The sequence below is a fragment of the Euleptes europaea genome, chromosome 1 (assembly GCF_029931775.1).
Source record: "Euleptes europaea isolate rEulEur1 chromosome 1, rEulEur1.hap1, whole genome shotgun sequence".
Lineage (NCBI taxonomy): Eukaryota > Metazoa > Chordata > Lepidosauria > Squamata > Sphaerodactylidae > Euleptes > Euleptes europaea.
Genome location: NC_079312.1, coordinates 129,313,403 through 129,436,243, shown reverse-complemented (window position 1 = coordinate 129,436,243; position 122,841 = coordinate 129,313,403). Strand labels below are relative to the sequence as shown.

General features: G+C 42.8%; 2 protein-coding genes across 4 annotated transcripts; one reads left to right on the top strand and one right to left on the bottom strand.

The window, feature by feature from the left end:
* Positions 1-11,296: 11,296 nt before the first annotated feature.
* Positions 11,297-18,697, bottom strand: NAT9 (N-acetyltransferase 9 (putative)). 2 transcript variants are annotated; one of them, XM_056862286.1, is made up of 6 exons: positions 18,589-18,697; positions 17,540-17,649; positions 15,792-15,932; positions 14,958-15,017; positions 11,562-11,656; positions 11,297-11,471 (listed from the first exon to the last, which is right to left on the bottom strand). In XM_056862286.1, exons 1-6 carry the CDS (start codon positions 18,663-18,665, stop codon positions 11,325-11,327), a joined length of 630 nt encoding a protein of 209 aa, XP_056718264.1. In that variant the 5' UTR covers positions 18,666-18,697; the 3' UTR covers positions 11,297-11,324. The 2 variants fall into 2 exon arrangements, with proteins under 2 accessions (XP_056718264.1, XP_056718271.1); XM_056862293.1 differs by lacking the exon at positions 11,562-11,656.
* Positions 18,698-24,402: 5,705 nt separating this feature from the next.
* TMEM104 (transmembrane protein 104) lies at positions 24,403-120,924 on the top strand. 2 transcript variants are annotated; one of them, XM_056867342.1, is made up of 9 exons: positions 24,403-24,465; positions 31,479-31,600; positions 36,322-36,403; positions 36,728-36,827; positions 38,718-38,798; positions 52,712-52,811; positions 54,252-54,357; positions 89,918-90,011; positions 120,156-120,924. In XM_056867342.1, the coding sequence occupies exons 1-9, from the start codon at positions 24,421-24,423 to the stop codon at positions 120,914-120,916; spliced, it is 1,491 nt and encodes a 496-aa protein (XP_056723320.1). In that variant the 5' UTR covers positions 24,403-24,420; the 3' UTR covers positions 120,917-120,924. The 2 variants fall into 2 exon arrangements, with proteins under 2 accessions (XP_056723320.1, XP_056723319.1); XM_056867341.1 differs by having other exon boundaries at positions 54,249-54,357.
* Positions 120,925-122,841: the final 1,917 nt, after the last annotated feature.

The window sequence follows — 122,841 nt, the reverse complement described above, 5'->3', positions numbered from 1 at the left end:
CCTTCAGTGGGATTTCCTTCTGGCCCTTTTCAGGTCTTACACCAGTGTGTAGCAGGAAGCTGGCAGACATGAGTATCATGAGCCTGCTACTTCTGATATGTGCAGCCTCCATGTTGTCTGAGCAGTACCCTGTGCTTCAGGATCCACGAACCAGGACACTGGAAAATCCACAGTGGTTGGTTCATTCATACCAAAGATGTAGGCAAGTGCAAAATGTGTGTGGTGCCCCAATCAGACAACATTAGGTTTGCCAACCTCCAGGTACTAGCTGGAGATCTCCTGCTATTACAACTGATCTCCAGCCAATAGAGATCAGTTTACTTGGAGAAAATGGCTGCTTTGGCAATTGCACTCTATGGCATTGAAGGCCCTCCCCTCCCCAAACCCCGCCCTCCTCAGGCTCTGCCCCAAAAACCTCCCGCCCGTGGCGAAGAGGGACCTGGCAACCCTAGACAACATGGTGACTGCACGCAACAGGAGGAGCTTGGTCCCAATACCCCATGGCTCTGGATTCCCAGTGTTAATGAATATCACATCTGAAAAGGGCTTTGTGCATAGGATTGCCATCTTAATATACCCCAATCTAATATCAAAATGCAGCCATAGATCTTTGGCACTTGCTCTTGATTTCCCCCCCCAGATATGCCTGCTTCTCTTCAGTGGAGCTTTTCTACTGCCAGACTTGACCTTTACATCTCAGGAAAGACTGCCTTGTTTCTGGAAGAGCCACAGTTGCTTCCAGCTCCTCCTGACTCTCCTCTCTATAGCTGTTGCTGCTTTGCACTTTGGTTATATCCAACTGACAAATGTACAGCTGATGCATTACCAGAAGCACCGTCATGCTTTTACCAGCTTCTATGAAGTGGCAGTGTTGGCGCATGCAGAAGCCACCCTCTGTGCCCTGTTACTGACTTTCACCATGATGAAGGTAAGAGGAACAGAAGACCATATGATGCACTTGTGAATCTGACACCTGAAGTTATTTCTACCTGCCTTTTTGATAGTGTTCTCTTACCAATTTATTCTTAATCTTTAATGCCTTAATATTTATCCCTACTGCCATATAATGGGCGCCTGGGAAGATACCCATGAAGAGCTTACTAATTTGGAATTCTGTCTAAAGTCTCTAGCTGTGAATGGATTTTTCATTAGGTGGTGATTCTGTGGCCCATCTTGGAAGGTGAATCCATAGCTCCAGTGTTTAATTTTTCTATTATTTCACTAGTAATATGTTAATCATAATGATGGGAAGTGAGAGAAGGACAGCACAGGTACTGTGAGTATGCTTAGGGTGGTGGGTACAGGACCGTCTCTCTGTGGAAAGATATGCATTGTTTGTTCCTCATCAGGATCCCCATCAGTAAGAGCCAGACCAGTGTCAAGATCAGAGGCCATTTCCCCCCTCTTTCTGCAACAGCATTCCCATAGACAGTACTTTCTTTTCCTCATAAATGTGTACAGCATTATCTCACTTATATGGGAGGTAATAAATGAAAGCACACCGTGATCACAGGAAAGAGGACTACCTTGTCCAGGTGATCTTCTTGAGAATCAACATTGCTTCTTTCTATATAAACCCATCCTGGATTCTGTTTCTTGCTCACATCAAAGCAACCAGGGTAATAGCTTTGACTGAAATCCTGGAATTAGATCCTGATGTTATCCCACTTCAAGTCAATGGGGGAATGCTCCAGAACAACTCTATAATAACTCTAAGGTCATTTATGCATGGGAGTTTTACCTGGGGCTCAATGCATGCTCGTCCCACATTTTCCTGTAAAAAAGCTTTGCTCCAGGACAATTACCATGCTTGATTCCGGAAGCATGAGTCCCCGCCCCTTGAAAACGCTGCTTAATAATTGGCTGTAGTGCTTACTGTGAGAAAAACCTCCATTTCCCCCCTTTCTCTCCCCTCCCTGGCAGAAACCCAAGTGCCTGTGTAAAAAAGGATTTCACAAAAAGGAGCTCTTTTAAAGGAACGGAATGAGGACGGAAGCCAAGCATTTTAAAACCCTTTTTTGTGACAAATTTACTCATAACTCCTGCTGGGAGACAAAAAACCAGGAAGCATTTGAGCCCCTGCCCCTTTAAATGCTGCTTTGTAATTGGCTTTAGTGCTTACTGTGAGAAAAACATTACCCCCCAACTCCCCTGTCACATGCTTTGGCTTATGCATAGAGATTTTACCCTGGCTGATCTCAAGGGAGATCAAAGAATCAGGTTATTACAGGAACAGGAAGACCTGGGATTTGCGAGGGCTGACCGCGAGGTCATCTCTAATGGACGGAAAACTCATGCATAACTCCAAGGAACGACCAAGTCACACCAGGGGCGAACCTGAGTAAAAGTACCCATGCATGAACGACCGGAGTCTCCATATCTGAGCAGGATTGATTCATTCCTGTGTCCTGCCTCCACTCTGTCACAACCCTCTTGCAGTCTTGGCCAAGGTCCATCTAGCTAGTTTTTGCCATAATACATTTTCCATCCTGTATAAAAAAAGAGTGTGTTAGAACAACAGCATGCTTTATGCATAATAGAAAAAGTCTGTTCTGGAAGGCACTGCCTGATTCATTAACACCAGAATACTGCATAGCTTCTTGTTAACGTGTGCATTAAATGATGCTCTAAAGGCCTCATAATTGTCACTGACACTGTAACTGAGGTATCATTCCTTTCGTGTGCTATCTAATGAATCTGCATAGGGAGAGCCATCTGCTCCATCCAAAGCTGGCTGTATTAGAGCTTTGTGGCAGTCTTTCATTTCCTTAATAAATAAACAATGAATGAGTGAATAAACAAAGGCTGCTGAAAGCTCACTCTGTAGAGTCAGCTGGAGAGGTAAGGAGGTGGACAAACAAAAATCGATGCAACAGAGTTTTCAATAAGCAGAATTGTTGTTTCTCCTGTAAGTTTATTGTTTGTGAGCAAAAGGGACCAGATAAAGGCATTTTATGCATGGCTGTTTCACTTGCTATCACCCCTTCCGACAAGTTCGGGTCTTTGTTTTGAATAGGCATGCTGTTTCTGAGTGTCAGAGGTCGCCTCGCTCTCCCCCTGCGTTTCCCCGCGTTTTGCCCCCATTTTCAAATTCAAGATAAAACAAGTCCCTCAAAATGTGGGCAAAAGGTGGGGAAACGCAGGGGGAGAGCGAGACGACCTCTGACGGCCGCAAGCGGCATGCGTAATCCAAACAAAGACCCGAAGTCATTGGAGGGGTGATGGCGAGGGAAACAGCCATGCGTTAAAAGACCAAAGGGAAACTCTGCGTTCTTTGATAGAAATGCTGACCTCTGAGAACTTCTAAGGCCCGTGCCTACATTCCAAACAGAGGTGAATATTTTCGTTTCAGGCCTGATGCCACATCTTTAGATTGCAAAGTAACATCCAACCCATAGACCTACAGCACTTGCTTAATAGGCTTTCAAAGAGCTATGCTGGCATGAAGGGATATCTTGTTTTTGAGGTTCTGATTTCACATTTTTAATGGATTATAAAGCTACAGCCACTGCTGTAATCGCTTACTTGGCTTAAGTATGGTTGTGTGGAAGGCTCTTCTTGTTTCCTGAATGTAGCCTTGCAATTTCATCATGTTCATCTCATGATAGTCGAGAGGACAAGTTTTTTCCTCTCTCCTAATGGCTTCTTCCTTCCAAAAATACAAGCTCCTAAAACGTCTTCCCACTGTTCCTAGATTGTACAACAGATGCACTTTGTCCGAAGGTGGTCAGTGTTTGGAAAAACTTTCCAACATGCTCTGAGGGAGCTAGTGGCTACTACATTCCTCTTCCTCCTGTTTCTTCTCATCTGTGCCCAGTGCGGCTGTTTGGTAAGCTATGTAAAGGAATGAGTGGGTGAGAAGTGAATGGGAAGGATGCTGTACAATCATGATGGTTTAAATATAGGCTGCATTCAGGCAGCAACTTTAACCATAGTTAAAGTGAAATGTATTCAAACCAAGCTTCTTTCTAAGCTTGTGCATCCATACCTTGCCTCCTCCTTAGGGTTGCCAACTGCCAGGTAGTAGCAGGAGATCTCCTGCTAATTCAACTGATCTCCAGCTGATAGAGATTATCGCGGAAGTCAGCGGGTTATCAGTTGGTCCAAAACACGCCACCAGACTCCAGCTACTATAAAAGCGCTTAGTTTATTTTTCAGTGTATAATACAACACTCCCGACAATATCTTCCCGAAACACCAACAACGAGCTTCACATTCTTCTCAGTTATATACATTTCTGCCCCCAGATATCAATTAGGCCACCTGCTGTTACACCCACAGCGTTACATCATCCTACTGGCCATATCTGGTTTAATCCAGTTCATTCTGCTGCTTCCAGGCCCTTGCAGCCTCTTGCATCAGACCAGATCCTTCTGATCTGACAGTTCCTTGACAGCTTTACTGACCAGCTGTCTGTCACAATATTAGAACAGGCTTGTATTTCCAACAGAGATCAGATCACCTGGAGAAAAATGGCTTCTTTGGCAATTGAACTCTATGGCATTGAAGTCCCTCCCCTCCCCAAACCCTGCCCTCCTCAGGCTCTGCCCCCAAAACCTCCCGCCGGTGGCGAAGAAGGATCTGGCAACTCTCCTCCTCCTCTCCTCCAGGGTGGCCAGGTCTTCCACCTCCCACTGGCAGCATGCTCTTCTTGCCACTGCTCCTTTGGGCAGCTGAACAAAAATATATAAAAATCACCACTGTCACCTGCACTGTGGCGTCACTTCTGGAAGAGATGCCATTTTGCTCTAGGAATCCCTGGAAATTCTATGGTTTTTACCATAGAGTTTCCAGTGATTCCTAGAGTGATGTGATGTCACTTCTGTTTTTTTTTAGAAGGGATGTCACAGTGTACACAATGCTGCCACTCCTCTGTATGCACCCCCCATCTCTTGTTCGTTGCCAGCCACTGGCTGGCAGTCAGTCCAGCTCTCCACTTTTTCACAAGGACTGTGATGAAGGAATACTTGTTAGAAACTAACTCTTCCAGACTGTGATGTAGAAATGAGACATGCTGGCTCACTGGGGTTAGTTCCTATGCTTTCCAACCTCCAGGTGGCACTTAGAGATCTCTCAGAATTATAACTGATCTCCAAACTACGGAGATCAGTTCCTCTGGAGAAAATGGCTGCTTTGGATGGTGGACTCTGGCAATATGCCACACTGAGCAGGGCCATCTTAGCAGCATTATAGGCCTCCTGGCAAAGCAGGGTACTGGGGCCCCTACCTACACAACCACTCACAGGAATAAAAATGATCACGATGGGTAGCCATGTTAGTCTGTCGCTAGCAGTAGAAAAGAACAAGAGTCTAGTAGCACCTTAAAGAGTAACAAACTTTCTGGCAGGGTAGGAGCTTTCATGTGTAACAACTCACTTCTTCAGATATCGGTTCTTCATTTTCGTTACATTTTGCATATTTAAGCCTCAATCGGGTAGATCTGTACAGTATCCAAAGCATTACCTAGTGTGGTACTTATACACAACTCCTCTGGAATAGATCACGATGGGTGTTTGTCTATAGCAGCAGAAAAGAGTCCAGTGGCACCTTAAAGACTAACAACATTTCTGGCAGGGCATGAGCTTTTGTGAGCCACAGCTCTGAAGAAGTGAGCTGTGAAGAAGTAGGCTGTGGCTCACCAAAGCTCATACCCTGCCAGAAATGTTGTTAGTCTTTAAGGTGCCACTGGACTCTTGCTCTTTTCTACTGCAAGGAATAAAAATGTAAATGGTCGATAAAATTAAAGATATATTTATTGGTAATTCCAACAAAAGCAGTATTTAAACATTAAAAAACATGCTGTACAGCAAAGAGCAATCAACACAAACATTTGAATGATATAACATGATATTTATAGTTCATAATATTTATAGTTTAGTAAAGTATTTATTTATTCATTGACAGCAAATCACAATATACATAGATTAGAATGGGACCTCTATGCTTGTGGGGGCCCCAGGCAATTGCCCGGCGTGCCCATGCGTTAAGACGGCCCTGACACTGAGGACCCTCTCCAAACCCCACCTTCCTCAGGCTCTACCCCAAAATCCACAGGAATTTCTGGATCTGACATTGGCAACCCTATTCACTTTGCTCTCCTGCACAGCTACTAGAAGAGGCTTGTAGCCTTGATGCCACCCATAGAGTAGTGCTCAAAAGCCGTGTCCGAGAGGATTACAGTACCTCACAATTTTTTGCAATATGTGCCATAAAGGGATGCGCTTTGCTAGAGCAATTAATGAGTACTTTTTCCTTCTGCGTTGCACTGTGATCTGGAAATATGATTGGGAACTTCTGTGAGATAGCTGACACATTTTATAGACATTCTTGCACGTTGTTCTTTCATTCCTTGTTACCAGGCCTTCTCTGCAACTGTGGAAGAGTTCCAGACACTCCCATCTGCATTTTCAGTTCTACTTTCCACTCTCCATGGGAAGATAGCTTTTCTCCCGTCTTTGATGCAGGCTTCCCCCGTCATGGGTACCGCGTACATCCTCAGCTATGGAGTTGGCGTGCTCTGGATCGGGCAGAGTTTTCTTTGTGCTTCTGTCATTCACAGCTACCACATTGTCCATTCTGAGATCTATCGTCCAGCCATTGGGCCTCAGGCTTATGAGATGGTTGAATTCTTGGTGAAAAGGTTTAAATTGTGGATAGGACTCAGTAAAACGAAAGAGGTAAAAGGAAAATGTGGGGGGGGTATACTAATCTGATTCAGTACCCTGGCTCAAAGAGAGAGGGGAAAGCACTGGAGAGAATGTAGACACTATATGCAACTTGGACAGCTGTAACTTGCACACTTACTGCATTTTGGGAATATATCCTGCTTTTCGACTATGAAGTCTGTACTTGGGAATGAGTTTGTTCATTGTTTGAATTTCAAAGCGGAATCAGAATTGCCTATCAAATTCAAATGAAGCCCAATCCAACATCCACTCTTGGAACATGTATTTAATTTTCATCATCTGTCTTGTGCCCCAAAAACCGTGAATGACCTTGAAAGCACCCAATAGCTAACAAGTGCTAGATAGGGCTGTTCGCTGCTTAACTGAACTGCTGTGGGAGCCCTTTCACAAAACTGAATTTTAGCATGTTGCCGTAACTGACTAGCCAATTCTGCTGACAAACTTTCTGTCTTCTAGATTCCATAACCATCTGTCTTGCATCATATTATACCCTATAATATCAAACCTTTCTGAACCTCTTGTCAGAGAACTCTCTGTGTCACGGACTTCTTTTCCTACTGACAATATGGAAAGGCCCTTTCACTGATACACGTGAGCGATGGGGTTAACAGACGTGGCTCAAGGCAAAATGTGGCTCTGAAAGGGAAGGAAATAAAAGAAATTGTATTTATTATTTATATATTTCTACTCTGCCTTTCTCCCTTATGGGAACCCAGAGAGGCTAACAGTTGTTCGCTCCTCATCCATGTTATCCTCACAACCACCACCCTATGAGGTAGGCAGACAGAGAACGATTGGCCCAAGGTCACCCAGCCATCGTCCATAGCAGAGTGTGGGATTTCAACTTGGGTCTCTGTAGTTCAAGTCCAGCAGTCCAGCCACTGTACCACACTGGCTCTCTCGCTTGAAGAAAAACTGTAAAATGGTCTCCGCTGTTAGCATTTGAGGAACTAGCTTGAGTTATACTTAAGGGGAGTGAAGCTGCACAGTTGCGCCATTAATTCACTGCAAACCGTAGCCAAGATGCTGCTTCTGTTTCCCCATTTGTAGAAAAGGGCGGTACCACTCACACTGAGAGGGGGTGAGGGGATGGATGTAGCTGCTCTCTGTTTTGTGTACAGAGAAGCCTGCAAATATCTGCCTGTAAATAAGCACCGCGGCTCCTGTGTTCCTTCATCCCAGGACCAGTCATTTGTCACCAAAAACGTAGCAGTCTTTGATTCCCGCCCCCTTGTTTTTCAGTTCCGTCACAAAGTGAAATTTGAGGGGATGGACTCCTTGATTTCCCGCTCTTCCGGAAACTCCAAGCCATCTCGCTTCCCTTCTCCCGGCACCAACTTCCGCTGTACAAGTGCAACCATTTCTTCCTTCAGCTCTGAAGAGCTGGCACTTCCTGAGAGCCCTGCCCGTGATCCGTGCAACATGGGCTTCTACCTGGAGCATCTCCCGTCTGCAGTGGACGATCTCCTGGACCACTTCGACAGGGTCCTCAAACTGCTGGAGGACGTGTGCCAGCTGGAGACCAGCCTGGAGGAGACCCAGAGGAGAATGAACCAGAAAGGGCCGAAAAAGAGCCTCCCGGCGGAGAAGGCAGCTTCCCTCCCTTCAACAATTCAGCCAGGGCTGCCAAGAACGTACAGCGCCTTCTCAGAGTCTGCTTTGGCAAGGCTGAGAGACCACCAGGTCAGAATTCCCAGCTGCAGTGCTGCTTCTGAAGGGTCCAAGCAGTACACAAAGGACATTGTACCTCAGCAGAGGTCAAGCGACAAGGCTCAGCTGGGCAACGCACCAGCTACAGGCAACTTCTGCCGAGGAACTATTCCATGGCCAGGCCATTTGTTCAAAAGGAGACCAAAGAGTGAGGAAGGACAGGGCTGCCAGGGCTCCGAAGTTCTTCAGGGACCGATCCCATTAAAGAGGAGAGCATGGCAAACAGAAGGCATGGAGTAAAGTTCTGATGGGGCTGAACTGGGTCCAGAATCAGCACCTGTTTATTTTTCTTCTGGCGTTTCTCTCATGTTCTTAACTCAGAAAATAGTGTCTGGCCTGGGCAGAGCTTTGTCCTTGCTCTTCTTGTTGACTTTTAGGATCGTACCAAATGGGAGGAGCCCTTGATTGGGTTCCCAGATCTGCCTTGGCGGACTGCACATGATGTTTGTAAAATGGGAATGACTGCCCTAGCATTTAACATAAGAAGGCCATGCTGGATCAGACCAAAGTCCATCAAATCCAAATGTCTGTTCATACCGTGGCCAACCAGGTGCCTCTAGGAAGCCCTCAAGCACGACGACCACAGCAGCATTATCCAGCCTGTGTTCCAAAGCACCTAATATAATAGGCATGCTCCTCTGATATTTGAGAGAATAGGTATGCATCATGACTAGTATTCCTTTTGATTAGTAGCCATGAATAGCTCTCTCTTCCATGAGCACTGATTTGTTACACACATTGCAAATGATTTGTGAACAAACACACTATGGCTGTTACCACACTAGGTATTCCCAGCGATGTATCAAGAGTTTGGAAATGTTATAAAAAACATCGCTTTAAAAGGGTTTTTGGATGCCACGGCTAAAAAATGGTTGGAAGACATCTTCACAGCTAAAGGGGCCAAACAAAGTGTGAACAGTATTTTTTATAACAGTTTCAAACTCTTAATACATCGCTGGGAATACCTAGTGCGGTAACAGCCTATGCTAACTTAAGTTGGTGAGATAGAACAGTGACTACTGGTGGTAACAACATGTCGTTACCCAAATCATGGAGAATACAAAAACATGCTGCAGCCTGGTACTTCAGCTTCTTTGGGTGATCCCACCACAATCTCATACTCCTGACTGGTGCCAAAATGCTCTTGAGAAGTCTTCAGGGTGGCATCGGTTGAGCAGTCTTCAGGGTGGCAGTCTTCAGGGTGGCATCGGTTAAGCAGTTAATCGCTAGAAAATAACTGCTTTGAGTTCATCCATCGGAGATGGGCTATGGGAGAAGACGAGTGAACGATAGTTGGGTAGGTACCCTAAACCAGTGGTGGACCCATTGTTGTCAGCTGGGCTATCCAGGGCTGCTGCAGAATTGTTTGTAGCCATAGATAACTCTTCATGTCTATAGTAAAACAACACGTGTAAGAAACTGACAACTGATAAGAACAGCCGTCTTCATTTATATAAGACCCTATATATTTAAAACAACAGCTGTTGGACTGGAGCTTCCTCAAAGGGCTGGGATGCGACATTCCACACCTTCTGGAGTTTTGTGCTAATGCAGCAATCAGCATAGGGACAATTCACACATTACAAAGTCCTTATGTGCCCCATGGGGGTTTAAGCCCCACCCTGGGGAGAAATTTGACCTTAAGGAAAGTCACGAGTACTGACGGCTACATGTAAGATTCCGCATTGGGGCAAATAACAGTTCCTGGGGTGTTTCAGATTGGGCAGACACCACAGGGGAAGCCTGAAGTGCCGTGGTTATAATTGGGATCCCCGCCATGTGCCCAGGAATTAATTTCACAGAACAGAACTATTAAGTGCGTATGTGATCCAGAGTCCTCATGACAGCCGCATGACCTTTGTAATGTGTGAATCAGCCCTGAGAATGAACTGGTTTCATGTACTGGGGAGAATGACAGCACCGATAAAACACCACTTGATCGTAATTCTGTATACTTTAATGAAAAGAGGCAGAGCAGACCAAAGAATCATATAGCATTACACATCCCTCAGTCCAGAAAGAAGACTGACCAGGGACTGTCGAATGACTATTATGCCGGAATTCACACCTTCTGTTCCCAACCCCCCTTGAGAACTGGGTTTTCTGTAACGTTAATAAACTTCCACATTATGGAAACTTCTGCACCATAAGAGAGAGGCTTTGATCCACCAAAGATTTCCATTCGTGGAGCACAACTTTAATGATTCCCCCCTCCTGCTGTTGTCCCAATGGCCCTGAAATGCTGTTCCTGAGGGTCAGCTCTCCCCACCCCGTCGGAATAGCATTAAAAGGGAGTCATATCTACCACAGAGGGAGGGAATTGTCAAAGATCCATCCCCCACCCCCAGAAACCCTCCACTGGCTCCAATCCATTGCCTGACAGTCTTCTGTACTTTCTCTGTATCCTACTTAGTTCCTCAGGCGTTCACTGAAGCATCACTGCTGGTGAGCTGGGAACATAAAGCGGTACGCCGTTCCCCCCAAGCTCCTGTTTTCAGGACTATTCTTGACACCTGGACTGAAAGAATTGCTCAGCTTGAGGGGTGTTTTTTGTTTTGATGAGGTGTGTGCACAAACACGCACTGATCAAGAAGCCTACGAGGGAGGATATACTTTGAGAACAGTCTTTATCAAGGGCAGGCGGGTTTAAACTCAAGGAGGTCACATAAAACAGTCAAATAAGGCATTTCCACTTAAAACAATGGTTGAATGTGCTCAGTTTTAAATATGAAGGGTTCCTCCACACACTAAGAATTTGTTCATTGCAATGAAACTGGACATTAGAGATTTTTTTTAAAGTATGGAGAGCAGCAGAAGTACATTTTGAATTCTGATCCAGTACAGTCTCATAGTGTTTTCAGCTGTCACTGATGCTTTGAAATCCAGCCTGAGGGGAGAGTTAGGAAGCCCGCGCACTCAGAAATGCTGTCAGCTATTATAAGCCTGATTCTGTAGCTTCATGACATTGTAATTTTTTTCGTCCACATGGCTGGTTTGCTCGAGCAACCATCCTCTCTCTTGTTCGTCCACCCTCAGTCTCAGAGTCACTTCTTGGAAGACACTGTTTACTCCCACCTAGACAACACAGAACATAATCCAAGTTAACTCTGTCTCTGGAACAAATACCACTTTGCATGCAGATAACGAGACAATTAACTGCCGCACCTCCTTAAAATGAAGCTTTTTGAACATGCCGATACTGGCTTCGTTTTCTAATCCTATTTTAGCCTCAAAGGTAGTGAGTCCCAGCCGTGTCATTCCTGCAAGACAAAAAGACTAGCGATAGCCATCCCTCGCCTCTACAAATCGCACTACGAATCACGTTCACAGGCGAATGAGATTCCACAGCTTCTTAAACAAGTATTACTAACAAGGCATCTCAAGTCTCGAGAAGCATTTCAGTCTGTAAAACGGAAACCCAAAAATGCAGATCTGTGCACAGAGATTCCTTGTTCCGTGTCTTGCTTGTAACTGCTGTTTCTATGACCATTTCCGCACAGATTATTTGTCCCTTTGTCCAATGCTTTTGGAAAGTGTTTTAGTTTTCATGCTTTCTCATGGTAGGTATCGTGGTACATTTGTGCACCTCCCAGGACTTCCCTGGTTTTTTCGCTGATCTTTCCCAAACCTGCTTTGTTGTGAACTTTTGGGAAGGATTGCAGCAAAGTCTGGATAGCTGTCATGTAGGTGGGAACTCTGGATTTTCCTGGTCCTGCCCACAGGATAGCCATTTTTGCTGCCCCTATCCCTGTGGTGGCCATTTCCTCCCCCTGCTACCAATGACATTTGTTTTTTTCCAATCAGCAACTGAATATCATAACAATCTGTATATCAGGTTCTCTGAACTCCCAGCAATGAAAGGGGTTAGAGACTTACTGGGAATGCAGAAAACCTGATGCACAGATTGTTATAACATTCAGTCACTGACTGAAAAAACTCTGGTAGTGGGAGGGGGGATGGCCCCTGCTGAGGGATTGGGACAGGGAAACATGCCATGTGGAAACTCCACTGCTGCTGTGCTGTATTGACACCCGTAGCAGCAACAGGGAAACGACACAAACCTGTCCCTATGTGGAAAACACCTATATCTTTATTGTTCATAAGTTTCTACATAACTTTATATATTTGTAATGCTTTTGTAAATTTTATGTAGGACAGTTTCTATTTGAAATTATTTTTATGAACATGCTTTGTGGTATGTATATCTTGGAAAGGATAGCGACCTATGGTTAAGAGATTGGGCAACGTTCTACATGTCAGTGGTACTCACTCTATGCCTCGCAGAGAGCCACATTCACAATTACCATCAACCATAAGAACCACATGACTAGTGTATGCCCTGAGCATAGGGTTGCCAACCTCCAGGTACTAGCTGGAGATCTCCTGCTATTACAACCAATTTCCAGCCAATAGAGATCAGTTCACCTGGAGAAAATGGCCGCTTTGGCAATTGGACTCTATGGCATCGAAGTCCCTCCCCTCCCCTCCCCAAACCCTGCCCTCCTGAGGCTCTGCCCCAAAAACTTCCCGCCAGTTGCAAAGAGGGACCTGGCAACCCTACCCAGGCACCACCCTACTGAACACACACATGCAAAAATATAACTACTGATATTCAACATATAGTTATAGCCAGAGGCTATGAAGGGGGTATTGGAGAGGAAAGGTGATTTACTTCCACCCCTGGCATGAAACCCCCTGCTCAAGAAAGCTTAGCAGCTTACCCATTCTTCACTCTTTCCAGCAACAGCTGTTTCAATGTGGGAACAACAAGAAGCCCCACTGGGGAATGGCCTTGCCCAATTTCCTGGAAGATGGGATGAGCACCACATTGGAGAATGGTGCTCTGAAGAGCCACAGATGGCTCCCTTGCCACTCATTGCTATATATTTAGCAGTCAATAGCATGAGAAAGCCTACCCTGGATGGCCCAGGCTAGCCTGATCTTGTCAGATCTCAGAAGCTAAGCAGGGTGGTATTTAGATGGGAGACCACCAAGGAATACCAGCGTTGCTGTGCAGAGGAAGGCACTGGCAAACCACCTCTGTTAGTCTCTTGCCATGAAAACCCCAAAAAAGGGGTTGCCATAAGTCGGCTGCGACTTGACGGCACTTTACAGACACACACCATGAGAAAAGCTGCTTAAAGTTTAATTCTTGGGTTGCTTATCAATGGACTGAGAATATCTTTAGATTACTGAAGTTTCTGATTGTTTGGGTGTGTGCTGAATGAGGTGAAAAACTCAAGGCAGTAGGCAGAGTAGATTTTTTAAAAACAATACAGCTTACAAATGAGGAATTGAGGTCACGTGTGTTGATTCGAAGCTGCTGAAGACCAGTGTTGAAATATTGCTGGCATTTCTTTGTGGACCTAAGGACAACTTCTGCACTATAATTTGACTTCTACTCACTACTCAGCATTTCTCAAATATAGTGGATTTTCACAGCTCCAATGTTTCCTGCCTCAAACTAGGTTTTCAAGTGTGTTTTACATTATTTGTTTGATATCTCTTCTAGGACCCATTATATTAGCTTTTAAATATAGTAACAGCTTTTCTGTTTTGATGTATTTTAGTCACAATGAAGATGGGATTTCTGTATTTATGATCAACTTTCTTTTTCATAGTATGTGATTTATTTTTTATTTTATTGTTTATTGAAACCCATCTCTTCTCCTCAAGGCACTTTGCAACATGATTCTCCACATCTCCATTTCATCCTCAAAACCCCCACCCTGTGACATAGATTAGGCTGGGAGAGAGTTACAGGCCCAAAGAGACATAATGAGCTTCTATAGCACGATGGGGATTTTAATCTGACTCTCCCAGATAGCAGTCTGACATTTTAAAAAATGCAGAACTTAAAAAAATTGCTTCCAATTTTGTATACGGGAAGGAAGGGGAAAAATGGAGTTGAAACATAACAGAAAGTGTGAGATCATTATAACTGGAATCACAGTAAAAAAAGACTAGAAGGTTCAGAACATTAATCCCCAACATTTTTGAGTCTGTAGGCTTCTTTGGAATTCTGGCACAGTGTGGTGGGCACAGCCACACAATGGCTGCCTCAGGAGGCGGACCCAGCCGCAAAATGGCTGCTGCAGTTTACCTTCAGTTACACAGTGAAGATCCCTGTGCTGTGGTGGCAGCGGCTGTCAAAGCAATGCAGATATCTGCACAACCAATCAAATCCCCAGTGGTCAATCAGACTCCTTGCTGGGCAAAAGCCCCACCTGGCCCCGCCCACTTTCTAAAAACACTTGGGCGCCAGGAAAGGTGTCAGCGGGCGCTATGGTGCTCATGGGCACCATGTTGAGGACCCCTGGTTTACAAGGTACAGACATCAAACTTCACACAGATTTGTAAAGCTTTTGCAGAAGTTGTCTATACAATCTGCAACTGGAAAAACAAGCAATCAGTTTTGTAGAACTTCTTACATTCTGCCATTTGTGATTGCACAGATTCCTGGATTCTCTGCTTATTCCTCCCTCCACAAATACACAGCCCCCAAGAATGTACCTGCTTCTATTTTTCCCTATTATATCCACCAACACTACCAATCCTTACCATAGGACATCATGATCTGAGTGGCTTCCTTACCAAAACCTCTGCCACGGTAGCTGGCCTCTGAAAGAGAGAACAACAAGTAAAAGCTTTGCTAACTGGCGCCCAGTTAACTGGGGCGCCATCTGCATCACTCACCCTTGTACCAGCCGAGTGACACAGCTGGGCACTGCCTAACTCACTCAGCTGCAAACTGGACAAATGATAGCAGCCAAGAGACTCGGGCAGATGCTGCACGACTCCCTCAGCCGTAAGCTAGCAAAGTGACTTAGGCAGGAGCCACTCAACTCACTGGACTGCAACCAGGTAAAAGCTCTGTTAACCAGCATATTTGATTAACAGGCAACCCCAGTTCCCCATGGATGCCATGTAACAAAGCTTTTAAGAACTGTCTTTGACAGTTTCTAGGTCTATCTAGAACTGGAGTCTCTCACCCTCATAGATTTTGGGCACCTTATCTATTAGGTTCATCCCTCTGTTCCTTCAGGAAACTCAGAGTGACTGAGCTTTATAGCTCAGGAAGGATTTGATCTCAGCCCTCAGCTGATCATGCTCTGTGCTTAGCATCTGAAAACTTAAGGAGGACAACTACAAAATCTAATAACTGGTGGACACTGAGAAGAAGTCTGCACTAAGATCCTAAGGATGGCTTGTAAGCCATGTTGAAAGAGCAGTGCCAGAAACATATGCATAGGACACGTGCCTGGACATAGACCACTTGCGTTTTGGCTGGCTTCAGCCATAATTCTCTGTTCCTGATGATGAAAACAGGTGATTTTGTAACACCTTCGCATTAGAAAGCAGAAGCGGGAACAAGTAATTGATATACTAGTTTACCTGCAATCATGACTTCAATCTCTCCCAGTGTTGGATCTTCAGCATCCGTGAGGAACAAATTCACATCTCCCACCATAGAGTCTTCCTCTGTGGCTGCCTGCCTGGACCACTTCTCTGAATCAAGTATTATAAATGTGCATTCTGGGAAAATAAAGCAGCAGACCTAACAATAAAAAACCATGACAGTAGGAAGAAACTGATATATACCAATCAGGTTTTAACAAATCGGGTTGCCAGTAACAACATTTTCAACTTTGGAAAGTGATCGCATGTCCTGCTCTGTATAACATATCCCCTGCCCTGAGTTCTCCTTGCAGAGAACTTGGAGCTATACTTTTTTTTCTTTGTGTAGAATGTGATAGATGAGACCTCACCCTTCTCCAGAAGGGAAACAATTGAGAAGACAATATTTTAGGAAGGGTTGGGTCTCATCTTGCTTATGGCAGGGCTTTAAAAAGAGGCAGAGAAGTGGGTCACTTGCTACAGATCCAAGCATGGAGACAAACCCCTACCCCAAGATTTCTATGACAGGCAAGGCATGGGGTGAGTGGCAATCACAGACAACCAGGCTATAAAGCCAAGCTAGAATTGTGGCTCCCTGAATACAACTGGTACCAAGCTGCACCTACTATCAGCCAAAGGAACCGAATCTCTTAAGAAAACAAGGAGAACTCAACCCCACATAGACCACTTCTGGCAACAGCATAAATACTGTACAAGAAATGAAAATTGCAGGCCTGAATGTAGGACCATACAATAATATCCTAATACTCGCTAGATTTTTTCTGAATCTATACCATATCATATAAACACAGGAGCATAGAGATGCAGAAACTGTCTCAACTGTGTCTCTCTGCTACCACCATATACAAGAAGGATTTCAACTATATGCAAGAAGGATTTTACACTGATGGTCCCAGTAAATCTATGTAAAACTGCTCTGTGGAGCACAACCTCTAGAGCACCCAGAGATGACTGTGAGAAAGTTATCTTACTGCAGATTGGGTGTTGGGCATTTGACTAATCAAAAAAGATTCGGTCAGCTGACCAGGTCAAATACTAGTCCAGTATTTTAAAACCACAAACAATGAAATAATAGTTAAATCATCAACAAGCTTCATACTTAGGTTAATTACAAAAGCAAATACGTTCACTTCTGTTTTGAAACAAGTAACTTTTACATCCGTCCAGTCCTGGTTCAGAGTTGTCTGTGGTTATAGAAGGAAATAAGCAGAGGGTTTGCTGGGCTGCTAGGGCTGTAATTGACTACTCTGCCCTCACTGATGCCCTTGCTGAATACGACACCATAAAAGCAAAGAGAGAAGCTGCTACTGACTTGGTAGCATTCTTGGCATTCTTCTGTGACTGGATGATAGGCTGTCAGCCTAATATTTGACTGATCAACTGACCAGTGTGCCAATCCTACTGAAGGTAATTATGGTTGGTATGTCTGGGTGTTGTTTGATTGTTGGACACCTGCACACTGCATAATTTTGTCCAGCAGCAACTCCTAAGGGTAAACCTACAGGCAATGTTCACACAATCCAAACAGAAACATTAGGTGTCACCACACTGTGCTGAGAAGCTGTTAAAACTTTCATATGAAAGTAATCAGCTTTAATCCCTTGGTGGCCCCATAATCACACACATTTGTTCAGTATGGTCCTCAGATGCAACCTTAAGTAGCACATAACAATGTATATGGCCCAAAACATTCCCAAGCCCTAACAAATATTCAAAAGCCTCACTGTCTGTATCCTCTCGCCAGCTGCACTGCATCTTATATTCCTGTTCAAGGCTTAGTGGCTCAGATGCAGTCAGACGCTGGAGTTCTTCCGATTTCATCCACTCATGGTATCTAGTGAGAAAAATAAGGAAGAATATATGCCCTCTTCAGATTCTCACACTGCTGTACATGCTAGCAGTAAGCTGGAGAATTAATCTTATCCAACTCATGTATGAAGACATATAAATGTCAGTCTATAAGGATCAGACAACCAATATAATCCTTGCTCCAGTTCCCAAATAAGTAAGCCAGAACTCACGTTATCTAGAAATATTACAGAGGCATAAAAACCGGTTCTCAACATTTCACACATTGTATTTTTATTCCACTTTTTAGCCAAAATTGCTGTTTCCAAAGCAAGGTTCAGGATCAAAAATCAATACAAATGATAACAGGGATGGAGGGCAGGAAGCAGCTAGGCACTGCTTTATCATGCCTGGGCTTCATTTCAGCAGAAGCCTCCCTTCCCATTCCAGTTTCCAACAGCCATCAATGAGGCTGTAGGCACATATCCATCACTGCTTTACTGCTTATGAGTCATCTCAAAAATATATAAAGGGACCCAACAACATACTTACTTGATAATTTTTTTCAGGAACTAAACAAAAGGCTAGCATTACCAGTTTTCCCTTCTCTGTCATAATCTGATGTTGTCTATCTGTGAAGGTTTCAAAGCCGGAGTCATTAATTCATCTTAATATTGAAGATTAACTGGAAATAATATCTAATTTCTATATACTATATGTGAAAAACTGTATTATTTAAAATTCTACAACTGCTATATACCTATCCTGTTAATTCAATGAACTAGCTTGATCAGGGCAGTTGCAGGTACCCTGAGCCTGGCAGGCAAGAATAACCTGTCCCTATATGTTCTTTTCCCAATAGAAATGAAGGACTAAGAATATTTTCTTCTCCCCATTAACATTTAAAATTGAGAAAGAACATTTAACCTGCTAAGCTGTCAAACCAATATTTTTTTCTGGGAGGGGGGTACAATCGGTTTCCTACCTTGGTACATGAGCAGAGGTGTATGGTACCAAAGTCACTCTCTTCCCCTGCAGAACAGTATTTTGGTTAATCCTCATAGCCACAAGCCTGAAACAACAATATAGATTAGTGGAAGACATTATTTGACCAAAATAAATGCAGATCACATCTGAAAGCAGTAGAACTAATGCAAAACTCCAAAACAAACAAACAATAACAAAAGCACCCCTCTTCAGATATTTACTGTATACTTTTCCTTTGCTCTTTATTTCTCTAGAGCACACATAGAGGATGAACAAATACAGTGTGAGAGTCATAAAACTATAAATGAGGCCGGTCAATGAGCCATACAGTTTAGTATTCTACATTCACTTTGGTTAAACTTTGGCTACTTCAAACAGTAACTACATGAGTACATTTTCAACATGCATACAGACTGAGGACATCTTAAAGCAGCTCTTCTGAATGCAACTACGGTACGTTGTCATTCACAATATCCCACGTAAGTTTTACAAGCTAATTGTGGCCTGCATGAAATTGCATTCCCATTTTGAGAATTTCACCTGGCATCTTCTAGCTCACGATTTTTCAAAGAAACAGAGCAACATATTTTCATATCCTACCCCAGTGATACTCAGTGGCTCAAGAGCCACATGTGGCTCTTTGACATAAAGTCTTAATATTGAGGATTAACTAAAAATCAGTGGGGGGGTTTTGAGCACCATTCCCCAATTTGGCACACATCCTATGTTCCAGGAAAGTAGGCAAAGCCATTGTCCAGTGAGGCTTGTTGATGACAAGCGGTTCCCACCTTGAACCATCCAGCACTACTGGAACTGGAGGATGGGTGTGCAGGCCCTGTGCTAGGGACAGAAATAAAGGGCCTGGAAAATCACGTGGATGAAGCCATAGTTATAGTCATACATTTAATGGTTTTATATTATGGTTTGTGAATGTTTGGTAGGGTAGTGTACAGGACAGGCAGTACTCATGTGGCTCTCTGCCAGCCACAGACTGAGCACCACTGTCCTTGTGCAATAACCACCCTAGAACTGATTTTTTTTTATTTACAGACATGACAATTCTAAATTGAGCTATACCTGTCTAATCCCGTTGACTTCGATTAATTTAGCAGGCTGCAACTGTTTAGGATTGCACTACTAATATACAGAGCCCAAGGTTAAAAATACAAACTATTTCTTGCTTTTCCTCATGTAATGGGCAGATGCTCTCCACATCAGAGAACACATGCCCTCTTTGAAGGCTAAAGATGGACAGAGTTTTACAATTCGTCTAAAGATCAGGAAACTCCAAGTGTTAAGGCACACAGCTCCTTGAAGGCAAGGAAGGTGGCTACTGCCTAATAGATCTACGATGTAAACCCAAAGAAAGGAGCGATCACATGTTGGTGCATTGAGAAGTGGGGGAGGTACTATAGTCGCCCTGAGAGGATGGATTCATGGCCCCTGGACTGGAGAAAAATGGCTTAGCTTCAACCCAATCTTAAAACAGGTTTCACTCGACTTCAGTTAAGTCTTGCTTCCTAAGAACCATGCCTAGGTTTAAAGGAAAGGGCAAGAATCCAGTAGCACCTTTAAAGACTAACAAAAATATTTTCTGGTAGGGTAGGAGCTGTCATGAGCCACAGCTCACTTCTTCAGAACAGATCTTCTTCAGATCGGAAGAAGTGAGCTGTGGCTCACGAAAGCTCATACCCTACCAGAAAATATTTTTGTTAGTCTTTAAGGTGCTACTTTAAACCTAATTCACAGTGGGTAGCCGTGTTAGTCTGTCTGCAGTAGTAGAAAAGACTAACAAAAATATTTTCTGGTAGGGTATGAGCTTTCGTGAGCCACAGCTCACTTCTTCAGATCTGAAAATACTGCTGTTAGTCTTTAAGGTGCTCCTGGACTCTTGCCCTTTTCTACTCCTGCAGACAGACTAACACGGCGACCCACTGTGAATTAGGTTTAAAGGCTCAGTATTACTAAAGGACGGCGGACAGAAGCCGCGAACGGTCTTTCCCCTGCGAAACGAGCACCTTTCTCGTTTTTTCCAGCACCGACTGCTGTCCCGAACAGCCGCCAACACAGCACCTCACGCATGCGCAGTTGCCAGCTCCTCACGGCCACCCGCTCCGCTACGGCGGCCGCCGCGTGCCAACACGGTCGCGTTCCTCACTCCCCCCCCCACCCGTTGTCACGTGCCTCTAGAGCAGGCCCAATCGGCGTAGAAAGCGGTTCGGACGGTTCCAGTCACGCGTACGGAAGGCGGTTTGGCACAGTCCTGGAGAGGCTTTTGCTGACGGCGGTTGTACGCATGCGCTCTGGGAGTGTTTCTGTCTCGGCTGCTCAGGTTCCTCGGGTCGGGATGAGGGAAGCCGGGCCGGAGTCGGGCGAGCCGTTGCTGCTGTTGCCGGTAACGGCTGTGTGCGGGGAGGGGAGAGGGCTGGGTGCAGTGAGGGAGGGCGACGTGGTGGTGGGCGGGGGGGGGGGAAGCTGTGGGGGAGGGAGCTTCCTGGGAATCCAGGGGGGCAGAGGATCAGAAGCCCCCTGGGGCGAGCCCATGGGGCAGGCATCCTCGGGGTCAGCAATCACCTTAGGAGTGGGGCGCTCGCCACCAAACGGAGGACAGATCACGATGGGTAGCCGTGTGAGTCTGACCCTAGCAGCAGAAAAGGGCCAGAGTCCCGGCAGCGCTTTAAAGACTAACACAATTTTAGTTTTGCTGCTGCAAGAATTGTAATAGCTAAAGTTTGGAAGCAAGTGAATAAACCTTCAATTCGTGACTGGGGAGAGAAATTATGGATGTATAAGAGGATGGCCAAACTCACTGAATTCCTACATGGAAAAAGATACGGATGAATATATATATAAAAAAAAAACTTGGGCAAAGGCCGCCACATATTGGAATAAACTGGCAAAAATGGATTTTACTACTTTAATTAGTGAATTATAGCAACTAGTTTTAATATTTTCATAATTTACTGTTAATAGAGGTTTTTAAAACTGTAAGACACTTCTTCGGAAGCCGGGTGATGGGTCACTTTTTTAAGGTGGGTGGAGGGGTGAAGGGGTATCTCTTTGGTTTTTGTAATTTTGTAATTACGAATGTATTGATTAACATATAACATATATAGATAGAGACACTGTCCTTCAGTGTTGCTCCTCTGAAGATGCCTGCCACAGCTGCTGGCGAAATGTCAGGAAAGAAAATACCAAGACCACGGTTACACAGCCCGGATAACCCACAAGAACCAATATATAGATACTCTTTTGTATTTTTTATGTTAATTTTTTTAGTATTATTATTTTTATATTATTTTATTGTATTTGTGTTATGTTATAAAAATTAATAAAATTTATATAAAAAATAAGACCAACAAAATTTCTTGCAGGGTAGGAGCTTGCGTGAGTCACAGCTGACTTCTTCATACTCCAGGACTCTTGCTCTTTTCTGTCACATTCTACCTGTATCCGAAGAAGTGAGCTGTGGCTCACAAAAGCTCCTACCCTGCCAGAAATTTTGTTAGTCTTTAAAGTGCTACTGGGACTCTTGCTCTTTTCTACTGCTTCAGAATAGAGGAGTATTGCGGGGTTTCTAAGCGAATCTAAATGCAATATAAGAAGGTTAAATGAGAAATCAAGCATGGTTTAACAAAAATGCTTGATAACATGCCTTAAGTTAATTAATTGTTGATATCTAAGCTGTATGCCTTCTTCCCTTGCTCAGATATACACGATAGGGTTGCCAGGTCTCCTCTGGCCGCGGAAGGGAGATGGGGTAGGTTTGCCAGATGCATGCTGGGAAACTCCTGGAGATTTTGGGGTGGGGCCTGGGAGGACAGGGACCTCAGTGGGATACAAGGCCAGTGTCCATTCTCCATAGTATCCATTTTCTCCAGGCGAACTATCTCTGGAGTCTGGAGATAAGCTGTAGTTCTGGGGAACCTCAGGACCCACCTGGAGGCTGGCATCCCTAATAGACAATGAATGGGGGTAAAACTTATAACACTCATGCACTCTACCACTGTGGTGTAGTGGATAGAGTGGCAGACTAAGGACCCTGGGCAACCCGGGTTTGAATCTCCATTTCTATCATGGAAACTTGCTGAGTGACCTGTCACAAACTCTCAGCCTGGCCTACATAACAGGTTTGTAAGTGTGAGAAAATGAAGGTGGGGACGATGACATTCTAAAAGCTGCTTTGAGTCCCAGCTGGGGAGAAAAGCAGGATATAAATAAAGGCATGCAAATACATAATCATAACTTTATGTCATTTATATTTACTTATTTGTTAAAAGTCTTATTGTATTTTTCAGGATAAATATTGGCTCATGGAAAAACATTATTTTGCTCAGTAACAACCAATCCTTGCTTCTGGAAAGTCCTGAACACGTACAGCCTGTTTCTTGTGCATGTTTACTCTGAAGTAAGTCCTACTTTGTCAGTGGCACTTCTGAATAAGTACATAAGATTGCTGCCTAAGCCTTCGAGTATGTGATCTTATTTCAGGCCCTTTCATGTGTTTGTGGAATAAAGTGTTGCCCATAGTATGCTGTGATTATTTTATTGTTCTCCAGTCTTGTAATCCTGGTTCCCTGCCTGTATTACACTGTGTGTATAGTTCAGTGTTCTCTTACTTTGTTGGTTGTATGTTTTATAATATTCTTACAATGCAATGTCAAATAAAGTCCCACCCTTCTAAGGCCAGTGGTTTTAGTGGGCTTAGAAGGGTGTAACTGTTTAGGGTTGTACTGTTACTTCATTGTTTTTACTTGTAATTTGCTATGACTGAGGAAGAAAAGTGGTCTATAAATGAAATAAATACATATAGAGGGAGTTAAGTGAAGTTAGCATTATGAAAAGCTTGCAGTCTGCCTGTCTAAAGATTATTCTCCTGGCTTATATAAAGGCAATATTAGTTGCAAGTCAGTACATTTTAGCTATATTATCAACTTATTTACTTCATTTATACTTCACCTTTCTCCTCCATGGGGACCCAAAGTGGCTTACATCATTTTTGTCTCCTCCATTTTATCCTCACAACAGTCCTGTAAGGTAGGTGAGGCCAAAGGCCACCCATCAAGCTTCCATGACAGAGTGAGGATTTGAACCTGGATCTCTCAAATCCTAGTTTGACTCTCTAATCACTGCATCGTACTGCATCATACACTTGTTCATAATCACACCATCATACACTTGTTCAGCATTTGAGAATTTTATTTAAATACAGTATTTTATTTAAATTGTTTCAAGCATGTTGTACTTCAATTGAGCTATCTGCTTCGATCTTGAATTTCTGGAGTGATGGAGAACATTAGTATTGTCGAAAGCTTTCACGGTCAGAGTTCATTGGTTCTCGTAGGTTATCCGGGCTGTGTAACCGTGGTCTTGGTATTTTCTTTCCTGACGTTTCGCCAGCAGCTGTGGCCGGCATCTTCAGAGGAGTAACACTGAAGGACTCAGTGTTACTCCTCTGAAGATGCCTGCCACAGCTGCTGGCGAAACGTCAGGAAAGAAAATACCAAGACCACGGTTACACAGCCCGGATAACCTACGAGAACCAACATTAGTATAGTTTGGTGTTAGGACATGATTATGTTCTCTCAAAAAGAGTTGTGGCCTTTAGTGGGAATTGCGGAAGTTGTCATATGAGTGAAAAAATTTAAGTTGGAATGCAAATACTAGCTGTGATCAAAGTCTCTCTTTACTTTTCATTCCAAGGAAGGCTGATGCAACATTATACTGCTACACTTGTTCCATTTCACCAATAGACAATTGTAATGTTTCTTCCAGGATATCTGTGGCAGAAAAAAAGGGCTGACTCTGAGGTCCTTCTGTCCTTTTCAATATGGCTGGAGGCATTACTGATACAGGAGAGCTTTATTCTCCTTATGTAAGTATTTAACATTGATATCATCACTTGCTGTAGGTATATATTTAGCCCATTTTTTTCCAGAAATGCTTTTTTCATAGAACAGTTCCATCACGGTATGCCCAGAAAACAAAATAACTGATGTAAAAATGAATTTAAGTAGGCCATTGGAGCATGCTTTTCCTTATCAGTTTTCTTGAGTTTTTTCTGAATCATGTGGTTGATAATTTTAAAAATTATGTTCAAATAGGTCTGAAAGTGATGTGCGTGCATTCTCCTCCCACCCCCTTTGAGTTAATGTTTCTTGTGCGTCCTTGAAGGGAGTGGGGAAACCCAACATAATTCACATGGCTTGATGCTTGTATCTTGTCATACGGAATTGCAAGTGAAAGTACATACTTTCATTCAAACTGCTTTGGTGAGCAATGTGTTTTCAAAATATAATACATTATTTTTCTTAATATTAAAAAATAGGAATGGGAAGCCCCCCAAAATAGGAGAATAGGTGAACAGAGACTTCATCAGTAAATAGGGGTGCTAAAGAGGGGTTAGAAGGTGCTAGTGACATTCCAAAAGCAAAATTCAAAGTGACAACATTATGCTTCAAGGAATTGTCTGAAGAAATATGAGGCAGGTCTTATCCGTTGCCTGGGTGGGATGCTTCTTAGGATCCGTGTGTATTTATGTTGAGCCCTACAGGGAAGTTGGGGTGTGAGCATATTAAATAACTGATTGTACTTTTTATATATTCATAAGTCTCGGGGATATGACTTATTATCTGATGATCTAGTCAAAATGGATACTAGTCATGATGCTTACCTATTCTCTCCAGGATCAGAGGAGCATGCCTATCATATTAAGTGATTTGGAATACAGGCAGGACAATGCTTCTGCAGTTCTTTTGTTTGTGGGCTTCCTAGAGGCACCTGGTCGGCCATTGTGTGAACAGACTGCTGGACTTGATGGACCTTGGTCTGATCCAGCATGGCTTTTCTTATGTTCTTATGTCAAGCCTGCCAACACTGGCAGACTTCAGACAGTTTGAGTAACTTTGTTTATTCAGGATATTCATGCCAAGGAAGAAGTACTTTATGTACCAGTGGCTTATATTTATCACAAAAAATAGCACAAGTTGACTGTAGGGTGGAATGTTGAAATGGCATGATTGAGCATGGAGGAAACAAATTTTTAACTGATGATTACAGCTTGCTGTCAGTGCACAAATTCTGTATCCTTTAACCTAATGCATACATTTTGTAGCATGGTCTTTCTTGCAGGGTTTCCATACTCTTGACAAAGAAACTTCACCTGTGTTTTCTGCTGAACTACTTTACATAATAACTTGAGGATACATTGAAAAAAGCCTTTAACTGCCTAAAAGCCCAGATTTGGGAGATTAATTTTATCTTTCTGCAAATATAATTTTTTTTTGGCGTATAACCCAAGGAATACTTTTTTGTTTCTGCACACAAAAGCTTCTGCGAGAACAGCTATAAAAACCTCTCTTTAGCAAACAGTGTCTCCAGTTAAAGTGTGATTTCAGATCTTGTGGGCGAAACAGAAACTCCCAAGTAAACATTGTGGAAAACTTTTCTGATGTGCAAACTAGGAACTTAAGACAGCAAGGCCAAGACTTAAGGTCAGACTTAAGACAGCAAGGCCAAGAGATCACATGCCATCAGGATTAAATCTACTATGACTATATGGCAAAAGGATATGAATCCAAGGTGATACCCCTATATGTAGCTCTTCATTCTAGCTGTAGTGATGAGTCACAGGTGTTTTTTTTAAAGGCTGTTTCACCCAGCATGAAAAGGAAATGTGCACAGGCATGCCCAAGATTCCTGGACCCATGTTTACTGTAGAGGCTCTTGGTGGTGTTTTATTTCCCCAGTTGTGTGAGTTGTCACTTCTTCAAAACTAGTTTGAAATTCTAGGCTTGCCTGAATGGATTCTGTCTTTTCTCCATATGACCACAGGAAAAGCCATGCTGGATCAAACCAAGGTCTATCAATCCAGCAGTCTGTTCACATAGTGGCCAACCAGATGCTTCTAGGGAGCCACAAGCATTATCCTGCCTATGTTCCACAGCAGCTAATATAATAGGCATGCACCCCTGATACTGGAAAGAATAGATATGTATCATGACCAGTATCCATTTTAACTAATAGCCATGGATAGCCCTATCCACCATGAACATGTCCACTCCCCTCTTAAAGCATTTCAATTTGGCAGCCATCAGTCACCACATTCTGGGGCAGAGAGTTCCACAATTTAACCATGTGTTGTATGAAGAAATACTTCCTTTTATCGGTTTTGAATCTTTCCCTCCAGCTTCAGCAGATGACCCCATGTTTTGGTATTGTGAGAGGGAGAAAAGCTTCTCTTTGTCCACTCGCTCCGTACCATGCATAATTTTGTAGACTTCTATCGTATCTCCCCTTAATCACCTTCTTTCTAAGCTAAACAGGCCTAAGCTTTTCAACCGCTCCTCATAGTTGCTCTAGTTCCCTGATCATTTTGGTTGCTCTTTTCTGCACCTTTTCAAGCTCTGCATTATCCTTTTTAAGGCATGGTGACCAGAACTGTTCACAGTATTCCAAGTGTGGTGTCAACTTAGATTTGTACAAGGGCAGTATGATTGCAGCAATTTTATTCTCTATTCCTTGTCAAATGATGGCCAGCATGGAATTTGCCTTTTTCACAGCAGCCGCAACTGGGGTTGACATTTTCATTGAGCTATCTACTACCACTCCAAGATTCCTGTCTTGGCCTGTTCCTGCCAGCACAGACCGCCATCAGTGTATATGTGAGGTTGGGATTTTTTGCTCAAATATGCATCACTTTACACTTGCTCACACTGAATCTCATTTGCAATTTTAATGCCCATCTCTCCAGTCTGGAGAGATCCTTTAGGAGCTCTTCACAATCTGTTTTTGTTTTAATCACCCTGCATAATTTGGTGTCATCTGCAAACTTGGCCATTTTGCTGTTCACCCTCAGCTCCAGGTCATTGATGAACAGGTTCAAAAGCACTGGTCCCAACACATCCCTCTATTGTGAGAACTGACCATTGATTCCTACTCGCTGGTTCCTGTTTTTTTTATCCATCTCCGGTGGTTTAAATCCCTGTGCTAGTCCACCACTTTCAGAGTTGCAAAAACAACAGGCTAAAAATCAGGACTACAATCTTTTTTATTTAATAATGATTGAAATAAAAAATGGTTTTGGAAGCATCGTTTTTTTTTTAAAGTTCAGAACTGAACTTGCTGAACTTGCAGCTTTTCAAGCTCACTTCTATGTCCTTTCTTCTAATATATAGGCCATAACGCCTCTTCGTGAAATTTGTTCTCATGAGTGGTGATTTTCTGATTGCAAGTGAAGTTTGGAAAGAACTAAATCAAATTATGGTTGCTGGCGCACTTAGTCCATGTAAGATTGATCTCTTTCTTCAAGGAAAAATTTAGACCTCCAAGATGTTAAATTACCAACTACCCTGAAGATTGAGAATTATAGTATTACAGAGACTTTAGGCTGTTGAGCTCTAAGAAACCGTACCTGTCCCATTTTTAGAGAACAGAAAATGCGTCTCTAGCTGTTGTGTGTGTTATAAATCACTCTTCCATGATACCATTCTTTTTAATCAGTCAAAAGAAAGCCTCCAAGGTTTCTGTCCAAAGTCTTTCTCTACAGAACTAATTAAGTTGTGGCCAATAGGTGATGTATGCTGGGAATGATACTTCTGCCTGGTTAGTTAAAACAAACAAACACCACCACCACTCTGCAAAGTGAGCGCACTTGTGTGTCATCCTCTGGGAGATGGGTCAATAGATGAATTACTGTTCTGATGCCAAGGGGAACAGGAGGAACTTGTTCTTTGAAAGAAAAACAGATGTTTGTGTGAAAAAGGCTCCTGAACAATATTCTTTGTATCATAAGGCTTCTGCCACAAATGCTGGGTTACTCTAGTGTGTATGTTCCCTTTTCTTGGCTAATTTTATTTATCACTAGCTGGATATTCAAGAGGAATTGCATGGGAGGGATAAGTAATTGGGGAATAATTTTCTCTTTCCTTGCTCCCCACACCTCCCAAGCTGTATGTCCCTTTTCAGGGTTCTGAGAGCTCTTAGGCTCACCAGGCGAATCCCCATTTTTAACTGACTTTGAACTACTGTTATCAGTGTCTCTTAGAATCAAACAGTTCTTAGGTTGTTTTGGGTTTTCCTCTGGTCAGTTTAAAAAGTCAGTTTCCTACATACGTGGAGAGCCCTGTCTTGAACACATGAAGCTGCCTTATACGGAATCAGACCCTTGGTCCATACGTCAGTATTGTCTACTCAGAACAGCAACGGCTGTCCAGGGTCTCAGGCAGAGGTCTTTCACATCACCTACTTGCCCAGTCCCTTTAACTGAAGATGCCAAGGATTGAACCTGGGACCTTCTGCGTGCCGAGCAGATGCTCTACCACTGAGCTACGGCCCTTGTCTGTTGATGGGCTTTTTTTTTTTTTTTTTGCTTTCATGGTAGTTTAATGTTAGATATAGTGATGTCTATGGCAGTGAAGATGGGAGTTGCAGGTAAGTGGTTGCCTTCTGTCACAGGGTATACCAAAGGCTTTAATGAAGGGGTGGGAGCTATTTTATTGATACTGTTTCTGTCCCTACCCTGCCCCAGCAGTCCCAGTTGGATGTATCAGGTAGTGTTTAACATGAAAACTGATTTTTTAAAAAAAGTATTGATTTTTTTGCGTGCCTTTTGACTCTGATGATTCCTTTGGATATCCCACCCTCCATGTTCGTGTACATATTTTTCATGCCGCTTTTCAATCTTGAAAACCTGTGAAGTGTTCTAGTTTTCAAAGAGTTGTTCAGAATAGCAGTGATGGGGGCAGTGATGTCACCTGTTAATGACAGATGTCTAGAGCTCAACCTCTGCCCCACCAGTAGATAAAAAGTATTTAAAAAATACTTTTTAAAAAAACAACATAGCCTCAGATAACGAATACCTGGCATCCCTGTATGAAGTTTCCTAGAACAATATGTCAAACAAAATTATTTCTGAAAAACATTGGAAGAAACACCATGTCTGCTTGATCTAAATTCTGATGAACTTTGATAACAAGGAACACATTTTAAAAGCCGCACTCTCCCAGTTCTAAGAACCAACAACTTTGACAGGCAATGTGTAGTCGCTGGCTCATCCAAATCAAGGGGAGTGGCAATTCTGTTAGGTAGAGGATTTCCTTTATATATTTTAAAACATGTTTAATGTCACCTTTCAACCCAATCAGGGTCCACAAGGTGGCAAACATTAAAACAATTAAATTAAAATATAAAATTCAATTAAAAACACAAACACCAGAAGGAGGGCCAATTACTGTTGTTGGGGATATGCCATGAAACAAAGGTCTTCATTTGCTTGTGAAAGACACACTGATAAAGGGAGAGGGTTCAGGTGGCCAGAGCAATTGAAGCAGGGCTTCTGAGGAAGCGTTGTCATATGGGAGAAGGTGGTCCTTAATATATGTTGGTCCCAGGCTATTCAGGGCTTTAAAGGTCAGTGCCAGAACCTTGAATTGCGCCCAGAAGCAAACTGGAAGCCAGCGCAGGTGGAACAAGGCTGGAGTGATATGACCCCTACAACACACTCCAGTCAACACTCTGGGTGCAGCATTCTGCACTAACCGTAGCTTCCAGACAATCTTGAAGGTTTCATAGGGTGCATTGCACATAGTGTATTGCACTAATCTAATCTAGATGTTGCCACTGCGCTTCATGCACTAGTAACATCTTTTCTGATTAGGAAGGGGCTGCGGCAGGCTCATCAGCCACAGCTGGTGAAAGGCACCCTTGGCCACCTGTTTATCCAAAAGGAGGCCTGGTTCCAGGAGTATCCCCAAGCAGTGAACCTGCTCCTTTAAGGGGAGTGCAACCCCGTCCAGTACAGGGCATAACCTGTTTCCTGGGCCAGACCTCCCCCCACTCTAGTAGCACCTCCATTTTGTTGGGATTTTCAGGTTGTTAAGCCCTTATCCTTTCAAAAACAGCCTCCCTAAAGGTAGATCTGAGATAGCATTGAGTGTAGGAGTGGGGAAACAAATCCAGTTCACCAGATTAGCGTCCGTTGTTCATGTGGAGGAGTGGGGAATCAAACCCGGTTCTCCAGATCAGACTCCACCACTCCAAACTACCGCTCTTAACCACTACATCACGCTGGTTCTTGTAGGTTTTCATATACATATGTTCAGTGTGTCATACTCATGCTTTCATCTTAAATACCTGTGCTGGTATAACTAGCTACTGTCCAATAATGTTCCACTCAGCCTGAAAAAACTCTCTCAATCCTCTCTTGGGTTTTTTCAGTGTTAAAGAGAAAACTGCACTCTGAAGGCACCATAGGAGGATGCCAACCAACAGCAATGCCATCTTTCTCTCAATCTTCAACTGGCCTCTAGACTTTAGTGTTTTTGCTAGTGAAAATCAGTTTATCCAAGTCTTCCTGACTTAAATCTCTCTGCTTTGCGTACCCATAGATAACATGGGGGGGCTGCTGGGTTCCTGTTTGGTTCCAGCAACCATTCACCTAACTCTATACTACCAGAGCTGTTTCTGTATGTGATGAAACCTAGTACATTATCCTACTGACCCCAAACAACTATGAACATCTTCTGCTGTGCTACTTCATCTGGAAAGAATGCAAGCAGGACACTTTTTCCAGAAAACAGATAACATTTGGCATAGGCTTTCTTTTGCAGCTAGACTGATTATGGTTGTGTGTAAAGTGCCGCCAAGTTGCAGCCGACTTATGGCGACCCCTTTTGGGGTTTTCAGGGCAAGAGACTTAAGGAAGTGGTTTGCCAGTGCCTTCCTCTTGATTATGGTTACCTGAGAGAAAGATGGCAGCCACAATGTAATGGTGTAACAAGCAAACTCTATATGGGGTGGGAGGAGGTAGATTTCTTGATACCATGTATTTTAAGGCAACTGATAAATTTGCTACCACCCAGTTCTAAATTACATGATCTCTTTTTACAGGTTGGCCTGATTTATATGTTCAATCTCATAGTTGGGACAGGAGCTTTAACAATGCCAAAGGCTTTCGCTACTGCTGGTTGGCTTGTCAGCCTTATCCTAATAATGTTCCTGGGGTTTATGAGGTAAGACTGCCTCTCTTCCTGTCTACAATTGTCTAGGGGCCCGTGTTAGTGAAAGTGTGGTCTTTAAGATAGGCAGACTTTCTGTCATCTTGCTATTACGATTTCAACAAGAATGTTGTACTGGGCCTTGTTGTTTTGCCTTGTATAGGATAACTTGTATTCTGTGCCTTTATAGAAGCCTCTAACGGATTTCTGTAATTGTTAGTTATGCCTCTTTTCTGTCAGTTTAGGTGGGGTTCTTGTCTCTTGTGTTCCAGAGCTTCCAGTCTGAGCAAAGTAGAAGATCATTCTTCTATGCCTTTTTAGCTGTCTCCTCCATGTTAGGACTACTCCCCTTGCTGCTTCTAGGTTTTTCCTTACTAATCAGTTGGGGAAAACTGTTTTTTGGCACTGCTGCCTTTGATGTTTTGGCAGATGCTTGTTTATGCTATTGATAGTCCGCCTTTCTCACTGAGACACAAGGAGGATTACACAGAGTAAGTCAATGCAGTCAACAGGTTGGGACATCCAATAATGATAATTGAAATACTACTAGAACATAACTCCTGTTGTGGTAGGGCCCACAATACATTGCACATCACATTTCTTTTTAAATCTGGAGACAGAAACTTATTTCTGCTAGCTTTGGTTTGTTAGGTCAGGGTCTTTTGTTTTGTTCTACATGAACAGTGAAGTGGGGGAAGAAGGGCATAAACTCCCATCCTGACATCTTGAAATGTACACTTTTTGTTGGGGAGGGGTGATACCCAAACAACCTTTGCGTTTAAGAATATGCAAAATCTTCATCAGTCTGGCTGGAATTATTTAGATCATGTCTATTAAGTTGTGAGATTCTGAACAACAGCTATAAGCAAAGTTATAATATTATGAGGAAAAATCAGATTGCTATATATATTATACCTTAATCTGCTACCCAGAATGGTAGGGATCTTCAAATATAGTCTCTGGGAGATCAACAGTGGCCATAAATCATTTTCTGGATGCCTAGTTCAGAGTGAGATACCCCTCCTGTACATTCTTCATGTGTTTCAGAGAACTTGTAGCAGTCTCTGACATGATCATGGTATCTTGTGAACATGTGCAGAATTAATTCCATATAGAGCTTAAACACATCATGCACATACAGAGGTTTGTGTAATGTATACTGAAAGTCTGTGTCATGCTGACAGGCAACTCTGTGTCATGCTGACAGGCTAGCTCAAGGTTAGCTCTAATCAAAGCTAACTACTAAAGTTACTCTGGCTTGCCCTTGAAGGGGCAGCGTAAAAGTCATCTTTCTGACTTAGCTGCCAGATGTCAGGATCTTAAATGGCCTTTTCAAGGTCTTAAGATATCTTAATGTACTAAGAGTGCATTAATAGTTGGAATTGTGCTTAAAATATAGCCTAAAGGCATTATAGTTCTCTCAAAGATAAGAGTAATATGCTTCCTTGCTCTACTGTAATCTTGCCAGATGCAAACCTGCTAACTAATGTAAACAAAACACTTTGCAAAGTGACAATGTCAGCTAAAATTATGTTTCATGAGTTATATAGTTAAACGTTGTGCTACAGATTTCTAAGTAGTCTCATTTAATGCGTATAGTCCTAACGAAGAGGATGGTATAGAAATTAAATATGTAATGTGATCATGTAACTCAGAAATGAGTATTTATACTTTAGGCACAGAGGACTGAAAGGGAAGGATGTCCATATTTGGACAACAAGATATCAGAGGACAGGAGCAGAATCCACTAAGCTCCTGGTATCGGATAAGAAAGGGGAATAAAGGTACCCTTTTGAGGACTAAGGAAGAGGGGAAAAGGAACATTCTTCACTCTTAATGGGTCTAGAAATTGTATAAATACCAGCCACAGTCCAGCTTGCATTTTAGAGTTCTATGGCTGGCAGACTGCAGCTGTCTGGTGTAGGACCTCCATCTCAAAAGGCTTGAGATGTAAAACATTGAAACTCTGTTCTTGCGTGGACAGTAGTTATCAGAGATATCTTGAAATATCAAGATCTGGATATTTCAACATATCTTACTTACAGTCTTCTTGTGAGACTGCTCTATTCCTAGAAGAGGATAGAGACCCTTAGAATTCCTATTCTTTGAATAGGAATCTAAGTGCAGTGATCTTTCCATGTAATGGAACACTGAGAGTCCATCAGATTTATGGATTCTTACAAACTAAGCCTATTTGGCTTACCAATGCTAAGAAGCATCCTGAACTCAGGGATAATAGCTAGACCTCTGAGATTGTGTCAGAACGTCCTCTACTTAACAGAGGGACTTCTGAACCTCCTCAGAGCAAGAGACCAGAGAAGTTCCTGAAGGGAAAGGAGATTCTCTGTACTCTGTGAGATATGCACAATGCACATACACAGATTGGCACAGTCAAAGAGACTGTAAATAGGTTTAAGCTAACACATAGTATTTATATATTCAGCATTGCTGTCTAAAACTAGAAAGAGCATGCATAGCATGTACATACACAATGCCTGATCTTAATGATGATCAGTTAAGAATATTAATAGAAGTCTTTAAAGGACTCCAGGTGACACAGATGACACAGCAAGGTATAGTGTGTCTTCTGTACAGAAATGTTATGATGTTTTGAATGATTTAAGTTAGGATACTTCTAACCAAATCTTTCTCCAAAGAATTAACCATATTTTGACAGGATTTCTGTAACCTTATATTCTGAATGAAGGTGCATTGCACTAAGGATACTTTATGAGTATATTCTGACTAAAATACTCCTTTATGGAGGCATAGAGAATGTGAATGATTACTTGCTACATAAACATGTTTAAGACTAATGATGTCTATCCTTATATGATATTTTAAGGCTTTGCAACCAAAAAGCATATATTGTATAATGTAAATAAATGTGTTTTTTATATACTTCTACTCTTGTCCATTATTATAAATTTATTGGCGTGTTCAAGAGATGTCCTAGGAACAATAACAAGTTTCTAGGAACCGTTGATTCCGGTCTAGTGGTGTCTCGCTGAATAAGATAACTCCATTTCTCAGTGAATGGTACATTCTAAGAGTGTAGGCACTTAACGGCCCGAACCGCGACAGTGGGAACAAGAATTTCTCACCAAGCAGGTAGGAGAGAGAAGCTTTATCCTTCCTCTGAGTTCTCTGGCATGCTCAGAAAGTTTCCATGCCTTAATTGAAGAGGTCAGTGAACAGGAGACACTGAGAAACAACAGGAATCTTTCCCCCTTGCTTTTGACTGTCTCCAGCCTGACTTGAGGTGAAAGACTGACCCAGCTCCTTCTCTGAATTCTCTGTGTATCACAGGAGTAAGTGATAATAAGGTAACCAAAATTTGTGGCCCCTGCTGATGGACCCTACTTACTGTTGTAACTTGTTACGGCTTTTGTAGGTATTTAACTTCTCATCCCAAGGTACATACCTTTCAGTGGGAAATAGTGGTTCTCTCTTCCAGTACACTTCCTTTGTGGGCCCTGTTTGTGTGTTGAGACTTAATCTTATAAATTGCTTTACATCTGTAGAAGAGAAAAGCTCTACAAAGGTGCAAGTTCTTTTGAATGGGAGGCATAAATCATTACAATAGCGGTGACTGAATTGCTTTCGAGAGTCTTTAAAAAAGAAATTGTTCCAAAACCACGAAGCCTGCTTATGGCATTCCCTGCCTTCTGCTTTGATTCTTCTCCAGTTAATTTCTTGGTGATGCTGGGATGTGTGCAGAGAGGCTGTTTTATGTTTCATATCAGCCTTGAGATGTGTTGCCCACTAGTTGTTTGTGGTTTGAGAATTATTACCCCGACACTTCCATTCCTCTGTTTTGCGCTTCTGGTTGCCTAATACCCTCTGGAGAATGTCGAGTGCGGTAAAAGGACACCAGGGAAATCATTATCCAGGCCTCTGGAAGGAGCTGCCATGCTCTAATCCTAGCAAAACTAATTTCTCATTCAAACTTGATAAATGAGTTTAGCGGGCGAAGCAGAAAAAAGGCCATTTTTGAGGTTTAAATAAGATTGATTTTTTTCGGTTCTGGTAAAAACGAGAAAGGATACTTTAACTGGGATAACGGCAATTCATTTGTTAGATGAACAAAGCAAATTGTGATGGTGAGTGGATGGGTCAGTTGTTCCTCGCTATCTTGCTGGCAGGTCTTGGTAAAAGTTTTCAGTCCTTCCCTTTTAAAACCTTAAAGTGGCCCATCTTTCTTGGCCCAGCGCATTAGACATACATGTTGAGGATATTTATGTATTCAAGTCATCTGAATGTGACTTTGATAATGTACTTCAGTTGCACCTTCTGTCCAAGAATCTAGGTCCTCTGCAGCCATTGAAAATTTTGTTGCATCTTATTGTAAAAAAATTCTCCCTTGACATTTGATGATTAATACGATGTAATTGCTGTGGGGCTGGAGAGCATGATCTGGGGCAGAGTAAAACATCTGTGAAACACGCTAACTCTGTTGCTTATTGAAATTAGCTGCAGCTTTTCTGTTAGCAGTTAGACTTCTCAATCTTGAATAACATACACATGTAGCACAATTCCTATTGGAATTGTCACATAACAGAAGTCCCATAAAAATGAATGAGAAGGGTACGCAAGAGTAGCTCTGATTTTGTGCATCTCTCCTTCCTTTTGTTTGAAGTTGTGCAGGAGAAGTACCTGGGCAGGAGAAGTATAGTTTGGAGCGATGATGGAACATTGCCTCTTCAAGTAACTAGTAACTTTTGTTTTCCTACTAGCTACATGACTACAACCTTTGTAATGGAGGCCATGGCTGCTGCAAATGCTCAGCTTCGTTGGAAGAGGATGGAAAAGCACAAGGTTTGTGTGGCGATTTAACTTGATTCCAAATCCCACTTGACTGGCTGTCTTTCATTTCATTTGTAATATTTACCCTGTAAAATACGTACGTGTGCATATGTCTGAAAAGCCCACCACAAATCCAGCAACATTTGTTTCATGATGAATGTCAGTCTTTTTTCCCAGTGCTGGAACTGTAAGCATAATAAAAAGCCAGAAATTGAGGGGATTGGTTTCTTTTCAAACACATAAAAGCTACTTGGTTTTCAGAACTTCCTGTTTCTTGTCAGAATTCCACAGTAATCCCACATTTTGGGAAGTTATGCTAATTTCTTGCTCTTCTAGGAAGATGATGATGAAGATTCTTCATCTGGAGTTTCCGATAGTGATGTTCTCCTCCCTGATAGCTATGAGCGATCAGAGGCGCGTCCTATCCTTTCTGTCCGTAAGTATCTAGTTGATGCTACTTTAATCATGATAACAAAGATGCTTTTCTCACTTACCTGAGCGCTGCTCTTCAGTTAAAAGAGAACAAATGGATTAATGAGGCCCTTCTGCTCTTTCTGCAACATGGGTAGTAAGTAGAGATGCATCCTGAAGATTACATTTCTTTCCTGAGAGCTCTGCTGTTATATTTCTGACCCAAATCTAGTTTATCAAGACTGCAAGCTAAAGAACCTGGCCCAGGCATTTCTGCTTCCAAGAAGCCATAAGGACACAGAACGTGTTATCGCAGTGTCCTGTGAATACTCCTCTTGGAGCCTCTACTTTAGCTGACATATACAGTCCTGCAAATGAGTCCCTGAAATTTAATAGCCCACAAGCTTTACCTGCCCACCTGCTTCACACATACTTATAAACTATTCAAAGAGAAGACCAGCCTGGCCCAAGAGATCTGCCAGACATGGAGCAGATGCAGAATGGTTCCGTTCTTCCTGCTAGAAAGTACCTGGCTCTAACAGGCACTTGTACTGGGATAACAAGCAGGAGGAGAAAGATGCTGTATTGTTTTAATTTGTTGTAAGCTGCCTTAAAAACTTTTTTTGAAAGGCAGAGTACAGGTTTTTTTAAAAGTATATGTATGTATAATAATTTCTAGCCAACAACAAAAAAAACCTCTTCTAAAGCTTTCTTTCTTGGTTCTTTGGAGGTTATGTGGTAAAATGGGCCCCACAGGCACATTGTTGCACCACAGGGAATGTAGAATTTATTCAGCTAGCACAGGTGTCAAGCTTGAAGACCTCAATGAGGCATTTACCTATCCAACTTTATTCGTCCCCCCACCAAACGCACACATAGAATTCCTTTTGCTGCCACCAGCAGAGTGAGATTTAGAGGTATGCTTGCCTAGTAATCTGCAACTCAGACGCTGTATTTCTGTCTCTCAAGATAATTTTCTTCCAATGAAGTATTACCATTTTTCTCTAAACTGCCATGGATGAAGGAGACCCTTGAAAATCTCACTTATTTAGATTCATGCAGGTGTCCCCCGCCTTCTCTTTGTACCTTGCTAAACATGGGCTGAGTTTAAGCTTCCATGTGAGTAAGATAGACCACCGTGACACCAGTTTCAGAAACAAAAATGTAGTTACTTGTATAAACAGCCAGTGTTTACAAAAAGGAAAAGTATATAGCTGCGCAACAATGTACAGACAACATCTGAGCAAAGGAAAATAAAATGAATAATACATGCATCCTCTCACCCTAGGTCTAAAACATACCCCCTCTGATGGTGAAGTAAGAGGTAGGCAGAATAATCTTTAAGTTTCTAGACTTCTGTTCAGGGTCTGTTCATTTCTTTGTTTCTCCACCACTTTTCTTCTTGGTCTTATTCCTGAGAGTCTGACTCTCCTCACCCACCAAAAGAGTTTCTAAGTCTTTTCTTTCTCTCCCAGCAAAGGACAGAGCTTCTACTAGTTAGCCTATTAGACCCCCCCCTAAAATTGCCAGCCAGGTCCTTGCAACCCTCAAATGGACTGTGTTCTCTTGGCTAATCCCATCAACATATGAATTGCAATCCTGCCCACTTGGCAAGTTAGGCAGAAGGTTGCAGAACAATCTGGTAAGGTGGTTTTAGTTAACCTCTGAGCAGTCAGAAGGTACAAATCCAACATTTGCCTGCAAAGTTGTAAGTCGTTACCCAGGTTCCTGGGGTGGAGTGTCATTTCCCCACAGGTGATAGTTGCCATAGGCAACCCATGCACACAATGGACTGTTTAAAAGACTAGAAAGTGTAGAGAAAGAATGGGTTATGATTATGGCTTGAGCAGAGTCTGTGTGTTACCTTGAAACATTTGGAAAAAATTCGAAGAATGTTCTTTTTTCTAACCTGCAGAGAGACGAGGAGCACCCAATATTTTTGAAATCACGGAAAGGATAGAGATGGGTCAGATGGCCTCCATGTTCTTTAATAAAGGTAATTTACCTGTGAGCCCTGAAGATCCTGCTTCTTGGTGGGTTATTGTGTCACTTTTCCTTTAAGTTAATTGGTTACAGGTGCTGAAAATTCTTTATACATTGGAGTCAGACTGGTGGGACTCTGCATAGGATTGCACTGATAGTGCTCAGGGTAATAAAGGTTGATAATGTGACACTAACTGTGCAATCCTAAGAGGGGGTAGTTGTGGCAGGCCCAGGGGCTGCACAGGCGCGCCTCCTCCTGAGCAGCTTGCTGGCCATATGCAGCAAGCTGAAAATATTATTCTCCCCAAAACTCGTGAAACTGTTCTATGCAGTTTCATGGGGCTGTGCCACCATTTTTGCAGGCACAAGTTCGCGCTGGCAAAAGGGAGCGTTCCTGGGGCAAAAGGGCTCAGGGAGCTGACTAAAGTCAGTCCCGCCCCGGGGAACATCCCCTTTGGCACCGGCGCAAGCCCTTGTGCTGAAGAAATGCTGCCGCACAGTGTAAGTGGCCCTGCTCTGGTTTTAGTGCCCATTTGGCTGGCACAAGTGGTACTAATGCTGGCGCAGGGGTCACTCCGGCTCCTAAGGCCATTTGCCCCCCCCCTTCAGGATTGCTCTGTAAATGTCCTACAGGTTCAAACCAAAATAAAAATAAATATTCTCTTTTGATAAGGGTTGCCTTTTGGAGGAATTACATGAACTAAAACTCCGGGTGTAGGCAGCTAGCTGGCTGGAATAGTCTGCTGCTGCTGCTGCTGAATGCCTTATTTAAATGCTCAGTCCCGGGTGACCTGTTAGAGGTGCAAGTTAGACTGTTGCATATAGAAGGCATGATGCCTTCCTGTTTTAATTGCTGTTATGGGTAACATCATCCAGTAGAGGGTGCTCATACCACACTACAGAAACTCAGGACAAGGGACGTTGGGTGTAAACTGCCTTAATAAAATACTAAGTATTTGGTAATTGCAAAAGGAGATTGAAAAGTCCGTAAGAAATGCCTCTTCTGAGTCAAGGATGACCGAGCAAGAATTTTGTGATAAAATTTGCTACTTTCTCCTTTGATATAGGAAATGACACTTTGGTGCTGTAGAATTCTGAAAAGACCATGTGTGTTTCACACATCCACAGGCACAAGCTGTCAGCATGGACTTTCACCTCCCGATAATTTGCTTCAACTTTTACAGCTAGATTTTCTTGAGAAAAATTTTAAATGTGCATATGGTGTCTACAGAAGTTGTAAAGGCACTGAACACCATGTGAAGCAGTTTGTGTTAAACCTGTACTAGGATTTATACCAGGGGTGGGGAACCTTTTTCATGCCAAGGGCCATTTCCATATTTATAACATCATTCGGGGGCCATACCAGTCGTAGATCTCCCAGCGGGGGGGGGGGGGAGAGGCTAGGGTTGCCAGGTCTCCAGCCACCACTTAAAGAAACTATGCAGAGAAGGAAGGAGAAGGAGGGAAAGAAGGAAGGGAAGGAAGGAAAAAAAGAGAGGGAGAGAAAGAAAGAGCGGGGTTCCCATCTTTCCCCTCTCACACACACAGGCACGCCCCCGGCTGCGCAAGCGGCCAGGAGCCATCGGGGAGATGCCTCTGCGGCTTCCCCTGCCTTTGCGTGCGGGCTCACACACACAAGCAAGCCAGCCAGCCCCCAGCCGTGCAAGCAGCCGGGAGTGATCGAGGTGAAGCCTCCACGGCTTCCCCCGCCTTCGAGTGCACACACACACACACACACAAGCCAGCCAGCCAGCCCCCAGCACGAGTGACCTGGAGCAATGGGGGAGAAACCTCCGTGGCTTCCCCCGCCTTTGCGTGCGGGCTCACACACACAAGCAAGCCAGCCAGCCCCCAGCCGTGCAAGCAGCCGGGAGTGATCGAGGTGAAGCCTCCACGGCTTCCCCCGCCTTCGAGTGCACACACACACAAGCCAGCCAGCCAGCCCCCAGCACGAGTTGCCTGGAGCAATGGGGTAGAAACCTCCATGGCTTCCCCCGCCTTTGCGTGCGCGCACACACACACAAGCAAGCCAGCCCCCAGCCACGTGAGCAGCCGGGAGCGATCAGAGAGAAGCCTCCGCGGCTTCCCCCTGCTTTTCGCACGCACACACACACAAGCAAGCCAGCCCCCAGCCACACGAGTGGCGATGGGGGAGAAACCTCCGCGGCTTCCCCTGCCTTTGCGCACGCACACACATACTTTATCTGTTGGCCTCGGGGGAGAGTGAGGGGAAGGCTGTGTAGGAGCCCACTGAGCCAGTGGAGGGTGCAGTGCGGCCATCGGCAGGGCGATGAGATCGAGAGAGCAGCAGGAGATTCGGGTGCCCCAACAACTTTCCAGGAACAGGAAGCAGGGAGACATCAGCTTTTAGTTTTGTTCGCATGCTCTCCTGCCTCCCTGCAAAGCCCGAAGCGCCGAGAGAAGGGCCTGGCTAGCAATAGCTAGCTCCTGGTCTCGGCAGGTGGGCCATGGAGCTTCAGGCCTCGGCAGGCGGGCCAGGGGCTGGATAAAATGGTCTCGCGGGCCGGATTCAGCCAGCGGGCTGGAGGTTCCCCACCCCTGATTTATACCCTTGCTGTTTTACTCCCTTTTTTCATTATCTCTACTGAATCGGTAGTCAAAATAGAATACAGTCGTCTAACCGTCATGTAACTTTATGCAGATTTGAATAGCATGCTTAACGCCTCAAACCCAGCTAGGACGGACCTGATTGCTTTCATTCGTGATTTGTTTTTACCAGCTGAACATCCTGCTTGTTTTGTCTGCTCCTACTCCATTCATTCACTGGTGTTGCAGGGACACTCGGCTTGTAGTAGTTTGTCTAGAGTAGGGGAGGACAGATTTTAGGTTTCCAGAACAACTGATTTTTTTTTTTAAGTGTCACACAAAATGATGACCTTGGTAGGTGAAGCTGGCCATGAAATGTGTACAGAAAACTATATCTAGACTTCCGGGCGGAGACCGAGCTTGCCAGACGCGATCTCTTTCACGGGTGCTCAATCGCTTCCGAGGAGACCCCCCCAGGCCTGGGGGAGGTGGGCCAAATAGGAGAATCGCTCCATAAAGCCCCCCCGTCTTTTCGGGGGTCCAACAGCCAGCAAAATGCTGATCCCAGCGTCTGGTGACGAAGGAAGCAACTGGGGGTGAGTCTACCGAGATCATGGCTGCCCTCCGTCCAAATTTTCCCTCCCCCCCCCCACTTCCATTTTTTAAAAGACTTATAATATTTTATATAAAGACAGATCGAAAGCCGTCATAAGCTCAGGACTTTACTACACAGAAATTAAGGTTCTAAAATAAGTTTGAAAAGGGGCTGCGTTGAGCGAAGACGTCTAACCGACCGGAGTGGAGAAAGGGGGGGGGGAATTATCTCCCGTGACGAACTATTCGAGTCGGGGCCGGCTGAAAGCAAGTAACAAACCGTGCGGCACGAATCATCACGGTCTCTGTGCGGCTGTTCTGGGCTGCTGGCTCACCTGGGAGCGGGGGGGCCGACAGACCCGGCGCGGGCCGTAGGAGCCAGGACATCGGTGGCGGCGGTGGCGTGGAGGCGCGGCAGCGGCGGTAACATTAAACACTATTCATCAGCACAGACCTTGGCTTCTGGCTTTTCCCACACCCCCCCCCCCGTTGGATTAGCTCCGCGCCCCTTACTGTGATTCTCTTCTGTTGCGGTTGTTGCTATACAATAAATATCAAATAATATAAACTTCCTAAACTTTAAGCGGAGTCTACAAAATGGAGTCAACGTTACTGAGAGTTACTTTCGTTTCCTCAAACTGAATAACTCATACAAACACTTTGCTGCCCTCCAGTGGATTCCGGACGAATTGCATTCCCCTTCTAACTGACTTTTTATTTTTTATATTAGACTTGGTACTCTTACTGGCTAACAAATATAAGAAATCAACTGAAGACTGGACCAACCTTTTTTTTTCCTTTCTTTTTTCTTTCTTTTATATAACACTCATTTATGGAACATAATTTTTATAATTTTGGCAATCACTGAACCTTGGAATTATTTGTTGGGAATTTTTTTTTTATACATATATATTTTTGATTACTGACTATTGATAAACATTTAATTAACTTACTTTTTTCCCCTTCTAAGCGAAATAATAGTCTGTGTGAACTGATTTACTATAAGAATTTAATGAATTTAACGAATTCAATCAGTTAATGAACTTAAGAATTTAATAAGTTAATGAACTCAACAAATTAATGATTTGACTATTCAAGAACCAACTGCTATATTTAGATTAACTATTTACTTTTTAATACTGTGTAGCTGGGTGAATTAAAGTGACAATAATTTTATATGTATGAAATTGAAGTTAATATGCTTTCAGGTCTCCAATTACTATAAGGAAAAGATTTACAAGCTTTGCGCACCGACAATCTCAAAAATTGAAAGGTAAACAACAAAAGAAATTTTTAGAAGAATTCGAGGAGTCTGAAGAAGAAGGACTAGAGATTGACGTCGCGAAATTTAAACCTACAGTAGAAAAGTCAGGGAAAGAGTTCGGGGATGGCTAAAGAAAGTCAGGACTTTTTCTTGCGCACTCAAGAAATGATACAGGACATGAAAACTTGCTTACAGAAATCAATCCAAGACTCAGAACAGAAGGTGCTTCAAAGCATTGCAAAGGTGGAAGAGAAGCTTGAACTCAATTCACAAGAAATAGTTAAAATCAAACAGAAGCAAGAAGACATAGAGACTTCAGTAACACAACACACAACAGAACTTTTAGAACAATCCAAAATAATTCAAGATTTGTCAGTTAAAGCTGATGCCCACGAAGTGAAGTTTAGAGATAAAAATATCAAATTTCGTGGAATTCCAGAACGATTTGAGAAGTCCAGTTTGGAATCAGATAATAGAGCACTGCTTCACGAAAACTACGACTTTGATGATGATGATACCCTGTTAGAATATTGTTACAGAATAAATTCATCCTATGCAACTAAGTATAACAAACCAAGAGACATATTGGTGAGATTTGTTCACAAAAGAACTAGAGACTTGTTGCTTAGAACACAAAGAGACGACCCCCTGGTTTGGGAGGGAAACTCAATACAGATTCTATCTGATCTTCCAGGAAGTGTCCTAACCAGAAGGAAAGAGTACAACGAGCTAAAACAAGAATTGATAAAAAGACAATACAGATTTCGCTGGCTCATTCCTTACTCTCTAGAGATCTCCTTACCACAAGGTAAAAGAACAGTCCATAATCGTTTACAAGCTGAAGAGTTGCTCGAAGAATTAAGAACATCAGAAGACTCATCTCCAAAAGATTCAGGAAACACTTTGGAAGCAATTTCCAGTACCTCCCAACTGACTCAGAAAGACAAAAAAATACCACTGGAAAAGCGAGAACTACGTAAACACAAGAAGACATTTGAAGGAGACAAACTAGACCAAGCAACAGCGTTGTAGACTCCTCTTTTTTCAGCATGAATTTGTTACAAATCTTATCATTGAATATCAACGGTCTAAATTCCCCTAACAAAAGAAAGAGAGTTTTCCACAGTTTAAAAAAGAAAAAGAAAGACATTATTTGCCTTCAAGAAACTCATATTAAAAGAGAGCATGAGAAACTTTTACACATGACCCACCTTGAAACTCCTTACTTTGCTTCGGCTGGAGAGAAGAAGAGAGGCTTGGTTACATATATCAATGAAAAAATCTTAACTGTCAAATCTCACATGGCAGATCCAGATGGACGTTACCAAATTTTAACTCTTTTCGGACTAGATGGAATCTGTTTCACTTTGGTAAATATATATGCTCCAAATGCTGCTAAAGAAATTTTTTTTGAAACATTGTTCAAGAAACTTGTAGATTTCCATCAAGGAGAAATTATACTTCTAGGAGATTTTAATGCGGTAATAAATCCAATGATTGACAAATCCCACAATAGCACATCCGGGAAATTACCGAAGAATGTCTTCAAATGTATGAAAGAATTTAACTTAATAGATGTATGGAGAACGAAGAATCCAAAAACAAAAGACTTCACATTTTACTCAAACCGTCATGGATCATTTTCCAGGATTGACATGTGCTGGACTTCCAAATCTATTTTAACAAGTTTGGATAGAATACAGATCGCTCCCAGAATACTGTCAGATCATAATCCAATTGAACTTACAGTGTCGAGAGGAAGACCTGGAATTAGAAGATGGCGGTTAAACGATCAAATATTGCGGAGAAAAAATATACTTGAACAATGTAAACGTGATGTGGAAGAGTTTTTTATTTTAAATAAGACCCCAGACATGTCAGATTTTACTGTGTGGGATGCCAGTAAAGCATTCATTAGAGGGGAAATGATAGCTTTGAACTCCAAGATTAGAAAAGACAAGCAAAAGAAACTTAAAGATCTTCAAGAACAATTAAGAATATTGGAAAAAAAGATTCAAATTAAGCCAGATAAAATTACTCTTCGTGACATCAAGATGACTAAACATCAAATTGAACTGATAGAAACGGAAGAGATTAAAATGAAAATGAAATATGCCAAGCAGAGATTTTTTGAAAGAGCAAATAAACCGGGCCGTTTTTTAGCCAGTCAACTTCGACAACAAGAGAAGAAAAGAAAGATAACCGGCACAAAAGTTAATGGAACAACTTACAACAGTCAAAATGAAATTGAAAAAGTATTAGTTGATTATTACAAACAATTGTACGTTAAGGATGATTTGCAAGACCAGGGGCTAGCAAGATATCTGATAGATGCACATCTACCTAAACTATCATCAGAAGAACAAGAGAGTCTTAATCAGAAGATAACAACACAAGAAATTGTGGATGCCATAAATAATTTGAAATCGGATAAGGCACCAGGTCCTGATGGATTTACACCACAATATTATAAACTTTTTGAACAACAATTGACGCCTGTCTTACTATCTCTGTACAATGAGGTAATCGAGCATGGAAGAATTCCACTGTCCTGGCAAGAAGCACATATATCTCTTATACCAAAGGAAGGCACCGATCCATATCTTCCTCAGGCATATAGACCAATCTCTTTGTTGAACATTGATTATAAAATTTTTGTTTCTATTATCACCAAAAGATTTCAAAAACATATTAACAAATTGGTGCACCCAGACCAAACTGGTTTTATACCAAAGAGACTTATGAGAGATAACGTACGATTGGTTCTTAGTGCAATTAAATATACAAAGTCAAAATCTTTAAAGACTGCAATGATTTTTTTAGATGCGGAAAAAGCTTTTGATAACGTATCTTGGCACTTTATTTCTAAAATACTACAACAAATGAATTGTGGAAATACTCTTCTTACGGTTTTCAATGCAATATATTCTGTTCAAAAGGCACGTCTATTGATAAATGGATCTCTTTTGACAGAATTCAATATTAACAAAGGTACCAGACAAGGATGCCCACTTTCTCCACTTCTTTTCGACTTATCAATGGAGGTCCTTCAAACTATATAAGAAACGACCCTAAAATCTTAGGTCTGGTTGTTCAAAACGAAGAACATAAAATTAAAAGTTATGCAGATGATGTTGTATTGATTTGTCAAAACCCTCAACGAACTTTACCATATGTCTATCAACACATCAGAGAATTTGCTAAATACTCCGGCTACAAATTGAATAAAACAAAGACAAAAATTTTGACTTTCAATACTACAACTGATGAAGATGTGAATCTACAAGGAATTACTGGATGCCAAATAACGAAGGAGTCTATTAAATATCTTGGGGTCAGAATATCATCACAGAATAAGACACTTATGAAGTCAAACTATTTGAAAATATGGGGAGACATAGAAAAAGATCTAAATTTATGGTCAAAAATGAATATTTCTTGGCTGGGAAGAATATCGGTTATAAAGATGAATGTACTCCCGAGACTGAACTTTCTGTTTCAATTTCTGCCGATCAGTATACCAGACAGAACAATAGAAAATTGGCAAAAACAAATCGATTCGTGTGGGCCGCGAAAAAGCCAAGAATTAGATTCAAAGTGTTACAAGATGAAAAGAAAAGAGGAGGTTTGGCACTACCTAATCTTAAACTATATTACTACGCAGCCTGCCTAACCTGGATTGCAGAATGGATAAAACATCCTAATCACAGACATCTGATTTTAGAACGAGCGGATCTTGGGCAAGGATTTCATAAAATTTTGTGGGACCCTACAGCAATCACTAACAAGGACAAAATATCAAGACTGTGACATCAAGACGGCTATACTAAAAGTATGGAAGAAGCATAAGAAAAGAATAAGTCCAACTCCACCATCCATAATGTCTCCAACCGAAGCATACCATGACAACGTTAAACTCAAACCGGCTGTTCAATTTACTTATAATGATATGATAGAGCCAACAGGTGAAATCAAGAGCTTAACTGAACTTCAAAAAAAATTTCAAAAATTAAACTGGCTAACTTATCTCCAATTGAGGTCTAATCTGAAGAAAGATTGCTTACATCCTCGGCCATTTCGAAAATTGACAGAGTTTGAACTGCTAATAACCAAGAATGATTCCCATCTATTAGGAAAAATTTTCAAACTTCTTTTAAAGTATGATACAGAAGAAGAACAAGTAAAAACGAATATGATTAAATGGATGCAAAACTTTGGCGAAATGATCAACATGGAATCTTGGGAAAGACTCTGTACCTCTGAATTAAAGTATACTGTGTGTCAAGAAGTTAAAGAAAACTGGTACAAAACATTTTATAGATGGTATTTGACCCCAAATATGCTCTCTCATATGACATCTTCCGGGAAAAAAGGCGTTTGTTGGAAATGTCAAAATACAGACGGGTCTTACTTTCATGTTTGGTGGACATGCCCTAAAATTCAACAGTACTGGAAACAGATTCACAGAGAACTCCAGACGATATTGAAAATGAAGATACCACAAGATCCCAAATATTATTTACTTAGTATCGTCCCACCAAACTTGCCTTTGAAATTTCATGATATTTTTAAATATGCCACAACAGCAGCAAGAACGGTTCTGGCAAGGACTTGGAAACAAACGTCTATTCCCGAAATTGAAGAATGGAAAGAAAAGCTTTTAGACTACGCCAGTATGGCAAAAATGACCTTTATTTTAAATCCAAAGATTAATGAATCCATGGAACAATTTAATGAAAAATGGGAGTTATTTTATACTTATATGTCTTCTAAATAAGCAATTGACTAGTTAATATCTCTTTCAAAACGATATATTGACAAATAAAAGATATTTATCTTTAAAATGCCATTTTATTAGATAAACTGTATAATATTTGTTTGATATTTGTTGTACTCTATGAGCTTATTTTTTAACGAAATTCTAATGATGTTTTTATATACTCATGATTTATTTTTTCCCCTTCCTTTTTTTCCCTTCTGTACCCCTAAAATACAAAATAAAAGAAAAAAAAAGAAAAAAGAAAACTATATCTAACCTCATCCCCCATTTTTCTCACATCTGCCCACTTCATTTTGCACCATTTGACCTTCAGAGCATCCCTTTTGCAATGCTTTCCAGCCAGGCTCCCCGCAACAGAATGTAACTGTGCCAGCTCAGTTTGTATGTTAACATTGTGCCCACCTGGCCAGTTTCCTATTAGGGACAAAAAATGTACATATTACACTCAGAGCATAGTACTTTCAGCATTTAAGGTTTTGATGAAGGACAGTTGGGACTCTGTTATAGATTATGCTGAGAGTTATTGGCCTGTTAAAAACTAAAATCCTCATTTTCACTGTGTTTCTAGCTTGTTTCCCTTGACTCTTAACATATCCGACATGGTTTAGGTCTGCAATCTTAGATGTTAAGCTGTGGGTAAATCATCTGCTTGCAACTTGACTTCTCGCTTCAGGGAGCAGATTTGCAGTCTTAACTGTAACGGGCAACAAAAGACTGCTTGCCATTTCATGTGGAGGACCCCTAGTCTGAGGGATAGTTGGGCGCTCTCTGCTGGGGATCTGGGAGTCATTTATTGTAATAATGGATTCTAGGCACATACATCATGTACCTTTCTTGCAGGAAGTAATTGATCTTCCTGTTTTGTGTCCTGTAATGAAAGTATTGATCAGTGAGGGTCAGCGGCAGTTTATAAAGCAGTCCTGAAACTAACGTCTGTCTGTAGGAGGAGAGGATGGAAGTTGGCAAGCGGTACTCTCACGTGAAATCCTTGCTGTTTCTGAAGATCAGCCTGACCTGAACAAGTAACAAAGAAGGGGACTAAGATGTTCTTACAGAAGAGCAGCAAGACTGGCTAAACAGCTGAAGTTGCAATTTCCCAAGAATAAGGGGCCTTAAAATAGAAAGCTGATCTTAGACTTAACCAGACTCTATCTCTGAATCAAATGCTTTGGGCTGCTGTGGTCAAAGCACGCTCATTTCTGCAGTCCTAAGAACAAAAGAAAGTGATGGGACCCACACCTCATCAACAGTTTTATTTCCTACCCAGATACTTCTTTTATAGCCAATTGAACTATAAAGCTCTGGTCTGGTATAGGTGCATGATTCGAGCCACTGTAGTAGAAAGAACTAATTACTTGCACTCTTCTGTTAAAAACACATGAATATGCTGTTGAGTCATTTTGGGAAAATTGGGCTGCCCTCAGAATGCATAGCCGTGGCAACTAAATTGGCTGTGATTATTAACCCTGGTGAAATGAGTAAGGTCTCACTGCTGTTGTGATGCTGTTTTTCCCACACCCTCTTGCAGCATAGCAACTTGAAGCCAAAAATTGTGCCCTTTGATTAGTTATGATTTCAGCATACGCTATTGCATCTCCCAGAGTTTCCATAAGTTGTAAAACACATTTCAGTATGGTTTCAGGCCGGGTTTGGTACTGAGAAAGCTCCAGTTAAACTGGTGCCGGGCTTCATTTACAGTTGGACAGGGGACAGTCTTCCCTGCTGATACTGTTGAACCTCTCAGCGGCCTTTGATAGTTTGACCACTCCATTCTTCTCCATCGGCTTGAATATGGAGTTGGTATTAAGGCCCTTTGGTGTGTCAAGAAGTTGAGGCCTCTCAATTTCTTGGAGTGTGTTATTTCTTTGGTTCAGGCCTGGGAGGCCTATGAATTTTGTGTTATTGAGGTTTTAGAACAGAGTGATATATGGTTTTAACATTTACTCAGTCATGGTAGATTAGAGCTTTTAGGTAAAATTAAGGTACCCCTAATTTCACCTGGAATAAAGGGAAGGATGTCAAGAAGTTGAGGCCTCTCAATTTCTTGGAGTGTGTTATTTCTTTGGTTCAGGCCTGGGAGGCCTATGAATTTTGTGTTATTGGGATTTTAGACCAGAAAAATAAGTTTCCTTTTGAAAACTGCTTCTGTGGAGGGAGTAAGCCCCAGCTGGTGCTAGTTAACCTCTCCCCTTTTTGGAATGCAAGGCCGTGCATTGCCATGGTAATTAAATGGTCAGCCATCATGACAATGTCCAGGTGCAGGTAGTTCTGCAGGCTTCCTCACCTGAACACATCTCTGAGTGAGTCAGCAATTCTGACCAAGCGATTAATTAATAGCTAAGTGCTTGCGTTTTCTCAATTGGCCTCTATGAGCTCATGCCACTGAGAAAACGAATATAAGGACAAACCAACCCTTGAGAAAACTATGCACGCTTTGGGGTGCACAGCAGGAAGGCTGTGCTGGCTGCATCACAACCCATTTGATTTTGGCCCTACGGGGAAACTCTGGTCAAGCTGACCTGCTTGGAGAATCCTTTGGACAACCTTTTGAAACTCTTGAATACTGGAAGCATCTTTGGGAAGTTGGTAACTATAAACCTGATGCAAGAAACCTTTGCCAATCCTTTTGAACCAAAAAGGCTTTTGAATGTATTAATTAGCTAAGCTAAATAGTTTATTATTTTCTTGCTTAACACTTCATGACTTTTCTTTCCTGTAAACCAGCTTGAATCTTATAAATAAATTGTTAGCCTTTAAATGGCTTGTGTCTGTGATTTTGGGATTTCTAGCCTAAACTCTAAGTGCCTTGTTGGAGTGTAAAAACCACCTACCAAAAACCTAAGACATTTTTAGGAGTGTAATCTTTCCCTGGCAGGCCTTTCCCTTGCAGGGTAAGCGTTGCACTTAATTTTGGAGTGAGTTGGGAGAGGATTGCCCTTATCTTCCCCCTGGAGCTCAACCTTTTGAAAGGGCTGGTGGCAGCTACTCCTTGGACTTGGGGCGAAAGCCTGGAGTTCAAGGTTTTGTCTTTTGGAAAACTTTTGACCAAACCAAAGCAGCCTCCAACTGGTGGAGACAGGTTGGGGAGCTCTTTGACATGGTGGTTTCACTCTTTTCTGTATTACCAGGCACAGAGAGTCTTCACCAAAGATCAAAATTAGTTGAATGGCAATGATTTTGTGGGATGCCGCAGGGTTCTTTTCGCTCACCCATGCTCTTTAATATGTATATGAGTCCACAGAATAGATTGCCCAGAGCTTTGGGGTTGGGTTTCATCAATATGCAGATGACACCCAGCCTCCAGATGCGTCCGTCTTGGTTGTGAACCAGTGCTTTGAGGCTGTGGTCAGGTGGCTAAGGCAGAATAAACATAAGCTGAATCCAGACAAGACAGAGGTAATGCTGATCAGGAAGGAGAGACTGAATCCACTTGTCCTAGATGGAGTGATGTTTGCTTTTTCAGAGCAGGTTAAAAACTTGGGGATGGTCAGGAACCCTGCCTTACTGTTTGAAAAGTAGGTTGGCATGGAGGACAGGAGTGCCTTCTGTCAGCTGCATCTAGCCTGCTGACTTTCTCATTACCTAGACTCAACAGAACTGGTTACATGTAGAGCGTGTTGTAGTAATCCAATCCCGGTTGGATTAATGCAACACGCTCTACATGGGGCTGCCTTTCAAGATAACCTGGAAACTACAACTGGTCTCGAATGCAGTGGCCTGACTGTTGTCAGGGACTAACTGCCGGGAACACATGTTACCCGTTTTGAAACAGCTACATTGGCTGCCAGTCTGTTTCAATTCAGGGTTCTGGTTATGACCTTTAAAGCCCTTCACAACTTGGGGCCCACATGTTTGAAGGACCATTTCCTTCCATATGTCCCTGTGCGTCAATGCTGGTCATCAGGCAGCCATCTGTTGGCTATCTCACCATTTAGGGTGTCCTATCTGGCAACGACCAGAGCCCATGCCTTTTCCATCGTGGCTCTGGTGCTATGGAATGGGCTTCCTGAAGAAGTGGGAGCGGGGCTCCCTGGACATTTTTAGGAGGCGCTGCAAGGCCTGCCTGTTTGACAGGGCTTTTGAGGGGGTTTGAACCACAGGCCTCTTTTAAAGGGAGTAGGGGGTAGGGATTTGGGTTTGCTATTTTACCTTTGGTTTTAGCTGGGGATGTTTTAACTATTATTGTAAGCTGCCTTGAACCAAGAGGAAAGGTGGGATATAAATGTTTTAATAAAATCAAGATGGTGCAGGTCAGATGTCACCAATGCAAACTGGTCAGTTGTGTATCGCACATTCTTTTCAACAGTAGAACCTAGAAACCTACTGGTCATGTGTTCTCACAGACACCCCTTCCCAGTCTGGAGGTTTCACATCGTGACTGCCTCTAGAGAAACAGCTTGCTATATCAAGTACCGGTATGTAGCAATTACAACACAGCTTTTGAGTTGTTTGAAGCAGTATGGAAAATTGTCTGGAGTTTAGTTATACCACCAGATCTTTTACAGTGAAGCTGAACTCCATTGTTTGTAGATCAGTCTGTTCTATGTAACATTTTGGGCCCTTTGGTTAGAAATGTTCAAGCACTACAGACTTTAAGAAAGCATCATTCACCAACACAAGACTGAATAAGAAACATGTAAAATATCCAAAAGGCTCCAACACAAGCTTTGGTTTGTAAAGTGACAGGGCAGCAATAGACTGACTTAACTCAAACCTGCTTTTAACATTTCTTTCTTTACAGTGGGAGTCAACTTGTTCTATTTCTGCATAATCATCTACCTCTATGGTGATCTGGCAATCTATGCAGCTGCAGTCCCAGTTTCTCTTATGCAGGTGACCTGGTGAGTGTGCTTTTGTTTACAGGGTTTAGTTTTTTTAAGCATCAGTCTCTTGCTGAAATGCTGGATGCAGTAGTTCCTTCAGCTTAGGTGGCTCAGACAGATGGCTGAGCTGCATTTAAGTGTTCTCTCGAATGCTCATTAATAGACATTCAGAGTTGCTTTAGGAATAGAGAATAAAACTTCTGATATCATACTGCCCTTGTACAAATCTATGGTGAGACCACACTTGGAATACTGTGTACAGTTCTGGTGGTCACACCTAAAAAAAAAATATTACAGAGCTTGAGAAGGTGCAGAAAAGAACAACCAAAATGATTAGGGGACTAGAGCAACTGTCCTATGGGGAGCGATTAAGACGCTTAGGGCTGTTTAGCTTGGAAAGAAGGCGGATGAGGGGAGACATGATAGAGGTCTATAAAATTATGCATGGTTTGGAGAGAGTGGACAGGGAGAAGTTTTTCTCCCTCTCCCATAATACTAGAACACGGGGTCATCTGCTAACGCTGGAGGGTGAGAGATTCAAAACAGATAAAAGGGAAGTATTTTTTCACACAACGAATAGTTAAATTGTGGAACTCCCTGCCCCAGGATGTGGTGATGGCTGCCAGCTTGGAGGGCTTTAAGAAGGGAATGGACATATTCATGAAGGAGAGGTGTATTCATGGCTATTAGTTAGAATGGATACTAGTCATGCTGCATACCTATTCTCTCTAGTATCAGAGGAGCCTGCCTATTATTTTGGGTGCAGTGGAACACAGGCAGGATGGTGCTGCTGCACTCGTCCTGTTTGTGGCTTCCTAGAGGCACCTGGTTGGCCACTGTGTGAGCAGACTTCTGGACTTGATGGGCCTTGGTCTGATCCAGCAGGGCCTTTCTTATGTTCTTTATTTTTGTGGAGCTGCAGTGTTTATCAACCAATTAAATCAATTGATTAGCTCTAGATTTTGAAAAATAGAATTACTTTTAAAACATGAAAAACAGGTACTACTGAAGAAGAAGGATTCCCCCTTCTCTCCCACCCAGGAGAGAATACCTCTTCTAAGACTGGTTCTAATGTGATATGTGTGGACATCATCTAAAAATAAAACAAACCTTTTCTTTAGAATTGTTTGTTCTCTTGCAGATAATGCAGATTTAATCAATTAATTCATGCAATTAATCAAGTAAGATGTTTTTTAATTTGGTGACGGTCTGAATGTACAGATTTTTATTGTCAGTTCTGTTATTTGCAACTATTTAATGATGTCAGAGCCAAACAGCATGTTTCTTTATGATACCTAAAACAGTTTTCTGGAAGGATATAATGGTGCTTGGTGTATTTTGTTCTCCTGTTTTTCTCCATGAGCCTTTCTTCTGTGTGATAGTGGTGACTTAGAGAAGGCTCTTAAAGTTTCTAGAGGTGGATTAATTATAGCCTACTTTTGTTCTCCTCATCAGCAGTGTGAGTGGCAATAATTCATATAGTGTTGAAGATGGCTCAAAGTATAATGATACAGACAAGTGCTGGGGCCCAATCAAACGGATTGATGCTTACAGAATTTATTTGGTGAGTGTCCACAGCTAAGATTTCTGGCTGAATTTTACATTCTTTTCTGAGTAACTGTTTCTAAAGTGATTCTTACGCACTCTGCGCTTAATTCTAAGTTATTCTGCCCTTGCTGTCTTTCCTTCCCCTTCTCCAGCTTTTGCAGAAAATCAGCAAATCATGTGATTTAGGTGCTATCCTAAGCAAAGTTACACCCTTGTAAGCACATTGACTTCAGTGGACTTAAAAGGGTCTAACAATGCTTAGGAGAGCACTGTTTGACTCACTTGTACTGAACAGCCATCTGTAGTCCACCTAACCATAAATGAATACTTGCATCAGTGTACTGAGCAATCAAAGGTAATGTGACATGGCTGCTCCTATTCTAACCTCATTGGGTAGTTCGTTTGGAGTAGATTCAAAGTGCATATGGAGGTATGGTGTCTTATTTGTTTTATTTAGTTACTTGCTGATAGCTTTCCCACTTTTCTTTCCGTCGTGCCGCTCTTCCTGAGTGCTGTAATAATCAGTCCCCGTCCCCCCCGTGTTGGGTAAAGTCATGAGGGTCTCATAAAGCCATGGACGTTTATGTTAGAATGCATCTTGAGATACGGCTCACTTAATTCTTGCCTTGTTATCCGCAGTGTGTGTGCTGAGATGACTTTAGTGTTGAATACTTCAGCTGTTTAAATAAGGCTGAACCTTGTATGTTCGGCAGGTTTCCAACCAGTTGCTTCCCACCCATTAAGAAAGCAGTTCGACTCTGTTGGTCTTGTTTCACTAGCATTCCAGTGAGTATTAGGATTTTCTCTGACCTGCATGTCTGTATAGCAACTGGGTGCTCTGGAGCATCCGTGTGAGAAACCTGCATAGGCATATGTAGCAGTTACAAGATACCATTCAAGAGCAAAGGATTTGGGGTAAGAAATGGGAAAGGTTTTTTTTTTTCTGAATGTAAAAACCAAGCGGAGAACTCCAGAACAAGAATCAAAGATGAAAAATCAATCTTGCAGTTGAAGGTAAACAAAATTGGGTGGCGGGCTGGAAATTACCTGGAGCAATATCCAGTTTTCATTTGAGGCTGCTCACCTTGGAGGAGGAAAGTGGGGGCTTGTGTGCTGGTTGGACCGTTTCCCTGAGTAGCACACTTTATTATTGTTTTTTAGTAATAATGCTGAAGCAGGAGCGAGGCCTCAGGAATATTAGCAAATGTCACCGTCTGGTTAATTATTTAAAAGAAATATTATTGCTTTATTAAACTGCATCTGAGGCCTGTTTCTTCAAAATTTCTGCATGATTGAAGATTTCCTCACTGAATTTCAATAACTCTTTGACTCACCAGAAGGAACTCATCAGGAAAGGCAGACATGCATTAATTACTGCCTGCATCTCCCAGATATTGCACTTATAACTCATAAAGATAATTGTCATTAGCCAAAGATTTTTTTTTTTTAAAAAAACCTACCAGCTATGTGCAAGTATTAGATTTGCAACTCTGAACGGGCATATTCCATGACACTTGTATTTGCTTGGCTTTTTAAAAATTATTATTTGAAGGCAGTATTTTCATGGCAGGTCTGTAGCAGTATTAATTCTCTGTCTCTGTGACTTGGTCAGAGTTGAGTACTGTTTTTTGTTGCTAATTTTAGCCCTGCCATACAGATAGCTTCCATGTTCTGTGTATAGCATCTGCAATACTCCTCTGCACACATTTAGCAGTTTAAAAAGTGGGTGAAAACTATTTTGATCAGCCTTAATCTGTCTTGTCTTCAGGCAATTCTGTTGTCGCTAGGTTTTTTTTTTTTAATTATTTGCTGAGTTAGGCATGTAAAAGAAGGGATCATATGTTTGTTTGAAAGCTGGATGCCCCTTGACCATGGGTATTTAATTTGCTAAACTGTTACCATTGAGCATGAGTGAACCTCCAGCCGGAAGGGATGTCTGCTTCATTGAACTGGAAGGTGGGATAGCTTCAGAACTGAGAGGGAGGAGGCCACAGAGGACTGGACAGAAGTGCTGTGAGCTGAAAAATGGAGGGACAAGAGACTAGGTTATAGTTTAAAATTACTAGCAAAATATATAGTTATTGGTCTTTAGTAGTTGCAGCGGTATTAGTAATAATCAGTGGCATAGTTTGTTTATTTAGAAAATTTATATGCTGCCTCTAGTCTCTAGAGACCTTCTTGAGGCAGCTAGAACTGCTGATCCTGCTAGTTAGGATTTTTTGGAACCTAGAGAAGGCACATTGTTGAACTTACTCTCCTTTTGCATGTGCACCAAGCAAATATGTTGTTTTAAAAGTGTGCATACCCAGTCCTACCTTCCCTGCCCCCATGAAACTTTGGTAAAATGTAAATGCTGTCAACACACTGTGGAAGTATTCAGTATATTTTATACCATATACAGAATGAAACGTCAGATTTTACCTTTTCCTGGGTAGTGATGTTTTTCCTCTGCAAGCTGGGCTACCTCTAAGTAGCCTAACTTGGGGCTGGGGTCCTGGCTTGGTCATTGGCCTGAGTTGCCAAGAACTGCTTACGTTTGTCCACCAGGCCTTGCTGCTGCCCTGAGGCAGCCAGAGCTGCATTCACAGAACACTCAGTCGTTGCTGAATGGGGGTGCAGACATACTTCCAAGCTTCTGCTCCTGTTAGGGAGAAGGTTGCACACATAAATCTGGTACAACAGCAGTGCTCAGGAAATGCTTGTGGCAGCTGCACCATGCTGGTGAATCCCTAGGGTTGCTAGGCTCTGGGGCAACCACCCCACCATGCCCACTGGATGCTGTGCCGTTGGTAATACTTTTTTCTCATGCAGAGGGATATTGCTTAAACTCATAAAGAATTTGACTGCAAAGCTAGGAATCTCATTTAAATGCTTGAAATAATTTCTAATTTTTTGACAACTGCTCATGGTATTCTGCTTCTGAAGTTTTGTACAGGTTTTTGGGGGAGCACCTTGTTCGGTGGGTTGAACAGTTGCCTCTAAAGAGAGGGAACTTGGAAGTGAACTGAACCCACAGAGCTTGTTGTGTTATCATCTGGATTGAGGCAATTTTGTACAGAAACTGAATGAATGAAGGTATACAAAAGGGGCCTCGAATTCCGTTGTAATCCTCTAAAATTCTGCTTGATTTCTGTTGTTTTTATGTACATATTACTTTGTTTACATTCTAGACCTTTGCACAGAATCATCTTGGTTCTTCAGGAGGAATAGTTTAGGATCATATTCCTCCTGAGCAAAACACCAGACGAATGCAGTAAAGACCAAGATCATATTAAAATACTTAATCACAGTGGCAAGAATAGTGTTAGCATCACTGTGGAAAACAGATAAAATACCAAAAATCGAAACCTGGATTGACAAAGCGTACGAATTTATAACTATGGCACACCTGACAGAAATATTACAAAAAGACACTCAAAGACCAAACAAAGATAAATGGAATTCCTTCTATGAATATATCAAAATCAAGAAATAACAATAAAATCTTATGAACAATATGAAAGCTAAGTGGACGACCAAATATATTATGTTAATAAGTGAGGGTAATTTGAACTTTATAAAGGGGTACAACTATACATACATATATATACATATATATATATTTTCTACGCAATGCTGTTTGATGAACGATTAACTGATGGTTTATCTGATGGATTTTTCCCTTTTCCTTTTCTTTTTTTCTGTATCTCTAATTAACACTGAAAACTAATAAAAATATTTATATAAAAATAAGAATCATCTTGGTTCTTCAGGCCCTTTTCCAAAAAGCAAATAACTTGTTTCCTAAACTCTAGGGTTTCCCCACTTCTTTTTTCTTCTGATAATATTGGAGCACTCTGCATGGCTGAAATAGAACCTCTAAGGCAAGCTAGTTTTTGGGGAGGAATGAAGATTTCCAATCTGATGTTACTTGGATGTCCTGTTGGGTACAAAGGGAATTCTTAGCAAGTATGGTTAGAATGTTGGTCAAAGAGAGAGTGGATCCCATACAGGGCTGCTGTCAGCATACCCTGAGATGGGGCAGCTGCCAGGGCCCAGGGCTCCTGGTGGGGCCCACTGCTGTCTACATGCCCTTCCCCATCTGTTTGCTTGAAGTGCTCTGCCACCCATGCTCACAGCTGCCCAGCATCACTAGGGAAACCTGTGTGGCACACAGAGGTGGCACTTCTGGTGGCCACGGCAGCAGCACTCACCAGCCAGTGCAGTGGGGGAAAGGGTGTGCAGGCGGTGCAAGCCAAGTGAGCATGGGCAGTGGGAGAAGGAGGGAGGCACACAGATGGGGGTGAGAAGATATGGAGGGGATGGGCAGGTCGCAGCCTCCGGGCCCTGTCTACCCAGGGCCCTCAAAACCTGGAACTGGCCCTGATCCCATGCTTTTAAAATTGTGCAAGCTTCTTCAGAAACAGTAATATTTGAATTCTTTGTAATACTTTGATTTACAAACAAACTCTCTCTTAAGAATCAGAAAACATTAAACTTTCACTTCTACCAATTGTGATACATATTTGAATTCATACACCTTAGTTTATGGCTGTACAGGTAACAAAAAAAATTAAAAGGTATTTTCGTCTTTTTTGCCCAGTTCTTTCTTTTTCTTTCCAGTTCTTTTTTTTAAAAATTTTTGTGACAGTACTGGGTTTAATTGAGCATTTTTCATCTTAAATATAACAGTTTCTTGGAAAAGCCTTCCTGTCTCCTTTGTGTTTTGTTTACTTCCTCTCCGTTGAAATAATAACTTTTAAACGTGGCATCTTGGGGCTGGGAAAGGGGCGGAGATAGTGCCTGACATAAAGCTCTATTTCCTGATTTAATGTCCCAAAAGTCCTTTGGAAACAGTCTCTGTTCCTGTGCTTCATGAATAAAAGTAGAATGCCATCTACGTAATGAGAATATTTAGACAGATTAAGCTGCTCTCTGATGAGTTGCCTTCCTGTGCAGCATTTTTAATATGGCTCTGCAGACTCCAGCACATCCAAGTGTGGCTGCATTGTCTGCACACCGTCTACTGGGCTTACATTAACCTTCGTCCTGCAGAAATTTCAGTGTTATATCATTTCTCTTGTAAATCACCTTTGAAAGTACAGTCTGGCAAAATAAATAGGTAATGGGAAACCATGTTGTTGATGCTCAAATCAATCTTCTCCCTCCTCCCCCTGTTATACCATTTTATGCTCAATTCTGTGTTCATTATTTTGGGGAAGCAGATGGGTTTTGAAAGTAAGATATGTGCATTATTAGTGGGGGGGGGGGTTGTAAACCAGCTAGAGGATATGCTGGCAGTGGTGGCAATTCTGTTTGGCCTGGTAACCCTGACAGCACTGGTTGTTGGAGGTGATATTCTATTGGGAATTTTCCTCCTGTTAGATAGTTTAAAATAGTCTTTCTCACAGCAGGTAGAAAACCTTGGAGTACCATTGGCTCCTCAATTGTTCTTTGAGAAAAAGGTGTAGACTGTGGCATGGAGTGCTTCCCCTCCTCCCGCCCCCGCTTTCTGACATGGTGTAGTGGTTAAGAGCAGTGGGCTCTAATCTGGAGAACCCAGATTGATTCCCCACTCCTCCACATGAGCGGCGGACTCTAATCTGGTGAACCGGGTTGGTTTCTCCACTCATCTTCATGAAGCCAGCTGGGTGACCTTGGGCTAGTCAGAGCTCTCTCAGCCTCACCTACCTCACAAGGTGTCTGTCGTGGAGAGAGGAAGGGAAGGAGATTGTAAGCCTGTTTGATTCTACTTAAAGAAAGGTAGAGAGAGTTGGCATATAAAAACCAACTCTTCTTTAAGGAACCATTCTGCATTCTATATTCCGCTTATCTGTCCACATGATCCATGCTACCATAACACCAAGGGCTGATTACTGTCATGTCCTCTACATGGGTCCACCCTTGAAAATGTCTCAGAAACTGAAATGGTACAAAATGCAGCTGCTTTTCTGCTTGCTTAAACAGGTAGATTTGAGCATATATTGCCATTGTTGAAGACACTGCAAGGCTTCCAGTGTGTTCCCGGGTCCAGTTCAGGGTGTTGGTTATTACCTTTGAAGATTGTGATGAGTGAGGGACATGTCCACATGTCTGAGGGTGTGCCTCTCCAGATATAGACCCGTGCACATACTTAGGTCTGTAAATCAAATTCTTTCATCCATTAGTGTGATTAACTTCAATGTTCTCTGTGGATGCACCTCATTTATGAAACAGTATTCTTGAAGAAATCTAGCACATTCTGAATCTCTTGTCCTTCAATATGGCATGGAAGACCTAGGAATTTCATCAAGTCTTTTGTTGATAGTTACTTGGATGCTGCTGTTGGTGGCTCTTTGGACATCTGAGCGCTATGTGAGTGGCACTAAGTTGAACATTGTGTGGCGGTAGGTAGCAAGGTAGGTAGGCTTTGTGGTTGGGTTCATAAAAGTCAGTCTTGTTTGATTTTTAGTGGTGGTGCTAGCTGCTCTGAGCTTTTGTTTGAAAGAGTTGACATAAATGTTCTAAATAAATTCAAGGCTACAGCAAATAACTTTTATTTTTGCTTTGTTACTGAGGAAAATGGAAGCACAGGATGCACGCAATATCAAAACATTTCTGATTACTAATACTCTCACCTTCTTACTCTCAACTATCCTACGCTCATTTTAAATGCTTCCTGAACCCAGTTGCATCTGGAATGTTAACACACACATAAATGGAGGAGAGGAGAACAAGGTAAGCCGCTTTGGGTCTCCATTGGGTAGAAAGGTGGCGTGTAAATCAAGTAAATAAGTAACTAAACGTAGTAGATGTTGCTTAATGGCTGTTCTAATTAGATTTCTAAAACCAAGGTGACATGAGACAGTTATTTTGAGCCATTTTCTGGACACAACTCATAGAGGTTTGCTTTGCAATCTTGTCAAAATGCATCTCAGAAATCTCAAAAGATTTCCTATGTAATCTCAGGTATAGGTGGACAGGATTTAACATTCAGTGTACTGCGCTTCACTCGTTCCGTATGGTCTTACTCTTGTGGTTGATTAGCAGTGGATTATAGATTTTAGGTTGCTAGAAGAGATTGAAATGCCCGTGAAATTATTTTTAATTGTAGCAGCAGATAGCCGTTCAAGGGGTCTGATCCCAGATGTAGCTCAATAATTGCAAACATCACCTCTGCTCTCTCTCATTCTGTCAGTCTGCTTCCTTCAGGGCATAGCCAGGAAATGGCTGAAGCTCCCAAGATAGAGAAGATGATTGCAGAAGAAAGCATTGCAGAAGGTGCTTTCTCTGGCATAGCTTTGTTCTGTTTGAGGCAGTCTGGTGCATCTGTTCTATTAGGGTCTGGGCTGGGGCTTACTAGCTAATCAGGACAGGGGCCTGGTATCCATGTTTACAGGTTTGCAGATGCTACAGGGAGCCCAGCATGTACAGGCTGAGCGAAGACGGGAGCACAGATGGTTTAATGGAGATTATCCCAGTTGGAAGCATGCTAGTGCAGAGAACAAAATGAGGGCTCACAAGCATTTACCAATTCTCTTTAGAAAGAGACAATGTCACCCCAGCCTGACACATATGAAAATACTGAGGAAGTAGAACTTTGCCTGTCTGATGAGAAGGTAATCCTGAGCCGATCAGATCTCTTTAGATTCACAATATAACCAGAAAGCACCAGATCTGAAACACATGGCTTGCTGGGTGTGCATTTTTCTTGGCCTTCTGTCTCTCTGTTCGGTGCTATCTGAGTGGAGCTTGCATGCCCGTACAGACAACAGCCAATAGCTTCACCACATCTTTCTCATTGTTCTTAGGGATATCTCCTGCCATCACTGGGTGATAGCTGATGTTTGCTATGCATAGAAATGGCACCAGAAATAGATGCTGGTGCTGCTCATTTTCAGTATGTATTATGAAACAAGTGTTTGGTGGAAGCAAAGTCATTCTGGGCGAATAGTACCAACCTTATTGTTTATTTATTAAAATATTTATATCCTGATTTTTCAGGCAGTTTATAAAACTCAATTTAAAATGTACAAAGCAAATCCTCAAAGAATCCCCTATCCTCTAAAAGATACCTCTTGTCTATACCTCACTAAAAACCCTGGCAAGAAAGCCAGTGTGGTATAGTGGTTAAGAGTGTTGGGTTAGTATCTAGGGGACCTGGGTTCGAATCCCCACTTGTGCCATGGAAGCTCGCTGGGTGACCTTGGGCCAGTCACACACACTCAGCGTAATCTACCTCACAAGGTTGCTGTGAGGATAAAATTGAGGAGAGGAGAATGATGTAAAGCACCTTGGGTCCCCACTGGAGAGAAAGGCAGGGTACAAATGAAGTAAATAAATAAATAAAAACTCCTGCAGTGCCTCTTGAGCATTTATAGATATGGCACATCCCTCATCTCCTCAGGGAGCCCATTCCACAAAATGGAAGCTGCAACAGAAAAGACCGGTTGATGTCAGGTGGACTGCACTGAGTATGTGTTTTGGGGAGGGGGACTAACAACAGGAGCATATTGCATGATTTGCTGTTAAACAATTATTGGTCTACTCATGCTATGAGGCAAGAAACAGGAGGAGAAGGGATAGGTTTGTAAAGAACAGGGTATCTTAAACTGAAAATGAGATTTCAGGTTGCACCAAGGGCTGCTGGGACAGAGGCGGCGACGACGACAATGACTGTTCTCCCTTTGACCATATAGAACCCACTGGTGCTCTTGATCTGCCTGTTACCAAATGGTTGGCGGCCGTGTAACCCTCATAAGCAAAGTGGTAAAAGGTCCACTAGGATGACCATATCCAGTTGAGGTTCTATTGAGCCTGTACCTGGTAGTGTAAAGGTAAAGGTAGTCCCCTGTGCAAGCACCGGATCATTCCTGACCCATGGGGTGACGTCACATCCTGATGTTTACTAGGCAGACTTTGTTTACAGGGTGGTTTGCCATTGCCCAGTCACCTTCCCTTTACCCCCAGCAAGGTAGGTGCTCATTTTACCGACCTTGGAAGGATGGAAGGCTGAGTCAACCTTGAGCCGGCTACCTGAAACACTCCTGTCGGAATCGAACTCAGGTGGTGAGCAGAGCTTTTGACTGCAATACTGCAGATTACCACTCTACACCATGGGGCTCAGAAGTGTACACCGCCTAAAATTAATCTTAATTTTCTAATCTATGAATTGTTGTGCTTTACATTTGCTCTAGAAGGGACCTACCGTATGTGTTGTAGAGGTAGATCCAGGTTACGGCTGGCTTGAATATTTCCAGAAACCACTACTGCTTTGTCCCAGGATGCTTTGATGTAACATGAGCTCTTCTTGCAGCAAGCATCATGTGATCTAGTTACATCTGCATAACATTTCTTTCATTCTATTTTAACATTGCTATCTAACGTTGCAATCCTACGGACAGTTTCCTGGGAGTAAGCCCCACTGAACAGACCTGAGTAGGATTCTGAGTAGACCTGCTTAGGATTGTACAAGTCTCTGATGGCAGTCTGCCTTCCTTCTATATTAATGCTAATTGGCATGGCTATTATCACTGTTTAACCCCAGTGGCACTTGTGCAGAGGGCAAGGCTAGTTGAATGAAGCTTTTCCAGAGAGACAGTTTTTATTGCAGCTATTCCATCTGGCTCTAAGCAAATGCATACTCTCCCCCAAAGTACTTTGATCTGGAGAGAGCAAAGACTGCCTTAGAGATTAAATGAAATCTTCCCTGCTGATATGGCAGAGCTCAAGTCATATACCAGTTATTTAATCCTGTATAAAAGAATAAAGCGTTTGCACACATGTGTCAAGGAAGCCATGACTGCATCAAACTCTCATACAGTGTTTACTGCATATTTTTCGCAATCATATACATTTCTGTCAAGTATTACTGAAAAGATGTGGTTAGCCAGCAATGGAAATGAGGACCATCTTGCTGGAACTCATAAAATGGCCTTTTGGCTAAGATCAAGTGTAAAAATGGCCCTGGGGTGTGAGAAACTGGTATCTTTCCTGCCCTAGTGACACACACAAAAAAGTAGCCATTCTACATGGCAATTGGATGGGAGTCTTCCAGGCTGAATGCACCTTGTGAAGTCAAAGAATGCACAGTTCATTTCTCCTACATCTGAAGTAGTGTTCACCTAGGTCCTGTTACTCTGTTTCATAGGCTTTGTACCGAGGAGTAAAAAGGTTTCTCAAAAGTGTAGACTACTGTTGCAGGTCTGGTAGTCTAATGTTTTTCAGAACTCTCAAGTGGTGTGAGGATCCGTCCCCTCGGGCCCCGCCTCTTAGCCCCGCGGCCTGGCCGGCTTGACTTGGAGAGGGCTTCCTTTGGCCTCAGAATGGGCCTCCTGAGAGGATTTCCTTTCCTCCTCTTCAGCCCACGGTCCGTTCCTGCTCCTCTGAGCCACACCAGCTCCAGGGACGCCCGACACCGCTTCCTCCCTGGCCTTCCACCCCCTCCCCGTCATATAGCCAGCCAGGCCCTCTGGGGTTCCACCCCTTTCCCACCTCCCCTCCTGTCTGACAGGGGCTCCACCAATCAGCCCCTGGCAGCTCCGTCCATCCGCCCTCCCCCTCAGGAGGGCTGCGGCCCCGCCCCAGCTGATCGGTTTCTCGTGCTCTGCCGCTCCCGCTCCCGTCCCTTCGCCCCTCCGGCCCTTCCCCGCCCGGCTCCTCCTCTGCCGGGGGACTTCGCCCCAGCGCCTGGGCCGGCGGAGGCGTCGCCCTGCAAACCCTGCCAATACCGGGCGGCGTTGCCGAGTCGCTCGGCCCCAGCCCTCCCGGCCAGGCCGGCAGTTCTCCCGGGGCTCCCGCGGGCTGTGGCACTGTCGGCCCTGCCCCCTTTTCCCCATCCGGCTTCGCCTCCTCCTGCCCGGTAAGTGCGCTGCCGGGCAGTCCCGCGCCCGGGGCTAGCCTGGGCGCGGGACAAGTGGGGAGTTCAGACTCTATGTGACAGGTGTGGGCAGGGAGATCTAAGCTGATCAACTGTTTCAGCATAAGTCTGCATATTTAGAAATCTTTAGAGACTGCACTTTCCAAGGACGCCGTGAAGGAATACAGTTGAGGGAGCTTCTTGTGCCAAAGTGTGGCATAGGTTGGTTAAAAATCAAAACCTGCATTATTAAAATGTATAGCTATATTCCAAATCACTGTACTCTGTAGTATAAACATTTTAAATGTTTTACTTTGTTAATTGTTTTTCATTATGCATTTTTCTCCTCAAATTCCTTTTCCAGGACTGGAGCATGTTTCCCCAAAACAAGCCAGTGTCTATTTTATTAGACAGGTAGTGGAGTGGGGCTACATGAACAATTAGTCGAGGAAAAGAATGATAGCTGTTGTTTTGTAACCAGATAAAATGCTGATTGTTGAAAATACAAGAAATATTCACTTAAGCACAACCTGGCATAGAGTGTACGCACTTAAGCCCATTGAAATAAAGAGGCTTAAGTGGCCTTAATTCTGTGTTTACTTGTGGCCTTTAATGCTTCCAACACCTATTAGAAATGATAGTGTTGATCAAAATATAATTTGAAGCACATAAAGGTGAATGACTAGAGAATTATAAGGACACATCTTGATAATGTTGATTATAAGGACACATCTTGATAATGTTGATCTTCTATGAGAGGCTTGTTCAGTGCTATGTGTGTTCTTTGTCATGTTATCAGGCAACATTGGCTAGTGACATAGATTATCTGATGAGCAAAAAAGTTTTTAACAAATGTACAGTGCCAGCTATACCAGCATCATCTCAAGCAAATTGAAGAGGAGCAAGCATGGGGTAACTTCCCTAGTTGTAAGAGGTTGTTTATAACTGTGCTGGTCCAAAAGCAAAATTCACAACCAAGAACACAATCCATTTGTAATACTTTTCATTAGAACCAACCTAATGACACAGAACAGTGTGTGAGTTTTTGAGTTCTCTACAACTCTTCATTAAGCTGGATTTTTTAAAAAGTATTAAAAGGGTATGACTTGCAAAGTAAAAATAATACAGTAAAATCATAAAAACAAAAGCAGAATAGATCTCAGTATTGGAACAAGCAAGGACCACAGCATTCAGCAGCAGCCTAAAAGGATATTCATTAAACCATCCTAAGGTTACGAGCAGACCAAAGGAAGAAGAAGAAGAGTTGGTTTTTATACCCCGCTTTTTCTCTACCTTTGAGTCTCAAAGCGGCTTACAATCGCCTCCCCTTCCCCCAACAGGCACCTTGTGAGGTAGGAATCTGAGAGAGTTCTGAGAACTGTGACTGGGCCAAGGTCACTCAGCAGGCTTCCTGTGGAGGTGTGGGGAATCAAATCCAGTTCTCTAGATTAGAGTCCACCACTCTTAACCACTATACCAGGAGCTGGATGAAGTCATCCAGAGATTTGGGCTGGGCTGTTACCAATGTGCAGATGACACTGAGTTTATGTGGGCTAATAAACAGAAGGTTAATCCTGACAAGATGAAACTGCTACTGGTGGGTGGAAGGTCTGACCTGGGATTTAAGGTGCCACCCATTCTCAATGGAGTTGCAGTTGCCTTTGAAGCAACAAGTCCATAGTCTGGGGGTGCTCTTGGATCCAAGCTTGCTGATGGATAAGCAGATGGCTGCTGTGACTAGAAGTGCCTTTTACCAACCTCAAATGGTTAGCCAACTGCCAACTGTGGCCTTTTCTGGGCCGAAAAGATCTGACCACTGTTGTAAATCCCCTAATTATTTTTAGATTTGATAGTACAATGTGCTATACATAGGGGTGCCCTTGTGAAGTGTTCAGAAATTTCAACCCATGCAGAATGCTGCCACTAAGATGTTGACTGGAGTGGATCATAGGTACCATATCATGCCAGTCTTAGCCCATCTACATGAGCTCCTAATTTGTTTCTGGGCACAATTCAAAGTGCTTGTGTTGACTTGTAAAGTGGTATATGGTTTGGGACCGATATACCTGAAGGACTGCCTTATGAACCTGCCCAATCACTATGGTCATCTTTGGAGGTCCTGCTTTGGTTGCCCTTGCCTTGTGAGATTAGATGGGTGGCAACCCAAGAGAGCTTTCTTGGTTATGGCACCAAAGCTCTGGAATTCTCCCAAAGGAGATTCATCTTTCCCCTTCTGTTGCTGTCTTCTGCCAGTGGGTAAAGACTTTGTTTCATCTGGCATTCCCTCAGTGATCCCTCCTTCTTAACCAAAGTTTTAATTGCTGTTTTTATGTTGTATATGTATTTTAACTCTGTTTTTTAAATCATTTTAATGATGAGTGTTGAAGGGGGAGTTGATTTTAATGGTTTTAAAATGTGGTTTTATGTTTTAAAATGTAAGGCAGCATACCAATTTTGTAAATAAAATAAAATAAACACACCTTTAAAAGATGGAACCCTTCAAATAAAAGCTTGGGTACAAAAATCGTTTGGTCTGGCACCTAAAGGACTATAAGGTAGGTGCCAGGTGAGCCTCCAGAGGGAGGGCATTCCAAAGACAAGGTCCCACAAATGAAAAAGCCCTGTCTCTGGTTGCCACCTGCCTCACCTTTGCAGGTGTAGGCAAAGAGAGCAGAGCTTGGGAAGCGATCTTAACTAGCAGTCCGAACAGTATGGGAGGAGGCAGGCCTTTAAGTATCCTATTCCCAAATCACTGTAGGGTCTTTAAGGTAAGAACCAGCACTTCAGATTGTGCCCAGAAACTGACAGCCACTATAGAAGAGTAATAAAGTCCCTGTATCCAGTTCCTTACAGTAGCCTGGGCACCACAGTTTGGACCAGTTGAAGTTTTCAAAGGCAGCTTTGTGTAAAGCACATTACATTATATGCATGGAGGAGGCCTGGGCCTTTAACTGTAGCCAGGATCCAGCAACACTCCTAGCTATGAACCAACCCTTTCAGAGGGAGTACAACCCCCTCCAGGATTGGCTGACCCTTCAAGCAGGTTTTGTCATTGACTAACATCACCTCAATCTTATAAGGCTTCATTTATTGTCCCATAATCTTTCCCCAGGCGTTTTTTCAGGACTTCCACAGACCCACCTGAGGCAGCTGTTACAGAGAAAGATAGTTGGTTTCATTTGCATATTCCATTCACGGAGTGAATGTTCACATATTCACCTTGCTTCAGGTCCCTGGAGGGATCTCTTCTTACGAAACTCGAGATTAAGATTTGCTCCCAGCCCCAAATATCCAACACTAAGGGAGTTGGGTCTTTCTAGGCTTCTCCTCATGGGAAGATCCCATGAGTTAATAGGATTCCTCCCCTTTCAGGTTGGGAGGCTACAACAAAATGCCCAAATAAGTCAGAGAGAACTGCCAAGGGAGAAATTTGCAGAGGAATCAGGTAAACCTTTCCCATAGGACTTTTCCTAAACCACTACTAAAGTCATCAGAGTTCTGGCACTAGTAGAGGTCCAGAAGGAAGAAGATGAGCTTTGGTGGGGGGGATGACAACTGTAGGACTCCAATGCTGCTTTCCCACAGGGCACTGTTAAAACCTCATAGTGCTTTCCCCTGCCCCTTTAGCTAAGGCCGGATGGGTGTCATCAGGGCATAGTAAAGTGACTCCTAAACTGACTTATTAATTTTATTCTTTACCTGCCAGTGTCATGGAATGATTATAGACGCCCTCAGTAAAATCACATGAAGCTGCCCTATACCATGTCAGACCATTGGCCCATCTACCCTAGCATTAACTACACTGACTGGAAGCATCCGTTCAGGGGCTCAGACAGAGATTGTTCACATTGCCTGTTAGTTGGAGGTGTAAAGGACTGGACCTGGTACTTTCTTAAAGCAAACCGAGCACTGTCAGTGAGCTGTGGTTCTCTTCCCAAATGATGCCCTAAGGACAGTCTTGAGTGACAATTCAGTAATTCAGTTAGACAGTGATGAGTTGTTTTAAAATTCTTGGAAAGCTATTACCCTTTCCCCCAGAGCTATCAAACTGTAGCCAAACAACCTGGGGTCATATGGGGTATCCTTAAAAGATTAGTGAGATTTTTTAAATTAGAATCTTTATCGGACTGTACAGCATTTGGACAAGGCCATGGCAGTCAACATGACAACATACAAACAGCTGGTTGCGCTACTAAGAAGTGGACTCAGGTTTACATTTATGCAGCTAATGTTTTCTTCACTGGGCCTAAACTTTTTGAAGAGTCTGTAGATCGTAGTGGGGAACGATAACAGACAAGCTGTGCCCACTCTGAAGAAAGAAGGCTAAGTACATTATAAGCCTCATTTTGTGTTGAGTTTCCAGGTCTTCTTCATGCCTTAAACACTTCAGGCACTTGAAAGTGGCAAACTTTCAAGTCAGCAGGGGGGGAAACTGACTTTTAACAATATTCTTCTGCAAGCCATAGAGCAGGGAGGAAAAGCTGAAAAATACCAGAACCGCTCACGTTGAAGTAATAGACATCTCCAACATTTCAGAAGGTCTAGGCTGGATCCACGTTTGATTTTTGGTTGCTGGAGGATGGTTTTCATGGTTTATTACTACTTTCTAGCCCTGTTTTCATACTGAAGTTAATGCAGGCTGAGGATTATATTTTACTGACGGTGAATTACAGTGAATTGCACCTTCCTAACCCCATTGACTTCAGTGTACTTAGAAGAGTGTGGCTTAGTTTAAGATTGCACTGTGATTCTGGTATGCATATCTTGTTCAATTTCTGTTTTCTTTAAATTAATTGCCAAGGAGTTTTCTGTTTTAAGTAGTCATTTGTGTATCTTAGAAAGTAATCCTTTCCAATTATGCACTTTACAGATAATTTCTTCAGACTCCATTGTGATTATAGGTTGCTATCATTAGTATATGCAGAAATGAAATTTTCTAGGGTGGAAATATTTAGTTAGCTAAGCTTTTCCCAGTGTTGAGTCTTAAGTAAGCATTGCCCATGTTACAATACCTCTTTGAATAATAAAAGCTTCAAAACAGTTTGAGATGGCAATTTATTTATTTTTGAATGTATATCCCGCTCTACCCCAACCAAAGTCGAGCGCAGAGCAGCTCACACCATTGACACATCATTACAAACATCAATCAGGTACATTAATAACAAAAACAATTTACACTTAAAACCATAAACCATGAATTCTAAAATCCAGTCGACACATGATTTATAGCATACGGGGCAGCAGCCAGCCCTGAGGGGGATGGTCAAGGTCCCAATCAGTCCAAATCAAATGAAGGAAGAAGTGGGGGAGGGAGGCCAGCCATGATGGAAACCGTTGCTGCCCTCAACCGTAGGCCTGGAGGAACATCTCAGTCATCTTTGCCATTTTGTCAGTTTTAACAGGGAGGTAATAACTACAACAAATAATTTTCAGCACCATAATTTGACCTATTTGACCAATTCAAACCTGTTTAAATTTTTCAAGAAATGGAGACTTTCAGCAAGTGATCATCGTTTGCTGATCAAATTTATCAGCATTTTTATTAATACTGGTTGAGAGTAGAGGCATTTCTAGTCTCTGGCCCAGGTTTGGGAGCAAAGGATGAGCCCTCTCATTGGTGATGTTTGCAAGGGAACCCTGCCTGGTAACCAAAAGGTGCTACTCCTGATCTATCATAAGTCCACAGACAACAGGAATTGATAGTAAGTCCAAATTTAGTTTTTGAATGGGAACATCTGCACTTCCTAGCATGGATTCTCAAAATGCTAAGGACTATTGGAAGATATTCCATAACTAACTATGCTTTTCCATTTCTACCGGTATGCACAACCATTTCTGCCATGTAAGAGTAGTTCCTGGTTTTTAGTTTTCAGTTATTATATGGGAGAGTTTTCATAGAATTCCTGATTTCTAGGTGTAGCTGTGGGGGAACAGGAGAATAGGTAAAATGATTTGAAGCTAGTCTCTCTTTGACTCTTTGGGACTGATGTTCAAATGATTCTTTGCCATAAAGATGTGCCTTTTAATAGCTTGTGATTTGTGCTTAGATTACAGAAAGGAAGATCTCTCAACTCTTCAGTGTCTACTTGCTTTTGGTGCTTCTACAATATATAAATAAACTAAAGACCATGTACAACTCACTCAAGTTCCAGTGTTAAGTCTAAGCCAAGCTAATCCATATGTTATGCTGATGGGAAGAGTGTGGGGGACAGTAAGATGAAAAAGATAGATACTTAACAGGAGCAGGTGACACAGGTTGTCCCCAAGGACTGAGACTGCTGAACTGCAGAACCAAACAGTTGGAGGTCCCAGGCAGCAGCTACACACCTAGTAAAAGCGAAGGTATGGCTGGAAGAACTCCATTTGGGGGGCAGAATATATTAAGAAACATTATAGACTTTCTGTCAGGAAGAAGAAAAGAATACATAGGAATCCTACAAGCTTGGTGAGGGAAAATCAGATTAAGAGATTTCAAGATCCTGTGTTTGAACCAATGTTTAATTGTATACATATGCTGTTGGAAGCCGCCCCAAGCTCAACTTGCATTGGGAAGGGGCAGAGTATAAATTGAATTAATAAATAAATAAGATATAAACCTAAAGTTTTCTTTAAAGGTTCATTTTGGAGGTCTATACTTGAATCTGTCGTCTGTTCATAAAATTATATTCAGAGATAATTTTAGAGTGAATAGAAATCTAATTTTAGCTTGCAGGTTCCTATTTTAGCATTATATACATGTGAAGATACGTCAGAGCCACAGAAAGAGGTTGCTTTTGATTTCGTCCTGATAATCTGGAGTGGGGTTCGGACAAAGACAAGAAATGTATAGATCATATCCACCTAAGGGAATAATCCAACGGAAGTGCTGTCTCTTAGTTGCCAAATTGTTATCCAAGGCAGGGACTTATAAAATTGAAGTACAAGCAGAGTTGAAAGGCAATCGTATAGTAATCCCAAAAGCACGGTTGTCACACTATGTAGTTTTTTCCACATGTGGAGCATCTTAGCCTTTAGTCAACTGTTAATATGCACCTTTTCTGGAACATTTTGTCAACTTTTGAGAATAAACCTCGCCTTGCAGAGTAAATTTGGATTATTTAACTTTATTATTACTACACACCAGTGCTGGTGGGTGTTGTTTGCTTTTCCTGACTTCCTTTGTTTTGTTGCAATTAGAGGGTATAGAACTGGAAGTCAAGGAGGTACTAAAGTGATTACAAGATGTGTGTGTGTGTGTGTGTTAAGTGCCGTCAAGTCGCTTCCGACTCATGGCAACCCTATGAATGAAAGTCCTCCAAAATGTCCTAACTTTGACAGCCTTGCTCAGATCTTGCAAATTGAAGGCTGTGGCTTCCTTTATTGATTACAAGATACCTCACCATAAATAGTTTGGCAAGGAAGAATTAAACAGCAGTTTCGTTAGAAAACTGGCAGCATCTCTCTGTTATCATTGCTTACTTTTCACAAGATATAGAAACAGTGGAAACCTATCTTATCACTGACGCTGACTTTTGGCTATCATTCTGTGTCTATGTGTGCTAATAACCACAATTCTTGTGTCAAAGAACTTCTTGAAAAATCTTGTCGCCTTTTTTAATTTAACAGGGAAAAATTGGGTTGAAACCCTCAGAGTGTAATTATTGTTTAAAATGTTCTGGTTTGATAAAGCTGAAGATTAAAGATTTAATCTACAGCAAAGGTGACATCCCAGACAAGAGCAATTCATACCTTGGTCATAATACCGCTCTAGCGAGAACATCCCTCAACTTTGAGTGAACCAAGCAATTTGTAATCCTTGAGCCATTCATTGTTGGGCCTGGTCTCCACATGCAGCAGAATGAAGTGACAGAGCACTGAGGTGATAGAATGGACTACTTCTGACTATAGGGAAAGGATTACATTTTTCAAACAATTTCAAATAATTCCTGTTAAGAAGAAAACTAACACAGCATATAAAGAACTGGGCTTTCTCCCTGATCATAAGGTGTGTGTGTTTCATTTATAGCAGTAGTTCCCAACCGGTGGTCCGCGGACCCCCAGGGGTCCGCGAGAACTAAACCAGGGGTCCGTGAAACAAAGTTTACCACCAGGGGTCCGGCACGCAGCTCTCTCCCTCTCTCTCAGTTGAGCCGTTTGTGGGGAGGTTTTGCCTTGGATTTGCCACTCAGATGCACGTTTTCCCCATCCAGATTCTCAAAAAACTGCATGGGGGGTTATTGGCCATCTGTGAATGGGAGGTTTTGCCTTGGATTTGCCTTTCAATAAAAAGTTGTTTGTATCATTGAAAGCTCTGCTATTGTGTTTTTCTTTTAAGGCAAAAGATGTTAACATATGAGTAGTTTTTTCTAAACTAAAACCTCAGTATTCAGGTTAAACTGCCGCATTGGCACTCGGAATTTTTATTTTGAACCTTGGGGTCCCTGCACCGAACAAAAAAGTTCTAGCGGTCCCTGGTCAAAAAAAGGTTGGAAACCACTGATTTATAGGAAGGTTTTACATGGGAGAACATTAAAAATATGACTCTGTCCCCAGCTGCATTCAAGATTCTACCACCTCAATCTGCTGCATCTGTAAACCAGGTCTTGGTCTCTTGAAAAACACTTAGTAGAAAAAGGAGAAGTGCAGGACAAGGAGATCATACCAACAGCCACCCATGGTCTGAGAGAGTTTGCCTAAGCAGCCTCCCCTTTCCTTCCCAGTGAATGCTTAAAGACTAGTATTGCTCTAAGAGGGAACAGTGTAAGAGGAGAAACATAGCCGGGAAGCTTGTAACATTGGCTAGTTACTGTGTTTTTATATTATGTTATTTTAAAATATTTGAATAGAAAGCTTTGAAGTTATACCTGTTAGAAGGGCTGATTCAGGTGTTTCACATTTGAGTTTAAAAATTCCCAGAGTTGGCATAATGTTAAATAGGTGCTCTGTGTTCATCATGTATGGCTAAGCATGGAATAGTATGCAGAATATGTTAGTTTCAATAACAAAAATATGAACACTGTTTCCCTATGAACTGAACAAGCTCCAAGGAGGGAAAACGAGACTATTGCAGCATGAGCATACAATGTGTCCCATGCATCTCTGACGAGGACTTTTTTTTGTAACTGAAAAAGGCTCAGATTCGAACTGGAATTTAAGTTGTGCTCTTTGCTGAACCATAAATAAGTAATCAACAAATGAGACTTGTTATAGTTAAATCTTCTTTTCCCCAATGACTTATTTACAGCTCAGCAACTAGAGGGATTGGAGCAGAAAGAACAACAAATTGTTTTGGGCACAATTAATTCCCCTTTTTTATTTTCTGTGTATGTGTGTATGTATGTCCATCTTTTAACTAACATGCAGTAACCATTCACCATTCACCATGCTAATATTTTTAGATGTCAGCATCATAGCAGCTATCACTGGTCTTAGTTTTTATCGTTTAAGCCTTTTAAAGGTGTTTAGAGAGAGCTGCTGAGACTGATACTGTCTTCTGTTTTGCATGCTTTGTATCGCAAACTGAAGGACACTTAGATTCTAGTTCTCGTGAAGAGCCATCTGGTGCTTTTGCCGAAGATCAGAATTTATCCTGAAGGGAGGTGCATGTTAGCTGTCACATACTGTAAAGACCAGGCAGATGGCAGTCAAGATTGGAAAAGGGCAAAGGGCGCCACATATTGGGATAAATTGGCAAAATTGGACTTTACTACTATAATTAGTGAGTTATAGAATTTAGTTTTAATATTTTTATATTTTACTGTTAATAGATATTTTTAAAACTGTTTAGACACTTCTACGGAAGTCGGGTGATGGGTCACTTTTGTAAGGTGGGTGGAGGGTTGAAGGGTATCTTGATTCTTAAATCTTATAATTTTATAATCAAGAATGTATTAATCAGTATATTTAGATACTCTTCTGTAATTTCTTTTTTAATTTTTGTTTATTATTATTATTGTATTTTTATGTTATAAAAATAAAAAAATTATATATATAAAAAAAAGATTGGAAAAGGCATTCCTGAGAGCATTGATCACATGAGAGGCCGCTATAGCCACTTGCTTATGGGTTTAGAAGTTGCAAATAGGCGTGCCAACCAAAAGGTCATGACAAAACACACATAATGGTTTTTGGAGCATTAGGCAGAAGCCTCATGTTTTCTTCCAGGTAACTGATACACCCTAAGGCACAATTCGACCAGCTCCAGCAGGACTTTAAACGCCCTTTTACTTACCGGCAACTAGACCCAAAGCTCATTACTAAGCCTTTGGGTATCTCTGACCTGGAGATAAGGCTGCAGGATGAATAGCAAGGGGGAAAAACTGAGCATCTTTTTGTCAGAAGCATGTCTTGGTTCACTGGCTTTTATTATTGTTTAAACAACTGCTGCCAATCTTAGTCATTCATCACATCTCCACAACTATCACAATGTGTTCATATCCTTCCATTGAAGTAGTCTTGGCTGATAGCTGCTTTCCCCCCTCTGTTGAAGTGCCTGCGTCCTTTCTGCTCCTGTAAAGGTCACTTGCTTGGGAGCGCTAATTCAGCTAGAGTTATGTGTTACTCTTAAGACATCACTGCTTGTGGGAATGGTTTTTACTTCCCCGGTCTCTCCCCCACCCCAGTTGTGCCCAGGAAGTATTTCCCAGTGAAATTCTTTTGCTTATTAAATATTTGATTTGTACTTCGTTGCACTGTCAGACTCTGTGCCACTCTCTTTTGAAAAGAACTGTCGTCTGTAGAGCAGTACCGATTTTGAAATCAGCACTGCTGTCCTTGCAAGACTGGCTCTGTCCCTTCTTATAGGAATCTAACCCTTGTAAATCTTTATCTGTATGGATTTTCTCGTAGTAACTCACCTTCCAGTCTTGGCCCTTGCAGCCCGATGGCTCAGCCCAGTACTTTGGTTTCAAATATGAAATGGTGCCAGGTGGATTCCTGGATCGGATGGCTTCAGAAAAGCAATGTGTATGGGAGGCATTTAAAGGCCAACTTCAAGACCTCCCCAACTGAGTAAGCTGCTCTTCTGCTCATTCTCACACCAGCCTGCAGGCAGAGGGTAATGCAGAGAGACAAGCTGTCTCTTCATCCAAATCCTCCCCTGTCCTATTATGCTCCATGGCACCAAGCTTCTAGTTTATTCTTGACTGGAAATACAACCTTCCGTTAAAACCTCCTAACCATTGCTACCTCATCCTCTTGTGTACTGGGTTGGTATACCTTAAGCTCAAAAGCACTTGCATGTTTTTGAGCTTAAGGTATACCAACCGCTCTGAGCCCGACCTTCAGGTTGGGGAAGGTGGGGTAAAAATGCAACAAAATAAATAAATAATTTTGGGGGGAGCGGCCTGGCAGCGGCCAGCGGGGCCTGCCTGCTCCCAGGCAGGCCTTGCCACCGCCGCCACCGCGGCCCCCCCCCCCGCTGCCTGCCCGCTCGCCTTCCCGCGGCCTGGGAGCGGCCAGCGAGGCCTGCCTGGGAGCAGGCAGGCCTCGCGGTCGCCCCCCCCCCACCGCCAGCCCGCGCCCCTTCCCGCGGCCTGGGAGCGGCCAGCGAGGCCTGCCTGGGAGAAGGCAGGCCTCGCAGCCGCCCCCCCCCCCCACCGCCGGCCCGCGCCCCTTCCTGCGGCCAGGGAGCGGCCAGCGGGTCCTGCCTGGGAGCAGGCAGGCCTCGCCTCCGCCGCCGGCCCGCTCGCCTTCCCGCAGCCTGGGAGCGGCCAGCGGGGCCTGCCTGGGAGCAGGCAGGCCTCGCCGCCGCCCCCCCCCACTGCCAGCCCGCGCCCCTTCCCGCGGCCTGGGAGCGGCCAGTGAGGCCTGCCTGGGAGCAGGCAGGCCTCGCCGCCGCCCCCGCCGCCCACCCCCGCCGCCGCCCCGCACCCCTTCCCGCGGCCGGGGAGCAGCCAGCAGGGCCTGCCTGGGAGGCTGCCGGGCCCGTGCCGCTTTTCGCCGCCCGGAGCGGCCTGGGGGCGGCCTCCTGCGGCTGCAGGAAAGCCGCCCCCACCGGGCCTGCGCCGCTTTTCCCCACCAGGAGCCGGTCAGGTAAGCCTTTGGGGGGGGGGAGGAGTTATAAGCCGACCCTCGGCTTATACGCGGGTGCCTAATTTTTCCCCATTTTTGGGGAGAAATTAGGCACCTCGGCTTATACGCGGGTCGGCTTATACACGGGTATATACGGTAGTTACTTCCACCACTGTGGATCTTTGTGTATGTATGAGAGGAAGCAATGAGTAGATATTACTGGAGTCTTCCCCTAAATAAGAATAAGTGTCCTACTTGATCTTGGGTTTAAAATCATCTTCATACTACCAATAAGGAATGTTATAAATGGCTATAACTTTTAGCTGAAAATTCTGATATTATTTCTTGCCTTGTTCAGTTTGATATGAACCTGTCTTCCGAATCAATTGACGTATGTCATACAACTACCAGGGTAAAATAATGTGCTCCAATTTCAAGATTTGCCTGTTTGTTCTGCCTCAGGTTAATTTGCTGAAGCTTAGTAGGCCAGGTGATAGATGCTTTAGATGTTTCTAAAATAGGTAGCTTGGGAGATGAGCTGCAAAACTTCAAACTCTTAAAGTATCAACTTGGATTCTATGAGGTTTTAAAGGTTTTATGTTTATCATTATTGAGCTAGTGGTGGTAGACACATATATATTGATGGGACTAAAGATGAAATGCCTTAAATGTTTTGAGTTCAGGCGTATTAATACTTCTGATAAACAGAAAAATGGTGGCTAGGGGGCTGTTTGTTTTACCGCTGCTGATTGATGCAGTGACCTCCAACTATGGAACAGGCTGAAGCCTATGAAACAATAACAATGTAACAGCATCATGAACTCATGGACCATGTACATGAAAATTCAGCCTTTTCAGATTCAAAGACTAGCTTTAACTACAGTCTTCAACATGAAACACACTACAGTCTGCAACAAGGGACCCATTTGGGAATGTATATATGCTTTTTTCCCTTTTCTCTCTACTGTGATAAGATGAAAAGAAGGACTGAGACCTTGCTATGTAGCAAAGGGGAGTTCTTAGAGAGAGCCAGTGTGATGTAGTGGTTAAGAGCAGTGGTTTGGAGTGGTGGACTCTAATCTGGAGGACTGGGTTTGATTCCCCACTCCTCCCCATGATCAGCAGGCGCTAATCTGGTGAACCAGGTTGGTTTCCCCACTCCTACACATGAAGCCAGCTGGGTGACCTTGGGCTAGTCACAGGTCTCTTAGAGCTCTCTCAGCCCCACCTACCTCACAGGGTGTCTGTTGTGGAGAGGGGAAGGGAAGGTGACTGTAAGCTGGTTTGATTCTTCTTGAAGTGGTAGAGAAAGTCGGCATATAAAAACCAACTCTTCTTCTAAATAAAACCTCTTAGGCAAGGAGGTGAAAAGCTTTACCTGCTGAAACTTCCTCTTCTGTACAACCTTTAAAACGTGCAAAAAGCCTGTCCTCCTTTTTGTCTAGTAACTTCCTATCCTTTTCTTTTTTTTAAAAAAAATAATTATCTCTTGGGAAAACAGAAGGATTGGTTTCCCACCTGAGGTTGGTGCACAGTCTACCAGTTGAACCAGTAATGTAGACTGTCTGTCACGGATGCTGTAAAAATTGTCACTTTTGAGGCCTGCTCTTTAGTGCAAGAAACAATAAATGTGCACAGTTTCTTGGACAGGGCATGCAGCTTTATCCATTGATTTTTTAAAATAATATTTCTCCTTTTTAAACAAAAATTACACTGGTTACTACCTTGTGGTCTTTTGTGTATTACAATACTGAGCCTTGCTCCTGCCCAGAACTGTGATTCAGAAAATTTTAGAGCTATCTTTTAGGTACAAAAGACTCCTTCCATCAGAGATCCATCTCTAACTCTGATTAAAGAATAATTTTTCACTTATTCTCAGGGGGGAAAAATGAGTTGGTTTCTGGTTCTTGCTGTTTGTTAAATTGCAGCCTCACAAAATATTACTCACCTGTATTTTGGGATTTGTATATTTTTCTGTTCAGTAGTGGATACAATCCCATTGTGTCTGCTAAAGGAAATTGGCTATATGAGCCCCTGCTGAATAAATGTTTATACTCTTTACAGGTGAAGAAGTGCAGTCTTCCTCCTCTCCTTTGTGTTTACTGATGGGGCTGGGCAGTAATGTGTATGTCTGGGCACAAATTCATCATACATTTATTTCCTTCAGTTCCATTTGAGAATCTTATTAGGAACAAAAGATATTTTTTCTTATTAAAGGCGAATAGAAAAGAAATCCATAATTCAGGCACAATGATTTGTGTCCATTTCTCCTCCAGTAATGAGCTGACTGGTAGAACCTTGAAGAGAGGGAGTGTTTGAAGATGTACTCTGAAACTGATCAATGCGATATGGCGGTGATGATTGCTTGAGAATTTATAACCATGCAAAAGTGAGATTGGAAAACTATCTGGAAAGGGTTTACTTTAAAACCCTTCTGACACTTCCTTGCAGGAACGGATGCAGAAATCAGGCAGCAGCTTTCTCTCCAGAGTTTACTAACAAAAATTTGTCTCCAGAATAGGCTTCTGTGCAAGGCTAGGATAGGAAACAACGTGTTGGAGGCAGTGTTGCTTTGTATATCAAAAAAGGCATAGCGTGAAATAAGCAAGAAAATATTAGGGGGATAAATTCCCCCATGGATTCGCAATAAGTTGAGATACCACGCCTCAAGGCTTACTTGAAAGTGGCTGTTTACTATTCCCCCCAATCAAAACCATGAGGCAGATCTTGAGATGGAGAGGGAAATAAAGGAGTTGCCTATCATGTAACTGAGTTTGGGTCCCTCCCTATGTGTAGCGCTCTGCATTTTTTCTCCCATCAAATGAAGGTGCACATCCCCAAACCTTTATATTCCAACTCACATATACAAATAACCCTCTTCCTTGCCCCTTCCAGGCAGGTGGGCAAATGAATATCTCCATCCTCTCAGCCATGCTTTCTCCATCTCCTCTCAGCCTGAAATCTGAGGAGTTTTATGGCTCCAGTCCCAGGAAAGAAAGTTCAGGGCCTCCCTGAGTGTTGAGCAAGGTATCCTGCATTCCTTTACCACAACAATGCCAAATTATCCAGAATGGTGAAAAGCAAGATGGATTGTGAATAGCTCTATAAATGGGATGACTGGGCAACAACATGGCAAATTAGGTTCAGTGTTGGTAAGTGTAAGGTGATACACACTGGAACAAAAACTCCCAACTCTAAATATGTGTTGATAGGGTCTGAACTGTCTGAGGCCAAGACTGAAAGAGATCTTGGGACTGTGGTGGATAGGACAATGTTGACACAGTGGGTGGCAGAAGTGAAAAAGGGAAAATCCATGCTGGTGATTATTAGGAAGGGGATTGAGAATAAAGTGGTCAGTGTTGTTATACTCTTGTATAGAGCTATGGTGTTTCCTCATTTGGAATACTGTATACAGTTCAGGTCACTGTATCTCAAAAAGGATATTGCAGAGCTGGAAAAAGTGCAAAAGAAGGTAACTACAATTAAGGGGTTGTAGCACCTTTCCTATGAGGCAAGGCTGAATAGTCTGGGAATTTTCATATTAGAAAAAAAGATGACTGGGGCATGATACAGGCTTATAAAATTATGTGTGGGTTAGAAAAAGTGGATAGATTTTCTCCCTCTCCCATAATACTAGAACTTGAGAGCACCCAATGAAGTTGACGGGCAGTAGGTTCAGGACAGGGAATTACTCAATGAGTAATTAAATTGTGGAATTCACTGTAAGTGGATATATTGATGGCCATGGGTATGGATGACTTTAAAAGGGGATTAGACAGATTCATGGATGATAAGTCCATCAGTGGCTACTAGCCATGGTGACTAAAGGGAACCTCCATATACAGAGACAGAAAACCTCTGAATACCAGTTCCAGGAAGTAGTAACAAGGAAGTCCTTGTCCTCTATGCTCATTGTTGGCCATCATGTGAAACAGGATGTTGGGCTTGGTATAACTCTGGTCTTATCCAACAGGGCTCTTCTTATATTCTTAGGCCTTTCACCACTTAAGCAACAATTGCTCTGGGGTAATTTCGGGCTTCAAATCTTGCCTCCTTGACCATTGGGGATGCTTCGTCCTTCCTCATGTTGGACCAAGGTGCTGTTTTTCCCCCAGTTGGTTCCAGTGTGTTCTAATTTACAGATAACACCTGTTCTTTAATTATCCACATCTCTCGCCTGTCTCTTTATTAAAGCTCCTTTCTGATGTATAAGTTAATCTTTTTTTGAAAGAGGGTTGTATTAACAGTCTGACCATGTGTTCCTAAGAAAAAGGGCTTGGCACTCAATTTTGATAGTCAGAATTAAATTGCTGATGCTCTTCTTTTGCTGCTGATTCAGGTGTTCAAAATAACAATGTCTCACGCAGCCCTTCCAAGATCTGGGACTTTTATACTTGAAGGATGGCCTCTCCATGTGTAGACCCACCAAAAACTTTGCTCAGCCCAGCATTTTTTGTTTGGCAGTGTTCTCCTAACAGGAGATATGAGTATCCTCTTACAGATCAATGGCATTCTCAGTGATTGCCCCCCCCCCCATTGAACTGTCTGCTTAAGCAGGTGTGCAGGGCACCCTGTCTAATTCACTTTTGCAAACGGTGTCACCTTGTTTCAGTGAGCTTTTCTTGGCTGGGACCCAAATGAGATGTAGTGCATTTTTGTATGGGCTTGTTTCCGGCAGCAAAAATATTGGCATTTTTAGGGACTGTTTTGATTAGTTGTAATTGTTTTAACTTGGTTTTATTGATTTTTCTCCCTGTGTATTTTACTTTGATTGTAGGACATAGATTGCTTACGTAAGTGGGATAAAAAATGTAAATAAACCATAATAATATGGCTAGCTCTGCTTTTATAGTAGTTTGGCAAACCAAATATCCATTGCGGATGAAATTGTGGTAGCGAGGAAGGGAAAGCTTGCTTCTTTTACAGCCCTCCTTCCCACATTTTGTGAGCTGTTGCTGCAACCCACAGAAACCAATCTACTGCTCCTCACAGTCTCTAGTAGTGGTGGCTTACTGAGGCTGACCTATGGCAAAAGTGAAAGGAGCATACAGAGGCTAGTCCAACCAAAACACATCCATCACATACCAGGCAGGCTGTAACTGCAGGGGCTCTGCACTTGGGCTACTCTCTCTCATAGTGAGAAGAAGGCATCCCTGGACCACACTGACCCAAACAACTACCAGTGGCCAACATTCCATTTTGGGGCAAGGTGCTTGAGTGGGTGGTAGCCATGCAGCTTCAGGCATTCTCGGAGGAAATGGATTATCTAGATTATCCCTGGGTTTGGTCACCCGTGACAGATTATCTTCCCTGGGAGAGTGATGGGGTAGTGCGTCCTTGTTGATTCCCCTTGACCTCTCTTTAGCATATGATACCATTGACTGTGATATCTTTCTAGAAAGGCTGGTGAGTTGGGAGTGGGGGGCGCCATGTTTTTCTGGATCCACTCTTAGTTGAACGGCTGATTCCAGAAAGTGGTGCTATGGCACTGCTGCTGGACTCTACGGCATTTATATTGTGAGGTCCTGCAGGGTTCCATGCTGTTTAACATCTACATGCTGGGAGAGATGATTGGGGATTTGGACCAAGGTGCTACCAATATGTGGTTGACACCCAACTCTACTTCTCCTTAAGTCAGGTGGGTCTGTGGAAGTCCCGAATGTGTGACTGAAGATGGTAGTGGGATGAGGGCCAATAAACTGAAGCTTCATGAAGACTAGACTGTGGTGCCGCTGTGCAATGACATAGCTGCTTGAGGGCTGAGGAATCAGCTTCTCCTGGAGGGGATTGCACTCCCTCTGAAGGAACAGGTTACTGACCGGTACTGCTTGATTCTGGCCTACAGTTGGAGACCCAGATGTCCTCTGTGGCACATCATGCCTTTGATCAGCTTCTGCTGATATACCAACTACGAGTGAGCAAAAACAACACCAAGCTAAAGAATGGAACAATATGTAATGAAATAGACAAGAAACATACAAGAAATACTACAATATATAACAATCATATAGTATCTAAACACACATGAAGATAAACATTATAGTCCAACCTCACGTGGAGGTGAACAAAACCAGAGAAATCCAAAGACGTGAAGAATACTAGTGGTCAGGTAAGCGTGGATGCTGAACAATGATCCAAAATGGATCAAAAGGTCCAAAGGAGATCAAAGAAGGAGACGGTCATTCCGGATACAAATTAGGAGTCCATTTCTGCCAAAGGCTTCATCAGGCATTCAATCTCAGAAGAATCTGTTCATAATATTCACTTCTTTCATAGGACATTTAAGCCTCTTGCCATATTAGATTCAAATCATCACGCTTAGCGTAATAAGCAGCCAGTCTATTGTCATGGCTGGATACATGGATCATGTCAGCCCAGTGCTGAAAGATCTGCACTGGCTTGCCCATTGTTTCCAGGTGCAATTTACTAGCCATGCTCAGAGGTCTCCCTGTTGAATCCTTACCTGCTGGAAAACAAAAACTGAGACACGTACAGTGACAAGTGACCACAAGTACCTTGCTGGGTGCAGTCATGTCCATCGTGGCCTGACAGGGACGTCACTGCGTGGCCCATGGGACGGAAGTGTGCTGCAACCCTCCTCCCAGAGGCACGAACCACACTCACCTGTTCTCCGTTGAAGTGCTCAGCAAGTCCTAATGATCCATAGGCAGCAGCTGCACAGGGCTCTGTTCCTACAAGCAAATGAGTTCAAGAGTTGTGTGGCAACCTACTCCACTTGGGACGGAGGGGCTCCACAAACACCCCAAACTTGCATCCCTTTGCAACACCCTTTGAATGTTGGTGCAAAGTGCTCGCCCAGTAGTGCTAAGTGTCCTTTCCATGCTTTTCCCATCACCAAAGTGCCACGCTGCTCACTCTAAGTCCGCACAGCAGGGAGCTCTTAGACAGAGTCCTACACCGTGCGCTCTACCTTGTGAGTTGTGCGGCATCCTGGCTGGGGTTTTCGTTGGGCTGGGAGGTGCAATTGGTTGCTGGAGAGGGGGTTTGGCTGCCGCAGGGAAGGGAGATGATGGGTCATATCCCTAGTCAACATCCTGAGCTCCTTTGGGCCTCATAGGCATGGCAGCTGCAGTGGAGACGCACTTGATTTTTGAATACAATTGGTGCTTGTGGGCTACACTGTGCTTTTTGTTGGTATAAATTTCTGCCTCTGACTGGGGCGTTTACAGGCTGGAACCCCAGGACCACCCACAACCACACCGGTGCAGGGGTCTATGACTCAGCTGCACTAATGGGCAGCCGCTGCGAGGCTCTGCTGGTGCCTGAGAGTGGCGGAGCAGTGCTGGGGCCTGCATCAGCATAACTGACCCTTATGTATCTTGGAGATACGTCTAGGATATTCGTTGGTGTAAAGGTCACTCGGCTCCCTGAGCACATTTGCCCCCCACTTAGGGTTGCACTTTAAGTGATGCTTTTAAGGTAATATAATAAAACAAAAGAAATAAAATCTCACTGCATCCTTTCCACTTGCATGAAGCATCCTTAAGCTGTATCTCAGAAGAGCCCTAATCACCATTATTTGCTGAGTGTTGCATGTCAAATCAGTACATCAAAATCTTTTGCAGTAAGTAGGGTCTTCTGTGTATTGTCATCCCTTGCCTCCTTAGTGTAATGTACAAGCTAACTACCATGACCACATAACAGTTCTGTGGGCTTCTGAAAAACAGCATAACATTTAATGGGGTCTTTTGCCTTGGAGAAATTGCCAGAGTTTGAAACTGTGACATCTGTTTTAAAAGTTGCCTTTGTTTGTTGGCTTAAATGGAGGCCTGGAAAATGAACTCATCACGTCAGCAATGACAGTATTCTGGGAGAGACTAACAATACAATAGTGGAAAGGAGAAAATTAAACTGATCTTAAGGCCATGCTGTTAATAATAAAATGACAGGAGAAAAATAGAATATCAAGCAGCGGAAGGAAACGGGCATTAATACAAAATAGAAGAAAGCTGCCCATGTCTTGATGCTCATTCTACCTTTACTGTAATGCAGCACTATGGCATGGCAAAGGCAGACAAAAAGACAAGTAGGGTTTAGACTAGTACAGTGGTTTAGTGGTATGGCCAATTTTGGCCACCACTTTATTAAAGAGTTAATGGCAGTAGTTACCCCTAGATACAGAAATGTTATCTTAGCTCTTCCTTGTTCTGTGGAAATACTACCAATAGGATATAAGATTGGGTTTGACATATCACTACAAAAATATAAACCGTGTACATATTCCATTTTTAATTAATCTAATAAATATAATATAAATATAATAAATATAATCTAATAAATATAAATGCCCTGACCTGGATGGCCCAGGCTAGCCTGATCTCGTCAGATCTCAGAAGCTAAGCAGGGTCAGCCCTGGTTAGTATTTGGATGGGAGACCACCAAGGAATACCAGGGTTGCTGTGCAGAGGAAGGCACTGGCAAACCACCTCTGTTAGTCTCTTGCCATGACAACCCCAAATGGGGTCGCCATAAGTTGGCGGCGACTTGAAGGCACTTTATATACACAATAAATATAATAAAAGAAATGCAGCCCATTAAATATATACATTCTTACCATAATATGAAAAAGGAGAATCATTCTCGCAAGTCCCATACTACATTGAACAGGAAAAGAAAGAGATGGGCATTTCCCTTGACTAGTAACCTTCTCCCCTCCCCGCCATGTTGCCAATAATATTCATCCCTTTGGGACAGGATTCTATTTCACTTAACTCAGTCCATTCTCAGCCACGTTTGAAGCCTTTTGACATTCTTTTAGTATTATTTAAGCCTCTCTTCTCATTATTATCTTCCTTAGTTAATTAGAGTCTTAGTCGAGTAGCACTTTATGCCCCAGTGACAGCAAATCAGCATAAGAGATCACAGCCCCTTTGCACACTGTGCGTTTTCTCCGATTCCGTTGCATGGCTGTGCAATGAGAGAATCTGGCATAGGTGAAATGTTCTGTTGGCAGCTGGTGCTTGTTTTTGTCCAGTTACTCTGTATCTGTGTGTTTATGAAAAGACAACCGCAAGATGCATATCTGATTCTGCTAACACTGTTCTCACATGGGCCGTAGACCAGGAGTTTTCAGTGGCTGGTCCACAAACTGCATCTTGCTTGTGTGCAGAAAGAGGCCAGGTCCAGAGGAAGCACTCTTTCCTCTCACAGAAAGCAAAGTGATCTGCTGCCAACACTGAGGCCAAGCCTGTTTCAGTGACTGCAGGGCGGAGGAATCCCGCTTATGTCCAAATCCCTTTGAGAAAAGTGACCAAAAGGAGCTTAGCTCTCTGTTGTTGTTTGGCTGTTTAAGATTGAGAGACTAACAAGAATATAGAAGAAAATGGAGCCTTCTCACTTTAGCTACACAGAACATCTTCCTGGTATTCTGCAGAAGGGATTAGCAGGTGTTCCTCAGTGCGCATAACAGATGAGGGGCATTGGGATGGATGTTCCATATTGCATGCAACTGGAGGGCTTGCCTCTGAAGCAAAAAAAACCCACACACACTAAAAAAAAGGTTTGGGAACTATTTCTTTTATGTCTCCTCTGAGTTCTGAAAGATCTTGTGATTGAGACAAAGTGGTGTTCATGTATTCATTAATTTCTAAGTTACACAGTTCCTGTTTTATTGTTTATGCATATACACCAACAATGACTGATGGCCATTTTTCTCTGTTGGACTGGTAATTGTTTCTAGCAGTACATACTGCTTATTCTAATTCCTTTATTTTTTTTAAATCTTGAATTTAGATAGGGCTGCTTATTTAGGCTTATAGTATCACAGCTCTTTTACACGAGCACAGTATGTTCAGAGCACTCAGCTCCTAGATTATTCTGTTGTTCATTCTAAAGCTCTTTGGATACTGCTGGAGGTTGGAGCCATGATGTACCTCAGGCTCTTAGCATCTGCCTCCCTCTTGCCCTGCAGTCTTTAGCGAGTCTTCCTCTAACTGGAGAGAATAAGGAGTCAAATGGAAAGAGAGAGAATGGCAATTTCGTTCCTCTTTCTTCCCAGATAGGATGATTAAAGAGCACGCAATGGGTACACCCACTTAACATCAGCCTTTGCAGACCCAGGAAAGCGTAAAGTGGGCCAGTATGATTGATGGAGTTTCACAAGTTTTCCTATCACCTGTAAAATGAAGATTAACAATAGCTAAAAGTGGCTTATTAAACTGTTCTAACGTGAAATTGTTCAAATATATTAGTTTTTTTTAGCCATTATAAGATTACAAACAAAAACATGCCATTCCAAGCTTCTGTTATTATGGTGGGTAACAAATAATGAAGGGAGTCCTTTTTTTCTCCTAGCACAAATATAGAGTTCAAGAGAAATGACTAAGAAACAACCATCTATTGATGTTATATATTTATTTAAAATATTTATATCCTGCTCTTTTGCAAGGGTCTGAGTATCTAACCATATCTAGCATTTTAAAAAAAGTATAGTTATACTTTAGTACAACTATACTTTTTTAAAATAATGAAACAAATAATGAAAATAAAACTTATATAAGTTAAAACATAATTTCTTGCACATCTACAGATGTTACCAGTTACCATGCAAAGGCAATAAATAATATTTCACTTACCATTACTCCATCCAGAAACTATCAGCTGATGGCCTTCTGGAATAACCAGGCTTCTCTGAAGGCCAAAGATATGGAGATTTAGCACATTGCCTCAGGAAGACTGTTCCGTAATTGGGGGGGCACCTACAAAAAAAGCCCAGCCTCTGAAAAGAGAGTAAATTTACTCACTGAGAAGGAGGAAAGTTCAGAAGAGATTGTTGGGTTGATGTAAGCATCCACATGGGTGTGTGCCACAAGAACACTCCTGGATGTGCGCATGAGGCAATGGCAGGTCATGATGCATACCTATTCTCTCCAGGATCAGAGGAGCATGCTGAATATATTAGGTGCTGTGGAACACAGGCAGGATGGTGCTGCTGCAGTTGTCTTGTTTGTGGTCTTCCTAGAGGCACCTGGTTGGCCACTGCGCGAACAGACTGCTGGATGGGCCTTGGTCTGATACAGCAGGGCCTTTTTTATGTAGAAGCAGTCTCATTATGTAGGCCCAAACTCTTAAAGGAGTTTAGCAAATGCCATGAAAAATTATATTAGGTAATCCATCTCTAGTAGATTTATAATGTTTTAAATAAGGGTCTTACAAGGCACAGGCCACTGCAGACAAAGGATGTATTAATATAAGCAGCAGACATAAAGATCTAGTTAAAGGTATGGGTTTTTTTCTTAGTCCCACTATCTCCCTATTAGTAGGGCTGCCAGGTCCCTTGCCTTTTCAGGGGCGTGGCTGGGGCACATGATGCGCGTGCACCTGGTGCAATGCATGTGCACGCCCCACACGCCACACCTAGCAATCTCCGCCAAAACTCTGTGGTTTTCATAGAGTTTTGCCAGAGGTTGCTAGAGCATCTGTGTCGCTTCTGGGTAAACCTGTAAATGACATGGGCATGGTTTGCGGGCGCGCATGCACGCGTTGCCCACCGGCCCTCAACTGGTCAGCAGGCAGCCCAGTAGATTGGTGGGATTTTGCCCACCATCACTGGGCACTTGGCAACCCTACCTATTAGTAGTGATTACCCACAATGTCTGCTTTAATTGTTACCATACCTTAGGTAATGGGTAACTTTGAGAAACACAAGGTAAGAATAGAATGTGATTTTTATTTTTATTCTTTTTAGCAGTAGAAATATGTGATATACATAGAAAGGTCTAGAATGAATCTGCTTTTAGCTGTTAACACCTATAAAACTATAACAATTTGAATATAAGGGATTTAAAAGATTTTTGAGCAATGTATGCTTTTAAGAAATTGTTTCCATAGAAGGGAACAGAAGAAGTAAATCGCATGATTGTGCAAATTAAAACGGCAGCATATGGGTAAAACATGGTACATCCCATTTCATACCCTCCAAAATGAAAAGGCTCATTAAAGGTTCTGTACAGATGGTTCTTGGCTCTATCACATAGAAAATATTGTTCTATTATAGGGTGCTGGCAGTTTGAATGCTGACTTTGTATATTGTTGATAGCTGGAAATAAAGTGGTCTGTAAGGAAATTATAGATCTGAGTCTGCTGAAGGACAAAATAAAACTGATGTATAGAATAATTGCAATAGCCAAGAGTGAGAAAACATCAGACATTCCAAAAAAAGAAGAACTTCTGTGAAACTTGAGAACACCTTGAACTTGATGGGTTAATCAACTAATTTGATCTGTGCTGGAAATGGGAGAAGAGTGAACAATTTTAAATTAAAGCAAGAATCTTGTAAATGGCAATCTTTTTTGCCTGCTATAATTTTATTTTGATTTTTCTGTTTTCTTTATGTGATCTCTATATCAGTTATTCTTGACATAATTTTTGTGTGCTGTATATTTAATAGTCAGCTCTATAATAACTTCAGTTAATTAACTTTTGGTCCAAAGCTCTTCGGGGTCAAGCCATCAGAGTTTTGATTCTGCTGGAATGGTTTGCAGCATATAAGATTAAACAGAAGGGAATTTAATGCTTTGTAGCATTTTGTAGCAGCCATAGCAAATGTTTGTGAGCCAAATGCAGAGAATGTTTTGATTCTGCCTGGGGCAGGAATCAGGCATGCCGCTTGACCACCAAGCAGGTTGTCTTCCTGTTAAACAGATTATAGCTCAGACAAATCCTTTGTTATATACTTCTCTAGAAGAGTCTTCTCTTCTATAATTGAATGATTTTCTTAAGTCTGAATTTTGTCCCTTGTCTGTTTCAGGCAGCGTTTACACTCCTGTTGGGTCCATTCACCTTTTTTAATGTACAGAAAACGAAGTATCTACAGATTATGACATCGCTGATGAGGTGGATAGGTAAGACCTTGAGCCTAAACTATTCTTTGACCCATGTATACATGAGCACGCACACAGCACCCCAGTTCCACTAATCAGTCTTTTCTGGTGCCACCCTGACAAAAGGGTCTAGGCACTTATTGCTCATAGATCTAATTCTTGGATTGATTGCTCTTTTGTACCTTTTCCCTAATATATACCATAAAACTATAAATAAATACATCATGTTAATCGTGCACCAATAATTTTTGTTAAAAATCTAAAGTTGTGGCCCCTGGCTTATCTGTTTTAAATGATGTGCTTTAGCAATGTGTTATAATTATTTTAACAGCTGAGTATTTATCGATCATATTTATAGATGTTACCTCTTGGATGTGTGTTAGGGAAAAGGTGGGGCCCATAAATACTCTAAATAAATCCATAAAGATAATCACTTCAGCATCTAACAGCCTTATTACTAAAGAGAATCAATATAATGTAAAAGGTAAGTAATGGCAATGATTTTTAATAATTTACTTGGCATCGTGTGTGAATCCTTGTACTATTTGGAAGTCCATTTTAGTCATACCTTGGAAAGACCATTTAAGTGATACTTTGGAAAACAACTTATTACTATTGGAGCTTTCTTGAATGAAAAAAAAAGATAACGAAAGAGCATTTATACTCCTTAAGAAACTGAAATACCGGAGGAGAAAGATCATTATAAATCATGAACAGAGTATATACCTAAACAACTAGAAAATGGTGAAGAACTGGCTCAGAATGTAACAGGTAGGCTGCTAGCAGGTATAATTTACAAAGATCACTGCTTGCCACTGTGAAAAACTTTACTGTGATTGCTAGTTTGCTCCTGGCCAGAATTCAAAGTGTTAAAAATCAAGACGGACTTTTCAAGCCCTACTTGGTACCTGAAGGATCACTTTCTCCCTATTTAGTACCCATTGAGGTCATCATCTGTATGCCCCCATGTTCTGAAGCCAGATGGTGCACACTAGTGGTGAGGCTTTCTTAGCAGTGACCCCTACATTTTCTAATCCCTTCCCTACAGTGTCTTGTGTCCTTTAGGTGCCAGAAAAAGACATTTAAATTCTCTCAAGACTTTTGGAGGAAAAAACCAAACACACACACACACACATTTGGTTTTAACTATCTTACCTTATTTGGATGATTTTAGACCTTGGTTTTAAAGACATGTTTTACAGCTGATTTTAGGATCTTTAAGATTGTATCCTTATACCAGATGTTACTACTGGTTTTAAACTGCTGACTGTTTTGTGTTTGATGACTTTATTGGTTCTTTTTTATGCCTTGGTGAGAAGTGAAAGAGGTAGGATGCTAATTAGTCTACATGCAGCTGCATTATACATTAAACAGAGTTTAGAACTAACAGTCAGTTTAGAACTAACAGAGTATGCATACAGTTGGGAGGGGGTTTCTCCCAGTGTGCATCACTTTTCACTTCCCTTGAACCGTTTTTGCCATATAGTTGCCCACTCACCCAACTCACTCCTATTGGAGTTCTTCATAATCTGCTTTGGTTTCAACATAAACCCTTGGTTCACTAGTAGATTGCATGTTTTGCATGTAGAAGGTCCCTGGTTCTGTCTTGTGCACCTCCAATTAGAGACTCTCAAGCATTGCAAGAGACTTTTCTCTGCCTGAGACTATGGAGAATTTCTACTAGTCAAGAGTGTTGGATCCCATGATTGATGGGTGCAAGCATCTGAGATCTTTCCTGTATTGCCCTCCTCCAGCCATCCTTTCCAAACCCATGGAAGTTGATTCTTGTGGCTGTGGAATTCATGGGGACTGGCAACCATGGGGGTTGTGGGTCTGCACTGAAGAAGGCTAAGCAGTTGAAATCCTTCCCTTCTTCCTCTTCTGCAAGTGCCTGCTCTGCTGACCTAAGAGGCTGGAGAGCAATTTTCCTGCTTCCCCATCTTCAGCACAGCCCCTGATCTGCATAGCTGTTAATCATAGTCTCAGTGGGTTCTGCCATCTAGGCCATCAACTTTTCCAGGGAGGAGAGGGGAGTGCAGGAAGAATCCATGACTGAACTTCATATATCAAAGTCTGCCTTATTTTAAGGGAAGTTCATATGGTTAGCTGCCAAGAGGGATCATGAGAGCTTGCATTTATATACGTTCTTTTTTATTTTGATTATAATTAGGGGAGTGTTACATGTTTGGGAGATGACTGAGGAAATTGATATTTTTCTGCATACCAAGGTATTTCCCCAAATATGCATAAACTTAGTTTATATGTTGCCCTGTATGATGTAGTAATTACCAAATGCCATCTGATTCTCTATTAGAAGGAACAAGCTGGGAGCCTATGAGGAATTGGGTATGAGGGGTGAGATAGACAATTTAGAATTTCACCTTAATAATTGGGGGGATTGAACAAACTCATCTCCCCCTACCATTACTATCAATCAACATTTTGTTGCTCCGAGTAGGGCTGTTGAAAAAAAAAATTCGGTACAGTTCGGCTTCGGCAAAATTTGGCCCTTTTAAATTCGGGCCATGCCGAAGTCCGAACTGCCCCGCTTCGGATCCCCGAAATTCGGGCGAGATCCAGAGTTCGGGGGAAAATTTGCCCCCCCCCCCCCCGGCGGGCCTTCAGGGGGTTTCCCTGAAGGCGCGCGGGGGGGCCTTTAAACAGATCTGCGCCTCCCAGCTGTTTAAAGGGGGTGGAACAGATGTGTGCCTCCCGGCTGGGAGGCACAAATCTATTTAAAGGGCCCCCTGCACGCCTTCAGGGAAGCCCCGAAGGCTGCGAGGGGGAGTGGAACAGATGTGTGCCTCCCGGCTGGGAGGCACATATCTATTTAAAGGGGCCCCCATGCGCCTTCAGGGAAGCCCTCTGAAGGCACGGGGGGGGGGCTTTTAAACAGATCTGCGCCTAACACCTGTTAGGCGCAGATCTGTTCCACCACCCCCCGCGCGCCTTCAGGGGGCTTCCCTGAAGGCACGCGGGGGGGCGTGGAATAGATCTGCACCTCCCAGCCGGGAGGCACAGATCTATTTAAAGGTCCCCCCGCACACCTTCAGGGAAGCCTGTGAAGGCGCGGGGGGGGGCAGAGGGGTTTAAAGACCCCCTGCCCCTCTTCCCGGGACTCCCGGGAAGAGGGGCGGTGGGTTGTCAAGCCCCTCTGCGCTGTCTGCGCAGGCAGGGCAGAGGGGTTTAAAGACCCCCGCCCCCTTGTTCTGGGAAGACAGATAAAAGACAATTTTAGGATTCTACTAGATGCAATGGAATATTATGAATACAATAATCAACATAAAGCTGCCTTTGTCTTCCTGGATGCCGAGAAAGCTTTTGCTATGGTCTCATGGGAATAAAATAAAGTATTTACCCAGGATATGAAAATTGGCTTTATAAAAGACAAATCAACCATACAACGTTTACTGTTGGACTCTGATTATCATTTAATTTCAAAGATGTATAAAATGTTGTTGATTATTTACACAGAACAAGACCAAATTAAGCCTACGATGGTAACTTGGGCCCAGACATTGGGACATAATATACCTTTGAATAAATGGGAAAGGCTGTGGACAAAAGATATGAAATCCTTACTTTCGCAAACACTAAGAGAAAATATCTATAAGATGATTTATAGATGGTACTTGACACCAAAAAAAGTAGCGAAAATGTATGGAAATATGTCGGCAAACTGTTGGAAATGCCAAGGTGAAGTTGGCTCATTTCATCATGTTTGGTGGTTATGTGAAAAAGCCAAAAACTTTTGGGATATGATTTACAATGAACTAAGACTGATTTTACAGCATAATATCCCTAAAACACCGGAAATGATGTTGTTAAGCATTATACCAGATACTATATTAACTCAGAGAACTTTTCTAATACATGCCACCACAGCTGCAAGAATGGTGTATGCAGCAAAATGGAAATTGTCCGAAACCCCGGACAAGATGGACTGGATAAATAAAATGTTAGAATTAGCAGAAATGGCTAAACTAACAGCATTGATAAATCAAAAGGACAATGCAGAATTTGTGGGAGAATGGGAGGCATGGATAACATATTGTGAAAATTAAACTTGGTAAATATGAAAGGATATGTATTGATCTAATTCGAATGTTTATAGATTAAAGGTAATGGTTTATTTTTAATTACTAAAATTTTTAGCGAAATTTAAATATAAAGAACCATGACGAATTAGATAGTAAATGCAAAGGGGAGTATTAGAATCTTAAATGGACAGAGGAGGAGGGAGAGGAAGTTACAGAAAGTATTATAAACATATGAGAACTGTTTGTGTTTTTTTTCTGTTTAAATTAAGACAAATGATGATGAAATTAACTGTAATATTATTAAAAACAATAAAAAAATTCAAAGAAAAGACCCCCGCCCCTCTTCCCGGGACTCCCGGGAAGAGGGGGGGTGGGTTGTCAAGCCCCTCTGCGCTGTCTGCGCAGGCAGGGCAGAGGGGTTTAAAGACCCCCCGCCTCTCTTCCTGGGACTCCCGGGAAGAGGGGCGGTGGGTTGTCAAGCCCCTCTGTGATGTCTGCGCAAGCATGTCAGAGGGTTTTAAAGACCCCCTCCCCTCTTCCCGGGACTTCAGGGAAGCCCCCTGAAGGGACGCGGGGGGTCTTTAAACAGATCTGTGTCTCCAGGCCGGTAGGCGCAGATCTGTTTAAAGACCCCCCGCGCGCCTTCAGGGAAGCTCCCTGAAGGCGGGGGGGGGGAGATCTGCTCCTCCTGGGCGGGAGGCACAGATCTATTTATAGGGGCCCCCGCGCGCCTTCAGGGAAGCTCCCTGAAGGCGCGCCAAGTGGGGGAAGGGCCCAAATTCATCGAATTTATTTGGGAACACCCCGAACTTGCCGAATTCGGCTCCCCGTTTCCCCCCCTTTTTTGAGTTTGGTCCAATCCGAACCAAAAAACCGCCAAATCGGGGGAAATTCGGCTGTTTTTCGGTTCGGACTGAACCGAATCGACAGCTCTAGCTCCGAGAGCCTATACAGTCTTCATCAGACCAGCATATTCGTGTATCAAGTTAAACTTTGTAACACTGAAAATACTAATACACTAAATTGTCATTAAACAGATTATACCATATTAATTGTTGCCCAGGTTATTTACATTTAAACAAATCATATTCTTTAAAATTTGTTGTAAATAGCTTCAATATACATAGGTATTATCATAATTTGTCTTATATAAATATTTTCATACTGTGCCTTTTGAGTAAAACCTTCTCTTAATGAGCATTTCACTTATTCCAAAAGGAAAAAAACAACATATTTCATAAGAGTTCGTTTCAGTGCTTCCCAAATTTTTTATTGTCTCCATCAGAATAATTGAAGAAAGACCTCAGACTTCCTCATGCTATATATGTTGTATGAGAAAATCTTTGTCTTACGAAGCATTTCTCTTAATCCAAAACAGAAAATATTTCATGGGAGTTTTTCCAGTATTCTCCAATATTCCTCAATTTTCCATTGAAAAAAATTAGCATGCAGGAGAATGGGTTTTTCCTGATTTTTTTCTAGGCCTTCACATCTCTGGTGTGTCTGTTTGTTCACACAGGTCCCATGACTCAAGGAGTAATCTTTCTGGGGGTCACAGGTACTGCTAGGAGGCAGGGGAATGAAGACATGCACCAGCATATTTTGCTAGCAGGTGATTGGATCCAAACCAATTATCAGGAACATTTCAGAAAATTAACTATCAGTGGATTCAGCTCAAAACAGTGGTTCTTAACTTGTAATCTACTGCTGCCTAACAAGTACCCTGCATTGTCATCAAATGTCTCCCAAGCTACAAGTAAAAAATTAGGACATAAAAACAACACTCCAGATAAGGCAATTTTATATAGATATATTATTTTAGCAAACAAGGGAGAAAGTGAAGAAGTGAGCTGTGGCTCACCAAAGCTCTTACCCTGCCAGCAATTTTGTTAGTCTTTAAGGTGCTACTGGACTCTTGCTCTTTTCTACTGCTGTTGACAGACTAACATGGCTACCCATCGTGATCTATCTCCAAGGGGGAAACAAGTTCTCAAAAAAGTGCCATTTGTATTTGATCCCAACTGTCACTTTTTGGACAACCAGTTTTCCCCTTCTCTTTGATGCTATTATAATGTCCCCCCTGTTTTCCTTTTGAAAACACCTCACACATATTTAGTATCATGGATGGGGGAATACTATGTTTTGTTGGGATGAGAGGGCATTCCTGTTTGATTCCTATTTGCTTTGTGCCACTTTTTTTGAGGGCCTAAGGGAGACATTCAAGGCATTGGGTTTTATCCTTAGGGCAGGAGGTATAAATAAAACAATTATTCTCTGCAGGTTGTCAGAAGCCACTGCAAGCAGGCAGAAAGGGCTGACTAAATTTCCAAATACCCTCAACTTGCTCCCAAATCTTCAGATTTGTAGATCACCCCCTTCGGGGCCCCATGTAAGTATCACTGGGCTAGAATATAATCCAGCACAGATAATTAGAAGGAACACAGTCTTCCAGATGTTCAGCCTCCTGTTTGTCTTGTTTGCAATTATAACATGGTAAGTAACAAAAGCCAAATCTGGAAATGAAATTCTGTGGCTCCTAATCCTGATGCTGAATTGCCAGTAGCAGTATATACCAGGAAATGAAGCACTCTTTCTGTCACAAGGGACTGTGACAACAACTTAACTAGGGTTTTTTCCTCTGTGAAGATTGTTGTCATGGTTGATGTGAATGTTCAAGATGCAGTGACTTATATCTTCAAGGAGTTTTTAATATTAATACTTATTAGGTGTTGTGTAAAATTTCCAAATATTGAAATCTCCCCTTTGTTGCATCAGCACACAAAAAGCTTTGCAAGCTGCATGTTTGCTGGCAGAAAGGTATTAAGAGTGAAAAATGTAATCCCTTCTGAGCTTTGTGGCCCAATTCTGATCACCCAGTCTTCCCTTTGTGAAGATCCATCACGCAAACCTCATCCTGTCTCTGTGACAACCTGACAGCTGTCTGGCCTGCAGTAGTAAGATCATTAAACTTCATTATACAAGTAGAGCTTTACCTCTGTTTGCTTGTTGGAGAAGGTAACTGCGAGAGCAGTTTCGGCATCATGTAGGGGAAAACCTGCCCATTAATTTGATTCCTGTAACCAGGTCAAGGGAGGATAGTTACTCCTTTTTTTATTTTATTTTTCTTTTGTTGTTGTTGTCAAGTCACAGCTGACTTACGGAAACCCCATACGGTAATTTCAAGGCAAGAGACAGTTCGGAAGTGGTTTACCTTTGCCCACCTCTGCGTCGAGACTCTGGTATTCCTTGGAGGTCTCCCGTCCAAATGCTAGCCAGGGTCAGGGCTGAGAGTATGTGACTGGCCCAAGGTCACCCAGCAAGCATCCATGAGAGAGTGATTTGAACCTGGGTTTCCCAGGTCCTAGTCGGACACCTTAACCACTACACCACGCTGGCCAGTCCATAGGTAACATTTAATGACTATGGCTGTTCAGTGTAGATGATTTTCAGTGACTTTTCCTTAAAGAAGGAATGCCCTTCTTTGTTGTTATTAAAACGTTTTTGCAGGCAGCAGGCATTCTGTGAAAGAATGGGTGTGGTTTCAGATTTTGGCCGGTTCTTAGTGTCTCCCCTATATTACCTGAGCACAGAGAGGATTTTCAAACTCCATGCTTCTTAGAGTAAGTGAAAAAAGGAATCCCTTCTCTGGTGTGCTACTAAGTTGTTCGCATCTAACAACACTCTCCCTGGCCCTTATACAGGAAGAGAAAGAGGCTTTTCTCTTTTTTCCCTATCTACTGTTGCAGACTCTGTCTACTTGACCTCTCCTTCTGTAGAGAGCATTTCCTGGCTTATTGTAAAACTGCCGTGGAAGCCATCTTGAGCTTTCTTGCCAACCTCTTCATGTGGGTTAGACCAGTTAATCCAGATTTGCCTGTTAAACTGTTAACAGACATGTGTCTGCTGATGTTTTCAAGGGACTTGACTTTCTCTACCTGGGATGGTTAATTTTCTTTGAAATCAAATACAGCTTGTTGCCTCTTTTATGAAGAAAGGAATTTTGGGCAGGTGACCCAACTGAGTAAACTGTGCTTAAATCCTCTTGAGTGTGTCTACCATAGGAGCTGCCTTACGCTCACTGTTTCACTCAGGCTGGGCCGCATCAATCTATTCTGAAAGGTGTGTGCTAAATTGAGTTGACTATGGGCTGAGCAGATGCTTTTTGACAATAAGAGTATTGAGGTTGAAAATAATCTCTGGAACTTGCTTTCTTTTCAATTGCAGCAAGTACAATCACTTTGTTTTCGAGACACATACCTAGTGAAAGATCAGGAAGGCCAGCAATATTGTGTAAGAAACCCTTGAAATCCTCTTGGGCTTCAGAGTACAGGTTTGATACAGTCAGCAGCTCTGGACAGCTGGGGGGAGTCTGTTAGCTGGGCCTTTGGGGCATGGTCTGGAAACAAAAGTTGGCACGATGAAGTACTTGTTCTGTCATAGTAAATAAAAGGAAGACGGGCACTGGGATGTAGCACCTGAAACATAGCAGGCTCCAGACCAAAGGATCTCAGCACAGACTCCTGAATCTGCATTAATGTATCTAGAGAGCTTTCGTTTCAGTACATGCCTTGAACAAAAAAGGCTTCCTAGAAATGCTAATCTTGTTTTGCACTCTAAAAACACAAGTTATTTTTGATATTATTTATAATCTGCCTTCTCCCCCATTCATCCATTATAACAGGAGTATAGGCAGCTCACAGCAAAATCAGTAATAGAACAATTATTAACATATCAAAATGTGAAACAATTTTAAACCCAGGCTAAACCTCCCATGTAAAACACCAGCTGCCAAATGAACAGAAGGCTCTCCTAAATAGAAGAGTCTCTTACAGCCCTTCCTAAACACCATCATAGTATTTATTTGTTTGTTTGATATTTGGATTTCTAACCTGCCCTTTCCTGCCAAGGCCAGGCTCAGATTGAGTAACAACATTAAAATCAACATGTAAAACCATAATGCATATATATTTTGAACCAACGAAACATCTAGTAATATTAGAAGCATAAAACAATCTTCAACAACACTATTAAAACAGAAGGTGGTGTTTCTGGTACTTCTAGGGTCCTTTTCCAGGAATGGCTGCAGCTGGTGAAGCATCCTGAGTTGGTTGAACCACACCTACTCACCTCCACCACTATTGTGGTGGATCAGAGAAGAATCCAGGAGCTCTGTCATATTGTGAGCTTGCTCTTTCAAGGTAGAGCAGGTTATAGTAGTCAAGTCTTGAGGATATACTAGCATGAATCAGTATAACCAGATCTGAATCTCGGGTTGTAATAACACGCTCAGTGACAGAGCGTCTTCTTTGCATGCAGAAGGTCCCAGGTTCAGTCCCCAGCCTCTCCAGGTAGAAGGAATCTGGTGCCAGATGATGTGAAAGGCTTTGGAGAACCCCTGCACTCACAATCAACAATACTGAACCTCATAGACTGACTCTGGATAAGGCAGTTTCATGTGTGTGTTCACATTTTCTTCAGACCTTGCCGTTAGTTTATGATTGGAGTTTTTGTTTGCTTTATTTTAAGTTCAGAGTACATACACACCTTGATTGAGTTGCTGGATGTTATCTGGTCTAGGAGCCAAGATATTGTGAGTTTGAATCCACCACCTGCAGAACCTGACAGCATGATTAACTTTAAACCAGCTCTAGTGATGGAACTGTACATGTTGGGAGGGAGAGAGAAGTTTATAGCAAACAGCCATTTTGGGCTGTACACACACTCAATAAATACATGGGTTTAGCATGCAATCTTTTCCCAAGAATATCTCCAAATGAATGACAGTATAATCCTGTGTTTGAGACTTCTTGTTAATTTTGTGATGAGAAGAAATTCCGAACGCGAGTGAGAAGGCAGTACCTTGGATTAATTCTTTATTACATAAATATTACCCCCGCCTTTCTTTCAAAATGACTTTGAGCTAGCAGAATACGCTTGCTGCTAAGTTTGATCCATTTTCTGTCCTGTTTTTGTGTAGATTGCATGCGTCTCATGGATTTGAGCTTGGCAGGACTGCCTTCTTAAGGTAGTTTTCTGAACAAAGTTTTTTGCGGATTGCTTCTGCAACACGAACTTTTCTGCCTTTTCCAGTCTCCACAGCAAATGAAAATGGAGGAGTCCATCTGCCTAGAGTTAGGCATGCAGTGCCTCTGTTTCTCCAGCGGGTCTAGTGAGATGCCTTGGTGGTTAATCATGCCTTTGTGCTGTAATAAAATCTCTGTCCAAGAACCATACAGGAGAGTTATAGGTCATGAGGAAAACACGCTTGGTGGGCAGGAATGCATCATTAAACAGGGAGCTACAGTGTGTTACCCACTAAAGCATTTAATTGCAGCTTATTAAGAGTCTGGGGCTCCTAGCGGGAACTAGTGCTGGTTGCAAAGATTTTAACGGCATGATTATCGACTCTTTATTGAGTCATTGCTGGCAAGCCTTTCAGGCAGCCCTCACTCAGAGGCAATTTCTGGGCATTCTGCTACAGACGCTGCATCTGTAACTGTTAAACGTTTTATTGCTTTTTAATAATGATGCCTTCTGCAGTAAAATACTTCACCCTCCCAGCTTTGGACTGCATAATTGCATTTTCTCTCGGCCCCAATTTCTCTTGATGGTGGAGTAAAATGTAGACCTTTCAGGCAAACTGGTACATTGTCCATGTTGTCAGCTTCTTGAACGGGGGAAGTTAAGGCCCCTTCCCAAAGAGCACTTAAAACATAGGTGGTTTTTTGCTGTTCTGACCGGTAGCTGATTAAATTAATGATTCAAAAGTCTATGACAATGGTGTGATATGAGAATAAAGTTAAAACAGTGCTGATATTCCAGTCTCTATGTGTTCCCTCCATCTCCTCTCCCCATCATTTTATTGTTTTCAAAACCTGCAAGGCAACGTCATATGGGATTTTCCCACAGAAATATTAATTTTAACTTTGGAAAGTATTTTTAAATGCTTGAATGTTGGTGTCTGTCTCTGTTTGTTCGTACATAGGTAGTTAGGATATCAGTATATGTGGCAGATTCTTGGTCCATGTACAAAGGCTGAAATTTTCTTGCATCAAATATTATAAAATCACAGGTTAAAAAATGTCTCTGTTTATATAATATGAGGAAAGCCTCTCAAAGGAGACTATTTCTGCAGCATAGCTTGTACCTCTCTCTAAACATGGTTAGAACAATTACTGGCCATACTATTTGGGGGGCTAGGGATAATGATCTTCGGTTAAATCATACCATTTAAATTGGCTTATTTGGGACTTAATAAACACCATAAATGTATTGGTTTCTGAACTTCATAGAGTCACTTTAGATTACCTGTTCAGTTTCCCCAGTCTTGAAAAGATTCACCTCTCTTCTAACTTGAATTTCTTGTAGGGTTCAGATGGCTACTTCGGTAGAGATGTTTTAGTTTAACTCAAGAGAGCTAGTTCTGCATTTCAGAACCTCCCAAGTGTTCTTTAACCTTGAACTAGGTCTGAAGGGCACATGATTTTTCTTCCCATGGTAGTTCAGTTGTCATCACCTGTCTTCTCCAGAAGACTAATTGGTGAGAAACAAAGAACACCATTTCCCGGACCTCTGTACAGACTTAGAATCCCAGCTTTTAGTCATGACCATCCTGCTGTCATTTTGAAATTAAAATGTAAATGTATCTAGAGACTCCATCTCTGAACCAATTTTACTATATCTCTTAAAATTAGATATTGCAAATTGAAAGAAGGGCAGGGGAATGATTTGGGAGCTTTGGCTAGTGCAGGGATATAAAGTCTACTATTATTTCCAGTCTCCTTCAATGAAATTAGCCTGCCAGTATTCTCACCATTTAGACATGTCAGGTTCAGGCGTTTACCTGTAGCATCCCAACAGTAAACACACTCAGGCAGGCGATCCTGAAGCAGTATACTTTATTAGGAGCAAAAAGGTAAATATAAGATCTGACTGTATGGAAACAGGTAAAGGCTGCTAATGACCACAATAGGGAAAGCTCTAGCTTAAAAGCACTTTAGCCACTAAAGGAAAACACAATGAGGTAAACCCGAGATAAGACTTCTCATGAGGTGTAGACCAAACAGCTAGGCAGCTGCAGGACGGGAAGTATACACAGTATTTACAGGCATGTGAACCAAGGTCGCTTGACATGGAGCCAGAGCCAGGCCAGAACCAGCAATGGTCTGACAGAGTCATGTCAAGGGATCAGGCCTGAACCAGCAAAGGCCTGACAAGACACTCCCTTTTTCTGTGTTAAAAATTGGAGCATAGCATGAAAGTTTATGAGAGGACCCGTTAGAAATTGTGCTTTTTAGAATCTGTTTCACACACAGTAATGGAGGGATGGGGAAAGAGTTGAACCGTACATAGTGTTGTGTTGTTTTGAGAATGCCTGATAGATGCCCTTCTTCTCACTAAGAGTGTGTGCATGTGTGTGAGAGAATGTGTTTGTGTGCGTGTGTACACAAACACACACATTTCGTCCCTGCTAAAGAAGACAAGAGCAGCTGTCAAATTCCTCATGGATAAATAATTCAGTATGAGAGAAGAAAATGTATTTAAGACCAATTTGAAATACCATACTTTCCCATAATCACTTATGTTTTAGAAGCATCTCCTAAGGAACTAGTTTGAGGTGAAATGGGGCCAATTTATTCTTAGCCACTTGTTAGTTTCAGATCAAGACTGACATGGAGTGTGGATTTGGCTATTTAGGATCCTGCTAGATATAAGTGAGCATTGAAGAAGAGTTTCTTTCAGCCAGGAAGAGAAATTGGTGCCATTTAGAAAGTAGTATACACAATTAATCAGCGTTGTTCAGCTATGGCAATCAGAACAACCATATGTTGTTTATTTCGGGGTTGAAGAAGGAAGGTAAAGCCTACATTTCCTAACACCTGCAGTGGCATGCTGTGGTACCCAGAATATTCAAGGAAGTTACTGTGATATTATTCCATTGGATAATGTGCCAGCAAAATGAGAGGTTTGATTTGGTTTGCATCAGTTCATATGATCCCAGTACATTGAACTATGAAAATTCCTTGTGAGATAGGCAAGAATTATTGTTGTTTCACACCCTGAAGTCAGATGTCCACATTCTTGCCTCCGATTCTGAAGGCCCAAGAAAAAACTTTCTGGTGTCAGATGAGTATCCTTCTAGCTCAATATTAAAATTAGGAAACTCAACATTTGTAAATAATCTAAGATAATAGGACTGGGCTAAAATCCTCCTGTTAGTATGCCATCTTGGAAAATTATTTTCCACAGTCCTGATTCTGAGGTGGGCTGTTTGCTGAGGAACTATAAAGAGATGTAGAGACATAATGTAAACATTCGCACTGATAATTAGCCTGCCCAGCTTTTGTTCCCCTCCCAGCCACACATTTGGAATTTACTGGAAATTGTCTGTTCTTTTGGAGAAGCATCTTCTAAACATTAAAGGCAATAAATTATCCCTTTTCTCTCTCAGGATCCTGAATTCTGTGCCCAGTACTCAATTCCATGCTTACCCAGAATGCTAATGGACCCACTGAGTTAATTCAGCCTTCCCCCAGGCCTGCTTATGTATCTCATGCAAACACCATCATGGACAGGGCAGTGAGCTGGGAGAAACATAAAAGGGAGTGTAAGATCCCATCCCTCTGGCTTCTGCAGCAGAAAGGTTTGTAGTTTGTGTTGCCAACAAAAGCCTGTATACTTTATAGAACCTCATCCACAAAATTTTTGCCACCCAGTCACCTTTATTTTTGGCCATCATGCTGAAAGCTCTGAATGTCCGTGCTATCACAGCTTCACTACCTGAATGAGCACCAGTGTTTTGTCCTGCAGTTTGGCAGATGTTACATAATGCCCATTCTCATGGAGTGGAATGAGAAGCTTTCTTGATATGTCCATTTGGTTAAAATGGTGCAGGATAGCAGGCGCATTGCTGTATGTTATTGCCAGAAAAACTAGGGGAAAGTTTAGCCATCTGCTTGATAGAAGTGCCCAGCAAAACAACTTTCCCATGTCACTGCCTGGCCGACTGTACCCAGTTCAGTTTTGTAATGTCATAATGTGATCCCTCATACCTTCCATATCCCTTTACAGGTCTACTCCTGTTGACACGGTTCTTTTCAGAGCTAATGGTCTCAGCTCTCTCTGAGCTCGATTGTCACCTCTGCAGATCTCCTTGTTCCTATCAGAGGATTGTTTTCTCATTTCAGTTCTTGCAGTTATTTGATTTTCTGTTCTCGGCATCTGCATACGTGCTAAATTTTATTAAAGCTTTACATGTGCTGAAACCTGTGTTTTCAGTAAAAGTGGGAGGAGAATATTCCACCTTGCAGAGAGTTGGCAGGAAAGCGGATTGGTTCAAGGTTGCAGTTCTAAGTGTGCTTAGCACAACTGAAATGGAGTAGCTTTCACATAAATATTTTTCATCTTGTGTTAGTCAAGCAAGGTGCTTTTGTGTCCACATTGCCATATTTGTTTCGCTCCAGTAGTACCATGCCATGAGTTCCCTGAACCATAGGTGCCAGTCATAGTAATCCCCTTTATCTGTGGTGCAGAAAGTTGTGCTACTATAGTTTAATTTGTCTCAGTTTTTCTCAACACATTTTGTGGACTTTCAAGAGAAGCTGGATGAAGAGTTTTAAACTAATTTTATTCTATAATGAGAACACATTTTAATTCATTAAATGCAAAACACATAATTTTAAAGAAAAGTTTTAATCTGTTGATCCGAATTTGAAACCTAGTTTCTGTGTCATCCATTTTGTACCTTTCCCCTGTTGGCTTCCCTCTTGATTCTGAACTGGAGCCATCTCAATTCAATACTGATTAGAAGACTCCAACTCTAGAGATCCCTAAGCCATTGAGTTAATATTGCATGCAACTGTTACTTATGTGTGGAAAATAGGCAATCGCTGTGTGTTTGTGCATATAACTACGAGAGGAGCAAACTATCCCCGAAGCATCTCCAAAGGGCATTTGCCCCAGGGAGACTGCAATTTCCTCTCCTCCTTCTCTTTGCCTCCAGGTGCTTCCTCCCACTAAGAATCTATTCTGCTTTTTCTGTGAGGAGTGAAGCAAGAGGGTATTTATTGCAAGAGGGTGATTCATTATCATTATGATCTGGCATATTGATTCTCTGCTTTGGAAAAGAAAACTCAGTCATGCCATCGGCTAGTGCTGATGGATAGCTCTGCCACAAATGTGTCAAAACTCTTAGCACAGGGCTTGTTTAAACAAATGGCTGTAAATAGGTTGAGGGGAGCAGTGGGGCATGGGATCCTCCCTTTGTATCAAGCATGCTGTTGTGGGATTTCTGACTGTGATCTCTTTTGGATCATTTGGAGAGATGACAAGTAAAATAAGGTGTGTTCTATGCATATTAGTGACACCTGATGCGATTAATCATGGCTTCTGGCTTGGAGAATGGCTGGCGCTGGCAAAGGTACAAGAGCTGAACTGCTGAAAAAAGGGAGACTGTAAACGTACTGCATGTATTATAAGTAGAGAGCAACTCTGACTGTGTTGTCTTGCTGATATTTAGAACTGGTCCCAGAGTTGCGGAAACATTTCTTGAAGTAAGGTAAAGGTCCCCCGTGCAAGCACCGGGTCATTCCTGACCCATGGGGTGATGTCACATCCTGACGTTTCCTAGGCAGACTTTGTTTATGGGGTGGTTTGCCAGTGCCTTCCCCAGTCATCTTCCCTTTACCCCCAACAAGCTGGGTACTCATTTTGCCGACCTCGGATGGATGGAAGGCTGAGTCAACCTTGAGCCAGCTACCTGAAACCGACTTCTGCCGGGATCGAACTCAGGTCGTGAGCAGAGTTTGGACTGCAGTACTGCAGCTTTACCACTCTGTGCCACGAGGCTCCTATTTCTTGAAGTGCTTGTACAATAATTTTAATAATTTAAAGTCAGCATTAAGATAGTTGAATATATTCACTTCGTCAGAAAGGCAGCCACTGGATTCTTGATCCATGAAATGCCCCAGGAGCCTGGTCATATTTCTGTGCAGCTCAGTAAGGAACTCAAATATTGCATTTATATTCCACTTTCATAAATGCAGACAAATGCCATTCATTTATGACATTGTGTTACTCTAAGCAAGTTTTTTACTGACAGGATAAAGAACCTTAAAGTATAAACATCCCCATCAACTCTTTGTCAATGCAAGAATGAATGTCCACTATAAAAATGACCAAGTCCAGCAGTGGTCTATTCTGAACTCAGTATAACAACCTGTGGTATTTCTGATCCCATTGATCATGTTGAGTTCCTTGCAACAGTCTGATGTCTTCCTGGGCTTATATTTTTTGTCTTCCAATAGTATGTATGTGGGACAGCAGTACTCATTCAGGAGAAGTCCATCATGTTCTGCCACATAATACTTGATGAGCTTGGAAAGGCTAGATTAACTTTGCCCGTCCCCTTGCAGCTCTGTGTCGTTATCTTTCTGCCACAAATGGAATTTTTAATATCCCCAGGCTTTCAGACTTTCCCTAAGTGCCAGTGTTTAGATATAAGCTCATGCATATTCATTTCACATCTGGCCATAAGAGCAGTTCCCAGTAGTACAGTTGTCCCCTTCTCTAAAATCAGCATATTCTGGGTCAAGTTGGTTAGGCAGAATTTTCTTGCAAGACCTGCTGAGAAGAGTCAGTCTCATCCCTCTGAGTTGCTTGTAGAATTTATCTTATTCAGATTTGCTTTTGTACGTAGAGGGAGAGGCAAAGAATAGAAGCTGATCTTGCTTCCTACTCAAATGCGTTGCAGATTTGATCGTATTACTCAGACAAGTCTGCTATGTTGTTTGGTAATGATGGTTCATCTAGAAGAGTGAGAGCATTGGATGTATTCTCTGAAAACGTCTTGTTACTTTATTTGGGAAAATACAATATGAATGTAAAATTACTTTTTTAAAAAACAAGGATTGAGCAACCTTCATTCCTTATCAGAGGCCTTGAGACAAGGCCACCTTCCACAGTCAAGAATGCCACATGGTTTAAGCATGCCTTTGCCCCAAGAGGGGGAGACTGGATACACACACACACCCCACGCACCACCAAGTATGAGGCATCTGGGCAGTGCTTTAGCATTCAAAGACCAGAATTCTATTGGACTGACCAATGAAAAATTTGCTAAATTGAGGTGGGGGGGGAAGGTGGAACAGAGCCAGCTATGAACCAGAGCAGACAAGGGATAAGTTAAATCCCTTTTTAAAATGGAGGATTTGAACCTAGAACAAAAAGGGGCACCTTTTGACTTTTTGAAATCTTGCCAACCAGCTAATTGGAGCGGTGGACTGTGATCTGGAGAACCAGGGTTGATTCCCCACTCCTCCACATGAGCGACGGAGGCTAATCTAGTGACCTGGATTTGTTTCCCCACTCCTACACACGAAGCCAGCTGGGTGACCCTGGGCAAGTTACAGCTCTGTTAGAGTTCTCTCAGCCCCACCTACCTCACAGGGTGTCTGCTGTGGGGAAGGGAAGGTGACTTAAGCCAGTTTGAGTCTTCCTTAAGTGGTAGAGAAAGTTCTGGATTTTGGCTGTGGGCTCTTGGCACGCAGGCTGTTGATGGCCTTGCACTTGAATTGTAAGTCTGTAACATCAGCTGCCATCACCCTAACCTCCCATCACACCTCGATGCATCAATGTCGTCTTTATGACATTTTTAAAGAATTGGCATGTCTGCTTATTTCTGTGTAGACCTGCCAGAGATCCTCATTTCAACAGCTCTAAGGAGGCTGTGACTTAACAACAATAGGTGAACAATGTGCTCCAAGGAAGTCTTCAGTGGTACAGAATACTTTCGGAGTGTTGCAGTCTCTTTTGCTTCCAGCGACGCAAGCCAATTTTAGAACTTCTCAAGTTAGCATCTCTTTCCTCCCACCCAGTTTCCAGATATATGATTTTTCTTTTATTTTTGACTTTTTATACATTAAGTGTGTAACACTTATTGCAAGGGGTTGGCGTTCATGCAGAATTCATGTTTAGTAGGAGCTACAGTTGCTCTCCTTACAAACTCGCAGGAGTTCTATAGCACCTCAGACTTATTGTAGTAAAAGTGTTTGGTTAATTGGAATTTGTCAATAGATTTAATTTATTATCTGCAGCTTCACCAGAGCCAGCATGGTGTAGTGGTTAAGAGCGGTGGTTTGGAGCAGCGGACGGTAATCTGGTGATTCGGGTTGGTTTCCCCACTGCTACACATGAAGCCAGCTGGGTGACCTTGGACTAGTCACAGCTCTCTAAGAGCTCTCAGCCCCACCTACCTCACAGGGTGTCTGTTGTGGGGAGGGGAAGGGAAGGTGATTGTAAGCAGGTTTGATTCTTCCTTAAGTGGCAGAGAAAGTCAGCATATTAAAAAACCCAAAAAAACCAACAACCTTTCAGCTGTTGTAAATGGTCACTGTGCTTTGAGTTTGCACAACTGTACATGTTTCTTTTCATGGTATTTTAACTCCAGTGTTCTCAATTTCCCCCTCTTATACCCATGTGTGTAGCTTTGTCTGTTGACTGAGGGTTCGCTTCATGCATCTTATAAAGTAGGCTATATCCACGATATTTATGCTACAATTAATTTATTAGTCATTCAGGTGGTACAAGACTCACTCTTGGTTTTCCCACAACAGATGAATGTGACTCTAGTCCTCTGGAATTAGTTGCTTAATTTGTACCAAGACTTCACCAAGGCTTAGCTCAGGAGTTCATTCTCAGCTACAGTGCTGAGTGCTAGAAGAATAAGGTACTTCTGAGCATGAACAGAGTGCCTTCCCATCATTAGTGAATAACCAGAGTTTTCTGCTCTTCACACACTTAGTTCTTAGGCAGGATTTTCAAATATGAGGGATGAGCAACAACCATCTCTGTCTTGAAAAACCTCTGTTTCTGATTTATCAGAAGCTAGCTCTTTTGCCAACTTCCAACCAATTTACAAGAGCAGTGGAAAAAGGAAATGTTGTTTTTAAAATATTGATTTTGGTGCTTTATCAATAAATCAAATGTGCGTAAAAGTTTGAAAAAAGCCCTTTCCTTCTTCAAACTCCTCCTCCTCCTTTTCCATCCCTAGGAGTTTCCACTGACCCTTGTCTAACTTCCTTAATCTTAATTGGCTGGAGTATGAAGTAGCCAATACTAAATTTATCTCAAGCTCACTGAATACGGAAATGTTTTGGAGGGAAGTTGAGAAGCTTTGGGTAGAGGGGGAGAATCAATAAATTCATTTAAAAGAACTTATTATATGCCAATTACTATTCTACACAGAACCTCCCTGTGTCTAATGTCCTGGTGGGGACTTCACTTCCCACTCTGGATGAAATGGACCAGAGAAAGATACTGGAAGTTTTATTAGATGATCCTACTCTCTTATTTGCTCAGTTTGGTTGTGAAGAACCAACTACAGTTGTTTCGGAGAAGATCTTGGCCGCTGTTTTTCGTCATGATGATTTCTTTAGCTGTGATGAACTTTGTAACTGACAGGAGCAAGTAAGAATGCTAGTGTACTGGGCATCTCTGGGAGCCTCTGTGGCCTGTGTTTGCCCTTGTTGCCTCAGGAACCCGAGCGCAGTTTCACACATGCCCACAAAACCCTGTTTTTCTTTTTTGTTGTTGAAAGCTATCTGTTCCAGGCTATCGCCCTCTCTTCATTTTGATTTATCATTGGACTAAACTGAGTTTAGGAGGTTTGTCTTCATCATGCCACTTCACTGGGACAGGAAGATAAATCTCCCATATGAATGTTTAACTCTAAAGTTCCAGCAACATAAAGGGGAGGAAATGCCCTTCTAAGTCCCCTTGACTAGGATGGTAGGCCTGCCAGGATATCTTCCAAGTGCAGACCATTAGCAGATCATTGCGAATTGTGCATCTGAAAAATTCCATTTTATTCCATCAAGAAACTTCAACCGAAAGGATATGAAATAGGAAGAAAGCTGATCACTGCTTTAAAAGAGCAAACTCTTGTTTTGAGAAGTTTCAGACTCCTCTGCAGAATGTCCATTTTGGTTGAAAGAAGCACTGAGCTTGTTGCACAAAAACACTGCTCAGTGCTCCTTGAAGTACATAATTTTTTCCCCATGAAAGGACACTCACTGTTCTTTGTAAGAGTTGCAGAACTGTGCATAACCATAAGACTGCCATCTTCCGCGATGGGTGGCTCCCATTGTGAAATCTGATAATTCTGGGCACAGGCCTTGAATGAAGCTCCCAAGCACCAGGGGGAGAAGTCACTTCGCTGGACTAGGTAGCCGGTGGTACAGACATTGTCCTTCATCACACATGAACACTTTAAGCTGCCTTATACTGAATCAGACCCTTGGTCCATCAAAGTCAGTATTGTCTACTCAGACCGGCAGAAGCACTCCAGAGTCTCAGGTAGAGGTCTTTCACATCACCTACTTGCCTACGAGCCCCGTGGTGCAGAGTGTTAAGCTGCAGTACTGCAGTCAAAAGCTCTGCTCATGACCTGAGTTCGATCCTGACGGGAGTCGGGTTCAGGTAGCCGGCTCAAGGTTGACTCAGCCTTCCATCCTTCCGAGGTCGGTAAAATGAGTACCCAGCTTGCTGGGGATAAAGGGAAGATGACTGGGGAAGGCACTGGCAAACCACCCCACAAACAAAGTCTGCCTTGGAAACGTCGGAATGTGACATCACCCCTTGGGTCAGGAATGACCCGGTGCTTGCACAGGGGACCTTTACCTTTTACTTGCCTAGTCCCTTTAACTGGAGATGCCGGGGATTGAACCTGGGGCCTTCTGCATGCCAAGCAGATGCTCCACCACTAAGCCACAGCCTCTCCCCTCACAAAAAGGACATGGTTTCTTAACCAGGAGTTTTTTTTATCAGTGCTATAACTAGTCTTCTTGAATTATTATTATCATTGTTATCATTATTATTAAAATATTTTAATGCCGCCTTACCACATTATCAGAGTCCCCAAGGTGGCAAACATGAAAACAATAAAATGTTTGAACAATTAAAAGCAACATTTAAAATGATAACATAATTCAATAAAACACATGAACATACAGCACCTGCACCAGGGAGGAGGCCAATAACCGTTAGAGGGTATATGCCAAATGATACCAGCACCTTGAATTAAGGCTAGAAGCAAACTGGGAGCCAATGTAGATGGAACAAGACTGGAGTGGGATGGCCCCTATGACACATTCCAGTCAGCACTCTGGCCGTAGCATTCTGTACAGGCTGAGGCTTCCAGACAGTCTTCAAGGGCTCGTTGCACTAATCTAACCTAGATTTTACCAGGGCATGCACCACAATGGCAAGATCTTTCCTGCCCAGGAAGGGCTGCAGCTGGCTTATCAACCAAAACTGGTGAAAGGCACTATGGGGCGAGTGCCCATCCTCCCTCCGTGCCCCCTCTGGGTCTCGCTGGATGAGCTTCCTTGGCCTCAGACCATTCAGAGGGGGAGTCTGAGCTCTCCTCCCCTGAAGTGGTCAGCATGCTTGCCTTCAGAAGGTTCAGAAAGGCCTCCTCATTGGCCTCCGCTCCCCAGCTTTATGGAGGGCAGGCCTCTTTCACCTCGCCTCCTGGTCCTCCTGACCCTGCCTCCTCCCAAGGCTTTATTGGGCCTCCTCTCAGGCAGGGCTGTGCACCATCCCACCCTCACCCAGCCGCAAGCCTCACTGTCCCCCCAACCACGCCGCCGCCCGGTGGGCCATGTGGCATCCGGGCATGTTCCTTTCGCTGCCGGCTGGCTGGTGGAGAAGTCTGTGGAAGTGGGGCTGGCAGCGCGGGGAGTCCCAGGTGATCTGGGACAGGCACCCCTGCCCACCACTGCCACCTTTTTATCCAACAGGAGGCCGAGGTACAGGAGCACTACTAGGGTACAAACCCGCTCCTTTAAGGATAGTGCTACTCCATTCAGAACAGCAGATAACCCATTCCTGGGTCAGACCTTCTCCCCACCAGTAGCACCTCTGGTTTGTTGGGATTAAGTTTCACCTTGTTAGCTGTCATCCATTCCAAAACTGCCTCCAAGCATCTATTCACAGTTTCCACAGAATGGATTTTGATAACACCATGGTAGAAGAGGCTACATGCAAAGTGGCCTTGGGTGTATCAGTCCATTCTACTCTCAAGTAAAGTCAAAACAAAATTGTGGGGGGAGGGATTGGTCTTATATTTTTTTTTAAAATAAAAAAGAAAGGGAAGCAGATTCTGTACTCCCTAGCCCTGACTATTGTACTTATGCAAGCAGATACAGATTCTTGAAGCAGGATTAACTTCTGATTTATGAGTTTGCAAACCAGGCTTCTTCAGTTCACACAAGCTATGTTTTGTTTGCTCAGGTTGAACATGCTCTTTTATCATTCACACAGTTTATCATGGGCATGTCAGTGATATGTGCTTATAGTGGTCCATTCACAGAAACAGTTTGCTCTAGACAAACTGAAACAAATGAGTTGTTAAAAGAACCCACATGTTCAGCAGTGCAGATTAGCCCTAAAGTAATTGCCAGTCTAGAAAAGACCAGCATTCAAGCATTTATTCTGTTGTGACATGAAGTCTTGGTGCCTGCTGGTCACCATTCTGGAAAGCCATGATATTTAGTGGAACCACAGAAGATAGGTTGTGGGGTTGGATCCTTCTAACAGCTTGTGCAAAAAAATTTAGGGGGAAAAGTGACATTGCAAAGTTCCCCTCCAATGGTATGTCTGCTAGAGAAGAAAGAAACAAACCTACTGGGTAAAATAAAGGATATCAATTCCACAAATGCAGTCGTTCCAGTCCGCTGGGAAGCGATTCGAATGCATATGCTACTTGTGTTAAGGGAAAGAATGGGTTAAATATGCAGTCTCTACCTGATAAGGTCATAACTTCACCCTTGAATGAGCAGAGATGGGCAAGATTTACTGGTTCTCTCCTGAGCATGGAAAGAGGTGCAGAGGTCTTGCAGTTAAATATAGTTAAGTCATGGTAGAGATACAGGGCTGGGCACCACAAGTCAAAATTTTCTCCCCAAAGAGAGAGTTATGTATCTTTGCTCTGCATTTCCTGAGAGAAATCTTGCTAGTTCTTTCTTCGGAGCTGTCTCTTCTGTCTCCCTCTGCCTCTACTGTTGTCACCAGACTGTCAAAGCTCACAACTCTCACAACCCTGCTATGTGAATATTTAGTTCTATATGACTTGTAGGGCCTGGCACCTTTGCTGGGGTATGTTGCAAGTTAGCTGTGAATAGTTTGGAAGCAAGGGGGGATTGTAAGGAATAGTTTCAAGCTGATTTATACAGTGTTGTGGCTCCTCGAAAAAGAAAAGCAGGGTGATTCTCCAGAATGAAGAAGAAGAGTTGGTTATATATACAGACTTTCTCTGCCACTTAAGGAAGAATCAGACCAGCTTACCTTCCCTTCCCCTCCCCTCCCAACAACAGACACCCTGTGAGGTAGGTGGGGCTGAGAGAGTGTGTCTAGGCCAAGGTCACCCTGCTGGCTTCATGTGTAGGAGTGGGGAAACAAATCCAGTTCACCAGATTAGCCTCCGCCGCTCATGTGAAGGAGTGCGGAATCAAACCCTGTTCTCCAGATTAGAGTCCACCACTCCAAACCTCCACGCTTAACCACTACACCACGCTGGCTCTCAATGAGAGAGATGAGAAACATTTCCCATCTGCTTCCAACAGCAACAGCCAAGGGCGGCTATATGCAGTGAAACCCTGTGTGATCCAGTAGATAGAGCTGGATTTGAAACTCATTGTGTAAGGTATATATTTTTCCCCTTCTACTGTGAACTCATTTTGTGTCATTGAGCAGGGCACCATCTCATCCCCTAGTTCCATAAGAATAATGACCCTATCTCACAGGGTTTGGTGAGGATGAACTCAAAAAACTGTGAAGTGGTTTGCAGATTAAGAGTGTTCTATAAATTAATAATAGCACTTTGCCAGTTCTTCTTGACTGATCTTGCTTTTTATATCATTCATCTTGTATAATGCATTTCATCCTCCTGCTTAGAGTACATCTACAGCACAACCTTCGGGAGGCCAAAAGTGAAATAGGGGTTTGATACTTAGTTCACACCCTGTACTGGTTTATGCTTCTCCCTTGAGCATTTGAATCTGATTGCTGTTGTGTACGGGGACCTGTGATAGCCACAGGTCTCATACATTAAAGATATTTCTAGGGGTGGGCTTTGTTAGATTTCTTTGGCAAACTGGCCAGGAATACCTGTTTATTGTCAGCTGATTCATACGTTGCCTGTATGGTTTGTCTAAACTCCCAAATTGTACTCCTGTTCCCACATCCAAAGCTGTCCTCGATAAGGGGTCTCTTCCTATACTTTGATGTACAAAGTTGGGAATGGCCGCTTGCAGGTTGTGGGCTGCATGCAGTTCCCATCCTGAATATCCCAGATTCCTTCTTCCCCCTTTTCTCCCCCACCCCTCACTAATACCCAGTTGGGAGTGCCGGACACCACTTACATGGCAGGCATCCCTGCTATTGGGAAATGGTCACCTCAGAGACCCCTGCAGCTTATGCCTTTGTGTTGTAAGTTTTCTTGGAATTGACACTGCTCATGTTCAGAATGGCATGGGAAGAATCCATGGGGTCATGGCTCCCATCCTGCTGCAGTAATACATGCATTATCCCTAATTCCTATCCAGATGGATCCAGTCATGTCTCGTTTGGGGGTAGAAAGTATTGATGGTGCTTAAAGAGCCCCCCTGAATCAGTGACCATATCCTACAAGAGCTGCATGAGGTAGTATGCTGAACTGCATTTTGTCCACTGTGGATTTTTGAGGTTTGGCTAGCTTGTGTAGGAATGTTTCTCTTCTTCCCACCATCTTCCAAGTCATAGGCACAAGCATGTACACATACCACAGCTACTTCATTGTTACAGGCTCACTTCTTTAGGGGGCGGATATGCATAATTTTTCAGACTTCTGTTTAAGAAACACTTTCAAAAGGATGTCACATGGTAAACATTGGGTGCCACTTGTAATGTAGGACTAGAAAGTATAGTGATAATTCACATTGGTTTGTTCTTGTAAGATTGCCGTTTTTGGGGTATTAGAAGTTCAGATATCCTTGTAAAATGATACCATGGTGTTTTGCCCCAAAGTGGTTCAGTTTATAGGAAGCATAGAAAAATCTGCAGAGAGGTAGTGGTGGCAGCTGAGCATTACAAAAAATATACATGGTAGGATCCATGGGTGTTTTCTTCCATGCGTTCCAGTAGATAAAAAACAACAACATAGTAATAGGAACCCTGTATAAATCTGATGGTGCTTGCTGTTTTTTTGCTTTAACATTTAAGGCATCAGAGACAGTCCTTGAATTAAAGTATTTCTAGAAGACTTGGCTATCAGTAATGGTTAACGTGTCAGCACTCAGATGATGAAGTGTGCAAGAAAATAGGCTTTGACATGTTAAACCTATTTACTAAGAGATTTGACTGCTTTTGTAGATCTAAGATTGTGCACTGAATGCTGGGAAGCACGTGTGACCCTGGGTACAATAAGTGACCTTGTAATTCTGGAAGGCTGACTGCACTGAGTGGAGTTAATTTCTTCCCTCCAAGGAGAAAGCTGTACACAGTGTGCTTGAATGTATCTCTAGTTTCATCTTTTCTCATAGATATAAACCCATAGTAGGGGTAGGTTGTGTAAACTGTTTTTTGGCTGATACAGAGCAGGCCTGAAAAGTGGCCAACTAACAGGGCATCTCTTCTTTCTTCAAAGAAAACACCCTGATTTTGAATTCCTGGGTCACTTCTGTTGATTGCTGTACTTTCTCATTTGTTTGAATTTTGTCCCCAATTCTTTTTTTTTTGGGGGGGGGGAGTATCTTTAAACATTCCATGCAGTAGATTTTAGATATAGATTCATTTATTAATATGGCAAATGCCATTAAAACATTCATATCAGTTACAGATTTAAAATAGGAGAATATACAGTAACTAAAACTATAGGATATACGATTTATAGACAGTTTATACAATTTAAACAGACCTCGAATTAATAAAACATTCTCCATTTTACCAAGTCCCAGCTTTGTCTGGTGGATCTCATATATTGCAGCACAGAATTTAGCTACTTTCTTCACCCTCTGGTCTGATCTTTCCCATAGGAGACTCCTCAGTCTCCCTTCTTTGGAGCTATCCTTTATTATATTAAGGAGAGGGGAAATTAGCTTGTATCGGACTTGCTGATAGAAAAAGCACTTGAAATTCTATGCAGTAGGAACAAGTGTTAACGTTTGGTGTGTTTCTTCTTTATCATATTTGATCAATTGATGTAGGGCAGGGATGGGGAACCTCAGGCCCGGGGGCCGTATGCGGCCCCCGAGGACATTTTTTGTGGCCCTCGGGAGCTTCGGGCCCTGCCACGGAGGCGGGGCGGAGGGCGGCCCTCCCCGAGAGTGTTCCTGGAGCCACAGCTTACAGGGGCGCTGCAGTGCCCTTTGGACCTCCTCTCGCTGGCTGTTGGTCGGCGAGAAGGGAGGGGGAGGGAGCTTCCCCCAAGGCTGCCCCCTACAGCCGCAGCGTACAGGAACACCGTGGCACATTGTAAGCCCTTCTCACTGCCTGTCGGCTGTTGAGAAGCGAGGGTGGGAAGAGGCCGACGGCTCCTGGTGGCAGAGCATGCATGCGGGAGCCAATCGGGCTTCAGGGGGGCCTTTTATGGACTCTGGGGGGGGAGGGCATGGAGACTGGGGCCCAGTCGCTCGGGGCTCCGTGTGCCGCAGGGTGTGTGTGTGTGTGGGAGGCTTTTCTCTCTTTTCTTCCTCTTTTTCTGTCACTCTTTCTCCTTTATCTCCCTCTATTTCTCCCTCTTTTTCTGTCTCTTTCTTTGTCTCCCTTCATCCTTTTCTTTCTTTCCCTCCGTCCTTTTCTTTCTTTCTTTCTTTCTTTCTTTCTTTCTTTCTTTCTTTCTTTCTTTCTTTCTTTCTTTCTTTCTTTCTTTCTCTCCCTCTCTCCATTTCTTTCTCCCTTTCTCTCTCTTACTCCCTCCCTTTTCCTCTTTCTCTGTTTTCCTTCCTCCCTTGCCGATCGACTGCGGGCTGTGCCTCCCTGGCGCCTCATTTGCTAGGGCCCACTGCTGGCTGCCCTCCTGCCTGGGAGGGGGGAACGGGGGTGCCCTGCAGGCCTTCTCTGTGTGGCCTCCCCTGGGGTTGCCAACCTCCAGGTGGAGGCTGGAGACCTGGCAACCCTAGCCTCTCCCCCCCCCACCAGGAAATCTACACCTGGTATGGCCCCCGAATGATGTTATAAATGTGCAAATGGCTCTTGGCAGGAAAAAGGTTCCCCACCCCTGATGTAGGGCTTCAGTTTCTAAGCCACAACTAAAGCCAGTTTATAAAAATGCCAAATCAACTCCATTTGGTAATTTCATTACCCTAAGCCACAACTCCCCCTCCCCAACAAAGTCAGGGGGAGTTGTTTACTTTGTTTTTTAAAACTCACAATGTCCCATGACCAAGCTCCCTAGATCTACTTGCAGTCACCTTTTTAGGGCTTATCTAGATGATACATGTGACACCTGACCCAACCCATTTCACACGTAACATCCAGGAACTAGCATTCCTAAGTGCTGCGGGGCCGGATTCGGCTCTCAAGCACATCACCGTCTTATGATGACCCTGTAGGGTTTCCAAGGCAAGAGACATTAGGAGGTGGTTTGCCATTGCTTGCCTCTGCATGGGCTGAGAAAGTTCTGAGAGAACTGCGACTGGCCCAAGGTCACCCAGCAGGCTTCATGTGGAGGAGCAGGGAATCAAACCCAGTTCTCCAGTTTAGAGTCCACTGCTCTTAACCACTACACCACGCTGGCTCTTCTTCTGTGCCATTTACCAGAGCCAAAACAGCTGCAAGGAGGAGCCCTGTTTACCCCACTGTGGAGTGGCACGTGCTGTAGTCAGTACACCTGGAACTGTCTCATGTCACGTGTATCACTAATTGAGCCCTTAGGCTTCCATCCCTGGAAATCTAAAACAAAGCACTGTAACCCACAAGAGGAAAAGTCAGTCGGTGCCCTCTTTAATTAGGGGCACAAAACAAAAGTAGACTTGAAGTTGCAGAAAGTGGGAATAATTGGGAAAACAGTACAACTTGAGCCATCAAATGAAGTTTGAGTTGGATGTGGTGAGGCGCTTAAGAGATGCATTTAGCTTAATTCTGGCAACATTTCTGTTCTGTGGTTTATTGTAGAATTCTCTGTACTCATGTAAGGATGACATTCCTGCTATGTGTGTGAGACGCTGGAAGAAAAATGCTGCATAACTAGTTCCGTGCATCCAAGTGGGCTGTGAACATGTGTTTCTTGAACAGAAGTGCTTCTCCCCACCCCAAAGCAAACAACAGTCCTGTATGTTCACTGAAGTACAGGGAAGGAGACCAGGAGTGAATGCACTGACCTTATCCCCTGACTCCATGTGATTGTCTGGTCATCCACAGGTGTGACCCTGTGGAGAAACTGGCCATGTGAACTCTCCCTCTCGGTTAGTGACATTCCAACACCTCCATCACTGATCACAGGGAGGGAGAATTCACCACAGCCATTTCCTCTGCACAGTTGCCCCTGCAGACCAGGCAATCTCATGGGACCAATGTGCTTGCGCCTGCTCTCCTTCCCCAAGCATTCAGTGAACCCTTGGGGCAGTAATGTGCACTGGGCTACAGCAACTTTCTTTTGAAGCAAGGAAGTTTTCAAAAGCAATTTATACGTAGCATAATAGGCTTGTGCTTGAAGGAAGAAAAATCAGAAATCCTGCTGTGTATTTCTAAGCCTCTTGGTCACACCTAAAGTTGATCTTTAGATTCTAGTTAGGGGTGCATAGTTGCATTGTTTATTATTGCAAAAACAAAACCTTTAAATGGCTAATTCGTTTAAGTTTCATACTTGGGTCGGCTGGAGCTTCCAGGGGTCAAGAAACCGATCTTCAACCTTGTTCCTTCCTCACGATCTTCAGCTCATTGCTTGTACCCATCTAGCACCACATGGATTCTTTTTGTTTTAGTTTAGTAGAACTGGTTTTGTTTTCAGGACAAATGTTTAACATTGCTGTTACCGCACTAGGTATTCCCAGCGATGTATCAAGAGTTTGGAAATGTTATAAAAAACATCGCTTTAAAAGGGTTTTTGGATGCCACAGCTAAAAAATGGTTGGAAGACGTCTTCACAGCTAAAGGGGCCAAACAAAGTGCGAACGGTATTTTTTATAACAGTTTCAAAGTCTTAATACATTGGTGGGAATACATAGAAAGTGCGAACAGTATTTTTTATAACATTTCCAAACTCTTAATACATCGTTGGGAATCCCTAGTGTGGTAACGGCCATTGGTTGTTAGACCTTCTTGGCCTTGCAATAACAAATCTTCTTTTGACAGCCTATTTAAACATCATTAAATGTTATTAACATGATAAACATCAGGGAGGCAAGTTGGTGCATTCAAACTCAGCACTCAGTACTTTATTTTCACTCTCTGCCATACTTCCTTCCATTGTGGAATAGCCATAGGCAGACTGTCTGACTGTTACTTACACAGGTCAGTTTCCATGAGTTCTTTACACATACTCTAAATTTTGCAGAGGCCAGTTGCAAACACTTGTGTAAAATACAGTATTGCCCTTGTTCAGTAAAAGCTGTTACAAGCCAAATAGAATGAGCATCATTTTTGTGTGTTCTGCGTCCAGAAGGAATCTTTCAAACGACCTTTTTGCCAAGCAGCGCATGTTTGCTAGGGCAGCTCATCTGAGACCAAAAACCCTGCGGTAACGAGAAGGTGTTGAGTTCAGAGATGGTACAGTTGTTTTTTTCTTGGAGGACTCTGGGGGCAGCTGTGACAGGTCAAGCCCATTTCCTGAGACACAGGTGCTTCTGAGAGGGCGTGATGTCTAAATAAACCAATTTTAAAGATAGCCATGTTTGCTTCTGTATGTGACTCCCCCTCCCCCTGTGTTCTGCCTGGCGTGGACCTTGCATATTGATGACTCCATCATAAAGCTGTCCTTTATATGTAATACTGCTTTCTCCAGAAAAGTGCATTTTCATTGTCTCTTAAGCTATAGACTTGCAGTGAGATCCAGCCAAAGGATTAACATGGAAATGTATGTTTTAGGGAGCCTAGCTACTACTCTTACTTAACCATATCTCCTACCCACCCCATCCTTCTTATCTTCCAGCCTTTGTCATCATGATAATTTTCGCCCTCATGCGCATTGCCAAGGGCCAGGGGGAAGGCCAGCCCCCTCTGGCTCAGCTCTCGGGGATCCGCAACCTGTTTGGCGTGTGTGTCTATTCCTTCATGTGCCAGCACTCCTTGCCTTCCCTCATCACGCCCATCTCCAAGAAGAAGCATGTTAACAAGCTGGTCCTGCTGGATTACGTCTTAATCCTGGGTTTTTACAGCCTCCTCTCCTTCACCGCTATCTACTGCTTCCGCAATGGGACTCTCATGGACATGTACACACTCAACTTCACCAGCAGCCAGATAGTCCCTTATGCCTTTTTGCGCTACTTCCTGGGCCTTTTCCCGGTGTTCACCATCAGCACTAATTTCCCTATCATCGCCGTGACTCTGAGAAACAACTGGAAGACCCTTTTCCACCGGGAAGGGGGAACCTACCCGTGGGTAGTAGATAGGATTGTTTTCCCAGTGATCACTCTGATTCCCCCCATCCTCGTGGCCTTCTGCACTCACGATTTAGAGTCCTTGGTGGGCATTACTGGGGCCTATGCTGGGAATGGGATCCAGTACATCATCCCTGCTTTCTTAGCATATTGCAGCCGAAAAGACACTCAGCTGGTTTTTGGAAACGGCACACTCAATAAACATCTGTCCCCTTTCCGGCACACATTCTGGATCTGGTTTGTGCTCCTCTGGGGCCTTTTTTGCTTTCTCTTTGTAACCGCAAATATCGTTTTGAGTGAAACCAAGCTCTGATGATGGAACAGTACGGCAGTACTGCTTGTCATGCAGAAACTTCAAGGTGACTTAGCCTTGCACCCAGTGAGAACTTTTAATAAGCAGTCAGCTTGATAGCACACTCTTGAGTGTGAGACTTGAGCTGGATGCTGACTTCAGTTTTGGGTGCAAGGCTCCTGTTCAATTGCTTTTAACTTTCCCACCCAACATACACAGCTGTGGCTTTGAGCATTTTACCAGGCTGCTGTGCTTGCCCAATATCTGCCTTCTTCTTTTTTGCCTTGGTCAGAGATTCCCCTGTGGAATGTCTTCCTCTCTTTTGAGCTGTGATATGTCAAGAGGCTGTTGGATACACATCTCTAAGGATAATGCAGAGGACCGTTATGCCATTATCAGTCAAGCAAGCAGCCAGTGAATCAAACAAGCAGTGATTCCTTCTCCTCGCATTTTCAACTAAATGTGGACAACTGGCTCAAGTAGGCTTTGCAGGAGTTGACATTTTCCTGGGTGAGAGGGCCAACCTAAACTGTAGAGAGTGGGAAAGGAAAACATCCATTGGGACCATCTTCCTGCCTGCCCAGTGGTCACTTGAACAGTTGCCATTTTTTTCCTCAGTATTTATTTCCTTTTCCATTTGTTACAGCCTTTCCAACTTAAATTTTCCTTTGTTGCCTGTAATGTGGTCCCTGGTTTCCCAGAAGCTGTCGTGGGCCTAAATGAAGTGGATATATCTGAAAAGATCACAACTATGGTTTATTTTTCTCATGGCGTTGTGTGTTTTCCAGTCTCTGATTTCCTCTCCTTGTATACCTTGTGTTTGGTGAGAGGCAAGTGCTGCTAAGAACCGCTGAGCCCTTGCTTCGCAAGGAATAAAAGGGAAAGCCATTTCCTGCAGTTTTGGGCTGCTGAGTAGCCTCGGCTGTTGCTGCAGTCATCCATTTCGTACCAGTGCTGGGGCAGCAGGGCAGGCCAAGGCTGCCCCAGTCACTGTGTGGGGGTGGAAGTGCGAATTACTTGCTGGACAGGTAATGTATAAAAGCATTCATAGAGTGCATGGACTTGTTTCTAAGCACCTTAGCTGGGTGTTGCCAGATGCGGGGCTTAGCACTTAACCATGTATTGATTGCAAAATAATTATATGCAAATGTAACCAGAAAGAATAAAATCATGGAGGCTAAGAGAAAGTCACTCCATTGTTTTGTGTCTTCTGTCTGAATATAAAGGCTCTCTGAATTCTCAAGACACCTGAATTCCATTGTAACATTCAGCTCCCCACTCCTGCTTTCATGTTCAGGGAATATAAAGAAAAAACCACCACCACCCCCCATGTACGCTGTCTATTTTACTGTACACAAAGCTCAGACTATACATGATGTAAACCTGGGTCTGCTGTAATCACATCTCAGGAGAAGAGCTGGGGAATGGTTTTAAGAGAAAAAGAGACAGATACGGGCACAAAACTGCCTGTCGCCCTTTGCTCTTGTCATGTTTTCCTGCAGCCCCCACCCCCAATCACTTTTTGCTCAGCCAGGCTCCAGTATCTGAAGGGAGCCTAGGTGGGAGAGTGGGGGGATGGTTCAGCATTCCTCCATCTCATGTTTAAATCAGATCTCCAGCCTCTCACTCTCAGACTTGAGTCTGTCCTTGTCATACATAGATAATTGAAAAGAAATACCTCTCAGGCTGAGGTTCTCCACCTTTTTTGGTGAAATTGCAAAAGAAGAAGAGTTGGTTTTTATATGCCGACTTTTTACCATTTAAGGAAGAATCAAACCGGCTTAAAATCACCATCCCCCCCTCCCTGAGAGGTAGGTGGGGCTGAGAGAGTGTGACTAGCCCAAAGTCATCCAGCTGGCTTTGAGTGGGGAAACAAATCCAGTTCACCAGATTAGCCTCCACCACTGATGTGGAGGAGTGGGGAATCAAACCCTCAGAGTAGACTG

What these genes read in the sequence shown, in the direction of transcription:
- TMEM104 (XM_056867341.1), top strand. Translation starts at nt 24,421, where the DNA reads ATGGCTGGAGGCATTACTGATACAGGAGAGCTTTATTCTCCTTAT. An exon ending in CTCCATGTTCTTTAATAAAG is followed by an intron (nt 38,799 to 52,711) that starts GTAATTTACCTG and finishes CTTTCTTTACAG; the next exon opens with TGGGAGTCAACTTGTTCTAT. An exon ending in ATGCTTACAGAATTTATTTG is followed by an intron (nt 54,358 to 89,917) that starts GTGAGTGTCCAC and finishes TGTCTGTTTCAG; the next exon opens with GCAGCGTTTACACTCCTGTT.
- NAT9 (XM_056862286.1), bottom strand. Translation starts at nt 18,665, where the DNA reads ATGAGGATTAACCAAAATACTGTTCTGCAGGGGAAGAGAGTGACTTTG. An exon ending in CTGGCGAGAGGATACAGACA is followed by an intron (nt 15,933 to 17,539) that starts GTGAGGCTTTTG and finishes TTATTTTCCCAG; the next exon opens with AATGCACATTTATAATACTT. An exon ending in GATTGAAGTCATGATTGCAG is followed by an intron (nt 15,018 to 15,791) that starts GTAAACTAGTAT and finishes TCTCTCTTTCAG; the next exon opens with AGGCCAGCTACCGTGGCAGA.